Source organism: Dromiciops gliroides, chromosome 3 (assembly GCF_019393635.1).
Source record: "Dromiciops gliroides isolate mDroGli1 chromosome 3, mDroGli1.pri, whole genome shotgun sequence".
NCBI lineage: Eukaryota > Metazoa > Chordata > Mammalia > Microbiotheria > Microbiotheriidae > Dromiciops > Dromiciops gliroides.
In genome coordinates, this window is record NC_057863.1 from 6,499,486 (window position 1) to 6,643,664 (window position 144,179).

Sequence of the window (144,179 nt, forward strand, 5' to 3'; positions counted from 1 at the left end):
TGGGTTGCTAGTTTGTTCATCTATGCCTCATTTTGGTTCTTTCTTTTCTATTTTTGTATTCACTTTAATCTTTGCTTTAACAAGTTGATGGTCTGATTCTATACAGATGGCCAATTTAGAAAGGATCCACACAATAAACAGACATGTTTTAATCATTTAAGAAATGGTTTGATTTTTATGATGCTATTCAATATTTTACAGAAGAAGCATATCCCAGATCTCTTGTTGAAAAAAAAAATTCATGATGTATAGATGTGAAGCCCACCCTACGTTATAGTTATTGGACACTTTAACTTCCTGGTTGTGAGGCGTATTTTTCCAACAAAAGATCATAGATTAAGAGCTGGTTAGGATCTTAAATTCCATTGAATTCAACCTCCTTATTTTATAAATAAGATTCAGACGGAAAAGTGGTCTGCCCATTCCACAGTTAGTGCATATGTGGGATTGGGTCAGAATTCAGGCTTTTCTAATTCCATGTCCAGAAGTCTATCGACTACCATATCATTTCTCTTCTTCACCAAAGGTTGTTTTTATATTTCCCAATGTATCCTATTCCACAACTAATTCAAGTCTATTAAAGTGCAGCTTCATCATTTCTCACATCTCTCCCTACCTCTTCCTCCCTATTTCACACCCTCATCAGGTCTAATCTTTACTATTATAAAAGCCTCCTGGTTGGTCTCCCTGGTTCTATCCTTTCTCCATTCTATTTTTTCGTTCTGCTTAGGTTCCAAATTGATATTTGTTAAACTAAGGTCACTAAGGTCATGTCACTTTCTTGCCTAAGAAGGTACAGTGAATATCTTCTGCCTCTGTGAAACTATACAACTTTCTCCAGAAGGCATTTCAAGTCTACTACCATTTGGCTTTAACCTATCTTTCCTAAGTAAATTCTTATTACCCCCCTTCCCCATCTTGAACTCACTATCACCATAAATCTTCCCCATAGAATGTTCCCTATCCAAAGCATTCTGTCTCTCATCCATGTGTGACCCTCTTCACACCTCCATCCCTATCCCCATGGTGAGAAGTGTCCTCCCTTCTCTGCCTATTGCAATTTTTTGCTTCCTTCAAGGTTCTATTCACACCCTATCTTCCTCATGGAGTCTCAGTCTTCTCCTTGCCGAGTGCTAACACTCCTACTTTCCTAAACTTGCTCTTTATTTATGTAATATATAATTTAGATGGATTTAATGATACATATACTTCATTTTTCCAATAAGATGTAACCTTCTTGAGGGTAAGGACAGATTGATATATGTTTGTGTATTCTTACCTCCTACAATGATGCCTGGCTCTTTATGGGCTTAAGAAATACTTGGGGAATTTATATCAATTTAGTTAATTGTGCCAGTGAGCTGTTATGTGGCATTTCTTCTTGGTCATCTTAGTTTTCAATTATACACTTATTTCAGGGCTTTTAAACATTCAGGTGTCTTGAGAAATCTTAGTCAATGGAGCATTACAACTTGTAAGTTTCAGGTTTTTCAGCTCCCCAATCCTGTATATGATAGTCCAAAAATAAGGAGCAATGCCCTCCTCCCCCACATCTCTTGTTTGAAAAGGAGTTTTTTTTTAAGATCTATAGAAGAGAACACTGTACACAAAGATAACAATATTGTTCAATGAAGAACTGTGAATGACTTGACTATTCTCCACAATACATTAATCCAAGACAATCCCAAAGGACTATTGATGACACATACTATCCACCTCCAAAGAAAGAACAGATATTGATGGAACAGATTGAAGCATGCTATTTTTCACATTCTTTCATTAAGCGACATGCTGATATTTTGTATGATCATATATGGACAACCCATATCAGATTGATTGCTGCCCTAGGAGAGGGGGGAGGGTAGGGAGGACAGGAGGAATAGCTATTGAAACAGAAAAATCTAAAGAAAAATGTTCAATCTGGAAAAAAATTTAAAAGGTGGGGAAGGGGTGTCTTGGGAAGGGTTCAGGAGGTATGTATGTATTTATACACACACACACATATATATGTATATAATATATATATGTTGCACAGAAAAGATATATTCAGTCTTATTTATATAGTAAATATATTTAAATGAATTTGTCATATATAATTTATAAAAATTGATATGTATATATTATTTGTACAACAGTTATTTAAGGATTTAAAATACTAAATTATATTATTAGAATAAATCTAGTTATATATAAATATAATAATGTAAAACATTTACATTATATATGTCATATAAGTATGTATGTATATATTATATCTATATTTGATATATGTTTAACATCTAATTATATATCACAAATAAAAAATAAAATATAAAAAAAGAACCAGAACAAGCATGGAAACAGCAATATCTTCTGAAGAGAGAATTCATTTCACAGAGCTATACATAGCAACATGTAAAACAACAGCAGCTCATCATAGAAAATTATCTATATCTTATCAGTTTCCTCAGGAAGGACTCAGCCTGGCCTTAGAAATACACATATTCACAACCCTCAAAGTGGTTCAGACTCATTTTAGAAATTTCTTTAAACAGATATTAATTTATGAAGTCCAGGGTTTGCCCATCACCATGGATTTTTTTTTAATTCTCTAACATCTCCTGGCCCTGTGTGCACTCTCAACCTAACTTAACACACCTGCAAAGGTCACACAACACCATGAGGGCAGGGTGGTGTAGAGAATTTCTATTTATGGAAATATCGCTTCCTTAGATGACTCTGGCATGGATAAACACTGTGCTTTTGGGTAAATTAATCTTGTGGTGTTGTTGTTGTTATTGTTTTTTCTGTCTACTTCTTTAGCTTTAAAGTGTAGTCGGTGATAACTGCAACAACTCATATCTCTGTCCCACTATAGGTTTTCAAAATGCTTCCCTTATTAAAACCTGTGAAAGTTGGTAGGATAAGTATTAGAGGAAGCTGAGACTCAAGAAGTTTAATTGATTGAGCTAGAGTTACAAGTATATGTCAAAGGCATAATCTGAATCCATTTGACTCAGTCAATAAACATTTATTATTCTGAATTTATTATGCTTAGACATTAATAACCGTAGCTTTTAATTATGGCATGCTTTAGATCTGTAAAATACTTTAAAATATCATCTCATTTGATTCCCCCCCACACACACACCATGATGCTATGAGGCTCATGCATTCACTCAATTTGAGAGTTAGAAGAGACCTCAGTGATTATATAACCCAACCCATATATGAATGGAGCACTCACTTTACCATACAAGTGGTCACACAGCCTCCAATGGTGTAGCTCTAAGGAAAGGGGAGGCATTTCTGACAATGAATAATCTACTTGGACTGCTTCAATTGTTAACATTTCTTCCCTAACATCAAGAGGAATTTTGCCTTTTGGTGATTTCTGCCCATTGCCCTCAGGTGTTACTATCATCCTCATTTAATAGATAAAGAAACTGAGGCTTCAAGCAGATATCTATCTCTTGCACAAGTTCATATAGCTAGGCTGCGATCAGGTCCTACTATGCAGAATCAAGTACATGGCTCTTGACATGCAATGCCTCTCTATAGTTTTTTGGAGCTTTATGTCACCTGATGATCTGAAAAGGGCACTGGTCTGGGAGTAGGAGACTTTCATTCTCTTTCTGGCTTTTGTCATTGTCAAATGTGCAAACTGGGCCAATTGATTTTATCCTTGTGGGCTTCTGTTTCCTCATTCGTAAAGCAACTGGATTGGATTAGACAAGTCTCCTATTAAAACTCTGCTTAACATTGTGGAACTGCTGCCACCTGACTACATAATAGTCCATTTTCTTTCCTCAGGCCTTCCCTTAATGACCCTTGAACTTTACTCAACCCTCCCCACTTTGACCACCTCCCCAGCTTCATTTTGGGTCTCTAGAGCTAATTTTTCCCCCTTTCTCTAACCATCTCTGTCAATCCATGTCCATAATATATTTTGAACACACAGCTCAGTATGTTGCAAAGGTGGGACGTAGTGGCTGGTTCTGCTCCATCCTTAGGAAAGCTTAGGAATCAGCTAGAAATTAGAGAAATGAGCAGGTGTGAATGGTTTTGGATGATCACTGAATGTTCTTCCACCCCTTGAGAGGATGGTCTTCTGTAGGACAGGGAGCTTGTCATTTTTATGTCATGGATCAATTGGGCCTTCTGCTGATTCCTATGGAGAACTCAGAGTAATGCTTGGAAATGGATACAATGAAATACACAAAATTACAAAGACATACAAGTCTAGCAAAACATAATTAGGAAAATATTTTAAAAATCACTCACGTACATGCTCATGGACCACTAGATAAAAATGCCTATTATAAAGGAAATCTGGTGATTCAGATTGGGAGGAAGAAATTGTCATGTAGCAGCTTCCTCTCTGGGTCATAGGCCCAGGCAAAATTATGGTAACAAGACATGGCACTCCTCCCATATCATTCCTTCCACTCTTTATCTAGCTTGTTTGATACACTACCACAATCTCCATTCCCCTTAATTCTTTATATAACTTTTTGTACATAGTCATTTACATATTGTCACCTCCATTATAATGTGGGCTCTTGTTAAAGGAAGGGAAATGATTTGTCTACCTTTCAGTCCTGAATGCTTAGCACAGTGCCTGACACATAGCAAGCTCTCTAAATATGTTTATTGGGGCAGCTAGGTGGCACAGTGGATAGAGCACTGGCCCTGGATTCAGGAGGACCTGAATTCAAATCCAGGTTTGGACACTTGACACTTACTAGCTATGTGACCCTGGGCAAGTCACTTAACCCAAATTGCCTCACTAAAAAAAAACCAAAAAAACAAAAAAAAACAATGTTTGTTGACTGACCATAGCATGAATGACAAATGATAGTTTGAGGTATTCTCATTATCTTCAACATCATTGCTTTTCCTGTAGTGTCATTGCTATAGGAAACTGTAGTAAAGAATCTCCCTTTCCAGGAAATGCATATTTCCATCTCTTCTTCAAATTATATTCTTAGGGTTTTGCCTACAATACTGAGAGTCTGTGACTCTCCTATCTTCATAAAGCCAATGTCTGTCAGGGTCAGTACTTAAATCCAAGGATTCTAGAAGCCAATACCAGCTTCCTATCCTACAACGCTATGCTTTATTTTCTGTCTGTCTGTCTGCCTGTCTCTCTGCCCCTATCATCGTCACCACCACCACCACCACATTGATCAGTTATTATTATAGGAAAGAATTTGCCAAAGGGATAAGGGGAAAGGAACTCAAGGACAGAAGTTGTGTTATCTCTGAAATAGAATGTTGGATTAGCTGACCTTGAAATATCCTTCCAACTCTGTGCTTCTGTGAACAGCAAATAAATATTAGTGAGATACTAAAATTAATGTTCTACCAACTGAACAGCTGAGAATAAGTTTAAAAAGATGGCCTGAAAGCAATGAAAATGGCCATAGATGTTGCACCAGTCAATTTGGGCAATTGAAAAAAAACACAAAGTGATTTGTTAAATTGATAATTTGGGGAAGGTAAAATTGCATGTGTAAGTAGCTAAAATCCTATTAATCTACAAATTACAAGATCTGTCTGGTTCTAGATATGTCACATAGATTTTAAGGATTCTGTGGTTTTATAATGAAATAAACTGAGGGAGATAAATATGAATGTCTAAGATAAACAAATCGCAACCATCTGTCAATACATTGGTATTGAATAGGTCAGGTACGGCTCAACTTGAAAGGACTATTTTGAATTTAAGGACACTCATATATATTAACCAGCAACCAATTTAATTGCCTTTATCTGCACCCATCATCATATTCTCCACCCTGATGGACATTTAGGTGGTGCATTGCATAGAGCACTGACCTTGAAGTTGGGAGGACCTGAGTTCAAATCTCACCTCAGACACTTACTTGCTATGAGACTATGGGCAAGTCACTTAACCCCAATTGCCTTAAACATCCAGGACCATCTCCAGTTGTCCTGATGTATATATTTCCACTGGACTAAGATGACTCTGGAGGAGAGAGGTTGGTGACCTTGCTCAGCCCTCTCTCACTTAAATCCAATTTTGTACAAGTCATGACATCACTCTGATGTCATGGTCCTCTTAGAGAATGAAGGACAAACAACAAAACCATTCTCTATCCTTCTTTCCTTCTCAGAAGATTAGAGAGATGGATCTACAATTGACTTTAGAGGTCACCTAATGTAATTGCCTCAGGAAACTGAAGTCAAGGGATGTAAAGGACTTGTTCAAAGTGACACAGATATTGGAATTAGAAGTGTGGTCCAGTAAGTCCAAAACCATTTCTCTTTCTTTTTTATCTTTTGTGAAAATTATTGGCAACAAAACTTTATTTTACTACATTTTCCAATTCATATGAATAGAAACAGAGACAAATCAAGGAGCAGAATTACCTCCTCCTCAACAGGCATTTATATTTTCTATACCATGACTGCCATTTTGTGATAAAGCAATGGAGCTTTCTAATGAGCTTCACTGTCTCCTGCAAAGGGTCTCAGTAGAATTCTTCTTTTAATAACTATTTCAAGAATTTCTGAAATCAACATGGGGATTGTTGAATGAGGCAGGCAGTATATCCACTACATCTCCCCTCACTCTGGTGATGAGTGCCATCATCAAGCATACTGATATAGTCATCCTGGTAATTGATGTGCACTCAAAGCCTTTCCAGTTCAGTAGAATGGACTAGAGATGACAATGCTCTGTAGCACATTGTTTAATATATACCTCCAAGCTTTGGTATCTTCATTTTAATTATCTTATCTGAAGTCAGTTTATATTTTTTTCTCATTTCCAAAGAAGTTCTAACAGGTTTTGTTTCTGCTGTTACCAATATCAAGAGCAAATGAGGAAAGCCATCATCTTACTGGGTGTCACCTATTTAACAATTTTCAGGATACTTGACAAATAGATTTACAGCATTGGCAGAAATGGATGGGATATGATCTGCTTCACTGAAAGGAATATTTATGTCGATATTCCTTTAAGCATTTTAGTGTTGTCATGAGATGTATAAAACTAAAATGACTTTTCTAGAAAACTAATCTTTCAGCCTGATAAAAATCTCTTATTGACTGAGTACATCCAGTCACCATTAATTATTCCATTGACATTGTGAATAGGATCAATCTTCTCTCCCTTCTCCAAGCCTTAACTCAAATCACAGTTTCCTCAACGTGCCTTTCCTGATCTCCTCAGTTGTTTACTATCTTTCCTTCTGAAATTATCTACCATCTGCCCTGTATATGTTTTATATATACATAGCTATTTGCATGTCATCTTCCCTACTGGTATGTGACCCCATGGAGATCATGATCGTGTTGTTCCTTTGTTTGTATCTGCAGTACTTCACATGGTAAGTATTCAATAAATGCTTATTGATTGAATGAGTGGTTGATAAGCATACTCCAATTCATTCAATACTATGTATATGTATATTATATATAGTGTTGAATGAATATATATGTATATACATGTGTGTGTGCACATGTGTGTGTTTGTGTTTGTGTGTGTGTACACACACACACATCTGAGAACCCTCATATTCCTCTCTGTGGCACAGGGAGACATTTGTAAAAGAGTTCATTTTTGCATGTATCAAAATGGCAAGAAGATCAGTAAACATCTGAAGTGTGGCTAGAGATTGATGCCTTTCTGAGCTTTTATATTGGAGCTCATAATGCAGAGACGATTTCTGCTTGGTCACCTTGTATCAAGCATTCTTTTAATGGGGATTTTTTTCCTCCAACTATAAACATTTGGTTATTCAACCTGCTGACTTTCTATCTTAGTGTGTGAGTTGTTTTCCTGAGTGGAAGTATTTAGCATTTATTAGGTGCCTACTATGTGCCAGGCACTATGCTAAACATGTGACAAATTCTGTCTGATTGGATCCTCAGAACAATCCTGGAAGGTCGTTGTTGTTGTTACTCAGTCATGTCCAAGTATTTGTGACCCCATGGACCATAGTACATGAGGTCCATCCATTCTCCTCACAATCTTGAAGTCTGACCAAATCTAAGTTTATTATTTCTATGGCATTGTCTTTCCATCTCATTCTCTGCCATCCCCTTTTCATTTTACTTTTAATCCTTCCCAACACCAGGGACTTTTCTAATGAACCTGATCTTCACATTATGTGGCCAAAGTATTTAAGCTTCAGATTCATTATTTGACCTTTCAGTGAACAGCCTGAATCAATTTCTTGAATTATTTAACTCATTTGATCTCCTTGCTATCCAACGGATTGTCAAAAGTCTCCTCAAATACCACAATTTGAAAGTGTCAATTCTGTGGTGCTCAGCTTTGCTTATAGGCCAACTCTCAAAGACATACATTGCTACCCAAAACAACAACCAAAAACAAAACAAAACAAAACTGCAACATAGCTTTGACTGTACAAACCTTTGTTAGCAGGTGATGTCTGATTTTTGGTACGCTCTCCAGCTTTGACACAGCTTTCCTTCTAAGGAGCAAGTGGCTTTTAATTTCATATCTCCAATCATCATCTGCAGTGATCTCTGAACTGAAGAATATCAAAGTTGACTCCACTTCCATTTCTTCTCCTTCTATTTGCCAAGAAGTGATGGGAACAGTTGCCAAGATGCTGGAAAGTAGACACTGTTCTCATGCCCATTTTACAGAGAAGGAACCTGAAGTACATAGAGGCAAAGTGACTTTCTTAGGGTTACACAACCAGTATGTATCTGAGTCTTCTTGACTCCAAGCCCAGCACCCTACTTTTGTGATACTAAGCCAGCTGGCTGAGTCTGGTTCTCCCTGGCTGTTTTTCTGTGGTTTGGTAACACTACTTCCCCCTGTCAGCCTCCACATTTTCTGCATATTTATAGACTCCACAGATACTGATTTCCATCTGCCATAACTGGGAGTTTCTGAGTATCAGGCCTTCTCCTGCAGGCCATACTTAATGATTCAGTCAGTCTTTATGATCAATTGCTAAGGGCAGTACAGGTCTTGGAGACCTCGCTCTTCCAGTGCTTCTCGTACTTTTCACTGTATGGTGGTATCTCTGTTAAGCATGGGGGTACAAATCCCTTTCCGCAAGAAGCTCACAATCTAATGACTGAAATATTATTCATAGGTATATGCAAGGTATACGTAGTAAATACAATTAACCTAAGAGAAGGAATTCTTAGCCTGTTTCATGTCATGGTGACATGAAACCTTGGATGTCTCACAACACCTATCAGCACCTCAGAATAATGTTTTTAAATACATGAAAATTACATGCAAATAAATTTTGTTGAAATACAGTTGCTGAAATATATTATAGAGAATTCACAGTGAAGTTTAAGAATCCCTATGATGTAGAAGGGGTAATATTGGAGCCCAATCTTGACAGACCATGGAGATTCTAAGTCATGGTGGGGTCTATCATAGATGCTATGGAATGCAAATTCCACAAACGTGGTGAACAATCTTAAAATTTCCCCTAATGTTCAGCCTACACTTAGATCCTCATCAAACAGTGACCTTGTGCTAGCAGTGTGCATTGCAGTCAACATGACCGCATTTAAGGGTCTGTTGTAGATTCAGACTTTGTGGTGTTTCATATGTGGAATAGGAGTAAATTGTCTCCATGTAAGGGTGTTGTACTAATGTTTAGAACAAGAGGGTATAAACTACCCCATAATAGAATTATGCCCAGTACCAACAAGTCTATTCATAAAACAAAAACAAAAACAAACAAAAAGAAGCAGAATGACTGAATTCTACCCTTACTTTATGTAGAGAAAAACTGAAGTTGGAAAAGATATACAAATGAATAATTTGGCATGAAGTCATGGAATAATTGTTTAGAATCACATATTTAGGTCCTTGCTTTTGTAACAAAATATGGAGTGAGAAGAAAAGGTTTTCACCATCCTTCTCTTAGATCATCCTCGTTATCTGCACATAAATGTGAGAAGAGGAAAATCATTGACAAATTCTCTGAGAGTATCATACTGGAAAATCTGTGGCTCTTATATCCCTATCTCATTCTTCCTCCTACTCCAGGACACATACACCCTCAGATATGTGAAAGTAATTAGAATGACATCCCAGTAATATTGAGATTGTTGCCTAGTGGAGTCTTATCACCTTAGAATAGGGTGTAAATTACTCATATAAATTGACAACAAATGTGAGTAATAAAAATTTCTAAGTTCAAAGAGACAAATTTAGGGAAAAATACTGTGAACAGTTTGACTTTTGTTTGGATATCTTCAAGAAGAGTCTGGAGAAACACTTTCCTATTCTATTGTCATGGAATTCCTTCTATATGGACTGGACTAGATGGGATCTGAGGTCCTTTTCAGCTCTCAAGTTTTGTGATTCTTTGAAAATCATCTTTTAATATTTCTTATGTTGCTCACTGACCCAAGGGAAAGATGTTGGTTACAATTATTCCTTTAATGATTACCTTGTGGATGATCTAGAATGAAGAACTTTCTGTAATCTCTTTGAGTCTCACAATTTCCCCGGTAAAATTCAGATGTTAAACTCAGTGACCTTTGAGCCCCCTCCTAGATCTGTATCTATCATCTATATTAGTACCCCAGGACAATAGAGTCTTATGTTTTGCACAAGTTACATCATTGGTTGACATTCTATCAAAGTTATAATTAAATCAGAGACACATTTAAGTGAGACTTGAATTGATGGTGCATTAATTTATTTACAAAAGGGATTTTGTAATGTCTGGACTTAGGTAAAATTGGGTACATAGGGGCAGCTAGGCGGCACAGTGGATAAAGCACTGGCCCTGGATTCAGGAGTACCTGAGTTCAAATCCAGCCTCAGACACTTGACACTAGCTGTGTGACCCTGGGCAAGTCACTTAAGCCCCATTGCCCCGCAAAAAACAAAACAAAACAAAAACTGGGGACATAAAGAACATTCATGAAATATTTTCTGTCCTTCAATCATTCAGAATTTAGGTGGACAAGAAAGATTTTCAAAAATGAAACAAAAAGAGAGAAAAATGAATATTTAGGATCATGTCTGGATTGAATCTGATGGACAACCTCCAATTTTCTTGAATAGTTTTATACTTAAGCAAGGTGGAAAACTAATTGCCATGTTATGATCCTGCCAATATATCCCTGGAATAAGGCTATTAGGTACTGCCCTCACTAGGTGAGGAGAGCAAGGAAACAACAAATACAAAATATATATTAAGAAAAAATGTCAAAACTAGGTGACTGACTGGATAGAATGAAAACAAATACTCAAAGTTTCTTATCCCAGATGTCTGAAAGAATGATGATATTATTGGGAGACATGAATACTGGGGATTATGGTTGGCCTGAAGATGAAGTTGGATTTAATTATTGATATTGCAAGATGGAGTTTGCCACAAAATATATAAGTGTAAATGTCCTGAAAATAGTTGAGAATACATAATACTTTAGGTCAATTATGTACTTTTTAATTAAAATGCATGGAAAAGAGAACTGAAATCATGAAAATGGGTATTTTCTCTAAGAGAATGTGTGCAGAGAAAAGAATGGCTCTCTGACTACCAAGTACTGTAATACAACCTTAAATTGGGAGGAGAAAAAAGAATTTAGGGATGAGACAAAAGGCATGTTCAGGACAGTAGGGTGAGAACAAGGAAATTTTTTTATGAAATCCAGCATATAAGATAGCTTCAAGATGATGGGGGTAATTTATAATGCATGAGGGGTCAGGTCAATGGTAGCAGAGGAAAGGCAGCGATCTCCTGAGATCTGCCAATTCCCCTCTAAACAACTTTAAAATAATGCCTCAAACTGAATTCTGGCATGGCAGAACCCACAGAATGATAGGGTGAAACATTTTTTTCAGCCCACAACAACCAAGAATGCCAACAGGAAAAGTCTGTCACACCAAGGTGAGAGTGGAGCATAATATGGCACAATAAATGCCTTGGCATAACACAGACAGGCCCCACCTTAGGAAATGAGCAGAAGCCTCTGAGGGAACTGAATAGGCAGTGGTGGTTTCTGGAACTCTCATCCTGCAGATGTTAAGGGGGTTGGTCAACTATTCCAAAGGATATTATAAGGGTTCCTTTTCTGGCCCTCGATTCAGGACTCTATTGCATTGCTTATATATGGATCAGGGTCACACTCTTGGTTTGTAGTCCCTGGGCAAAGAAGAGCACTAGAACACCAAAGTTCATAGCAGCAGGGGAGTGTGGACCCTGGTCTCAGTTGGAAGGCAGAAAAGAATTGTTATGGTTGATAACAGCCCAGAGCACAGGCCAGGAGAGTAGTAAACACACCTCTTCTTAGATCACGGCACCTTATAATAATTGATAACTTATCAGTACCTAGAAGTCTTTCTGAATACAGCTCCAAAAAGTCCCTGAAGCTCAGAACAGTGCCCCCCCCCAAAGTGATCAGAACCCAACTTTAAGATAAAAATAAAGAGAAAACTTAAAAAATATATAGGCTGGAAAAATGAGTAAACAACAAGAACCTGACAATAAAACTCAGTATGGTGATAGGGAAAATCAAAACAAAATTATAAGAAGACATAAAAATTACTATATGCAAAGCCTCACTATGCAAATTTGAAAACTTGAAAATCTATGAGAATATTCAACTTTGGAGTAAAGACAAGTACCTTTGTGAATTATTGGTCAAGCTGTATATTGTTCCAACTTTTCTGGAAAACCACTCAAAATCATGTGAAGAAAGTAATTTAAAAGTCCATATCCTTTGACCCAGAAACTCCACTGCTAGAAGTATATCTCATGGTGATCAATGGTAGAAAACAAAGACCTTACATAAAAAAAATATTTATAGCAGAAATGTTTGTTGAAGTAAAGAACTGGACACAGCATAGATGCCTATAAATTGCAGAATAGCTTAAAATTGTGTTATATTTATGGAATGGAATATTATCATGCTGTTAAAAATATTTTCAATATAAAGAATCATAGAAAGACATTTCTTTCCTAGAATGGATAAGTGAAATTCTCCTAATATGATGAAAGTCTGTAAATGACTATTATCTTCAGAATCCTGGGGTAGGTATACACATTAATATAAAATATAGGTGATTGGTAAGAAAGAACTTGAGTCTCCAAAATAGTGGAGCACTGTGGTTATTGTTTAGTCATTTCAGTCATGTCTAACTCTTTGTTCCCCATTAAAGGTTTTCTTGTCAAAGATACTGGAGTGGTTTGTAATTTTCTTCTCCAGTTCATTTTACAAATGAAGAAGCTGAAATGAACAGAGTTAAGTTACTTGCCCAGAATCACACATCTAGTAAGTGGCTGAAGCTGGATTTGAATTCACAAAAAATGAGTCTCCCTAACTATAGGTCTAGCATTCTATCCATTACTCCACCCAACTTCCCAAATGGAGCACAATGTCAAGGCTGAAAATATGTACTTCTGGGCTACATTTTCTTCCACACTTCACCAAATTATTAATAAATCACATTGCCCAGTAGTTTCAGACCAAGCTCTACACTACCATATTGGTTGGTAGGGTAGACCCCTGAATAATTCTCCCTAACTTGTTTCTTTCAGTAAGAATAGAAACTCTCTCTCTTGGACATATGGGAAGTATTTGTCATTTTCTTGTCTAGACCTTTATATTTGCTTTTAGATACATCCTCTTAATCATGGGTAGTTGTGTCTCCCTCCAAAGACCTCCTTCATGGTTCCATAATTATTGGAGGAATCAATCTATAACTACTTTTGTTTGGAACTTTACTCTGTCATTTTCTATACTGCATAGTATAGAAATAAGTCCTGAATTCAAATTCAAATTCTGGTTCTGCTATGTTTATTAATTAATCAATTAAATAATTACTTTATTCATTTATTTCTTAATTTGTTTATTCATTTATCACAAAGCCCATGATTTCATTGGTATAGAAAAAATGAAGAATTGGTCTATAAATTTAGATTAGTATCTGCTTCGCCACATATATTCTCAGAAGTGAGGCACGGTGAGGTTAAATGTCTTTTCCATTGTCACCAAAGCCAGTATGTATAGGACTTGAATGCAGGTTTTCTTAACTCCTAAGCCAGAACTTCACCCACTTGGGCAATTGATGGTGCAGTGCACAAAGAATTGGGCATGAGTCAGAGAGACCAGAGTTCAAATCCAGCCACAGACACTCCTAATTGGGTTAGCCTGGGTAAATCAATCAACCTCTATTTGTGTCAGTTCCCTCAACTGTAAAATGAAGATAATAATATTACTTACCTCTCAGAGTTGTTATGATCAAATGAAATATTTGTAAAGCACTTATCAGAGTGTCTGGCTTATAATAGGTGCTATATAAATGCTTATTCCTCCCCTCCCCACTAGGTGATAGCCTTATTTACCACAATTTCCTTGAATATGCAGTAACTATTTGTCTCTAGCTTCAAATCTTTTGGGGAAGGTCACTCAATATCTCTGATTATTAGCTTCTTCCTGATCAAAGGGAGAAGGATTGTCCCAGAAGATCTCTAAGCTTTTATCCTTTAGGTAGAGATGGGATGGGAAGTCAGCTCTGATTTAGAAAGCCAGGGAATAGGCTGGAAATCACAGAGAGGAGCAGGTATGGTATTGGCTAAATGGACACAGAAAACATTCCAGCTCTGGGATTGTGCAAATCAGAAGAGGGAGAAAGGGAATGGAGACAGGGAAGAAGGAACTGCATCAACTGTAAATTTTCAGCCAAGTCGTTGAGCTTAGACCATGCTAGAGAACACTTACAGCTGCTTGCACCTCTCCCTTGACCCCCACTACACTCCCATTGGAGCAAGGCAGTCCAGATGCATCCACTTTTGGAGTTTTAAGTTGTTAAGGCTTTGGGGACACCCTATATAATGATTAATTGGTGGATTAGCCTAAAGAAGAAAAGCTTTACTTGGGATATCATATCTGCCCTCAAATATTGGAAGAGCAGCTGTGTGGAATAATAATTTTTTTAACATTTAAATAAAACTCTGAGTTTTTTTATCCTGATGGTAGATATACCCAGCAATATCTGAGGAACTAAAAGTGAACATCACACAGGGAATCCCAGAGATGTGCAGGGAAGATGTAAGCAGGTTCTCTCTGTCTCTCTCCCCCTCCCTCTTCCTCCCTCCCTCTGTCTCTCTGTCTCTGTTTCTCTGTTTCTCTCTATCTGTCTGTCTCTCTGTCTGTCTCTGTCTCTGTCTGTCAGTCTCTGTCACTCTGTCTCTGTCTCTGTCTGTCAGTCTCTGTCACTCTGTCTCTGTCTCTGTCTCTCTATCTCTGTCTCTGTCTCTGTCTCTCTATCTCTGTCTCTGTCTCTGTCTCTGCCTCTCTCTCATCCTCTTTTTCTCTTTCTTACACACACACACACACACACACACACACACACACACACACACACACACACACAGGAAAGGTTTTGAGGAACCAAAGTAAAGGACACCATAGGGAAATGAATAAAGGAATAAGGGCTGACCAAATCACAAGAATGAAGTGTGACTGAGGACACCCCAAGGGCTTCACAGTTAGCCTGAATGTGAGGTGAAAACATAGTTGTAGGACATTAGGTGGACCTCCTGTGGTGAACTGATGCATAAGCATCATCAAGAGTCATCAAACCTACCTGGGGGTGGTCAGGAAGAGATGAGCTGTGACCTGCATTATTGAAGGGAACACTTACATTGAGGAGGTCCTAGATTCATTGGAGAATGTTCTAGTGTTGCTTCCTTTTGTTTATGAGTTGGAATAAGTGGTCACAGAGCCCTTTTCCTGTTCTCTAATTTTGTGATTCTTTAATAAGTTTTACACAACATTTTCTTCCATTATCTCAGATTATATCTATAATTCTTGTTTCTAGTAGGCAAACCTAGGAGAAATGGGTAGATGTTTAATAGAGACCAATTTAACTTGATGTCAGGAAATATATTTCTTAATAACTAGAATTCTTTGGGAATATAATTGGGCTCCTTCCCAGGTTGTGGCTACCCTCTCCATGGAGGTGTGCAAACAAAAGTAGGCTAACCACTTTCTGGGTGTGTCATAGAAGGGAGTATTAAACAGGCATAAATTGGACTAAGCCATAGGAATATAGATTACAAACTAAAAGGGAATGAATAGGACTAGTCCAATAGCCACATTTTATAGTTGAGAAAGCAAGGGGCCAGGAAACTCCCAAGAATTAGCCTAGGATACCCATGTCATATATGGCAGAGCCAAGATTGGAATCACATTCCAAACCCAACACACTTTTGAGTTTTCTGGTACACTTTTGCATTGTGAGATTATTGCCATCTGCTTACCATTGCCCAGCCTTATTTCTGAGCAGCCACCTGCAGGAGATAACTCAACAGGAAGCTAAACCACCATTTTAACTTGTATCAGTACTCCTGCTGGCTCCCAAAATAAATCACAGAAATGATTCCCTGATTGTCTCCCATGTCTGCAATGCTCTACCTCCTCTGTTCCAATGATTGACCTGCCCATGTTTCTTTAAGTCCCAAATAAAACCCTACCTTGTACAGGAAGTGTTCTCAATTCCTCTTTATGACAATGACTTCCCTTGGTTAATTATTTCCTTTTTAACCTCTATATGCCCAGCTTTAGATCTATTTCTTTGCATGTTTTCTCCCCTATTCCTTTATGAGCTCCTGGCTTTTTACCTCTTTTTGCATCCTTGCCACTTAGTACAGCATCTGGCACATAATAGATGTTTTGTTTTGTTTTGTTTTGTTTTGTTTTAGTGGGGCAATTGGGGTTAAGTGACTTGCCCAGGGTCACACAGCTAGTAAGTGTTAAGTGTCTGAGGCCAGATTTGAATTCAGATACTCCTGAATCCAGGGCCGGTGCTCTAACCACTGTGCAACCTAGCTGCCCCTATAGATATTTAGTAAATGTTTATTGATAAGTTAATTAAAGATTCCAAAGCATCAGTAGTCTAAAAGAGTTAATACAACTAACCCATGATTAACTCAGGAGAATGAAGAGGTAGAATTTAGGAGCAAAAAATGAAGACCCCCTGTGGCTATACTGGACCTTCATTTACCTCCAACTTTTACTCTGCTCATTTTATGGCTGACACTTACCTTCATCAGGGGAAAAATAAAGAACAAAAATAAGCAGCCCAGTTGATGTTATAGAAAGGGTTATTTCCTTTGAATTGATTCCATGCCATTTTGTTTAGGGCTTTGCAGAGGCCAATGGGGTCTATGTATGATAATTTCCTTAAACTGGATACAAGCGAGTGAGCGTTTTTCATTCAAAGACTGTGATATTAACATTTTAGGCAATTGGACCCACACATTTTCAGGATTGAGTATATTTTGTTTGTTTTTATGATAACCAAGGCCCCAAGGAATGATGGAAACAACATTCTCTGGGGGATTATAAAAAAAAATATGCATTTGACAAGTTCCCAGCAAAATATTTAGCCATAATAGATGGAAAGAATACAACATATGGCAGTAATTGTTCTGAAAGGGTTCTCTGCACATTACAAACCATGAGCTCTCAGATCAAATGGCTCATAGAACTCAGAGATTAGCTCCAGTGAGCTAATGAGACACAATGATCTTAGGCTCATTGCATCTGCTTTTGTTTACAATAAAAGTAATATTGATGGCATGAGGAAGACATTTTTAGGAAAGAGAAAGGTCATTATGCATCTAGGAATAAGGCTGGTGATTAGAAAGAAGCAGATATATTTCAAACAAAGGTGGTTAGGTTATGTTGCTGGCAGCTAAATAAAAGTACAATATTCTGATTCGTTCTTCCACTAGGAAATGTTCAGGAGCCATGAATTTTTTTTTTAAATCTGATTTCATCCTTAGATGTAAATTTGTGCAATTTCACAAATTCTCCAAATTCTCCAAAATTCAAAGACAATATTGAAGGATAAAAAAGAACTCTTTATATAGGGAACTAAATCAAATTTATAAGAATCCAAGTCATTCCCCAATTGAAAAATGATCAAAGGATATGAACAGGCAAGTTTCTGATGAAGAAACCAAAGCTATCCATTCCCACATGAAAAAATGCTTTAAATCACTATTGATTAGAGAGATGCAAATTAAAACAACTCTGAGGTATCACCTGACACCTATCTGATTGGCTAGTATGACAAAAAAAGGAAAATAATAAATGTTGGAGAAGCTGTGGAAAAATTGGAACACTAATGCATTGTTGGTGGAGCTGTGAACTGATCCAACCATTCTGGAAAGCAATTTGGAATTATACCCAAAGGAGTATAAAGCCGTGCATACCTTTTGACCCAGCACTACCACTTTTGTTTTGTTTTTGTTTTTTTTTTCCCAAAGAGATCATAAAAAGGGGAAAGAACCCACATGTACAAAAATATTTATAGCTGCTCTTTTTGTGGTGGCAAGGAATGGGAAATTGAGGAGTTTCCCATCAGATTACCTGCTGTCTAGGGGAGGGGGGAAGGAGGGAGAAATATTTGAAACTGGAAATATTATATAAACAAATGTTGAAAGCTATCTCTACATGTAACTGGAAAATAATAAAATACTTTTATTAAAAAAGAACTCTTCAGAGAGGAAAAAAAGTAGAATGAGTCAAATACAAAAAAATTATAAAAAAGAGAGAAAGACATACAGACAGACCGACAGAGACAGACCGAGACAGAGACAGACAAAGACAGTGGATGATAGAAGGTCCTGGTGTGCTGTAGTCCGTGGGGTAACAAAGAGTCAGACACAGCTGAAGTAACAAAGAACAACAATGATGGTTCTGTCATGGGGTAGGGGGAGTTTTTACATGTTTGGGGAAGACTTCTTTCAAATCTCTTTAAACTTCACATCTTACTTCCAACCCAACCACATACTACATGATCCAGTGACAGTGGTCTCCTTGTATAAAATACTCCAACTCTAACTTTCTTATCTCTAACTTCTTATGTCATACACTCAAGATACTTCACTCTTCTAGCTGCCCTTCTAATAATGCCCTCCAAATGTCTTTCCTAAGTTGGGATACCCCGAATGGAAGACAATATTCTATAAGGAATGAAGCATCTATAAGCGAAATATCTCATGATATTTCCCCAAACACATCAAAGGGTTTTAGTCATTGGTGCAAATCAAATTATTTAAAATCCTCCTCAAGTAGTCTAAGATTTCTGGTGTATTTCCTTTCTTAGGGCCAGAAAAATAAGTATGTGAAAAAAAAAACACAACTATATACAAAGAACTAGATCTGCCATAAATTGCAAATGTTCAATAAATAGGAAGTGCTCACTTGAAGCGTATCTGAAAAGGCTCCTCTTAGTAGATGGGATTTTAATTGTAGCTTGAAGAAAGCCAAGAAAGCCAGGATGCTGAAAAGAGTAGACAAGTGGAGGTTCATGAGGAAAGGACCCATTTTTTTCTGAAGCTTATGAAGCAAAAATTTTATTTGGAGATGGAAGAGAATACGTAGTTTTGAGAAGGGATGAAAAGCTATTGAGTCGTTTAATGAACAGGATAGTGAGCTAAATAGGGAGGAATAAAAAGGCTGCCTTGACAGAGTGAAGGCCCAGTTGAGATTTTATATACACAAATTTATGGTAGAATCAGTGAGTACCATTTCATGTTTTTCTCCAGCTTCATTTAGCAGTATGTATATAGGATAGACTGGCAAGTTAGGTGGTTCAGTGGATAGATCACTGTACCAGGAGTGAGGAAGGCCTGAGTTCAAATCTGTCCTCAGATGTGACACTGTGTGACTTTGGGTAAGTCACTTAACCCTATCTTCCTCAGTTTCCTCATCTGTAAAAGGAGCTGAAGAAAGAAATGGCAAAACACACCAGTATCTTAGCCAAGAAATCCCCAAATGGAAAGTCAGATATGACTGAAAATACTGAAAAACCAAAGTATAAGATTGAAGGTAGCAGATGGTGGGAAGTAGGCCAAGGCTGAAGCTTGACAAAGCAAGAGGCAATAAAATAGCGGGACAAGGGGCTCAAGAAAAAGGCTTTAATTGGTTCACCAAAAAGTCAAGGTGAAGAAAGGAGGAAAGCATAACTAGGACAAAGGAGATGGCCTGGGAAAGAATTGAGGAGATAAGGAAGTGGAGCACTTGGTGGAGATGAAGGACAGGGTTTGGGGTGGCATAACAGAGTGAGATATAGAATAATAAGAGATTGTGATCGTATAAGAAAACAATCAGCTCATGGAAATGGAGGTCATGTGTTTGTGGCAGATTGTGGAACTTTTGGGGGGTGATGGAGACATATGACAACCATCTTTGTGTGTGATAGAGTGGAGCAGTAGGTATTAGAAAATGAATAAGTTGAGGAATTGTGAGGTTAGAGTTTTGGGGGGCTATCAATACATATATTGAAATCCTTTAGGAAAAGAGGAGAGGGGGCAGCAAGGTGACACAGTGGATAAAGCACCAGCCCTGGATTCAGGAGAACCTGAGTTCAAATCTGGCCTCAGACACTTGCTACTTACTAGTTATGTGACCCTGGGCAAGTCACATAACCCCAATTGTCTCACCAAAAAAAAAAATTAAAAAAGAGGTTTAACAGGAACAATTGTAAGCCAGGCACTAAAATGGAGAAAAGAAGGATCATGCAGGCAGTCACTTGACAACAGTTCTCTACAGCTATGAAATCTCAAATCTAGACCATTTATTTTCCCATTGTAAACAATCTCTGAGAAAAAAAATGTGTTATTTCTTTATAAATTATTTAGTGTTTAAGTTTTATTTATCATAGTTAAAACTAAATTTTATTTAAAAAAACATTAAAATGTGGATACCATATGCTATTAAATCTTGGCATTCAATTATCTCAGGCAGGATAAGGGTTTTTACTTGATAAAAAGCTACTGAACTGCTTAAAGTGTTGTTGAAATTAATATGGGTCACTGGATAAGAGTATGGAAATCTTGCATGAAATATGTAAAAGTGAAATAGTTTCCTTTGTCTGGGATAACATAAGCACAGGCCTGCTTAGACACTGACAGCCATTCAAGGTCACTTTCTGACCTAAGATATTCCAAAATCTTCCCTGTCAACATCTATCTGCAGGAAAATTTATAATCTGTATTTTTAAGATGAGGAAACCAGAACACAGACTAAACAAAGCATTGCTTCCCAAGAATTAAGCTGTGATTCAAATGGGGAACTGAGAGTATGAGACATATAGCTCATTTTTGTTTTGGTGGGGGGGGGGGCGGGGTGAGGGTTAGATAGTGTCATTCACTGCCATCTTACTGGCTTCAGAGATTTGTTAATCATTTTCTATTAATTTCCCTATGTTATTTCCTATTTTCCCTGTATAGAGCCTGCCTTGTGTATATTTTCATGTTGTCTCTCCCATTTGATTGTAAGCTCCTTGAGAGCAGGGACTTTTTGCTTCTTTTTATATCTCCAACACTTAACAGTGCCTAGAACATGCCTGATGCTTATTGATTGATTGATTGATTTCAATAGGTATAATGTTCCTTCTAGAGTTGAAATTCATTCACAGATCTGGGGATGGCCCAGGATCAGGAGGCTCAAGATGGTCGCAAATGGTCCAGGGCTGGTCATTTCTGGGTCCTTCCTCTCATCATCCCTATTATAGCCAGGTGGAAACAGAGGGTATCCTGGGAGACAAAAGTGGAAGTGCAGTCTCTTCCTAGATCACTAGTGAGGCAGTACTCCCCAGGAGCTTAGTGCTATCATTGAACTTCATCCAGATTTGCACTCCCAGAGTGGCCTCAAAATAAATGTCATAGCCTCAGATTACCAGATGCTTTGGACTTTTTCTACCCTGTAGGTCTTTAGAATGCCTTTCAGCTTGGATACTCTGTCTGCTGTGGCCCTATCTCCTAGAATCTGACTCTTGGACTCCTTATGGGGGATATGATCAATGAAAGATGATTATGATAGAAAGAATGCTATGCTTGGAAACAGCAGCAACCCAGGTTCAAATCCTAGCTTGGATAATTACAAATCATATGGTTTCCCTAGCATCAGATCAAAAATAAAGAGCTGGCAGGGATTTAGAGATACATTACCAGACCCTACATTTACAGATGAGCAAAAAGAAGCCAAGAAAGGCAGACTAATCCAAGGTCACCCAAATTATAAGGGCAGGACTCAAATCTAGACCCTGTAGTTTTCCACTGCACTTTCCTTTTTCATGGATAAGACATCGACTTCTCTGTACTTTAACTTCCTCTTCTATCAGAAGGGAATAATAATAATGACAACCTTCCTTCCCAGGAACAGTGTAGATAAAAGGGTTTTGTGCTAGGGTGGGGGTGGAAGGGTTGGGGGGGGGGTCTACCTCCCTCAAGTTTCTCCCCACTTCAATTCATCTTCTCTTTAGCCACTATAATGATTTTCCTAATACACGGGTAAGATCATGCCACCCCATGCTCAATAAACAGCAGTGGCTCATCATTGCCTCTAGGATTGAATACAAAAGCTTCTGTTCAGCATTGAGAGCTCATTATAACCTAGCCCCCTCCTACCTTTCTCATCTTCTTATACTTGACTCCCTAAAATGTATCTTCCTATCCAGTGACACTGGCTTCCTGACTGTTCCTCAAACAAAACACTCCATCTCTCAGCTCTGGGCATTTACTCTGGCTCTCCCCCATAGCTGGAACATTTTCCTCTTCCACTCTAACTACTGACCTCCCTGGCTTCCTTTTAAGTCCCACCTTCTTCAAGGAACAATTTCCAACCCTTCTTAATTCCCGGGGATTCTTTCTTTCAGTAATTTCCTGTTTATCCTCCATATGATTTACATGTTGTCTGTGAGTTCCTTGAGGGCAGAGACTGTCTTTTGCCTGTATTTTTATCCCCAGTACTTAGCACAGTGCCTGAAATATCATAGGTGCTTCATAAATATTTATTGAATTGAATTAAAACTTCAATTTGGCGAAGCTCAGAGGCCGTGCAGTCTAAGCTGTTTCTGATTGAGAATTCTCTCCAGAGTGTCTTCATGCCTGAGATTGACAGCTTCCAAGGAGAGGAAACCCATTCTATCTCGAGTGCCTTTGCTGTGGTTTGGGACAACCCTAGTTGTTAGGCAGATTCTGTTTAGCTCTGCATTTGTTTTTCAGATGTCAGGGCAACATTTGCATCTTTGCAGCTTCCATTCATTGCTCCTGGATCAAATGAGCTAAAAATTACAAAACACTAGTCACAGTGTGTGCTTAGAACATAGTAGGCACTTAATAAGTACTTCTTCCTTTCCCTCCCCCTTCCTTTAAGTCCAAACAGAGTAAGTCAGATCCATTGCCCTTTAAAAAGACCCCTTCAAAATGTTCCACCAGGTACTTTAACCTACCCATTTCACCTACCCAGGACACACTGCACACTGTCACACATTCTACACTTCTGCCCAACTGGCCTCAACCCTTCTTCCCACACAACGATCCTTCGCCAATTTCTGTGTCTCTGCCCTCACCCTGGAATTTATTCTGTCTGTTCCTGGGCCTCTGAATCACAAGCTTCTTCACAACTCATATTGAGAACCACATCCTCTCTGCGTCCCTTCCTGTTTGCTCCCGCTGTGGTGCCTTCCTTCCCCCATCTTCAATTTCCTAAGCACATCTTCTGGCTCTACTTCTGAAGCATGTGGTAATTTTCCTTATCTAATAGAAGCTCCTTGAGAACACTGACTGATTCTTTTTTGTCAGTACCCCCAGGTCTCACAGAATTCCTGGCACTTTAAATAAATACTTTCAATTTGATTGACCAGTTGATAGATTGTCTCACTAGATCCTACTCTGAACTCCAGATCTAAGCAAGCCACTTGAAGGAAAAGGTTTTCCTTGGTGGTCTGGGTATTAAGGTGATTTCCCCAGAGACCTGGCCTTTGTGGCAGGATCTGCACATGCACCCTGCCCCCCAGCCCTCTCTAAGCTGGCTCTGCTTTTCCAATCTTATTACTTTTTTTGGCTTAAGCAACAGCAGACATGTCCCTATTGGATGGTTTCCATGGGCCAGTGGTGAAACAATTTGTCACTCTGCTGCAGTTCCCTTTGTCCTGTCGTATCTTAATGAATTGCATGAAGGACTTTGTAACCTTTGAAAATCAATTTGGAGCCTGTTTGCTCTGGCCACTCACCCAGCCTTTTTAATCAACAGAAGCTGTTGGCCAATTGTACACACCAGAAACAGTTGAAAGAATTAACAGCAGAAGTCCTAGACACCGTGCAGGGCATACTGGTGAGATTATTTTCACAAAGACTGGCTACATTTGAATTTAGGGCTTATCATTTAGCAGACCATCTTATCTGGCCAGAATGCACCATTTCTGGGCTGACCGCTTGGATATTTTCAATATTTATTTATATGGCCACTGTCAAGAGGGGAAGAGGTAGTGGGGGTCCTTAGGTATTCCTTTGTAAATACCTACACTTTTGAATACAGTCCAGTTAGACTTAAAATGGTCTTTTTTGGGGTGCTAGAGAAAGTGACAGAGAAGGAAGTTGAAGACTTAGCCTCAAGGGGAGGAGATGGCTTAGAAACATTTTCCTCCCAGAATAGAAGGAAGGCAAAAGTTTTTATAGAGGATATATGGGGTGACCACCTGAAAATAGAAAGGTCTTTTTGGGGGTGGGGAAAAATTCCTGAAAGTCAGGTGTTTTGTTTGTTTGTTTTTGTTTTTAATTTTTTTTCAATGATAGTCCTGACTTCTGGAGTTATCTGTCTCCTAGCTCGGATAGTAGCCACCTCTAACTGACAACTGCTATAGATTTTTATCTTCCCTGATGTCTTAGGTGTGTCCTTCCTGATATCTTGTTGACCAAGCTAAACTTTAATAGTCCCTTAATTCCTAGATATATCTGTCCTGTTATCTGGTCATCATTGGTTTTGTTTCTCAAAGGAGAAATTTTTTCTGAGCCCTTGTCAGGCATCAAGTCACCAGAGATGTTGGATTCAGTCTTCAAGTCCCCCTTGTGCATGACCTTAAATCTTATTTCAAGGAAAATGCTTTGTAATATGCAAAACACAATATAAATAGCGTTGGTAAGATATGCCTTGTGAGCAGTCTCCACAATGGGCCACCAGTGTTGCGGTTTAGGGGACCAGGAGCAGCAAGTAATGGTTGAGTAAAGATTTTCCAAAATAACCCATTATTGCTAGCAAGATAAAAAGGCAGGAACCACCAGGTTCATGCCCCTGCTACATAGTGGCCTCCAGAAACAACTGTCAGAGGGATTGTGTTTAAGTTCTGGTCTCCATTGATCTACAACCCCAGTGATTTTCCCAGCAGACTTCACCTACCTGAAAACAAAAAAGGACAATGATAACAGCAATAACTAGAGGAATTTTCAGCTTTACAAAGGACTTTATATCCTTGTTATCCCCACTCCCATTTTCACAAATATACTGCAGCAGCAACAACTCTGTGGCCCTGGAAAAGTAAGGATTATTTTAACCTTTGTGAGGATAAAAACTCAGCCTTAGATCAGTTGCAAAGTCAAAGCATTTCAGAGCTGAGAGGAACCTCAGTGGCCACCTGGTCCAACCTGTACCTGGAAAGGAATACTCTGATGGATAGTCATCCACCTCTGGCTGAATAATTCTCCTGAGGAGGAAGCCCCCATTCACTTTGGGGGATTCCTCAGATTATTTGGAGCTTTTTCCGATATAAAAATTAAAGTTATTTCTTCTCGACTTTCAGCATTTCTTAGCTCTTGTCTATGGCACCAAGAAAAATAAACCCACATCTCAGCTCTGTACCTTTGCAGAGGTCATTTGCCATCCTGGGAGTGCTCTTTCTAACCTTGCCCACCTGGGACTCTTGGAATGTCAAGCTCCCTTTAAGTGTCAACTCATGTTGCCTCCAATGTGTTGTCATGTCTGATTTTGCTTCCTGGGTCTTCGTTGATTCGCTTATGCTTATTTTCTATTGTTTTGGTCCTTATCTAGACATATATGCCTTCCCCTCCTCCACGGAAGAATGTGAGCTCCCTAGTCTCACCGGATCCATCGGAGGCAAAAAGTGTTTGATTTGGGACTTTGATGTATGATTTGTGACTAGATTTAACCCAAACCCCTCATTCCTTTTTAAGAGGAGAGAGGAAGGGCAGCTAGATGGCACAGTGGAAAGAGCACCGGCCCTGGAGTCAGAAGAACTTGAGTTCAAATCCGGCCTCAGACACTGAACACTTACTAGCTGTGTGACCCTGGGCAAGTCTCTTAACCCCAATTTCCTCACTAAAAAAAAAAATAAATAAATAAAAAGAGGAGAGAGAAAGAGAGCTTGTTTGTCCCTTTTTTAGTCATCTTCCTCCCTCTTTCTGTGTCTCTCTGCCTAAATATTTTCTTTGTCTCTTCCTCTTTCTCTATCTCTGCCTCTGTCTCTCTGCCCCACTGTATCCCCCACACCTCTCTCCAAAGGTTTCATATTTTGACCAGGGATCTACTGGTCTTTCACACTTACCAAACACAACTTTGAAAATTGTGCCTCATGTGAAACTGACTTTTTGCCTTGGAGACTATAAATGTGAAAACCAGAAGTCAAGGAGCATGTATATGTGGTCACTTCTTCCTGGATCTTTGTTGGCTCCGGATGATGCTCAAGATCATACAGATATAACCTTCTACCAAGCTTGTTCACACCTAGACTTTTGTTAAAAAGAAAGAAAGAAAGAGAGAGAGAGAGAGAGAGAGAGAGAGAAGAGAAGAGAAGAGAAGAGAAGAGAAGAGAAGAGAAGAGAAGAGAAGAGAAGAGAAGAAAGGAAAGGAAAAGAAAAGAAAAGAAGAGGAGAGAAAAGAAAAGAAAAGAAAAGAAAAGAAAAGAAAAGAAAAGAAAAGAAAAGAAAAGAAAGGAAAAGAAAGGAAAAGAAAAAGAAAAGAGCTATTTTCTGCCACATGGTGGAGCCATACCTACAGTTATCAGAGAAATGAGTGCCAGAAATATGTTGTTCTTGTGGAGATGCTTCTATCCTTTTGGGCAGTTATCAAAAGCAAAATAAGGTAGAAAAGTAATCTTTCACCTCATTGATTGTGACATTAAAGGATAACCCCCCCCAAAAAAAAGCAAAAAACAAAACCAAAAACAGAAACAAAACTTTAGATCAATTCTACCAAAGGTAGCATAGCATAGGCTTGTAGTCAGGACCCCTGGATTTGAGCTCTGGCTGAACTCCTCATTAGTCCTCTGCCTTTGGTCAAGTAACAACATTTATCTGAGCTTCAGTTTTCTCATCTCTAAAACTGGGCAAATATCTATACATCATTCCTGAGTTATGTTGAGAGAATCATAGAATCTTAACCTTGAAGGCCTTTAAATCTACCCTATGTAAAGGGGTATCATGAACATATTGTTAATGTAAAACAAATAAAACATAATATCCCTGAAACTAATTTTCCACATCTCTAAGATGGGGAAAAATATTTCTTGCTCTGCTTTTTTCCAACAGGGAGTTGTCCACATTAAACAAGACAGGAAGAGGAATGAGGCTAAAGCTTAAATATGGGTCATGAAATTCTGTATTTAAGCCTCAAGAAACCAGATTCTACCACTTTCCCCTTGGAGACCATCAGTGGTGATTGGTAGACAATTGCTTTTTACATTCCTGCTGAGTACTGCTCAATGGGTATATGAAGACAAATACAAGCCAGTCCCTACCTTACAGACATTGAAGATGGGTATACCTACCTGACAGCCAGGGTTCTTGGGAACACCTGGAATACACAGTGATCAAAGAGGTCCCTCAGAGAGAAGAAAGATGCCCTTGGGTTATAGAACAGAAGCCCTTAGTGAGACCACAGAATTACTCTATGTAATCCTGCCCCTACTGTATGCTTTTCTTAGGATATCTTGAAGGTCTACAAAGTAATAATAATTACAAACATTCATGAAATGATGGCCTGTTTATCATATAGAACAGTAATGATGCACTGGGTCATATAAACTGGGGCATAAATAGAATCTATTACAACCGAAAGCTGCCTTTGAAATTCTTACTGTTAGTAAATATTTCACCTGGAGAGATGGCCCTGTTTTCAGTCTGAAATTATATTCTGAGAGCGTAGTCCATTGTTCAACAGAGAGTAAGATCTTAATGCTCATTGATTAATTCAGTGATCTGCACATGGTGTATTCTCTTCTTGAGTTATGCAGGTTTCTTGACAATTTTCCGTCAGGTCTTTGACCCCTATTACTATTTAAAGGGCAGTATTCCCTGGATTTCCATGATTTTAGCAAAAATGAAATTTGCAGGGGCAGCTAGGTGGTGCAGTGGATAAAGCACCAGCCCTGGATTCAATAAGACCTGAGTTCAAATCTGGTCTCAGACACTTGACACTTACTAGCTGGGTAAGTCACTTAACCCTCATTGCCTTGTCCCCCCAAAAAACTGAAATTTGAAAGGAATCTCAAGAGATATATGATAGACCTAAGAAGGTTATGGCATCTTATCCAACACAACTAACATAGGAGGAGATATCATTGAGGCCATACATATATACATTAGCAGAAAATCTGATCTATATCACATACCAGGAACAAGATAAAAGAGAAAGAATCTGTGGGTTCCCCAGGGACCAATGTGGTTTTAATAGATGATCATAGGTACCAACAGCAATGGCATGTCATGGCCATCGCCATGAAGAAAGCCTAAATCCAAAGTCATTTGTGATAAAATAACAAATGATCTTTTGTGGGATTGGGTCCAACAGAGAGAGGTCAGGTGGGACATACAGGATGACGAGCCAGTTAAGACCTGTGTTCCAATCCTACGTCTGAGTCTAGCTATCTGGCCCTGGACTTATGACTTAACCCTTCTGCATCCCCCTTTTCACATCTATAAAATGGAGACCAGGTCTCTTGGGATACTGAAGCCAATGTAGGCATTGGGGGAAACCCCTGGCAAAGCCCCTAGCTGTGCTGTTGTTATTGCCATGGACCTCCACATTAGAGCAAGGAGGAGGTGGGGACTGTATGGCATTGAGATGATAAGTGGATTTTCAGGATACAAAGAGTATCAGGCAGTGATTTCCCTATCTCTCTTGTAATGTACCTCTATGTTGTTTCCCTGGAGATACATTTCAAGTAACTGCATTGGTCCTTAGCTTTCAACCTTTCTCTGGCATTTGGCATTTCTGATAAATTGCTTTCTTCCCCATGCCATCTTTGAATCTGTGCTCTTGAATGCATTCTTTTTGAGATCTTATGGGGCAGCTAGGTGATACAGTAGATAGAGCACTGACCCTAAAGTTTGGAGGATCTGAGTTCAAATTTTACCTCAGCCACTTACTAGCTGTGTGACCCTGGGCAAGTCACTTAACCCCAATTGCCTCAAATATCCAGGGCCATCTCCAGTCATCCTGATATATATCTTGACAATGGACCCAGATGACTCTGGAAGAGAGAGTGACTTTGTATAATCCTCCTTGCTTAAATCTAATTCACTGCGAGTCATATATTACCCAGATGTCATGGTCTTCTTTGAGAATGAAGGACAAATAATAATAACAGTGGGATCTTAATTTTGAAATTTTTCTCCAAGACCCAATCACTTGACTCCCCTAATCACAGGACAGCTTCCAACATTTTACTGAGCACCCATCTGTCTAAAGTTTGGTGCTTCTTCTTGGTAATGCCCAGAAACATGTTCCATGAAATGAGCTTCATGTCTGTGGGACAGTTTAAATGTTGGTGAGTTTGTTCTCTTTCCCTGCTGCACCATGTTTTGTTTTGTTTTTTCCTATGTACCCATACCTTTTCTCTTGACTGAGGTGACCTTTCATTTTCTCTTAGAAACTTTGTGTCCTCTCTTCACTAGTTCCCTTCTGAATTGCTTCCTCCACCCTACTTAACTTGTCTTTTAATTCCCTCTTACAGTGGGGTCCTACTTACAAGCTGCACTATCCCAAGCTTCAGAGAGTCCAGGGTGTTTCAGTTTGAGAAAGGACAGGTTTTTCTCTCACCTGGCTTGTTCTCTGGTCCAAAGATAACCTCAAGCCATCTTGATAATTAACCAGCCAGCAGAACTTTGTGTGCTGTAGTGGTTCTTAGCTCGGATGAGCCTGCGCCCCTCCCCCACCTGGGCCTCCCATGGCTCAAGATTTCTTCCTGGGATCCTGCTGGGATGGGATAGCTAAATGCCTCCTTAGGTCCCCCAGACACCCATATATCCCTTTCCCCCTCCCCTCCCCTACCAGCCATTTATCCCTCTCACCTGATGGCAAGCTTAGTTCCAGAAGACACTGGTGCTACAGCCGATTAAGAGGCTCAGGGGTAAATTTCTCTGGAACAGTGTGCCTGGGGTCTGTTTTGGTGTGATCGAGGGATTGGACTCTTTTTCCAGCTCAGCATGGCCACCTCTAATCTGTCTTTGGCTGGAAAATAATATCATCCCATCTTTTGTAGATCTTGCTGCCCCAGGAGTTGTTGTGTTGCTCTTTTGGGGGTAATTGTTTCAGGAGCTCTGTGCATTTAATGTCTTTCCTTCACCATCTTGGCTCCACCCCCAGAAGTCCTCTTCCACCCTACTTAAGAATACTTGAGAGTCTCTGAGATTGAAGTTCAGAGCCATTTTCCCTATATCATTCAACCTGCTCTTACATCTGGGAGGGCTTCCTGCCTTTGCAGCACAGATAATGTTAACAACCACAGTAGGAAAAGAAATAGAGCAGATACCCCTACATGCCACTGAAAACCTGCCTCAAGCATTTACAATACTCGAGGTTGTTTTTTTTAAAGTCAGTTGTCAGTTCCTACAGGGGATTCCTTGTTTGTATATCTGTATATGCTGTTTCAGGGGATGATTACTTTTACATCTAAATATCTGCCCTTTCTCCTCAGCCAAGCAAAAAAGGGGCAATCTGGAGACTATTTGCCAACAAATAAGCCAAGTCATTAAGTAAACAAGGTTTTGTTAAACTCTGGCATCATTCTTCGAGTTTGTATATAAATACATGCAGAAAGAAAGACAAACTTTACCCTCAGAGAGTTTATATTTGAATAGGAGAAGGCAGCACATCTAAGGAAACTGAAAATCAAGGCAAGGTGGGGAGGAGATGAATTCACCTGCCTTGAAGGCATGGTGGAGAGGGTCTGGCATGAAGAGAAATGAAAATGTGGTTGGCCTGGGTGTCATCTTGAAAATGAAGGCTCTGGAAAGAACCAGCCAATCAGAGGAAAAAGGCACATGGCCAGAAGGTAGAAAGTTCAAGAAAGAAAGTCTAGAGGAGATTCAGTAGTCCTACGTGAGTAGTAATGCGAACCTTGACAAGAGTCACACTTTTCATTCATAATGCATTGCCAGTACTACTACCAGTAGTGGTAGTAGAGTAACATAATGGTACTTCATACACACCATGCTCACAAGAAACCTAAACAAGATAAATATATACATGTATACCACAACAATTTATTTGTCTTCATATGGATCTTACATTTATACATATAGAAAAATGATAAGTAAATTGATCTTTATCAGTAGTCTAGAAATGAGGTAAATCTGAGCACCCTCTGCCCTGTCCTGCCCCCATGACTGAAGATGATGAAGGGGTCCCATAGGACTGAGAATGGTTTTCATTAGGTCATGGTTTGCTATGGACAAGACTTCATCACCAAGTGACTAATATACTGGCTATAAGACTCTGTACTTAGGCAGTCTGTCCTTGAGAAAGGAGAAAGGACTTCAAGAGTGTGGAACCATGGAAAGACCTCACAGGACCCTTGTACTGAATTTGGACCCTGCTGGCCATCACCTTCCAGAATTGCCCCAAGTCATTGGAATCAGACTTTCTGCAAGACTGGGCTTATGGCAGGAGAACAAAGTCATATTTATCTTGATGTGGTTTTTTTTTCTATTTTAGAAAAAAATAAAAGCAGTATGCAATGAAAAAAGGGTTCTGCCAGGCTCTCCCATGAGAGGCAAATAAAGGAGTTAGCAGAATGGGTTTCACCTGTTCTTAAAGCATAACAGGAAACAGCATCTCAGGGGAAACTCATTCATCTCACAGCCCAGTATTTGCAATAAACATTTGCAAAAAAGACCAGCACTAAAATAACTGCCACTTTGGCATCACCCTATATTGCTGAGTATGGATAGATATAGACATCTGAGGACTTCTAAAAAGATGCTTCAATTGACATACACTTCATTTCTTTAGAGCCTTCATCACCTCTCCCCAAGGTTATGGAAATAGCCATTTAATTGGTCTCCCTGCTTCTTAACATTCCTTTCTTTAACTCATCATACAAATGGCTTCCAGAAGGATTTTCCTAAAGCACAAATTGGACCAATTTAACTACACCCCAATGACCCGCAGAGGATCTCTATTATCTCCAGGATTCAATATAAAATTCTCTATTTAATTTTGAATAATGTCAAAAGTTGACCCCTATCTACGTATCTCACTCTATTAAACATTACTGACCTAATGGCAGCCAACTAGATTTTTTACTATTCTTCATTTATAACACTCTAATAGCTAACTCAGTGTCTTGGCCCTGGTTTTCTTCCCACACCCCTTCTTTCACCTTCTATATTTGAAAAGCACTTCCTCTTCCCCTGTACCTCTCACAAGGCTGTTTCCTTCACAGCCCAGTTCACATGCTACTCTCTACCTGAGTTCTTTCCTTATTCCACCATGCTGCAAGCATTTCCTCTTTCTTCTTCCTCTCACTACCATATATTTTTTTTAATTTTTTTGATGAGGCAATTGGGGTTAAGTGACTTGCCCAGGGTCACAAGCCAGTAAGTGTTAAGTGTCTGAGGCCAGATTTCAACTCAGGTCCTCCTGATTCCAGGACTGGTGCTCTATCCACTGTGCCACCTAGCTGCCCCTACCATATATCTTTTTGGGAAGGATTTGGAATTTCTATTTTGTACACACCTGCATATGGAGCTGAGTCAACAGGGTAAAGGGTAGTCTCTTACTCCCTGTTCTGTATTCAGGCATGCATTTGGTGTGGGCTCAGTCTTCCCAACGTCTATCACACTGGCACAACCAGGAATTAAAAATGTTAGCAAAAGAGACAGAGTATGGAGAAGGAATAGCAAAGGACCCAAAACTGAACTGTCATAATATTCAGGGGCATGGTATCAGTTATTATTCAGCAAAGGATATTGGGAAGGGACGATTTGGCAAGGAGAAAGAGAAATCAGAGAGGAAGGGCAAGAAAAGTAGAGAGGAAAGAATCTCATGAAGGAAAAGAAAATCAGCAGTGTCAGATGCAGTATCAAAGAGGGAAAGAAGGATAACCCAGAAGCCTGACAGATATGTAAATGAAGATATCACTGGGAGCTGCAATCTGGGAAGATGGCACATTAGGTCTGAGGTTTCCAGGCTCTCTCTTCCAGATAACTTTAGAGAGAGCAGTTGCAGATAAAGGATAAGGTCACAAGAAAGATTGGCAAGTAAGAAAGAGAAGAGGAAATGGAGGTAGGCACATTTTTAGAGGAATTTGAGGAACAAGGGAAAGAGGATATAGTATGATCACTTGAGTGGATGGTAAGAGCTCATGAGGAGGGAGGCATGGGAATGTTCATAGGTAATAAAGAACAGGTTAAAGATTTCCATGTGTGAGAGAGTAGGTACAATCTTGGAAAAAGATAATACAGTATGAGGCCAAAGGTGAAGGAAGAGAATAGCCACTTCATCAGGGCAGACAGGCATGATGGAGGAGATAGTGGGGAGTTAATGGTGAGAGAATGTAAGATGAAGAAAAAGAGAGATAAGGGACATCCTGGCAAATGGCCTCTCTTTTCCCAAAAAAGTATAAGGTCAACTGGAAAGGTGGGGTTGGGGATGTGGAGTGAGGTGGAAGACATAAAGGTATGCAAAAATGTATTGAGTTGTCACTGAGGAAGGAGTGGGCAAGAGGAGCAGTTAGGAAAGAGTAAAAAACCTTTTCGGCTCCCTTCCATATTTGTGGGCTGATAGTATGGGCCAACAAGCACACATTTTGGGGAATCTCTCAAAATGACATTTGAATCCCTCCAGTATGAGCCAAGAAATACACACTCTAAGAAATGACCATTAATATTGTGTCTGACAGAATGTGGGGCCCAATAGCTTGGAAACACTGGCACACTTGCTGGAATATGGAATGACTGTTTCTTTTCACCTGCTGATCCATGTGGCACTGGGTGGGGCACTTCTCCATGGCTATAAGTGAATGCCCAACTTCCAATGAAACATGAAGAAATCTTTCAGTTCCAGTATGGACCATCCCCAGGTTATATTTGGCAGTAATGAGGAGAGGCACCATCTTTATTTAGATACTTCAAAGGATTCTTCACAGTAGAGTCTCTACTTTAGAAATGTCCTACGTCTGTCTTTTCGGTTCTTTAACATTTTACAGAAGTAGATTTCGGATGAAAAGCTGCAATAAGACACTGCACAAGATCATGGCAAGAGCAGTCACCTCAAATCAAAGGACATGGCTTTGAATTCCTACTCTGCATCTCACTGGCCATAGGCCTTTGCATAAACTCTTGTCCTTTGAGCCTCAATTTCTTTAACGGTCTAAAGAAGGGGTTTAATTAGATGAGCTCTGATATTTTTTCCAGCTCTAAATTCATGATCTTATATTCATTATTCAACATTATTCCTACCTGAAGACACAGATGATTCTATTCTAAACAAAATATGCAAATCATAATCAATTTGCACAGCAAAAATGTGTGTGTATGTGACATTCTTGTTCTTCTTTAAGTCACAGACCTGGAAGATAAAAGATTCAGCAGAAGTATGAGGTTCTTCCAAGGCTCCTTGGTGAACAAAAGGCCCCTTCCTCATAAATACGTTCTCAGCTACCAAGTAGTACTCAATCAGCAATAAAGATAGTCAGTCTTTTTTTTTTCCCTCCAACCTCCTACACATACTTAGAAAATCCATTTTTATTTTCCTTGTTCAATTTGCTTTGCTATTTTTAATCATCATTCTACTCTTCTCCCTCTTTTCTTTTCCTCTTATTTATTATCTCCCCCTAGGGCTTGGAATCTTTCCATCTCCAATGAAGTCCAGAAGACATTCTCTACTTCTGCATTCTCCCTCACCCACCAATTTCACACCCAATGTTCAGTTTCTTCTTTCCCCATATCCTCCTTACTATTCAAGCTTAGCTTGTGGACAAAATGAGCCCTGACAGTGGGGCACAGACAAGCTTTCCTCTGCCCCTCTACCTCCCCCCTGCTCCCTGCCCTCTCCCCCTTCCCTCAGCCCACCTTCATCAGAGCTGGGAAGCTTGTGTAGGGATTAAACTAATCTCCTCCTCAGCCAGGCTCCCCCGGGGATGGTCCCCACTAAAGTCCAGAGTGTTTGCTAATCAGGACTGTTAACAGTGGTTGAATAGGTGGGGTTAAAAAATGTGAGTGGACAAAAAATATGCCAATATGTTTTCATGAAAGTTTGTTTCATTTTGATAATCTTGTGCCAGTTCACCAATGGAGGAAGGCCTAGTACCATTTTTGCTGCTTATTAAATGTGAGCTCCTTGGTGTTGGCCTTGCTATCTTCTTAACAAAGAATTTCTCTTGCAGCATTTCTTTTTAGAAGGGGAATGGGAGTATCAATTGAATCCTTTAAGTATTTTTGGAATGGCTCATTTTTTACTTAATGCTTAAGAAAGTAGAATTAGAAAACTGTGCAGCAAAGCCTGGCATTACAGCTCTAAGAATTTAACTCCCATGGTGCTAGGGGCTGCTGGTCCCTCTTCTTTACTTTTGGAATGAGACTAGCTCAAAATTAGGTTTGGAGATGGAAGTAGTATCTCTGAAGCACCTCAAGACCTGCCTATGTGTAATTCAGGGGTCTTCTACTGGCAAAGATCTTCCCTTCCTTGCCCTCAGTTCAACTTTACCACAATGGGAGGAGAGTGACCCCATTTCCATTAATGGAGACTCCAAGGATGCAAGTGTTTATAAGGACAAGGGCCTAAATGTCAGCACCTTTAGTGATCTCAGGCAGGGGACATTGACCTATAGTTAGCAATTTTTTTTCAGATTATATTGATGTTCTTAAATTTATCTGTTATAGTCCAAAAGGACATTTTAGTTTTGGCCAGCATCTGATTGTAAGGTGGGGAAGTTCCATTCAGATTAGGGTAAAAATAACTGGTAATATACATAATAACACCACTACCAACACTCTGTATGTGTGTGTGTCGGGGGGAGTCTGTGGAAAGCTTGGGAAGTGGCAATGGTTCAAGATTAAAGTTATCCCTAAAGGAGAAATTCATTATTTTTCTCCTCAGAATTCTCAGCATCTTGAAATGGTTGGGGGAAATGGGGAAAAAAGGAAAAATATATCCCACAAATTTCAGCATCTCTCCACAGACAGACCTACATGGGGTGCTCAGCCCAGATCTGGTAAGACAGAAACAAGTTGGGGGTAGCAAGAGGTTTCAGACTTGGTAGACCTAACAGCCATTCAAGGGAGAGTCAGAAGCTTAAAAAAGACATTTCAATGGCAATTCTGCAATGTTTGACTCCCCATGCTGGCAAGGAATCTTTGCCAAATAGTCCCATGGTTTCCCAAGAAACTTCAGAAAGCAAACACCTACATTGGTTTTCTGCTTATTATTAAGTAGGATTTGCAAAGTGTGCTTTTGTTTTAAGACATAAGTTTTAAATCAAAGGACTTGGTAACAAGGAATAATTGTTCATAAAATTAGGGACTGGGAGACTCCTTAATGGAATCCCCCTCAATAAAAAAGGTGACAAACAATCTCCCAAAGAATTCTGAGCTTTGCCCAAATGACTGACTGACTGTGATGTGTTCTGAGAGTCTTTGGAATCCCTCAAAAATGACATTGGAATATATCCAGTTGGAGTCAACAAACACAACGTGCCAAGCTTTCTGTTATTTGCTAGGGCTAGGAAGACAAAATCCAACAGTCCCTGTCCTCAAGGACCTTATGTTGCCCTGGGTGAATGGAGGGAGAAGGGAAGATCTGTTAGGGAGGAATTACAGAATGAGTACAGTTGAAGTAGAAAGTGACATGCAATAATCCTTGAAAGGAAGCCTGTGGCCAAATTTTGAATTGTCTTCTGTGTCAACTGGAGTAGTTTGTCTTTGATTCTGGAGAGATTAAGTCAATCATCATTTCCTCTACTCTACTTCAGCTACCATCACTCATATGTGTGACACTCCTATATTTATACACACTAAAATACCTTTATGCGATCAGAATCTTATTCATTTTTTCTTTCCCTCTGCCTTATGGCTCCTAAACTTGTTCATCCCATTGTGATCTCCACTTTCTCCACTCCTTAGTTCTTTCCCAGATTATAATTCTGGCTTTGGCTGCATTTATTTCCTTTTCTACCCTTAGTGGAACAAACTAACTTTCCTTGATGCCCTTCCTCCTCTGTCCTTGATTCCCTTAATTCCTTGCCCTTAACTGAGCAAGTTTTGCCATCGCAACATTGGGTTAAATCTACCTTCTACTCTTTGCCAATTTCACTCCTATTCATGTCATGGTGTTAGAGGACAGCACAAACCTGTTCTTATTGGGCCAATTCCAATGTGATGATATCTAACTTCAGCTGGGCCCTCATTACAATCAAACATTCAACTGTGATTAACTACTCCAATCTTCCAAGTGGAAATTCCTCCTGCTCTCATCTATTCTCAAGCCTGAAATGGCACCTGTGTCCCCCACCCTATCAGATGAGAAACTTGACTCATACTTCACCAGAAGAAAATTGAAGGTATTCATTCTTTTCACAGAGAGGTCTCCCTTGTCCCTACCCCATTTTTGGATATCATTCACACATTGCCATCCACTCTATTGCCTCCTCTTTCACCACTGTCACAAATGAAGAGGTGGCTCAAGGTAACCTGGATTCTATCACATCCCACTTATTTAGCATATGGTTCTCTGTAGAATCTTTATTCTCTTTTATCATCTCTTCCTATTTCCCTGCTCTATTCGTAGTGTCTACAAATATGCCCAGGTTACCCAAATGCATAAAAAAGAAAACTTTCATGGATCCCATCATCCATTCTTGCCACCTTACCTTATCAAGTTATCTTTCGCAGTTAGGCACATTGAGAAAACTATATAATCTATGCTTCCCCTCTCACTCTCTTCTCAGTCCTGTGCAATCTGGCTTTGAAAATCATTATTCAGTTGAAACTCCAATTTCTAAGTACCAATGATCAAACAGTGAATACATGTTTAAGTCCCTTATATTTGCCAGGAACTTAAGTTCTGCAGACACAAAAAGAAGCAAAAGAAAATCCCTCATATAAATGAGCTTAAATATATTGAGGAAGACAGCATGAAAAGAAATGTACAAAAATACAAACAAATTATACACAAGTTAAGTAGGGAATAAATAACAGAAGAAAACACTAGAATTAAGATGGATTGGGAAAAGCTTGCTCTATATGATAAGATTTTGTTTGGGATTTAAAAGGAATCCAGGAGAGTCAAGAGTTAAAGAGAGTTTTCTAGGCATGGAGGACAACTAGAAAATTCCCAGACCCAAGAGATGCAGTGTCTCATAAGCAAGGAGGCCAGTTACACTTGATTGAAGAATATGTGACAAGGAATAAGGTATAAGAATCCTGGACAGTCAGGAAGGGACTATGTTATGAAAAGCTGTGAATACCAAACTGAACCTTTTGAAATTGATCTAGGAAGTGATAGTGAGCCATTGGAGTTTATTGAATGGGGGGGGAGCAACATGATGAAATCTGAACTTTAGGAATATCATTTTGTTAAATGAATGAAGGATGGCTTGGAGTAGGAATAGATCTGAGGCAGGCAGATCCACTAGCAGGTTATTGCAATACCAGAAGTATGAGGAGATTAGAGCCTGCACTGGAGTGGTGGCTGGATGTCAGAAGAGAGAAATGGTTGTATGTGTGAGGTTTACAAAGATGAAATTGACAGACTTTGTTACCATATTGGATAAGGAGGGGTAAGAGATAGTAAGAATTTGAAGATGACTTTTGGGTTGTGTTCTTGGGGGACTGGGAGGATATTATAGCCCTTTTTACACTAATAGGGAAGGTTAGAAGAAGTGCTCTAGGAGAAAAGACAGTAAGTTCATTTTTGGACATGTTTAGTTTAAGATCTCTATTGGAAATTTAGTTAGAGATATTAAAAAAACAGTTGGGAGATCTGAGTTTGGAAGTCAGAAGAAATATTGGGCCAGGATAACAAGATCTGAGAGTCCTCAGCATAGAAATGGCAATTCTATCCATGGGAGCTGATGAGATCACCAACTCAAAGTAGAATGGAGAGAGAAGAGGAGAGGACCAAGAATTGAACACTGTAAGACATCTTAGTTAGAAGGTATCTCTGAATGCAGATCCAGGACAAGAGACAGAAAAATGTGGTCAAACGTGCAGGAGGAGAACCAGGAATAAAGTGCTGTCCCACAACCTATAGAGGAGAGGATGAAGAATGAACTATTTGTTTTAGCTACTTTTTCTCAAGCCTGATCCTACTTAACTGTACTGAAGAATTAGATACTATTCATCACATTTTCCTTTCTACTCCATGCTTTTATGATCTTCTCCCTCCTTGTTCTCCTATATAGCAAACCAATCCTCAGTCTTCTTTTCTAATTCTTTATTCCTGCCAATACCTCTAATCATGGGTAAACCTCCCCCCCCCCCCACCAGAGTTTGGCTTTCAGCCCTTTCACTTTTTTTGTTTTTGTTTTTGTTTTTTTGCGGGGCTATGGGGCTTAAGTGACTTACCCAGGGTCACACAGCTAGTAAGTGTCAAGTGTCTGAGGCCGGATTTGAACTCAGGTACTCCTGAATCCAAGGCCAGTGCTCTATCCACTGTGCCACCTAGCTGCCCCCAGCCCTTTCACTTTTTGACATGTATTTCCATATTTGGATATTTCATCAGCTCCCTTGGGTTCAATTATCATTTCTATACAGATGATACCCAGGTCTATAAACCCAGCCCCAATCTCTCTACTGAGCTTCAGTCATTGTCCTCTACCTACCTTTTGGACATCTCAAGCTGGAGACCTGATATACATGTCAAATTCAACACACCTAAAACTCATTGCTCTCCCTTCCTTTAATCCCTCCCTCCTTCTGAACATCCATATTACTGTTGAGGCCATCACGATCTTCAAAGACACCTAGGTTTTTGATCTTGGTTTCTTGCTTAACCCGCCCAAACTCTCTCACCTCACATATCCAATATACTGTCCAATCTTTTATTTTCCTCTACCTTCCTAACAGCTCTGGTATATGCTCCCTTCTCACCAAACTTAGTGTCATAACCATAGTTCAATCCTTCATCATGTCTACTGGGACACTGCAGTGACTTTTAAATGGTCTCTCTTCCTCAAACCTTCCTAGCCATCTCTCTGCTCATTGAGTCTCACAAGGTCCCTCTCACTTCTAGTCTTAAAAAGGAAAGTCCTCCACTTGCCATTTAAAGCTCTTCATGGTCTTATCCCTGCAGATCTTTTTAGCTTTTTTAAAATTTCCCCGCCCTCTCTGAAGCAGATACACTGACTGCCCCAGTTCCTTGAACAAGCCAGGTTTCATTGCCCATGATTCACTGAATTTCTTCATGACTCATCTTAAATTCCATCATCTTCAGAATGTCTTCACCCATCCCACAGTTGGTAATGCCTTCTACTTTCAATTTACCTGCATGCACTCAGTTGTTATCTTGTATATACCTAGTTACATACATATTACCCTTCTCATTCTAATTGTGCTGTTAGAGGACATTTCTGTGAAGGCTAGTTTGGAGAGCTGGAGACTAGAAACAGAAAGACCAATTAGGACATGGCTGGAACCAACCAAGTCAGAGACAATGAAGACCTGATCTAGGTGATGTGTGAGTGGAGAAAAAAGGAAATTCCTAGAGTTAAGCTATATAGCATATTGCAATTGTCTTTTATTTTTAATACACAGGGGAGTGTGTGGTAAAGGCTTTCCAAGCAGAAAGCATCAATCTGGCCAAATTCACCCTCTTCTGGCTGTCTGCATTGACTTGGAATTCATCCTGAAGACAGAAGTGCACTTCATGAGCCAAACTCCACCCATTTTAGCCATACAGTCAAATATCTTACACATCATATTTTCTTTGATGCAATTCAGAACACATTTATGAAGCAGGGTAGTAGTTGGATGCTGGGCATTTACCTAGCCTCTGGGAATGCAGATCTCAGCCTTTGGTCACAAGGGATCTGCAGCACCACCAATGCAAATAAACCATGGAGCTTAACTTGTGAGTTTGCAAGAGAGGGTCTAGAGGTCGAGGGACCATGGTGAATGAGAGTTGGTGAGATTGAGAATGACCTCCCAGTGTCCACAGTGTTCAACAGTTTGCAAAGCACTTTACATAACAACCAGTCAATCAGCAACATTTATATACCTACTAAATTCTATTATTGAATGTTGCATATAGAAAGACATGAGATGAATTAATTCTGATCTCAAAGAGTTTCCATTTTGCAAAAGAGTGAGGATAGAACATTAAATTTCTTAGTTGGACTTCCAAATGATCCAGTGAAGTAGATCATACGGGACATTCTCATTTTGCAGATGGAAAATTGGAGGCTCATAGAGATAATATACTTTGAACATGGGAACAAGAGGACAACAATTTATTAAGTATCTTCCATGAGACAGGCATTGTGCTAAAAGCTTTAAAATGTTATCTCGTTTGATTGTTATAACCCTGGAAGGTGGATGAATTCCAGTTTTCACATTGCAATTTTAATTCCTGCTATTTTGCCTTGAAACTGGCTACTTAGAACCTTACTTTACTGACTAGAAGGGAAGAGGTAGTCAGGGGGACCAGAGCAAGAAGCAATTAATTTTAACACACTTGCAATAAACAATATACAAACAAGATATATACACATTACATTAGACATCTTCTCAAAGGAAAAACAAAAAAAAAATTAAGAAGATTTTGAAAAGGCTTTTTGCAGAAAGGGGACCTTAGTTAAGGCTAAAAGGAAGGAAACCAGGGAAGCCAGGAGATATATAGAAGAAGAAAATTTGGGGCAGAAAGGACAGCTGATAAAAACTTATTTGGAGTTGGAAAGTAGAGTATCCTAAGAAAGGAATAGCAAAGAGGCCTGTCCATTGGATTTCAAAACATGTATAGGAGAGCAATGTATTAAAAGACTAGAAAGGCATGAAGGAACAAAGTTATGAAGGACTTTCAAAGACAAACAGAATGGCATATGTGATCCTGGAGATAATAGGGAACCAGTGGAGTTGACCAGATAGGGTAGAGGAGGTTGACATGGTTAGATCTTCACTTTAGGAAAATTAATTTGACATCTTTGTTGAGGATACACTGGAGTTAAGGTGGGTCTTCAGAGAGACAGACCAACTCCCAGGCTATTGCAGTAGTCCAGGTGTGAATCACTAAGAGCCTTCACCAGGGTGGCTTAGAGATAATTGGAGAAGAGGATGGAATATTCTGTCACTCTTTGTCTCAACAGCCAAGGTCTATGACACTGATATGGTACTGATCATGATTGATTGGATCAAATGGGAAAGCCTATGGAAAGTATTTCTCAAACCTTAAAGTATTATATAAATGTGAAGTTTTATTAATGTAGGAAATCCACTAACGATGGATTTTGCCAACAATAAACACAGTGCTTTGTTCAGAGGAAACACTTAATATATCCTTATTTCTTTTTCTTGAATAGAATTTTATTTTCCAAAATATATGTAAAAACAAATTTTGACATCATTTTTAAAAACTTTGTGTTAATATATACTTGTTTATTACTCAACTGTAGATCAGGAATGACATGGTCAGTATTTATAATGGGAGTCACATTGGTCAATGTCAACCATTATTGCTTAATGTTATTGAATCTGGCTCATTGATTTGGTGATTCCCCATCTATGACTTTTCAAGCTTCCTTTCTGGATATATTCTGTATCCTATTTCCTGAAGCATGACTCACAAGCAAAACTTGTTTTTCAACCTTTATCCTTCTTTTTCTACTATGGTTTCACCTTCTTTTGTGGGCCAAATAGTCCTTTCTGTACAAATGCCTATGATATATAAATTCTTTCTGTCTATCTATCTGTCTATCTGTCTATCTGTCTATCTGTGACAAAATAATTATTAATAATGAATTTCTTGGGGGGGGGGACACCTGGGATGAGCCCAAGGGAACTAAAGAAATGCAGATTGATTCTTTTGTTTAGAAAAACACTTAAACACTGGAATGTTCCCTTTCATATACTCCAAACCACCTTGAAATTATGTCAATCAATGGAACTGAATGAAGCTATAACCATTTACCTTAGATCAATGTATAATAACCTGTCTCTATCTAAAAAGGATAAAATCCCTGACTACACCAGAGTCAGCCTCTTTTGGTTTCTTTTTGCCCTCACTTGCCACTCTTTCTGGCTTCTCTCTTGGTGTACATTCCTAGTATTATGTAGGAAGGAAGGCCTGAGACTATGAAAAGTTAGAGGGGCACATGATCAATTTCTTACTGGTATCTATGATATTAACTAATAATAAATTCTTACTGTCAAAACTGGTACAATAGCCATTAATATGTAATTAACAATTAATAATTTAGAAAAAATTAGCACATTATTTTAAAAACCTCTATCTATCTATCTATCTATCTATCTATCTATCTATCTATCTATCTATCTATCTATCCATCTATCCATCTTTCTATCTTCCTATCTCCCCTGAAATCCATTCCTCCATGTCCAAACACTTACTATATATCTCTATTTGGATGTCTCATTTGTATCTCAAATTCCATTTTTCCAAAATGGAGCTCATATTCTCTCCCAACTAAACCCTTTCCTTCAATAAAGTTCTTGGTTTTTATTAATAATGTGATCTTTACAATCAGTCAGGTTTTCCTAGACATACTCAACTCTTCATTATCTTTTATCTCCAGGCATGTATTGATAAATATTATACTAAAGGCTCTCAAAAAATATACAAATACACAAATATATTTTAAAATTTAATCTTTATTACTTATATTTTCCTTATCATTTTCTTAAGTCTACAGGCAAAAAAAACAGTAGACAAAGATTTGTAGAGTTTGCCATTTTTCTAGGAGTTAATCATCATACTGAAAACTTAACAATGACCCATATGACCTGACTCCAGCACACTTGTTATTTCCCATATCCAATCAATTGCTTAAACTGATCAATTCTACCTCAAAAAATGCCCAAGTATCAGTGTACTTTATATCTTTCTACATAGCTGCTCTCCTCAAAATTGGTCCATTGACTTCAAAATCTTTTACCTGGATTATTATTAGGTTGGTTCTAACAGTCTTCTGCTTCCAGCCTCTCCCCTCTCCATTTTATTCTTGTATAGTTGAGAAAACATTGTCTTTTCCTAGCATAACCTCTCCTATATGCCTGGAATATATAGCTTTCTCACATAACCTCTTAGAATTGATTAACTTCTTTGAGGGAGAATTCGATTTTTTCTGATTGGCCCCAAGGACAGAACAAGAACAGTGAGGGTAGCTTGCAAAGTATCTAGTAAGATATATTAACAGTGATAAAAATAAATAACATCAGAAATAAGGGTTTACATTGTCCTTTAAGACTTGCGAAGCACTTTCTGTATTTTACCCCATTTGATCCTCACACCAGCTCCAAAACATCAGTAATATTATCACCCCCAATTTCCTGATGAATTTGAAGATGGGAGAGGTTAAGTGACTTACCCCGAGTATCATAGCTATTAAGTGTTTGAAGTAGGATTCAAACTCAGTCTTCCTAACTCCAAATCCAACACTCCAGCCTTTGAATGATCTAAGAGAGATTTCTTGACAATTAAATCTGTCCCCAAGTTGAAATAAGTTGCCTTGAGAAGTGTGGATTCCCATTCATTGGAGGCCCTTAGACAAACACTAACCTAGCAGGTTTTGGTGAGTCTATATTGTGTATTTCTTTGAGGCAGGGGTTGTACTTGACAGTCCCTAACCTCTCAAATTCCGTGATACCGTGTAGAGAATTTCAGGTGCCCCTTCCTACGTAAAATGCTTCTGTCCTGTCAAGTTACTTATATTTATTCTTATCTTAAATAGTTTTGTACTTACTTGGCTATAGTAGGTTTCTGCCAGTCACGGATCAGCACCTTTAAGAGCCACAGGCTACAGTGTGACTGTTCAGTCCGATACCTTGTATCCCTTAGAAGAAGATAAACTCTCATAGTGCAGGAGTGCTTTCATATTGATTTTTGTGTCCCCCACCACTGAGCAGAGTACCTGACATATATCTGGGTCTTAATAGCCATTAATTGATTTGAATTCTACTATTACAACTCCATGAACTCAATAGCTAGCATATCCCTAACAGAGGCTCATCCAAGCCTCCTGCTGCAACATCGAATTCAACTTTTGGTTCCATGTCTTTTGGGATTCAACTTATTATCTTCCATGAAACTTTTTCTGATGCATCTTTTCTTCTCTGAATTCCTCTAGAACTTCATCTTTATGACTTTATTTTAAACCATTCTATGTTGGCTTTGACTATTTAAATACTTTGGCTATATTTGACTCAGAGTTCTCCCACCCCTATTTAGAATGTAAGCTCCGTGAGGGTAAGAATTCAAGTAATAATTTTACTGTTTTTTTTGTGTGTGTGCTTCTAGCCCAACTCAGGAGCTTACTCTATGCATATTGGATATATATTAACTTGGATAATAAATTTTTTTTTCAAATTATGTTAATCAAGTTTTAAAAAGCTATAGAAGAGCTGGCTCTTTCTACTCCTTTTTGGGCAAAGCAATAGTTCATGGGAAGAGTCCTGCTTTCTATATACTCCCCCCCCAAGCTCTTTAGCCCCCTTGTTTTTCCTAAATCTAGTAAGAGAATGAGGAGAGAAGAAACAGCCAAGCCAAGTTTTAATCATATTGATCCTATTGTGGGTGAGAGGGGACTATGGGGAATGGGGTAGGCATCTAAACAAAACTGAAATAAAAGGAAGAATTCCAATGCTGCAGACAAAGAAGGTCTAGGTACTTTGTCAATGAGCAATTAAATCCCCTTCTGAATGGAAACATTAAAAATTCATCCTATTGTGGATTTAAATAGCCTCTTGTGTGCAAGCCTGGCTTTGGCTGCCAGCTTTTGCTTGGGTACATTCCTCATCTCCCACCACTGGGATTCTCTCCATGTCCATCAGCTTGTTGCATCACAGACTGAATAGTTCAGCATTACCTCATGCTCCAAGAGAAGGTAGCTGAGAACACACCAGGCATGGATTCTTTCTATTTAGTATTTATTTTAGTGAAGTGTACGTTATTCACATGGAGGGATGGGGGGGAAGGCTCACCTCCAGCTGAGGAAAGCTGAAGTGCATAGTAATAAAGCAGAAATCAAAGGGGAGGGGACAGCCGAAAGAGGGGTGGTCACTGCTTACTCTGAGAATTTGTGGAAGGCAGGGGTGGCCACGGTCCCAGAAGGAGAGGGCAGAACGTGCATTAAAAGACCAAGGCCAAGTCTGAGTCTGGGATCCTTTAACGAAGGCAGAATACTGACTAGTTGGAGCAAATTAAGTCCTTTCAGGGGTGTCCAGATAAATGATTGGTTTGCATCCAAGCAGAAAATGCCATTCTCTCTGACCACAAGTACCGAAAATTAGAGAAGCAAGGTTACAAATCCTTCTGTGCCACCTGAATAAGCTAAAAGGAATAGAAAATTGTGGGGGCAATGACACAACTGCCTTCCTGATGTTCCAAGAAGGCCATTTTGTCTTGGAAAACCTGAACAAAAGACCCCCCAGAATCGAATTCATAGAATAAAATATACATCGTTTGCTCCTCTAGGGAAAACATGACCTCAAAATGCATGTATCTCAAAGGAAGGTGGAGACCAATGGGAAAGATTTTACCCTGTAGGATTTAAGGAGCTTTATGGGGCACAGGGACAGAGCTATGCTAAGTTGCAAAGTGTATTTGTGGATTTAGGTCCCTCAGATCAGCAAGTCTGGGGTAATAGGCAAGTTTTTAGATTTAACATTCCTCTACTTTTCTATTTGTCTGAACCTTCAAGCCTTTAGGAGTGCAATAGAAAATCCTGAAAGGGAATTCATGTGATAATGCCGAAAATATTCAGAACTGTGAAGCAGTTTTTTCCCACATTAGTCCCTATCAAACAACAAAGAGGGGAGGGGGAAGAAAAGTAATATGAATCAAAATTGCATTTAAAATGTGATGAATTCCTTTGCCAAAATTGCCAAGACTTTCAGGAGCTGAGTGATTTTCACTTATTATCTCCAATAGAAAATGTTTTCAGGTGTTTTAAGGTAGATCTCCACTCACTAGACTTGAGTTAAGGTATGAGAAATGTTGTTTAGTTTTGCCTGAGTCTTCATGATTTCATTTGGAGTTTTCAGGCAAAGATCCTGGAGTGGTTTGCAATTTCCTTCTCCAGCTCATCTTACAGATGATGAAACTGAGGCAAAAAGGATTAAGTGACTAGTCTAGGGTCACACAGCTAATAAGTATCTGAGGCTGGATTTGAACTCAAGTCTTCCAGACTCCAAATCTGGTGTTGTATATGCTTTGCCACCTACCTTCCCTACTTAAGGCTTGAGCTGAGGGATGAGAAAGAGGAATACTCTTTAGGTTCCAGATCAACCCTGGAGGTACCAAGAACAAGACATAGAATAAATGTCTTCCCCCTCAAGATGAATCTTTGATGCTTATGTTAGCTATTTTTTTTCTTCCTGAGTTATTTCTTAATATAACAAGGAAGAATTATGTGACATATAAAGGTGCTTACAATAGAAGTTGTTCTTGTGAGTTGGGCCACAAAGATGACAGAGGCAAAAACCAAAGCAAAACAAAACAAAAAAATATGATGAGAAGTTAAAGAAAGAACTAAAGGTAACAAAAACTGGACAGAAATAGGAGCAATGGGAAAAATCAATTCTTGAAATTCATTTGAATGCATGAAATCCCTTCCCTGATGTCTTTGACTTTTGTTATCTCTATTTGAATGAAACATATCACCTCTACCAAGATAGCAGAATGAGTAAATAGGAATGCATGCAGGGTGTTCCTAGTACATATCATCAGAGAAAAACACTCAGAATCTATTCAACCACATTGTCACTGGAACTTGCACATATGTGGCATATAAGTATGTATGTATATGTATATATATGTATATATATATGTATATATATATATATACATATATAGTATGTATGTATATGTGTGTATTTCTTTGCCTAGCTCCTTCTTGTTATAGATGCTGCAGATTCCATCTAAACCCTGACTGCAGCGACCATATACCCAGAGATGTGGCTGATGCCATGGCAACAGCCAAGCCTGGCTTGGATATTTTCCTTACACTTTGAATGCTTCAAAACAAACAAACTTGCACTATGGACACAAACAGCTTATTTTAATCAGCCTTAATGGCTCTGAAGACTAGAAACTCCATTATTTGTTGTGTTCTCAGGGTTGTGCTCCTGAGAATGGAAGATACCATGTTTGCCAAATATTTCAGTGCTGCATTCAACTTCAGACAAGAAGGAGGGTAGAGAAAGGAGCACAAAAACAAATGTCCAGATATGCTGTGGAGTTATGAGGCTTGAGAAAAAAATAGCAAAAATAATTCAGAGGATTTAAATCCTCTGAATGAATCCTCTGAATGTAAAAGGTAAAGCCATGCAGAAAGTGAGATATAGATATATAAACCAACATGAAGTACAATTTGAAGAAGTAGAGACGAGTTTTTTATTTTAATTGCATGAAATAATCTTTACAATCAATACATCAAATGAGAACTCATGTGAAAACCATTTGTAAACTAAAATGTGGTAAAATGGTAGATATGTAAAGGAAGAAAGAGAAGGGAGATAAAGGATTCTGGGAAGAAGGAAGAAAAACAATGACAAGAAGAGGGAGAAGAAAGTAAAGACAGCACAGGAAAACTAGGAGAAATTAGAGGAAGAGAAAAAAGAAGTGAAGGAGAGGGGGGAGGGAGAGAAAGGGAAATAGGATGTGAAGGAAAAGGCAGAGGAAGAGGAGGAAGAAGAAATACTTTTCTTCCCTTATGCCTTACAATGGGATAAAGGTGGTCAATGGTAAGGCTTTCAATTCTGTCACATTGTATATAAGGCACAAAACATTCCTTTACAAATCCCATCTCAACCAAGTATGGAGAGGTTCAGTACTAGTAAGGTGGCCACAACCCAAGAAACAAAAACATATTTATAAATCCTTTTAGTTCTCTGTGAGTACTCTATTACCCACAAGAGATGTTATTGAAACTGGCAAAAAAGAAAATAGCAACAATATTAGAAAGGTTATGGAAAGCTAGGCACACTAATATGTTGTTGGTGGAGCTGTGAAATGGTACAATTATTCTGGAAATCAATTTGGAATTATGTAAATAAGTGACTAAAACGTCTCTTTGAACCAGAGTATATATTATTGAACTTATACCTCAAAGAAGATATCAATAGGAACAAGGTCCCCATATATTCCAAAATATTGATAGCAGCACTTTTTCGTGATACCGAATAATTGGAAATAAAGTAAATGCACATCAATTGAGCAATGACTAAGTAAGTGGTGTTATATTAATGTAATGGAATATCACTATAATTTAAGAAATGTATGTGAGGAATATAGTTAGACATGGAAATAATCTTTCTGAACTGATAAAGAGTGAAAGAAGCAGAACCAAGAAAACAGTCTACAAAGTAACCATAACCACATGAATGGAAAGAACAATGACACACCCAAAACTCAAAAGTAGATGTAACACAATTATAAATATCATTTGGAACTCATATGAAGAAACATGAGAAAAAAACTTCCAACTTCCTCCTTTAGAGAAGTGGGAGGTCCAGAGATATTACACATATTTTCCAACATTCTTTTTTTTGTTGTTGTTGTTTGTTTTTTGCAGGGCAATGGGGGTTAAGTGACTTGCCCAGGGTCACACAGCTAGCAAGTGTCAAGTGTCCGAGGCCAGATTTGAACTCAGGTACTCCTGAATCCAGGGTCGGTGCTCCATCCACTGCACCACCCAGCCTCCCCCCAACATTCTTGATGAATGGATAAATCATGCTGCTTTTTTTCCTCCTGTGAAAAAGTACAATTTGTTACATGAATTGACTCTTGGGAGGGGGAGAAAAGTTTACCTCAGTTTTCTCATCTCTAAAATGATCTAGAGAAATAAATGGCAAACCACATCAGTACCTTTGCCAAGAAAAACCCAAATGGGATCACAAAACATCACACATGACTGAATAACAACAAAAGCACTTATTATGTGCCAGTCAGCATTTGAAGTTCCATTGATACAAAGAGAGCAAGAGATAGTCCCTGCCCTGAAGAGTCTTGTAATCTAAAGGAGAAAACATAAGCAAATATTAGATATAGTTACTAATTATCCTAGGGCCTTCCCTTACTAGAAGTAAGAAAGGTTAGAGAAGCTTTGTTGTCAGTAATGGAATTTTAGTTGTGACTTACAGGAAGTCAGGAAGATGAGTAGTTGGTGCAGAATAGAGAGAGTCTTCCAGGCATGGGTGATGGTGGAAATGTTCATAGGTGAGAAATGGAGTTTCTTTTTTGTGGAACCACAAGAAAGCCAATGTCCTGGGGCCCTGAGCAACTCAAGTCCAGTGAACCAATTGATTTACGTGATGCTAGCCAATTAGCTTGAAGTAGTGGGGAAGGACTGCCTCTCCTTGGGATGCAGAGGAGGCTTCGATGCTCAGTTCGTTTCCTGAACAAGCTGGTTGTAGAGAAATTGAGGAAGAACCATGACAGGATGGAAGTCTAGGCTAGATAGGCCTTTTTAAAATTTCTGACCCAGGTGTTCTCTTTATCACTAATAAATTCTTAATGCCCCAAACTGGTGCTAAAGCTACTAATTTATAAGTAAACCCTAGGTAGTTTTCCCTACACTTGGGACAGGAATAAGGTGACCACACATTTAGTTTTACTCATCACAGGGTCCAGGGAAAAGTGGGCTCAAAAATTTCCCAGTTTATCAATTGCCAAAGGACATCACCATGCAGTTTTCAAAACGTTCAATATATATAAATTAAAAAATAGAAACAATAAATTACTACAATTATAGAAGCACAAATTAATTCTGAAGTTCTCCATCATATACAATAGACAAAGTTGATAAAAAATGAAATAATAAAAGTTGGAGGGGTTACAGTATACAGGCACACTAATGCACTTTTGTTTTTATTTCAAATTGGTTCATTCATTAGCTAAAACAATTTGGAGCTATGGCCCCACAGGCATTAAACTGTATAATTCTTGGCCCAGCAATACCATTACTAAAACTCTACCCCTAAAATGACTCAAAGGAGGGAAAGGATAATATACACCAAAATATTTGTGGCAGATTTTTTTTGGAGTAGCAAAGAAATAGGAACTAAGGAACTAGAACCTGCATCTAAAATAAGGTTAACAGCCAATAAATAGGCCATTAAAATAAGTAAACAGCAGAGAAAGAATGCAACCATATATATGTACTTTGGTGATAGAGAAGATAAAGTTTCTAAATCAGAAGATTACAAAGTCAAAACAGCTACTTGTAAAATTCAAAGAAAAATGTAACATGATCTCAAGCCCCTAAAAATGTCTTAGAAAAACTTTACAAAAGACTTTACAAAGCATAGATTTTTGTTGGTGTTGTTATTTGTTTTTGTTTTTGTGGGGCAAGGATGGTTAAGTGACTTGCCCAGGGTCACACAGCTAGTATATGTCAAGTGTCTGAGGTCAGATTTGAAGTCAGGTCCTCCTGAATCCAGGGCCAGTGCACCACTTAGCTGCCCCCTTAAGGAGAGATGTTAAGTAAAAGAAAACAGAAAAAATAAGAGAAATGTAAGAAAATAAAGATTAAACAAATTAATAAATAAAGATTAATGTGTTTCCTTCTTTTAATGGAAAATGAGATTTGTAACTATTACAAATGTTATAATTACTAGGATACACATAGATAGAAAATGGGGTTGGCTTCATCATGATGGCATGATACTACAAATAAAATTGGGAGAAGTAAAACGAACAAATTATGTCATGCAAAAGAAGTATGAATGGAATAATGTTTATATTGGGTGGGAAAATAGAGTGGAGCATGGGTAGGCAAGGGGGTATGATGAGAGGAACTCTTAGAAGGGTGTGGCTTATTAGGAAGGCAGTGGCCAGAAGTAAATTAGACTTCTGAGGGGGGATAGTGTAAAAAGACAGAAAAAGGATAAACAGTACAGGAAAAAATAGGATGAAGGAAAATAGACAACTTCTAATTATAACATTCAATGTAAATGGGATAAACTTGTCCATATAATAAAAACAGAAGGCATAATGGATCAAAACAACAATATTTTGTTTACAAGAAGAATATTTTAAAAAGAGAGACACACATAGAGTGAAAATGAAGTGCTGGAATAAAATCTGTTGTGCTTCAGTTGACATAAAAAAGGGAATAGTATTAATGATCTCGGACAAAGTTGAAGATAAAGTAGATTTTAATTAAAAGAGATAAGCAGCAAAACTAGATTATGTCAAAAGGTACTGTAGATAATGAAGTAATATCAATATTAAATACATATGTATCAAATGCTATAGCATCAAAACTTTTAAAGGATAAAGTAAATAAGTTATAGGGGAAATATATAGCAAGACCATTTAAGTTAAACTTTCCCCTATCAGAACTAAATAAATCTAACTTTAAAAAGAAGAAAAAAGAATCCAAGGAGGTGAATAGTATCTTATATAGAATAGACATGATAGATATCTGTATAGAAATGAATAGGAATAGAAAGAAATATACCTTTTTATTTTTGTCCGAGATCATTAATGCTATTCCTTTTTTTTAATGCCAGCTGAAACACATCAAAAACTTTAAAGGAAAAAGTAAATGAATTATATGTGGAAATATATAGCAAAATCATATAAGTTCAACTTTGCCCTGTAAGAACTAAATAAATCTAATCTTAAAAAGAAAACAAAAAGAATTCAAGGTGAATAGTATCTGAGATAAGCTAGGAATGATAGACGTGACAGAAATCTGGAGAGAAATAAATGGAAATAGGAAGGAATGTACCGTTTTGGGGGGAGAGCGGCAATGAGCATTAAGTGACTTGCCCAGGGTCACACAGCTAATAAGTGTCAAGTGTCTGAGGCAAGATTTGAACTGGATCATCATCCTGAATCCAGGGCCAGTGCTTTATCCACTATGCCACCTGACTGCCCCCGTATATCTCATTTATATCTCAGCACCACATGATACCTATAAAAATATTAGAACCTAAAAACTTTATAGTCAAATGTATTTGGGCATAAAAACCTCATGACCAAACACAGAAAAAGCAGAAATGTGAAATGCATTTTTTTTCAAATCATAATGCATAAATTATGCTTAATAAAGGACCATGGAAACACAGATTTAAATTAATTGGAGACTAAATAATCTAAACTTAAGGAATGAGTGAGATAAGGAATAATAAGTAATTTTATTAAAAAGAATTATAACAATGAGCCAATATACCAAAATTTATAATGGGCAGCAAAAGCAGTAATGAGAACAAAATTTATATATCTAAATGCTTATATCAGAAAATAGGAGATCAATGGGTATGCAAAAAAAAAAAACAGAAAAAGAACAAATAAAAATGTCTGAATTAAACACCAAATTGGAAATCTTAAAAATTAAAGGTGAGATTAATAAAATAATAAAAGAAAACCACTGGAACAATAAAACTAGGAGTTGATTTTATGAAAAAAGTAAAAATTGTAAACCATCGTTTAACATGATTTTTAAGGATAGAAAAAACCCCACTAGTATTAAAAATGAAAAAAGTGAATATGCCATTAATAAAGACAAAATTAAAGTAATTATAAAGTGGTATTTTATGCTGATAAAATTAACAATTTAAGTGAAATGGAAGAGGGCATCTAGGTGGCTCAGTAGATAAAGCACCGGCTTTGGATTCAGGAGGACATGAGTTCAAATCCGGCTTCAGACATTTGACACTTAATAGCTGTGTGACCCTGGGGAAGTCACTTAAACCTCATTTTCCCACAAAAAAAAATGAAATGGAAGAATGCTTACAAAAATATAAACATATAAACATATAATTTATATATTAGTTATATATTATGTTGTAAGATATTGTATTATGCATATATACATACATATACTTATATATTCACATAGAAAATAACCCTATTTTAGGAAAAGTCATTGAGCAGGTGATAAATTAGCTTCCTAAAGGGGAAAAAAAATTATCGGGACCAGATGGATTTGCAAGTGAATTCTACAAAACATTTAAATATCAACTGATTCCAGTATTAAATAAATTGTTTAGAATAAGGGGTAAAGGAAGGAGGTCTAGCAGAACCAAATCTTAAATTACATTATAAGGCAGTAATTATCAAGGATGTCTTATACTGGCTAATAAATAGAATGGTGGATCAGTGGAATAAAGTAGGTATACAATACATAGCAATAAATCATTATAGTAACCTTGTGTTTGATAAATGTAAAAATTCCAGTTTGGGGGATAAGAATTTAATCAATGGAAACAAAAAAACATGTTGGGAAAACTTTAAAGCAGTCTGCTAGAAACTAGGTATAGAGCAATATCTTATACCATTTTCCAAGATAAGGTCAAAATGGATACATGACCTAGACATAAGGGGAGATATAAGGAATTTTAATGAATATGGAACATAATGCCTATCAGGTTTAGGAGAAGAATTTCTGAATAAACAAGAAATAGAAAACATTGTGAGATGTAAAAATGAATAATTTATTACATTAAATTAAAAATATTTTGTACAAATAAAAATGATGTAGTCAAGATTAGAATAAAAGCAGAAATTTGGGCTGCTGTTGGTTATGTATAGACTGTTTCTCAGACAAAGGCCTCATCTCAAATATGTAGAGAACTTTGTCAAATTTATAAGGACATGAGCCATTCTGCAATTGATAAATGGTCAAAGGATATGAATAGGTAGTTTTTTGAAGTCAAAGTTATTTATAGTCATATGAAATAATGCTCTAAATAACTATTATTTAGAGAAATGCAAATTAAAACAACTTTGAGTTATCATCTCCTACCTATCAAAGAGACTAAAATTATAGAAGATAAAATGGCAAATTATGGAGGGTATGTGGAAAAAGTGGGTCACTGATACATTGTTGGTGGAACTGTGAACTGATCTAACCATTTTGGAGAGCAATATTTGGTCTGTTTCCCAAGGTGATCAGGGAGAGAAAAGAAAGTAGCCCATATGTTCTAAGATATTTATAGAAGCAATTTTGTGGTGGCAAAAATAAATTGGAAATTGGAGGATAGCTATCAGTTGGGGATAGTTTCATGAGTCATGTTATATGATTTTGATGTAATACTTCTGTGTAATAAGAAATAATGAGCAGGTTGATTTTAGAGAAAAAAAACATAGAAAGACTTGAATGAAATAATGAAGAATGAAATAAGAAAAACCAAGAGGAGATTGTACCTAGTAACAGCAATAGTGTATGAAGAGTAACTGTGAATGACTAATCTATTCTGCACAATATGAATGTTCAAATCAACTACAAAGGACGTATGAAGTTACTTGTTATCCAACTTTAGAGAAATAAAAAATGATATATGAACATATATATTTTATGGTGTCACATATATACCCTCTCTAGTGAGGTTTTGAGAGGGAAGGAACAAGACAGATTGAACTGAAAATGGCACAAAAATAAAATAAATATTAAGAAAACATTCCTATTGACTTTTTGCTGGAATGAAATAAAGGATGGTTTGTGTTTGACCCACACTGTTATTTTGAGTGTTTTCACTAGAACTGGGATTTTCTTCTGGCATTAGTGTGGACCTAGAGGTAAGCTAGAGGAAATTAGAAGTGGGGAGAGTGATGAAACAATATAAACCAATGATTTATAGCTTTTAGAGAAGCACCTGAAAGGAGATTCAGTCAGTATCAACACAGGGTGGGGAATAATATCAGAGATTATTCCTGAATTTAAGCAATCCACAAGTATTTATTGAACAACACTCTATGCCACATACTTTGGTATGCACTGGGGATAGAAACACAAAACCAAAGCCATTCCTTCCCTCCAGGAGCTTATATTCCAAAGGAGGTAAACATCTAATACACATACAGGTTTGAATAAATTGCATCCAAAGTGATTACAAATTGATAACTTCCCTTTCCCTTTCCTCATAGAGGAAGCCCTAGGCAACTGGGAGTTAAGGAACAGCTTATGGAGGATGTAGCCTTAGAGATGAGTCATGCAGGAAAGCCTGGATTTGAAGAGGTAGAAATCATGGAGAGCTGAATAGCATCTCAGATATAGCTTAATCTAATTCTTCACTTTTACAAGTAAATAAACTGAGACTTGGGGATATAAAGTCATATGTTAATGTTACCTCAAATACTAAGCCTTGAAGTTAGAGCTTGAACCCAGAACACCTGACAGATTTAATTCCTTGTCCCGAGACCTATATTTTCTCTTTAATTAGATTGGGTTGTCCTGCTTGAGTTCTGGCCAAAAGTTGCACAGAATGAGGAACCTAGACACCAGTTCTATTTGAGGATGTGAACATAGATTTTTTTTTTTGAAGAAAAAAATGCCTCCAATTTTCCCCAGTCCTAAAACACCATTGCCTCTTGACTCCTAAAACCTCATCAAAATTGGGATTCAGGAATAGTAAGAAGGAATGCTTCTAAACCTTGGGTGAGGCAGATTAGCCACTGCTATTAAAAAGCCATAAGAGCCAAAAGCATCTCTCTGAGAAGGACTCACAGTGGGTCTTGAGAGTAACTTGCTTTGCCAAATTTAGATTCCAGTTGAATTTGGTGACTTCTAAATTTAGAAAGAACCAAAGACTTTGGCTCTTCTAGTCCCATTTGGCTCTCAGGCCCCCACAAAAGCAAAGCTTCTGCAAGACCTTTTTTCCCTCCTCCTTTTTTTCCTCATTTTATTTCCATGGAAGTCTCAGAAGTAGGAGAAAGAATTCCTTTCAAGAGAGAATCTTAACTGCTTGCAGGGTGCAGTCCTCTATTTAGGAGGGGGGAAAAACAGCAACTTGTTTTTCAATTAACTTTCTCTTAATAAATAATTGTTTAAATTAAAGGGACAGCTAATTGGTGACATCAAAAATATGAAAAAAAAATTGGTGGAGAAATAAATCAATAGACAGTTTCTGGATGCTTCACTGGAGTTCTAAGTCTTTTATCCATATTTCATGAGTTTATTTTGGAAGCATCTGGAATGGAGTTCGCTTTCAGAAGTTTTGGCTTAGAGAACCACTGTGGAGGAGACAATCATGAAGGTGTACCCACTTTATTTCCATTGTGTTGCTTTTTGGCTGCATTATTAATGATAGGAATTTACTTTTTTTATTATTTTACAGGGTAATAAGGGTAAGTGACTTGCCTAGGGTTGCACAGCTAGTAAGTGTCAACCATCTGAGGCTAGATTTGAACTCAGATCCTCCTGAATCCAGGGCCGGCGCTTTATCCACTGTGCCACCTAGCTGCCCCCAGGAATTAACTTTTAAATCACCTCTTCATATTTGTATATTGTTGGTTTTTAAAATATAATTTTTTATATTCTCTTTTGTAATTTTTTATTCCAATTCCATCCTTCTCTCTTGACTCAACCTGCCCACTAAGAAGTTAAGTAATATATCAATTATACATATGAAATTAGGCAAATGATATATTCATTCACTATATTACAAAAAACAAGAAAATAAACTGAGAAAGTCATAAATTCAGTTTGCACTCAGAACATTCCTCACTTCTCTCTCTGTAGGTGGCTGCATTTTTCCTCATGCATCTTTTAGAACTGTCTGGGATTATTTATTAATCAGACAAGCTAAGTTTTTCACAGTTTGTCATTGTTGCATTGTTAGTGTTACTATGTACAATGATTTCCTGACCTTGCACACTTCAGTTTGCAGCAATTCATATAGAACTTCCCAGGTTTTTCTGAAATCATCACTCTCATCATTTCTTATAGCACCATAGATTTCCATAAAAATTATATGGCACTGGGACTTGGTCCCCTGCACCTCTGAAGCTGCAAGTGCTAGTGCTTCTCTCTGCTTTGAAACTAGCACCAGGGCCACTGCTGCTCTCCTCCCTGAAACTGCCACCTAGAACTGAATATTGGAAATAGAGTATAAAATCAGCTCTAGCTGCACCAAGTGCCAGCAAAGCATCGCCTGTAACCCCTGTCTGACTGGGTGTCCTGCCACCTGACTGTCTCTGGACTGAGAGCTCTCAAAGCTACTGCTGCTGCTGTCACAACTGCCTCCAACAGAGGTGGTTCCAGCTGTTGCTGAAGCTGGATGCTTTTAGAGCTAGAACCCTCCCTGGTGTCACAGACATCTGCTGTTGACATCCTTTGTTCTTAGACTGGAAAAAGATGTCTTACCTTGACCTTTTGTTGGCTCTGCCACTCCAAATTTTGATTTGAAGCTTTATTTTAATTTTTTTCCAGAGAAATGATGGGAGAGTGTGGCTGGGTGACTGCCTCTACTTTACCATCTTGGTTCTTTCCCCATCTAATCAGCTTTCACATGGGAGTCAATCTGTTGGTTGGTAATACAATAAAAATTTAGTAAGTGCTTACTTTTGGTCATGTATATGAGGTCATTGAAATATAAAGAAAGAGGGGCGGCTAAGTGGCGCAGTGGATAGAGCACCCGCCCTGGAGTCGGGAATACCTGAGTTCAAGTCCGGCCTCAGACATTTAACACTTACTAGCTGTGTGACCCTGGGCAAATCACTGAACCCCAATTGCCTCACTAAAAAAAAAAAAAAAGAAATATAAAGAAAGAAACAGTTTTTGACCTCTGCAAACTTATATTCTAATGGGAGAAACAACACATAAATATCTAGGAACATGAAGTAAAAATACAGAGTACATGGAAAATAATCTGACAGCGGAAGCCTAATAGCTGAGCAAATTGTCAATCGTATTCACCCAAAGGCTTCAAGTATCATTTGTAAATGGATAAATATTAAATTTGTATCTCCTTTTCTGAATTTTATTCTGAGCTTGAAGAAGTAGATCTTTCCTGCCTATCAAAAATCCCCATTTGGGAAACAAATCCAGCACGTCCTAAAGTGACCTTCTTTCCTTAAACCACCACTTCTCTTGAGTTGTTCAAGTCCAAGAAAATATTATCTGTGATTTACTTCCTCACACATTTCCCAACCCTTTGCTAGCTGGCTTTAGGCTTTATCTTTTCACTGAAAATGCTTTCAAGAAGGGTTCTACAGGTCTCTCTAATTACTTGACCTAATGACCACTTCCCAGCATCATCCTACATCTTTCTTGAGCTTTTGACATGGGCAAGATACTCGGTCATCCTGAATACTCTCTTGACTTCTTTGATATTATTCCTTTCTGTTTCTTCTTCTAACTTGATTCTGATGCTTCTGTTGACCAGTTTCTTCTACCATACAATTCAAAACCTATCTTCAGCCTCCTAAGCATGTGTACATACTTCCAGCCCCATTCAATCTGGGGGATAATTGATTTTCTTTCTACCTACTCTCTTACTGATTTAATCAATTACTGTGGGCTTAATTATGTCCCTGCATTCGATTCCAAAGTATATCTATATAGTGACCCTATCTGAAATCTTGAATTTTGTGCCTCCAAATGTCTGATTGACATATCCACTGCTATGAGATTGTTTAAAAATATTTTTATTAATTCTTATTATTTGGAGAAGTCAGAGATATTTTTTCCTTGTTAGAAGCTTATTAAGCTCTTTGAAACTCATCCCATGGGATGTGCAAATTGGTTTAAGGCCTCAAACATTTTTTAGATAAGAAGCCAGAGGAAAAACTTCAGTTGGCCCCAAATGTGAACTTGGTGACTGGTAAATCCCCTCTCTCTCCAATGGCCTAGTTATGAACCCTATAAATGTATTTTAAGCTGGAACCTAACTTAGTTTACCTATAGAGTTTGCTTAAATAGGCTTATTTTTAAGGGATGTGTGAAATTATGACTCTGCTTAAGTAAATCTATTCAATTTTTATGACATTGAAGAAAGCATGAGATTATAAATCTGGCTTTTCTTTAACTTTTTATGGCCTAAAAGGAATGTACAAGATTGCAATGTATAAAAGAATTATGTTTCTGTCCCTCTGGTATCATTTTGTGTATAAGAAGTCTTAGTAGAATCCTAATCTTTATTCATTTTTTTCTGAGACCTGAATTTATGCTTAAGCATAATACAATTTAAATGTTCAGCTCTACGATTTCTGCATAGTGATAGAACTATCAGCAACAGTTAAATTTACTTTATTTTTTGTTTTGTTTAGTTTTGGTTTTGATGAGGCAATTGGGGTTAAGTGACTTGCCCAGGGTCACACAGCTAGTAAGTGTTAAGTGTCTGAGGTCGGATTTGAACTCAGGTCCTCCTGACTCCAGGGCTGGTGCTCTATCCACTGTGCCACCTAGCTTCCCCAGTTACATTTACTTTAAAAGGGATATTGGTCAAATAGCACAAACAGCTAAGTCCAGATCCCTGGAATATTTATCAACCCCCAACTCTTCTCTTGAACTGATCCTCATTTGACACGGACTTGAGATCTTTTACCATCTTGGATTCCTTTATCTGGAAACACTTAAGATTATACAAATTATTCTTAAATTGTGCTCCTCAGACCAGATCACCCACCTTTGCATGAGGGCTGATGAGAGAGCAGAGGACTGTAGAATGATTATTTCACTATTCCTGGAATTGTGGGCTTGTTGATTCTAAGATGAACTGAGCTTTTTGGATGCCTCCTAAGACAGGTAAACTCATACTGTGCTCCCAGACCACCGAAGCCCTAATATCTTTTCAGAAGAACATCTGTTCTAACCATGATTCTCCCAATTTAAATTTATGAAGCTGATATTTTTGTTTGTTTGTTTTGGTTTTTTGGCGGGGAGAGAGGCCTCAAGTGCAAGATTTTTCATTTCTCTCTTTTAGATTTCATCTTATTAGACTTGGCCCAATGTTCTAGATGGTCAAAATCCATTTGGATCCCTTCTCTGTCATTCATAGTGTTGGTTTTCCTTATGTGCTTTGGGTCATCTGCAAATCTGGTCATTAATCAATCAATCAATATTTAGCAAGCATCTACTATGTGCCAGCCACTGTGCTAAGAGCTGGAGATATAAAAAGAAGAAATTCCCTGCATACTCTCTATAGTTTTATTCTAATCTCTAAGAAAAAAATAGCAAATAGCAAATAGCACAATGCTAAGTCAAGGTCTCTGACATATACCCATGGAGATATGTTGCCACTTTGACCTAGAACCATTAGCAATTTTTCTTTGAGTCTTACCATTCAAGTTTTCCTAAATCTATCTAATCTCATGGTTGCCTTATACACAGTTTACCATCTTCTCCAGAAGAATAGTATATGTAATTATATCAAAGACTCTGCTAAAACACAGGCAAACTGCATTTACAATATTTCCCTCATGTCCTAGTTTGGTCATCTTGTCAAAAAAGGAATTAAAATCAGTTTGTTATGATGAAGCAACATTGGCCTTTTGTAATGACAGCTTTAAAGGGGTGCTTGCCAGTTTTAGTCTCTTGAATTTTCCTAGTAATTAACATTTCAAGCTCATTCACTCATGGCATATAGACTCCTTATTTTTACCTTTTTTTTTAAATTTAGGGAATCTTGTCATTCAAACCTTGTAACTCTCCAATTATCTATGACCCATCGAATTCATCTCTGCATCAGCTCTCAAAGTTTCCCTCTCCTCTCTATCCTACTCATGAACATCCTGGAACAAGCTGTCATAACTGCACCTGAACTTCTTAAGTAGTATTATCATATTTTTTTCTGACTCTACTCCCTTTCTTTTGTTAAATCTAGCTTTTACACTACTTCAGAAATAATTCTTACTAAACTTTGACTTAACCTGTGTCATCTAAGTTATCTATGAGTTCTTGTAAATCCTTCACGCAATTTTTCATAACTCTGAATTTGAGTGGAGAGGCAGATATTGAGTTGCATATAGTCCAATGCACACTTGAGCTAGAATCCTTTTTACAAAATCAATGGTGAGTTGTCACTAAGTATACACTTGAAAGCCTCCAATCTAAGGGTGCTCATTGCTTCTAGAGTGCATTCATTGCTTCCCATAAGCATCCATTATTCCAATTGGCCATCCATTGCTTCCAGTCCCATCCCACTTTCGTTTTTGAGAGAGAGAGAGCTTTAATTGTTAGGGATGTTGCTTTTTTAATAATGAGCTCTACCCCTTGGAAATTCATCTCCATTGCACTTGAGTCTGCCCTATTGAACTATGTAAAACATTGCTTTTCTTTTCTACAAGGTAGAATTGTAAATTCTTAAAGAGAGCTAAGATTCAATTAATATGGCTTTCTCTAAATGTCCAAAACAAAGTCTCTTCTCCTCACTGAAAGTCCCCATTTCTTTCAGTTAAATCTTTCTAGATATCTGATTGAGCTTCCAAGCTGAACTCTTCCACTTGGCATTTATGACTCTAAACAATCTAACATCCTCTATCTTCCTTCATTTGATTCATGTTATTGCCTCCACTCAATAATATCACTGGTCCAGATACATTAGATAATTCTTTCTTCCCTGAGAATTTCCTAAATTCTCATACTCTTATGCCTTTGTTTATGTGATTTTTCCATTCATGGGATATATCTCTTTATAGTTCGGCTTCTTTAATTCCTGTTCTTCTTTCAATACCCATCTCAGTAGCTACCTTCAACAGAAAGCATTCCCATGGTCATGATCCTTTCCTTAACACATTGCAGAAGACGGTTTTGAAACTCTCCAGTAAACTCCTGTATATTCTGTTTATTTGCATTGGTATCCTGTTTTCCTCACTAGAAAATCAGATCCATGAGGCAGGAAACAAGTCTTAGCTAAACTTTTTATTTTCCCCAACACTTTGCACAAGGCTACATATCTAGAGGATGCTGAATAATTTTTGTTATACTACTTTTTTTGTAAATGTACTGAAATATATATTATATTATTATATATAATATATTTACAATACATTATATTTTGAGTATAACCTAATACCTTTATCTTGAAGATGATAGAACTGAGATCCAAAGAATGGAATGACTTACTCAAAGTCAAACACTCGAGGAATTTGATTGGAGTCATTGAATGACAAGTTCTTTGGACTGTAAAGATAGCAATCTTTCCACTATATCATATCATCTTCAAATGACTTCACTTGGGACATGTTATATTTGGTCCACTTGGTCCACTTTGAGAATAAAGGATGAACAACAACAACAATAAATCCTAGTATATACTCAAATCCCAAAATAAAATGAAATTTGAACTGTTTGCATAAGCCTATGATCATCTCCAAAGGCATGGAGATTAAGATGCTTTGAGTGGAGCAATAATTCCAATTAAAAAATATAACAAAACCAAAGAAACATCTTAGCTTTTTTTCTCCTGCCATCTTAGTTATTTGAGATAATTCTTTATTTGTTTTCCATTGTGTGATGATGCAGTGCAGTAATATTGGAATTTCTATGTATCCCAAATTATTTAGTATCTTGAAACAGAAGTCTTAGAGCAGACCTAGCCTCATTCATGTTTAAGAAAGCATACCTTCATTGAAACAGTTAGTATACACAAACTGATTACATAATTACACATGAAATAAATATTTTGTCTCTTGCACTGCACATGAATTTTTCATAAATTCATAGAGTAGAATTCCAAGTAATTAAACTTTTCCTCATTTTATGGAGGATTGATGTAAAGCCTAACAATCTGGTTTTACCCAGAATTGCAATGACAAGACAAGCCATAAGGTGGCATTGCTTACCCTCAGAACCATATGCCTTCATGGCTTAGTTTGGAAGGCCCAGAGCTCAAGCCCTCAGTATTGTTAGGAAATCAGTAGAGTTTGTTGGTTGTTGTTGTCATTGTTGTTGTTTTTAACCTGCCTTCCCCTCTTCTAGGTCCTTCCTTGTTGGGGTATTTACATTTTAATTAAAAGTTAAGCCATAAGCCAAAAGAAAAAATTCCTACTTATGAAATTTCTGGCACCATTCAGTCAACTGAACTTGTGTTTGAAGGCCTTTCCCATAGCTCCTAAAGAAACACAACATGAGGGGTTACCTCCTGTCTATTTGGATAACCGATCTTGTAACCTGGGTTATGTGTTGGATTCCATAAAATGGAATGACTGGAGATTCTGAGATACTTTAATAGCTTTCCAATTACTATCATTATTATTATATTCATTGAGTCGTATTCTTTCTGTACTCTTTCCAGTGACATAATAGATTCTGAGTCAATTCTATTTATAGGGGTAGTAGACATTAAATTTGAGGGGTATGAAAAAAGCCATTCTGACCCAACATATTCTTCCTCATTGGGCACAGGGTTACCACATGCTTGTCCTAATGATATAAAATTTCTGCTTGTCCCTGATGATATTTGTTTTCCTTCACCAAGGAAGGTAAGACTATCTCATCTGGAATTCCTTTGATAGAGTTCCCAAGAAGAAATATACTATAGTGCATAGAGCTCTGGGCTTAGAGTCAGGGAACCTAAATTCAATGCAGCTTCAAAAAGACTTAGAATCAGAAGTTACCTAAGAGATCAACTAATCTGATTCCCTTATATTTTAGGTGAAGTATCTGAGGTCCAAAGTGCTTAAATGACTTGCCAGAACAAATATAGAATTATAGATCTGAACCACAAAGTGCAAAGGTTCCAGCTTCTCATTTTATAGGTGAGGAAACCAAGACCCATATAGATTCAGTGAATTTTCTGAGTTCAAAAGGGTATAGTAATTAGAAGATCTGGGATCTGAACCCAGAGCCTTTTCCTTGAAATTCAGTTCTCTTTGACTACACTATGCTTGGCTAGATGAGCCTGGATAGGTCACTTAACCTCTTTAAGACTCAGTTTCCTCATTTGTAAATGGAGATGATAATAATAGCATCTTCCTCATAAGATAATTTTGAAGGAAATTGACATGGTGCATAGAAAGTGTTTTGGAAGACTTGAGTTGTTTTATAAATGTATGCCATTATCACTGCAGTGATGATAATGATACAATGATGACGATAATGATGACAAAGGTATTGAAAGTTTGTTATGTAGAAGAGGTTACAGGACATTTGAGCTCTCCTAGCCAGGTCTTATTAATCTCCCTTAATTGTTCAATGTTTGAGTACATCAAGGAGTCATGGTGACATCCTCATAAATCTGCTTTCTCTGACAGAGGTTCCAGGCTCTCTATGATTTTGTAGCAAATCGTTAAGAGTAATCGGGTCAAAAATATCCCCCCCACACACATTGACAAAAATATAAACTTTTTCTCTGAGACAATGTGGCTTTCTCATCTTCCTCTTCTCAAGAAGGTTTCTCAAGGTTTGTCTATTGGCCCTTTGCTACTTTCTTTCCACATCCATCCCTTGGAAGTCGCCTCTATTCCAGGGCTTAGAATAATTATCTATCTGTGAAGGATCTCCAAATTTATTTCTCTATCCATGAAACTCTTCTCTAAGCTTCACTCTGCATTTCCACTTGCCTTCTACCCATAATTTCAGATATGCACTGTTGTCTTCTCATGCAATGGTCCAATAGCAAATTTGTCACCTTTTGGCATAAAAGCCCAATTTCTTGTTGCTTGAACATTCCAATTTTATCTAATGAGAATCTCATGTTTCCTTCCACCTGTGTTCAAAACCTCAGAGAGCAGAACCAGAAGCAGTGATTAGAAAGTTACAAAGAGATAGAAGTGACAAAAAACAACCCTGATAATGTGAGCTACCCCCACATGGAATGAACAAACTCAGGAGGTTCTCCCTCACTCAAGGCTATCAACCAGAGGCTGGCTCACCACTTGGGCATTCATGACTAGGTGTGGGTTAAACTAAACTCTCTATCTAGGCTTCTTTTCCTTTTCCACTCCCACAGTCCTCACATAAATAAAACATTTTTTACCCTGAAGCCCTACTATTCTAGTTGGTGATTCTGGAGGCTGTATGTTCAATTCATCAGGTGCTCCCATCCATGTACACATCAATCCCAGATTTTCTCACTCTCTGGAATACTCATCAGCTGTCTTTTCCTTGTGCAAGTGCCCTTCACTCCTTTCTATTTCACTTTTAAATGACACCTTTCTCCAGTAGAATATAAGCTTATTTTTCAATTTACTTAGTATTTTATTTCCCCTAATTATATACACAGTTTTTAACATTTGTTTTTAAATTTTTTAGTTCCGAAATCTGTCCCTTCCTTCCCTCTCCACTGCCATCACCTTTCATAAGGCAGGCAATTAGATGTAGGTTATATATGTGTACTTCTGAAAAACATTTCCATATTAGTCATAATGTAAAAGATAAAAAGGACAAAAAACCTCAAGAAAAATAAAGTTTAAAAAAGTATGCTTCAATTTGTATTCAGACACCATCAATTTTTTCCCCTCAGGGCATAGATAGCATTTTTCATCATAAATTCTCCAGACTTGTCTTGGATCATTATATTGCTTGAGAATAGCTAAGTCATTCACAGCTTATGATCTTACAATATTGTTGTTATTTTGTATACTGTACATGTTGCTTTGCATCAGCTAATGTAAGTCTTTCCAGGTTTTTCTGAGAGTTTCCTGCTCCTAATTTTTTATAGTACAAAAGTATTCCATCATGAACATATACCATGATTTGTCCAGCCATTCTCCAGTTAATGGGCATACCCTCAATTTCCAGATCTTCACCACAAGAAAATAGCTACTACCAATATTTTAACAGATATGTTCTTTTCATTTAAAATATATATTTTAGATACATATCTAGTAATGGTATTGATAGGTCAAAGGGTATACATGGTTTTATAGCCTTTGGGGCATAGTTCCAAATTTCTCTACAGAATGGTTGAATCAGTCCACGACTCCACCAACATTAAATTATGTATCATTTTTTACACATACCCTCCAAAATTTGTCATTTACCTCCTCTGTTCTATTAGCCAATCTAATAGGTATGAGATAGCACATCAGAATTGTTTTGATTTGCATCTCTCCAATCAATAGTGACAACATTTTTTTTTCATATTACTATAGGTAGCTTTGCTGACTTCACCTGAAAACTGTTCATATCTTTTGATCACTTATCAATTGGGGAAAGTCTCTTATTTTATAAATTTTACTCAGTAATCTATATGCTCAAGAAATGAAGACTTTATCAGTGAAACTTGCTAAAAAGTTACTTTTTCAGTTACAATTGCTAACTGTATTTCCGTCTATCCTCTCCCACCTGTTTATTCTATGCTCTCTTTTCACCCTGTCCCTCCTCAAAAGCATTTTGCCTCTAAATCCTCCCTCCCCCAATATGCCCTCCCTTCCAACACCCACCCCCAGCTCTTATCCCTTCCCCTCCCACCTTCCTGTAACATAAGATAGATTTCTATACACAAATGACTGTGATGTGATTGACTCTTTGAGTAAATTCTGATAAAAGTAAGGTTCATTCACTCCCCCTCGACTCCTGCATTATCCCCTTCACTATTAAATCTTTTTCTTTACTTCTTTTATGTGAGATAATTTATCCCATTCTACCTCTCCCCTTCCCCTTCTCCCAGAGCAATCCTCTCTCACCCCCCAATTTCATCTTTTAGATAACATCCCTTCATAGTCAATACACACCTGTGCCCCCATCTAGATATACTCAGAAGATAAGCTTATTGAAGGTAGAAAGCATTTTGTTTGCTTATGTTTGTATAGCCATAACTTATCAATTTAGCCGTCTGCATAGCAAATAATAACTGCTTGCTTACTGTTCTCTCTCTCTGTCTCTGTCTCTTTCTGTATCTATCTTTGTCTCTGTCTCTGTCTCTGTATCTCTTTGTCTGTCTGTCTGTCTGTCTTTGTCTTTCTGAAAGAGAGACAGTGGACAGATCACTGAATAGGAGTCAGGAAAACTCCCTCAAACCAAGCTTTAGGCATTCACTAGCTGTATCAGCCTTGCCATGTCATTCAACTTCATTTCCTCAATGTAAAATGGGGATAATGACACCCATCTCCCAATGTGTTTTTGGTTTTTGAGCATCCAATGAGATATGTTTGTACAGTACTTAGCCTAGCACCTGGCACACAGTAGGTGTTAGAGAAATGTTTCTTTTCTTTCTCCCATTTTTTCCAACACTGAGGTTCACATGGAGAATCATTGATGTGGCTTCCAGCCACATAGATTTGAGAGAGCTCACACAGTCTTCCCTGTGTGTATTCTGGGATCACCAAATTATATGATTTGGACATTCTTTGTAAAAACACATTCCTTGGGAACCATATGCTGGCTACCTCTTTAGTCTGGGGTAGCAGGTGTTGGCTCCAAGCAGGCCCTGCCCCCCCAAAACCTGCTAATTGTCTTAAACCTTGGAGACCCCTTCCATCATAATCAACTTAGCCCTTTGGAATAACCACTGGAGACCTTGCCCCTGTGGTACCACTCTCTCTGCATGGGCCTGGTAGTCTGTCAGTCCAAGATTGATTTCGCCTAATTCTATTACTCGGAGCCTCCTGACAAGGTAGTTAATCACTGTGCTGTTGACAGGCATCTGGAGTCTCCAGAGATGAAACCCTGCATCTGGGGGAGGGTGACCCAGGTAGGATGCTGCTGCCTGTTGCTGTTTTAAGGAACTCAGGTTTGCTTTAATTGGTCATAGTCAAGGGTTGTCTATATTCAGGGCATGTGAAAGGGTTAGAATAGCCCTGACTTGGGGTTTAGGAAGGTGTACCTGCTTTGTTTAATTAAATCAGCCTTAAGGCCTTCTAATCCCAAAGTAAAAACATAATCAACTCTGGGAACCTCTTTTACACACAGTACATTATTGCAATGTGCTGACTACTTCATATTTAAATAAATGTGTTTTGTCTTTGCTCCATACCAAGAGTTACAGTACTGGACCCCAGACTAAGCGACTGGGATGTGGTAGATGAATGTGAGTTGTCAGTCCAGTTTGTTATCTGAGAGAATCTCCTTGCACATTGGAAGCTGAACAGAATCCAGAATAACTTCCCCACCAACACAGCATACAAATTTTCCTAGTCCTATTTTTACTGTTGTTTTTTTTGGGGGGGTGGGAGGTTCCAAGTCATGTTCACTCTACCTATATTTGGCTATGGAGGGGAGAGAGGGGCTTTCAAACAATTCTCCCTGTACATAGAATGACCGAAGGTCAATGACCCTTTGCTCCAACTGACTCAGAAGGATCATAAAATAAAATATTAAAAACTTGGAGGGAGATTAAGACAATCTAGTCCCAGTCTCTCATGTCATAGATGAGGTAACTGGACTCCAGATATGTTGATAACTTCCCAACAGTCACATAGGTGGATCCAATAGGATCGGCATTCGAAACCAGGTCTCCTGACTCCAAATCAGTTACGTTGCCCAAGTTGTCTCAAGGGTTCTTAATGTTATCCATCATCTCAACTCTAGAATTCATTTTTTTGTGGGGGTGGCAATGGGGGTTAAGTGACTTGCCCAGGGTCACACAGCTAGTAAGCGTCAAGTGTCTGAGGCCGGATTTGAACTCAGGTCCTCCTGAATCCAGGGCCAGTGCTTTATCCACTGCACCACCTAGCTGCCCCCTCAACTCTAGAATTCTAATGAAGCTGCATGGTACATAGAGGGCCCATGAATTAGGAATGTCTATGTGTATATGATTAGGGTAATTGTCTCCAGTAAGTTGGGCTTTTTGTCCTTCATATGGGCACAGGGACAGAACGATGGCTTTCTTGACCTACAAGGTCTTTTGATTATAGTGGAAAGAGCCTTGGATCTGGAAACAGGAGGGAGCCAGGTAAAAATTCGATCTTTAGTGCTTTCTTGTTGTATGACCAAGGACACACCTTTTCCTCAATTTTCTTGTCTGTAAAATAATTATGGCAATGTTTGGTTTACTGATTTCATAAAGTTGTTGTGAGGGACAAATGAAATATATGGAAGTAAAATATTTTTGCACACCTTCATTTCAGATAAATTCTGGCTATGGCTAGACATTTTCCTTCCTCCTACAATGCCTGTGGTACAGTATGGAGATAGCCCTGTGTTCCTGGAGGCTATGACAGGAAGGAACATGTTATGGGAGCTCACAGCATTCAGAAAGAACTTCAACTAGACCCAGTAATGTTAACCTGTAAATACAGAAGCTCATGACTGTTATGTGCAAGCCTGCAGGACACTCCCCTGCAGAGAGTTATGTCTGTTTCATAGTCCTTTTCTGCACCCCAATCTTGCCCACATAGAAGGGGACTTCGACATACATCTTGCCATATGTACAAATACGCCACCTTCAGTTTTCAGTGGTCTATTTAATTCCCACGACCTTCTCCTCTTCCTCAAGAAATCAATTCTAATGAAAGGCCTTTGAGGTCATTTAAGTGATCAGCCACACACTTGCCATACCTTCGACCATACCATCAACAATGAGTTCTGCTCTTTTCATGTCTATCAACTCCAACTTTTCTCTAGGTGATAATCATCTGTTATCATGTCATCTTTCCTGTTCTTTAGGCACTCTAAACCTTCCCTTAATACTCACTGTAACCTCTAATGTAACCTCTACCACTCAGTTCTTTCCTGGGCAATCACCTTTGTACTTGCTGTATTCATTAAACGGAACATTTTCAAGCCAGAAGATCATCAAGATCTCATTTTCTAGATGAGAAAACCAAGATCTCAAAGGGGAAAGAAGCTGGCGTGGATTGTCAAAAGGAGGAATTAAAGACATGAGCATTTCTTAATTGTCTACTACCTGCTGGTAACTGTTCTAAGTGCTCTACAAATGTTATCTCATCTCATCTTTGAAACAACCCTGTGAGATAGGTGTTGATATTATTCCCATTTTACATTGAGGAAACTAAGGCAAAAAGAGAATGTGAGTTGCCCACAGTCACATAGCTAGAAAGCTACTGAACTCAGATTTGAACTCTGATTCCCCTGACTCCAGGCCCAGTGTCTAGCCACTGGGCACCCTTACTTCCCCCTAATTTTGGCCAACACATAGTTACTTGAAGAGTAGGGAGAAAATTCAGATCTTGCACTTTTTAAAGGAAAAGTGAAGCATTTATCTGAGGGCCAGATCCAAATTTTTATATAACAATTTTGTTTTCATGGTTGTCGAATGATACACAGCTACAATGTGTCATCTCATCTGATCTACAGACACATCGAGGTCCTTAGTATATATCTGATTCCACCATTGATGCTAAAAGACAAGCTTCTTTTCCCTTTATCTAAGCCCAAATATTTGTCACAAAATAGCAGTTGAGATAGGGAAAATCTTGTCATAGCCATGACCACTGAACCAAAAAAATCAATTAAAGCTCTTATACAAAGGCTAATTTGATTTATTTTTTTTCTTTGAAAGGGAATAGGGGGGCAAAGACAATGTTCTCTTATATATGGAAATAATTATTCTTGCTTCTTTGCAACCCTCTATTATACCCAAACTTGCCACTCCCTGTGCCCCATACCCAGACTGCTTTCTCTTCCTTCTCATATTAGAGCAGGTTGTTCTCAATGTCTGGGATTCTTTCTCTCTACATCTCTCTTCTTTTTGAAAACTCCCACTCCCATATGACATAAAAGAGAATTATTCTGGAAGTTTCATAAAATAGTTGTTTTCCCTATTTTATTGTGATAAAATAAGAGATAAGCTAAAGACAAAGAATTACTAGAAATTTTTGCTTCATTTTTGAACCCTATAAAATTAAATTGGCATTTGAAATCCTAAATATGTTTATATATCACTAAGATCAAAATGCTTATGAAACTTTTGAATTAATGGAAGGGGGATTGAGTTTGTCAATGAAACCAGACTCATTGATTATAATTTCCATTTAGTAAAATAGGTGGGGTTGAAAAAACATACTTTATTTAATATTTATTATATGTTATTATATCATCTGAAGAGGGAAGTGAGTATGTATGTTCAATTAATCTGATTGCTCTTTTTTTTTGGTAAGGCAATGGGGGTTAAGTGACTTGCCCAGCGTCACACAGCTAGTAAGTGTCAAGTGTCTGAGGCCGCAGTTGAACTCAGGTCCTCCTGAATCCAGGGCCGGTGTTTCATGCACTGTGCCACCAGGCTGCCCCCTGACTGCTTTTTTCAGATTCATATTATTAGTGAAACTTTATTAAAGTTGATAAAAGCAAAATGTGTTTGTATTATAGTTTGTAGTATAGTATTGGATCATACTTAAGAATATGCAACGTTTCACACATTCTCATTATGCATGAAATTCAAATTTTCTAATAAAAGTTCAACTTCATGTCATGTAGAAAAGAAAAGAAAAAGAAAACTCTTACTCCCTTCAAGGCCCCTTCTTCCTTAAAACCTGGGCTCATACTTCCCTGCAAGCTGGAAGTGATATCTCCCTCTAGAAGCACTTAATTACACATCACGTGGTCCTCTCCTCTGCATTTACTTCTGTCCCCTCTATTACAACTGATACGTGTTTGTCCTCAATTTTCATTATTAAATTTTCTTTTTAATTTAGGGAAGAAAAAAAGCATTTCTAGAACAGTACAAAACATGATGGCCCACAGACCTGCAAATCCACTGTGCACAACTTGCTTTTCCTTTCAAATATACAACAAAACTATCATGCAAATTAATTTTTCCCTCCCCCCACCCAAGAAACAGCCACTATTAGAACCAAATAGGTGTGTGCATGTTTCTGTATATATGTATAAGTATATATATATATATATATATATATGTGTGTGTGTGTGTGTGTGTATGTGTGTGTGTGTATATATATGCATGTGTGTATATGTGTATATATGTATATATGTATATACATACATATATGTGGTATACACTTCTATTTATCAGTTCTTTATCTGAATATACACAGCACCTTTCTTCAGATGTCTTTTATAGTTATTTTGGGTATGTTAGAGAATAAGCTTCCTGAGGGCAGAGAGCAGGCTATTTTATATATTTATATACCTAGTGCTTAAAACGCAGCAGCAACAATAAATAACATTTAATAAGAGTTTCAAGGTTTCTGAATGCTTTCCTTATAAAAAGTCTGTTATAAGGGTGATACAGGTATTGATATTTTCATTTGACATATAAAGAAACTGATAATGAGGAAAGTGAAGCCACTTACCACAGGTGTTCTAAGATTATAAGGCAACTTGATCCTACAATTGAAAGAGAGCTGGGCTTGGAAACAGGAAGTTTAAATATGGCCTTAGTCTCTTACTAACTGTATGACTCTGGGTAAGTCAATAAATCTCTGCCTTCATCATTTTGTTCATAGGTAAAAGGAGGATAATAATAACATCTTCACCCCAGGGATATTGTGGTTCAAGTAAGAACATTTGTAACATGCTTTGCAAACCTCAAAGTGTTATATAAATGCTACTTGCCATTATTACTCAGTATCAGGGGTGAGACTCAAACCCAGATTCTTCTTGTCTCTCGCTTTTCTGCTCTTCTTTTCACTTCGTTCTTCTCCTCCTCTCCCTCCTCGTTTTGTCTCCTCTCTTCCTTATTCCAATCTTCCTCCTTTTCTTCCTTTTCCTTTTTTTCACCCTTCTCTGTTTTCTGTTCCTGCTTTTCTTTCCTTTTCTACCTTATGCCTACCCCCAATTCCTCTAGGCTCTGCTATCTTAGGGCCTTCAAATCCAAGCCTCTGGGATCCCTGGGCACAAGGACAGGTATCTTCTACCTCTTCTCTTTGCCAATTAAAGAAGGTATAACATTTCTCCATATTTCAACATGTATAAATATTTCTGTAGCACATTAACTAATGAAAAGCAAGAGAGACTGACACAGAGATGATAATCCAAACCAAACTCAAGTTCTCACCTTGGAATGGCATCTTTGCCTCATGTCTGGTATTTAAGTTATAGCATTCTTAAAGTCAGAGGAGGAAACAACAAGCTGAAATCTTATGCTTGACCAGATTCTCATTCAGTGGGGTTCATTGGTTCTTGGATTGGAATTAGAGACATTAAGAGGAAGTGGCCATGCCAATTGACAATTTGTGGTAGAGAAGGGGAAAAAAAGTTTGGCATTATTTACCACATGCGCTAAATTTTGTAAGAGATTTAACATATTTCAGAGGAAAGAGAAGTATGATCCCAGGGAATAAAAGGCTTCAGGGAAAGTCAGTCCAAGACAGATGGGAAATTCTCAAGGATGAAATTCTGAAGACAGAAATGGAAAAAATTACAATAAAGAGGAAAAATGCAATTTGTCTAGTGCTGGTGTTCTTAACATACAAACCTTGATCTTTCAAAAAAAGTTTTTTTCATAACTATAATTCAATATAATTGGTTTCCATTATAAAATTATGTATTTTACTTTAAGCATTTAAAATAATCATTTTGAGAAGGCTTCTATTGGCTTCAGGGCAGCTATATGATATAGCAGATAACCTGCCAGGCCTGGGGTAGGGAAGACTAAAGATTATGAGTTCAAATCTGGCCTCAGAAACTTACTAGCTATGTGACCTTAGGAAAGTCACTTAACTGTTTATATTAGTTTCCTCATCTTTTAAATGAGCTGGAGAAGGAACTTAAAAACCACTCCAATATCTTTGCCAACAACAACAATAACAACAACAACAACAAAAAACAGATGGAGTCACAAAGTGTCATACTAGATTGAATAATGATTGAACATCTATAGGCTTCATTACCTGCCAAAGGGGTGTTTGGTCCAAAAGAAAAAAGAATAAGGAGACTTATTCTAAATAGATCAATGAATATGCCAAAAGAACTCGCCAAACCACTTAGAAGTGAAACAAATCCAAAGTAGAAGGCAGACCAGGTAGAAGAGGACAAGCAGAAGAGAGTGTCCTAGCTAAACACTGTCAAGAATGCCAAAGTCCTAAATGCACTGAGGATAATGAGGGAGGCCAAGTAAAACCAATGGGTTTGCTGGTCGATGGTGTTGTTTCATTTTGTTTTAGTTCCACTGGAGAAAAGGAGCATCAAAAATTATCTGGGGAGGGGGGCAGCTAGGTGGCGCATTGGATAGAGCACTGGCCCTGGAGTCAGGAGTACCTGAGTTCAAATCCAGCCTCAGACACTTAACACTTACTAGCTGTGTGACCCTGGGCAAGTCGCTTAACCCCAATTGCCTCACCAAAAAAGAAAAAAAAAATATCTGGGGACAGATAGATATGATGGAACAGGGAACATTATGATAAAGAAAAAGAACAGAGGCAGAGATGCTTCTTTCTAGCTTCTGGTTGTAGTTTTCTATGAAGGAAACCAAGCTTTACACTAGCAATGACCAAATAAACACAGGGAAGAAGGAACTGGGACAAAGATATGAAAGATATATCAAAAGAGCACTGAGTTCCCCTCATTAATTTGAAATTAGGCCAAAGTGAACTAAACCCTTGGATTGTGGAGGAAAAATCAAATAAATAATGGCGGATATGCTCAATTAGGCACTGTTGGTGATATTGGAAAGATCAGAGAAAAGAGGGGAGGTACCACAGAATTAGAGAATCACAAATGTCAGAACTGGAAATTTCATAGGATAGGATATGATTAAAGGAATGGAGTCTACAAACAATAGGCCAGTGAGCTTGACTGTGATAGATATGGAAATTCTCCAGTGAATCATTAAAGAGGGGGTCAGAAAAAATATATAGAAAGAAATACTGATTTTAAAAAGCCCATATAACTTCATTAAGAACTGGCCATTACAAACTAAACTCATTTCATTTTTTGACATGATAATTTAATTTTTAGAAAATGGGGATATCATAGATATAGTTTACTTGGATTTCAGCAGTTTTTTAAAATAATGCAACTTATTAACATTGTGATGATGGTGGTGCTGCTGGTGGTAGAGGTGATGATGATGATGGAGAATATAGAGTTAAGGATTAGATGAAAATTCATTCAAATAGTTTCAGCACTGTTTGAATGATGAGACTAAAAGACTAGTCATCTATAATGATTCAACATGAACATGGTAGGAATTTTCCCATGAAGTGCACGCAGCAGGTATATGTCCTTGGTTCCATGCAAATATTTTTAGAAATAATTTGGAAAAAATGTTTAAATTACATGCTTGTCAATATTGTAAATGATTCTAAGCTGATAGGGAGAGCTAACACAATGTTTGACAGATCTGGGATTCAACAATATATTTAACAGACTAAGTCATGCAGTTGAATTTAATGTAATTAAATACAATACAGATAACTGTAGATTTATATTTGAGTAAAAATATCAGCTTCAATATTTTTATTTATAAAAGTATTTTATTATTTTCCACTTACATCTAGAAATAGTTTTCAACATTTGTTTTTATAAGATTTCCAGTTTCAAATTTTTCTCCCTCCCTTCCCTCCCTCACCCCTCCCCAAGACAGCAAGAAATCTGATATAGGTTATATATGTACAATCACATTAAACATATTTCTTCCTTTGACATGCTGTGAAAGAAGGATCAGAGCAAAAAAGGAAAAACCTCAAAAAGAAAAGCAAAAAAAATACATAGAAATAGTATGGTTCAAGCTGCATCTAGATTCTCAGCTTCAATATTAGAAGATTAGGGTGATATATTTAGATACTAGCTATGGTGGAGAAAAAAAAAAGATTTAATGGACTCCAAGTAATACATGAGTTGATGAGTTGGCTGTGTGATGTGGCAGATTAAGAAGTAAGTATGACATTGGGCTGCATTAGTAAGGCAAAATGTCAAAGAATCTGGCTACAATAATCTACCAGTCTGTATCCTTATCTGACCATACCTGGGGTAGTGTACTCATTGTTTGGTGTTACGGGTTAAAAAAGGTATTGAAAACCTGGAAAGTATCTGGAGGGAGGAAAGCAGGATGACCTTTTGAGTCTCTCATGTGATGATTAGGTCAAAGAACTGGAAAGGTTTAGTTTGTAGAAAAGATGACTTGAGAGTTTGTTGAAGGGAAGAAGTCATAGATGTTTTCAGTTGTACTAAGTTTTGTTATGTGAAGCACAGACTTGTTTTGCTTTGCCCCAGAAGTCGCAATTGCAAAAAGACAGTTAAACTTGTGAAAAAAACCTCAAAATCTGAGTGGTCCAAAATGGAGTGGGTTACCTTGAAGGATGGTGGTTCTCTTTCTTGGAGGTTTGCAAGAACAAGATGGATGACGGTTATGGTATATATTACGGTGGAGTTTCTTTTCAAGCATAGGTTGAACTAGAGACTACTAAGGTCTCTTCCAAATTTCAAATTTTGTGATTCTGATTCTTTAATGAATATTCAGTCTTTGCAATGAAGGCACTTTTTTGAGTATTCACATAGAGATTCATTGCTATCCGGTCTCTGGCAGCTTTGGCTTTTATAGCCCAATGGATATAGGTATGAAAAAAGTATATATTACATACTTACTATGTGCCATTTTACTATGCCAAATTCTGGGGATGCAAATGGAAGCAAGACTGGGTCTGCCGTCAAGGAGATTGTATTCTCATGGTTTAACAGAACCTTGGGCAGCCATGTGGTGCAGTGGATAGAGTGCCTGGAATCAGAATGACTCATCTTCCTGAGTTCAAATCTAGCTATGTGATCCTAGTCAACTTAGTGAATCCTGTTTTCCCCAGTTTCCTCATCTGTAAAATCAGCTGGAGAAGGAAATGCAAACCACTCCTGTATTTTTGCCAATAATACCCCAAATAGGGTCACAAGGAGTAGAGCATGACAGGAATAACTTAACCACAATCTCATGGAGAAGCTAGAAAAGAGACTGGTCATCAGAGTGTTATGGACTGGAAATTGACAAGAGTAGTTTGGAATAAAAGGTAAATGAATTAAAATTTTATTAATATCTCTTCTGATTACATGTCCAATTCATATAAATGAAAGAATTCTAAAGTAATATACCCGAATCTCAGCACCAGCCCCCATAAATACTCAGATTAAAGTCTGAGGCTATGTTAGCCTTTATAAAGAGATTATTATAACTATGAACAGTGCTAGTGATTTTTTTTTTGGAAATTTGGAGTTAAAGATATTATCCAGTGTTACCCAATGGCCCTCACTGAGTGACCCACAAGATAAATTTGTCCTTGCTTTTCATTCCAGGAAAAAGCTTGTCTTTGCAGATGGAATTGTCTGCTTTCTTTTTCCAGACAATGGAAAATATGCAAGGGAGTGGGTTTCCGTTTTGGCCTTACCTGCCAGGATACTTAGAGCCAGATTCAGTATCCAGCCATAATAAATAACTGAGCTAAGGTGTCTAATATCATCTACACTCTACTTCTCAAAAAGCATCTTTTTTTTTAAGTCCACAAATTTCCTGTTTTGCAATGTATTTGCATTTGTGGGCCATCTCAAATCCTTTTGGAAATAAATGGAGGTTTTAAAAAGAATTGTCAATTTTTCTCAGTTATAGCTTTTAAGAATAAATCCATTAAAGAAGCAAATACCTAACATCAAAAGGTTAATAGGATATTAATTGAAAATGTGCTATGTATCAGTTGAGGTAAGTTGAATATTGAAAAAAGCTGAATGCAGATATCTTTGAGACATGGGGCATTTTTGTTTAACTCCAAATTACATGAATTTAAGTTCTACTTCAACCCTTGACAAGGTAAATTAATAGAGTGGCTAGAGTTCTGGACTTAGTATCCTGGGATTTGAATGCCCTCTGATTCTTCCTGTGTGGCCATAGGTATGCACCTTAACTTCTTTTCTAGAAGAGCGAGTTGGGAGATGGAAGAAGATAATTTAGCTCTTGGGTTTATTGGTAATATGACCTGATCTAATGCATGTGAATTGTGACATATTAGAGACATGCCAGTTATTGTTTTGAGACAACTACACATGCCCGGGGTATGTTCACTGATTCTAAAATAACTTTTCAGGGAACATTGGGGTCAGTTAAGTGTGTTTTCCTTCTAAAGATATTGGAGATGGATTGTTGACATTTTATTACCTGGTTCCACCCTTAAGTGAGCAACTTCCCTCTCACCTACATATCCCTTGATTCCTTGACCCTGCCTTTAAATCTGTTTTAAAATAACTAACAACAACAAAAGTGTCTGCAGCTATTAAAGAAAGACCAGCCACTCTTTTTTGCGTGTGTGTGCCTATGTATACCTTTCAATTTTACTGCCTTCTTTTTCTCTGAGGTCAATGAGGGTTAAGTGACTTGCCCAGGGTCACACAGCTAGTAAGTATGAAGTGTCTGAGGCAGTATTTGAACTCAGGTCCTCCTGAATCCAGGGCTGGTGCTCTATCCACTGTGCCACCTACCTGCCCCAAGGGCCGGTACTTTCTCCACTGAGCCACCTAGCTTCCCCAAGATCAGTCACTCTAGTGACTGCATATCCTTCAATTCTTGGGGGAAGAGGAGGGAAGGCTAATTTATCTCAGAATTTCAGAATGAGAAAAGAACTCAGAGGGTCTCTAAAAGAGTTACTTCCTGAAAATGCCTTCCTTGTAGAGCAGAATGAACAAGGGATTATCCAGACTTTCCATTAAGGCCTCCAATGAGTTCAAACTCATTGCCTGCCATGGCCATTTATTTCAGTATTGCATTGCTCCAAATGTTAGTTAGATTTTCCTTGTATCTAAATATAACACAATTCAATTATTCCTTATTTTTACATATAGCTTAACTCTATTTCTCCTTAAATGCAATTAAAATCAACTTTATTTTTCCATACATCTATCTCCACATCTTTTTCAATTTCTCCCAGTTCTTATCTGTGGAGTCAAGCAGAAAAAATTGAATCCCATTCCATATGGGAGCCATCCAAATACTTATAGAGCTAGAATTCGCTCCCCTTCCCAAGTCTTCTTTTCTCCAAACTGAGCATCCTTAATTCCTTCTCCTGATCCTCATGTGTGAATAGATTCTCATCTTCCCCTTCTAGGTTATGTACCCATTGCACTCACAGTAGATGTTACACTCACAAAAGATACAGCACAACTCACGCATACACACACTCACATACACACACATATACACACAAACTCATACATACACTCTCTCTCTCTCTCTCTCACACACACACACACACACAAAACATACACACTTCCTTCCTTGTTTTTCAGCACACAGAAGAACTCAGTAATAGAAAAAAAATCTTGGAGTAAAGTGAATTTTGTACATTTCAAACTACCATAGTACTTTGACAGAATGATGCTCCCACAAAATAGGATTTGGGTACATGGCATCCCCAAAGGTTGATTATATGAGATGTAAGAGGAATTTCTAACCCAAGAAATTCTTAAGAACAAGAGTGAAGAATTTCAGTGCAGAAATGTATGAAAGAAAAAGAAGAGGGGTAGCTAGGTGGTACAGTGAATAAGCACCAGCCCTGGATTTAGGAGGACCTGAGTTCAAATCCAGCCTCAGTCACTTGACACTTATAAGCTGTGTGACCCTGGGCAAGTCACTTAACCCTAATTGTCTTACCAAAAAAGAAAAAGAAAAAGATGAACTGGTCATGGACCAAAAATGAGTTTTAAGCAGTTGATATTCTGTGTGTGTTCCACTCATATCCTCATAATTTCAATATGAAGTTAGGAAGGTTGGTAGAAATTTTGGCAAAACTTCACTGGGAAATTTACATGAAGACTATGATACAAATTACACAGGGAGACAGGAATACATGGATTTCAATCTACAGCATTGAATGAAACATAAATGTTGAAAAAAATCACAGGTCAATTGAGTATTTGAGCTTTTTTCTGATAGTTGTCTGGGAAAATGATGTTAGAATCAGCTCTAAATACATTCAGTGCAATATTTTTCAATGAAGAACTGTGAATGACTTAATTTTTCTCAACAATACAATAATCCAAGACAATCCCAAAGGACTATTGATGAAACATGTTATCAACCTCGAAAGAAATAACACATATGGAAGAAAGACAGACTGAAGCATGCTATTTTTTACCTCCTTTCATTTTTTTATTTAAATTTTCCTGCACGAAATGATTAATATGGTAATTTTTACCTAATCTTACATGTATAACCCATAACTGATTACTTACCACCTCAGGGAGGGGGCAGGGGAGAGAAGAAAGAACATATAAAAATGGAACCCAAATCTATAAAATATGTTTATGACAGAAAAACAGAAAATAAAAGCAAAAGCCAGAAAAAAGAACGACTATCAAATTTTCTTCATTAGCTGAGGATTTGGGCTTATAACTCTTTTGAGGTTAAGAGAGTTCAGATAACTTTTTCAGCAAAAGTCTTTTTAGTCACCATACTTTAGGAGAAGAAAGCAGAGTCAATAAAGAGCCAGGGAGAACTAAACAAAGAAAAGGATAGCAGTGAGAATCTTAGTTATCACCCAGCCAAGAGAGAGATGTCAAACTGAGCCAAAGTGAAGTCTGGCATGTCACGTGGGGATTAGAGGCAGGGTGATCAGGAGACCACAGCTGAGAATGACAGAAGGATATCAGAAAAGACATGGACAGCTTTGTAATGATGGAGATGAGAGGCAAACTAGATAGATATGCATGTGTTCTTGCCACATGGGTTACTGATGTGTGAATATTTGAAGTTCACAGGACACATATTTCCCTTATGTTTTTGTCCTCAAATTACTTCACTTTGGTCATTTATTCTCTGCATGTGTCCCTCCATCACTTTCTCCCTACACATATAGTGATTAAACCATTGGGGGACAGCAGGCATGAAAGGAAGGGGTTCTTTTCTAACCTATTATTTGCTATTTTATTAAAATGTTTTGTTTTTAATTACTACACACTCTGACTAATGAATAACAGTAGACAGACCATTTGGGACATTAGTTTTGAGTGGAGGCTGACCCACATAATACAATAGTCTGAGTATAATTTTTCTGGGGGCCCACAAATAAGAAAGGCTGTTCCAATCAGTAGACTTTGGTCATAATGTTATTGCTCTACCATCAGAGATGGACAGCAAAAATGAATAGGTAATAGAATTCTTTACCCCATTTTTTTTTCATTTTCTACCTTATATTGTTCTTCTAATGTCCTCTGCTATTGTACATCCATTCAACTGAACAAGCATTTATTAAGCTCATATTGTGAGTAAGACATCATGGTAGGCAATGTGTGTCTAAAGCCGAGTAAGTGAGAGAGAGAGAGAGAGAGAGAGAGAGAGAGGTTCAAACTTTAGTGAGCTTACATTTTATGGGGAAGAGGAGACTATGACATGTGAACAAATAGTTATATACATATGTATTTTCAGAATGGAGAGAATACTAGCAACTATGGGGGCCAAGATGGTTTCTCATAACAGCTGAAATATAAACTGAGCCTTGGAAGAAGCCAAAAATTATAAGAGATGGAAGTGAATTGAGAGAACATTTGAAACACTGGCAGGGAGCTGTCTGTCTCCAGAAAGGCATTGAATTGGGGCATAATGTCATGAATTCGAGGAATAATACATTGGCCAGTTGGAATGTATGAAAGGGAAATCAGCCTGGAAAGATTGATGGGAGCCAGATTGGGAAAGGCTTTTACATGCTAAGGAGAGGAGATTTTATTCCATTTTTTAGTCATTTCAAATATTCTCAGCATAATTCTGGTTTATTTTGTCTCTGTCACAAAGGTTGTTATTGGAATTTTTTTTTTACTAAACATATTCTTTTCACTAACTCTTTTATTGCTTAAACTCTTGATAACCTTCCACCATCCTCTTCCATAAGAGTTTACAGATTGATGTATAATCTAAATAGTTGCTATTCCTTATTATCATATCTTTGAACATGGAGAGGATCTCAAGTGTTGAGGCTTTTGGGGGCATTTAGTTGTGATAATTGATTTTCATCAACTAAAGTTCTTTGCAATATTAAGATTGTTTTACTTTCATTTCCTAGTATATTTGATTCAAGTCTATAGTGTTATAGATCAGGCAGGTGTTACTCAATTGTGTTCCACAGATTCATCTTCGTTCTTTGAATTTGGTGTTGAATTTAATAACTCACTTAGCATGTCAGTGATCCAACAGCATAACACTGTTGACTCAGAAGTGATGTCACATAAATATAGAGTCTTTTTCAACATGACAGAAATGGAGTTCACTTTAGGGAGATTGTATTCAGGGTCATCCATCCTAGAACCTATTGGCTCACTTCTCAGAAAAAAGTCTTCATTATATGCAGTATTGATACTTAAGCATTATCCACAAGCTTGGAACTTCTGTTGTTTCTTGCTACAGAATGACATTTTCAAATATGTATTCCCTATAATTGTCTTGCCACAAAGTTATGAAAAATGTTACCAAAATCATTTATTTCAAGGTTGTTTCACATTTCTTTGGATACCTTCTCCTCTTCTTTTTCTTCTGCAATGGATATTGAAGCAAAAATTGCAAGTATCTTCAGGGTGGTCCTCCTATACGTGTGTATGATGAGTACCACATTCATGATTGCCAAGTGACACAAGTGTTTCTGGTCAGCTGACATCCACTAATTTCTTTATTTTCTTCTCTGAACAGAACTTGTGAGGTATCCTTATATTGAGTCACAGGTGAAATTTTGAATTCTGGTTTCAGTTATCATGAGAATTTCAAGTTCTAAAAGATGCAGGAAATGTAGCACAAATTGGCTGCAATATGGAGTCCATAATGACTTGCAATGAAAATATAAGTTGATACTCAACTGGGAAAGCCTTAAGACAGAACCTAAACTCATGCTCAACACGTGAGAAATAGATGATTTAAAAGTGGAGAAAGAAGTTTCATTTAAACAAAGGAAGAATCTAGAAATTGAGGTGGTTGACAGCAATAGCATTTTCAGTAAGATCAAGGCATATAAAGATTGACAAATGCTCCAATTAGAATTTCAACGATATCAGGGGAAGGAGAGTGATCAGTTAAAATTGGCTATATTGAATTGCAATTTAAGTAGGTTACATTGAAATGAAGAAAATGAGTTTAGAATTTGGAAAACAAAGTGAGAAGTGATCAAGGATTTTACATTCATCCTTTTGTATGGCAGTGTCCAATGAGATTTTGTTCATTTTTTTTTGAATGGGTGTTGGGGAGGAGTGGTCATATATGTTTTCAGAAATCAGTTGATAGAAAGTGAAGATGAAATAAAGGGAATGATTGATAGGCACAAATAAAAGAGGGTGGGATTGTTAGCATAACTGGAGCATTAGAAAATTTTAGAAAGCTACCTCTTCCTTAGTGATTAGAATAATGAAGAATATGGGTTAATATTTAGAGGGACTTTCAGGTTGAATATGATGGGGAAAATAGTCATGATTAATGGACAATATTTTTTCAATAGAGTAGGGAATGAAGTCATCTGCTGAGATATGAGTGGGACTGTATTGCCATAAATCTATTATGGTCCAATGCTCTATCCACCTATGGATCTGTTTTTTGGCAGTTCCAAATGAGAGACTTGGCAGACTTTCTAGATAGGTTGGTTCCAGATATGATTCACTTGAGCTCTCTGGTCATCTTCTCCACTGCTTGACACCAGGGTATATTAGAGGGCTTAACTCTTTTAGATCTAGAACTCCATTTCCTTTCAGTTCTACTGTCTTACTTGGTGGACTTCTAACAATAATCCATTTCCCACCTCCATGCCTTTGAAATGACCCCCCCCATAATGAATGAACTATCCTCATAAATCTATCCTTTATGTTTTATTTGGCTTCCTTAATATCTCAGGTCACTTGTCTATACCTCCTTTTCTGGTAGTGGCTTTCTCTCAGAGGTTTCTTCTCATGTGCCACTACAGATTTTTCAAGTTTGTTACCCCCATTAGAAAGGCAGGCACTTTTTGGCCTTGCTTTGAATTCCCAGCACTTAGCCAAGTGGCTGACAAATAGTGAGAGCTTAATTAATGTTTCCTGACTGATTGATAAGTGCCTCAGTTGGCTGACTCGGTAGACTAACTGAATCCCTGGTTTGCTTTATTTCCATGCCATTGTCTCACCATCTGCATTGGCATCCCACATATGCCCCCCAACAACTCATTGCTCCCCATCCCCCAGTTTCTAGAACCATAATAAAGTCAATATCACCTTTATTTCTGGAAAGCATATATCAGGCTCCTACCATTTTGCACTCCTGTACTTTTCACTCCAAATCCCCCTCCATAGCCACCACTATTTTACATGAAAATGTAAGCCTCCTAGAGGAAGAGAATATCTGCATTTTCATGTGGTATTATCTTCTTGGCTCTTAGTAGAAAGCTTGGTTTATAGTAAGTGTTTAGTATCTTTTTATTGATTCCTCAAGGAAATTAATAAAAACTGAAGCTCAAAACACTCACCACAATATAGCCAAATAAATGTCTTGGTGAAAGATCTGGCTCAATATTAAATGTATGGATTAGTAAAAATTGTTTCTATAAGTAAAAAAAAATTCCTCACTCCTGAACAAATTTACTAAATCTTATCCAGTTCTAAAATGAGGTTGGAAATTGATTTTCTAATAGTTCTTCAGCTAAGATGGCCTTGTTCCATTCAATAGAAAAAGTTGATATCTCAACACATAAAGAATGTAACATCTTTGACAGTAAGGATTGTAGGGTTTGGATTTGCTTTGCTTGTTTGTTTTAGTTTTTTTTAAGTTTAATGGGTTTTTTTTGGGGGGGGATAATCTAACTGAGGGATTCTTAAATTTTTTTCCACTTGTGTCCCCTTTGCACTCAATAATTTTTTTTATGTGACCCCAAGTATATAAGTATATAAAATAGGCATCGATAGCATTTTACTGTTGCCAAATTTTTCACAAGCCCCATATTCAGTTACATGACCCCACATGGGGTTATAACCCACAGTTTAAGAAGCTCTGTTATATCCCACTTGTTTGCAAAGTAACAAGGCTGTGGCCATTGCCCCCTATCTGTTTTCTAGGTTGTTTGATTGGAGTAGTTCCCCAGAGAAATGGCGACTGGCCATAGCTTACTCTTGGAGTCTGGTTTGGGGAGCAGGTTTACTGCTCACAACCATAGCTCCCAAGCCAGTATGATTGCTCTTCACATTTTAACATATCACCTGTGATGGCACCATTAACTTTAAATCGTGGAACATCTAGGGACAGCAAAGAAAAAGCATTAATAAACCTAATGTGGTAGGAGTATCCTCCCATAAACCTAGGTCATACTCTTCCCCTTACAGAGTATCTGTCAGGGAGAAAGGGCACATGATTACAGTAATGTAGCCATGAGGAATATGAAGAGAGAAAGCCTTGCACTCTAGCAGCTCAGAACCAGGGCCTGCAGTTATGGACAACATTGATCTCCTCAGAGAACAGCCTGGGCATGTGCCTCTGCTCTCCTGCTGGGTGAAGACACTTCTCTTTTCTTCTAGGTCCCCAAGACTGGACAAAACTCTCTTTTAACATAGCAGCCTATACCCTGGGATGATGTGCAAGGCAAAGCATCTCAGGTCTGCTCCCGAGGTAGGGTACCTAGGCAATGTCTACTATTTTAGTGAAAGAAAAATCCCCTAAAGCCTAAGAATTATTTATTTATTTATTTTTTTTTTTTGGTGAGGCAATTGGGGTTAAGTGACTTGCCCAGGTCTGAAGCCGGATTTGAACTCAGGGCCGGTGCTCTATCCACTGTGCCACCTAGCTGCCCCAAGCCCAAGAATTCTAAATCTTTTTAGGACTGCTTTTTCAAATGATAGAGGCCTCTGCTTTGGCTCTGATGTCCTGCTTTCTCTCTGGTTTCTCCTCAAGCTTCTTTTCTCTGAGCTTTTTAGGCAAGTCCCCTTTTTGAACCTCTTTCAGTAAATAAAATTAGAGAAAATGTTCATATAAGAAGGGCCAATATTTTTATCCAAGCATGAGGAAAGTCAGGTCCAGAAAACTTAAATGACCCACTTCAGGACATGGAGGTAGTAAGGGCCACAGACTGAAGTCAGTTAAATCTTTATGACCCCCAAAACATTGGTCTTTCTGCCATCTCACCTTATTTCCAAGGAAGTTCTTACTCCACTCATTCTTTCTCCATTCCCCAAGGCCACAAACTGATTATTTAATCTATTTAATTAGGAAGCATTTATTTAATACTCTCTATGTATCTGGCTCTTTGGTAAGTGACAGAGAAAGGAATACTAGTGAAAAGGTAGTCCCTGCATTCATTTAGCTCACTTTCAAATAAGGGAACCCTACTAAGGAGGGATGGGAGGGAAGGTATAAGAACAATTCTGAGGGCAAGCAGTGTGGGGCTAAGCTATAATGATCACTATATACCAAACAGAGGGTTTGATGTTTGGTCGAGGAGGTGACAAGAAGCCACTGGAATTGATTAAATAAATAAATATCTCTGTAAGTGATCCACTCCCAGGGAAGTGTTCCATCAAGATATGTGTGTCCAACCCTGCCTTTTCTCCACTGCCCTACACCTCCCTCAGTGTTACAGGAGTGACTTACCTAGAAGGATATTGATCAACTGGATCATATGCAGAGGAGGATGAGCCTATATGTTGAAAGGAAGGGAGGGAGGGAGGGAATCAGATATCACTGTTACTCTGGGAAGATCAAGCTGGCAGTTACTAGAGGATGGACTGAAGGGGGAAGGGGGAGAGATGTGAGGTCAAAAGAAACCTCAGCAGTGAATTACAACAGGCCATCCTTGAGGGTGATAAGGGATGACACCAGCGAGGAGGCAGCATCAGAGTAGTCGAGAGCATATCTAGGACAAAGATTACAAAGGACAGAACTTGACAACTACTTGGATCTGTGGAGTAAGGGAGGAAGAGAGAGAGAGAGAAGGAGAGAGAGAGGGAGAGAAAGAGGTAGAGAGAGAGAGGGAGAGAAAGAGGGAGAGAGAGAGAGAGAGAGAGAGAGAGAGAGAGAGAGAGAGAGAGAGAGAGAGAGAGAGAGAGAAGAGTCAAAGATGACATTCAGATACTGCAAAGTCTTAGGGACTGGGAGGATGGGGGAGGATGGTGGCTGCCCTGGATTGGAATAGGGAAGCTAGGAAGAAAAGAAGGTTCAGGCCCCAAAAGTTTAAGCTGCCATTGAAACATCATGAATCTCAGCCATTGAACAAGAGGTCCTCTTTTTTCTTTCAGTTCTTCTTAGGAGTGTGCCCAGAGCAATGGCTTCACTTTGATTTTCATGCCAGAATGAAGGAGAGCAGATGTCCCATAGCATTTGAGACAGTGTTGGGGCATGGTTCTAATATTCCAGTCTGGCCTGTAGTCTTCAATTTTTCCCACATGGGAGTGCCTGACTCTGACCCCCCACCCCAACCCTCTCAGTAAGAATTGGTATATTAAGCAATATGTGAATATTCAAGTGTATTTAAACATATTTAAATTATGATTTGTGTGGCTCTGGGTAAATCACTTTACTGAGATTAAAAGATATATGGTGATGGGGCCTACATCTTTCTAACTCCCATTGGAGTGTTCCATCAATATACACATGTCCAACTGTAACGATTGGAATGACGCCACCTGCTGGATACTTACTGTAGAAGAGTTCTGCCCATGAAGGGAAGGTCTTTGAGGGCAAGACCAGGAGTCAGGAAGTGACGCGGGCTAGTGGGAGGAGGAAGGAAGAGACTGGCGCTCAGTCTCGCGCTCTGGCCTTTGGACTCTGGTGGAGAGCGGAGCTAGAAATGTGCTCTCCCTTTAATAGATAGGAATCTAGGCCTTTCTCTCTCTCTTTACCAAATTCTTCTTTTCCTTAATAAATGCTTAAAAGTCTAACTCTTGCTAAAGCTTATAATTTATTGGCGACCACTCATTAGATATTTTAGACAGACTAGCTAGAATTTTAGCCCTTAACAGATGGCTGACCAAGAAGAGGAAAGCTAACCCTCAGTCTTCTTCTGATCTTCTGGTTGGGTAAGAAATTTCCCCTCCCTCTCCCTTTAACTGCTAAGTACTGGTGTACTGGCTGTGTTTTCCTTTGAATTTTTTCGAATGGACCTTTTAAACTCCCTAATTATCCTATTTTTGATTTTGGTCTGTTTAACCAGACAAATGGGAGATAAGATCATGTTAATGCTTTGTTTTTGTGGATTTTCTATTTTTCTTTTTATTTTTGTTAAAAGAGCCAGCAACTTACTCACACAAGGAAATATCTCTCCCTCTCCCAACCATGCTTTTTCAGAGAAACCTGAAGAGATTCCTGCAGCTTTTCCCAGTTCTAACACTAATTGTTGCTTTAATTTTGCATGCCTGGAGGCAATGACCCACCCTCTAGAAGCTTTTAATCCCCTAGCACCTGGAGGCAAGGTGGGGGAAGAGGAATCCAGGCCTGAGTTCAAAATCAAGTGTGATTCAAATTGTGCTGGTCCCTCCCCTCCTCTCCAGACCCCACCCTCTACTCCTCCTATGGCCAAGCCCATAGCTTCCCCTGCCTGGGAAGTCCAGAGATCTGATGCGCATGCTCAACTTTTTCTACCTGCATTTGCAGCTTTAGGCTCAGCCCTTCCCCAGCCTGGCTGTGCTTCTGAGACAACCTTAGAAAACCCTTTAAATTCCAGATATGCTCGATTTGTTCATAATTTTGCTAACCTGCTTTTGTCTTTAATTAGTAATCTTATAAAGCATTTGTATGGTGGAAAGACTGACAGACAATATAGAGGGGTTAAAGAAGAAAAACTTAAGCTGAATAAGAATGACAATCAACATAGTTCAAGACTCTGCCTCTTTTGCCATGGAAGGGTATATATTTTACAGAAATGTAGAAGTAAGCAGCAAGGTATTGATATGAGTATTGGGGATTTTAGATATCGGAATCAAAGGTGTTCTGAATTCACTCAGAGTATTAATATAAGTTCAGAGGTTACATAGGATTTCTATGCTATTACATATACATTTTGAAATTAATGGTATGGGTTTATTTTCATAGAGATTTTCATGCTTTTGAGATTGTGTTTTATATTTAGTTTTTAAAACAAGGAGAATATTTGTAAAAGCTTTTTATAGTCATGTGATCAAGTTTATATTTTATAATACTCTTATTAATATTAAGTTCACATTCATTTAGACTTCCTTAGTTTGAATTTCATTGTCTTTTATTGTTCCATGTGTATTTTCTTCTATTCATTTGTCTATCTAATTTTGAAACATTGCAAGATGGTTTTGATTTTATTATACAATGTTAATTCTAGGAGTATTGTGCTCCCATATTCTGAGTTGTTTGTTTTTGTTATTTTTTCTCAACTGATTATTTGATCAAACTCTTTAAAGCATTTCCGTGGCAAATTGGTTGCCATGGCAAGTGTAAATTGATTCTAGAAGTATTATTTTTGATAAGCATATTCCCAAAAAAAAAAAAAAGAGGGGAACATTTGTAAAAGTTTTCTATTTTCAAAAAAAAAAAGTTCTTTGAGATTCTGTTGTGCTTTAACTTGTATTTAAGTATGTTCTGATTTTTCACAAAAGTAATTGTATACTAAGTAAAAAAAAGGGTATTATTTGAAATTGTTGCATAATTATATATTATATTTTGAGTCAAGATGTATTCACATTTTTTGCAATCATTTATTATCCTCAATTTTAAATCCATATGAGACTTGGATTATGGGAACTTATCATTTAAGACATTAATTGCCTTTATTCTGAGTTATCAGATGCCAGTTGGCCAAGATGCCATCCAATCACAAGAGGAATACATGCAAGAGCAGACACTGAACTGTCACATGAGGGGAGACATGCATGAAGTCAAGGTATGGCCGAGAGAACGGCTTTTGACAAATGTTGAGGTTGGATTCTCTTGGTTTAATATTTTATTTTATTTTTCCCCACAATATTGTACAGATGGCTGGAAGTATTCATCCCACCCATCTCACTTCTACACCTGGCTTCTATGCTCCCTCCTATATGCCTGATGCCATGGACATCTTAATCCCATGGATCTGATTAAGTCTGACTCAGTTTCCTCCAATATGTTCGGTGGCATGGACGTATATTCCATCCACCAATTTTAAGCCTGGCATACTGTATGGGCAGTACATATTGCTCAAGTGTGGGAATGCTCATATCCCATCATTTCTCTGTTCTTTTATGGTAACCCCCATAATTATCTCAGGTGTCATGATAAATACAGTGTTGAATTTGGCCTTGACACCTGTTACCAATTATATTAGATTTTCTAATTTCTCATAATGGCATGAGGATAATTAGGCAGATGATGCAAAAAGTGATGAAACAAAGATAAAAATTATTTTTAAAAATTAATATCGCAGCAATTGTCTTCTCAAATACCCTCCATAAGGGGGGACTATAGTAATATTATAATTTTAAAGAATGGTTCAATTTTTGTTTTATTATATGTTTCATGTGTAACAACTAAGATTCTGAATTCCCTTAGACATGTTTTTGAGAACTTTCATTGTTTGATTTGATTATTGACAAAGCTATTTTAAAGTTGTGTTAAGCTCAATTTTGTAGGAAATTTCCTGGCTGATTACCAGTATCCACACATCAACCCCTGAAAAGACTTCCATTCCATGACTACACCTAGAGGACATCTGAGAAAAGACTTTCAGAGACTTTAAATGAACAGTTTTGATTTGTTTTTGTTGGTTTTTTTTCTCTTTCTGTTATAATATACACCATCTGTAACATGTATTCTCTGCAGAGGCCCTCCCTTTGCAAGACTAATGTCAAAGCGTCGGTTCATGAGGACAAAAAATCGCCCCTCTGGACAAAACTTTCCTCTCTTCCTTTTCTATATTGTTGTTCACATATTATTAGTTAGCAATAGTTATTATATTGTTTTTACTGTTCCATCAAGGAAACATTTTGTTTCTTGAGGAACAACAGGGGGGACTGTAATGATTGGAATGACGCCACCTGCTGGATACTTACTGTAGAAGAGTTCTGCCCATGAAGGGAAGGTCTTTGAGGGCAAGACTAGGAGTCAGGAAGTGACGCGGGCTAGTGGGAGGAGGAAGGAAGAGACTGGCGCTCAGTCTCGCGCTCTGGCCTTTGGACTCTGGTGGAGAGCGGAGCTAGAAATGTGCTCTCCCTTTAATAGATAGGAAGCTAGGCCTTTCTCTCTCTCTTTACCAAATTCTTCTTTTCCTTAATAAATGCTTAAAAGTCTAACTCTTGCTAAAGCTTATAATTTATTGGCGACCACTCATTAGATATTTTAGACAGACTAGCTAGAATTTTAGCCCTTAACACAACTATGTACTCTTTCCATTACCCCACACCTCCCTTTGTATTAAAAGAGTGGCTAACCTTAGGACAAAGATAAGCTGGAATATATCTAGAGGAGGGCAAGACTAGATATTGAAAGGAAGGGAGGAGGGAATAAACCTTTCCATTTTGCTGTCCAGTCATTTTCAGTAATGTCCAACTCTTCGTGACCCCGTTTGGGGTTTTCTTGGTAAAGATTCTGAATTGGTTTTCTATTCCCTTCTCCAGCTCAATTTATAGATGAGGAAATTGAGGCAAACAGTGTTGAGTGACTTTCCCAGGGTTATACAACTAGAAATTGTCTGAGGTCAGATTTAAACTCGGTGAGTTCAGTCTTCTTGACCCCAGGCCCAGCACTCTATCAAGTGTACTACCAGCTACCTCATGTTCATATCACAAGAGCATCATTTGAAAGATGCAGGCATTTTGGCCTGGAGGTCTAGTGGTTAATAAGGAGTATGAATATTGGGAGCATTAGAAAACTCTCATATGGAGAACAGCTTAGACCCAGAGGTCAGAAAAATAAAAAGTTCACTAGGATAAAGGTGTGGATATAAAGATTTGAACTTGATGCCAGGAAGAACTTCCTACTGTGATGTTTAAAATCTAAGTGTGATGTCTAAAAATTCTAATGTGTGGTTGCCTTCAATTAGAAGCCTTAGCACCAATCTTTGGGCATTAATCATTTATTAAAGCATACCAGGTATTCACATGGAATTCAGAAACTTAAGAAAAAGTCTAGCTAGCCTAGAGTTCCAGCCTGGTCTCATTATTCCTCAAATTCGCCTCCATGAGCCTGCTTCAACCACGAACTACTCCCAAACTGAGTGTGGAAGCTTTTTATAGGTCCGGAGCAGAGGTAGTCCTTACACACTGATTTAAGCTGACTGGTAGGCGTCATCCAAATCCATTGGTTCACTGGACTTGAAGGTGGTCTCAAGTTGAGTTCAAAGTCCTTCGATTCTGAGAACACTACCTTCTTAAGGGCTAGAAAGGTGTGGATGCAATCTAATTAACTTGAAGTAGGCTAATCAGAAAAGTCGATCACTCTCACTTAATTCAGTTTAGATTAATCTCCAGGTGAGCCTTTGAGTATCTGCCAAATCCCATTATTTTCTCTCACTACTAATAAAATTAGCCCAAAGTAGTCTGGTTTACCCTGGAGATTATAGGGGTGTTCTTCACTGGAGGTCTTCAAAGAGATACAGGATAACTACTTCTCAAGGAGGGAAGCTAGGAGCACAATGCCTGTAGCATATGTCCTAGAGTCAAGAAGAGCTTAGTTTAAATCCTTCCTCAGGTACTTACTAGCTTGGTGACACTAGCCAAGTCACTTAACTCTGCCTCAGTTTCCTCATGTATAAAATGAACCAGGGAAATAAATGACAAAACACTTTGGTATCTTTGCCAAGAAACCCCCAAATGGGGTCATGAAGCATTGGACACGACTGAAAAATAACTGTATAACAACACCTCTCAAGGATGCTTTTCAGATACAGACTGGTCTCTATGGCAATTGAAGTCTTTTCCACATTCAACACTCTCTGACTTCTTAATTCAGTGGTTTTGGAAACCCTTACTCTGTAACCTAATTTTTTGGGGGGATGGCACATCCCAGCTTTGACCTAATTCCCCGTGGTGGTTTCTGGTGCATATATGTCTGACAATGTGATCTGCAGAAGCAGCATCACCCAATTCCTCAGTGGTGTTTGTCATGGCCACAGAGCTGCTTTTTCTACATTTATTCTGCCTTGTACTGCTCCATTAAGGGTTCAATGTAGAGCATTCGAATTCATGGCAAACACATGCTACCTCAAGGAACTTGCACTCATCATTTCAGGCCTGTCAGCCATCCCTGTTATTCTCTGTTCATTTAATAAGGACACCTCCTATTACTACAAAAGCACCTTTCCAAAGATGACAATGTCATTTATATTGACGAATTAACAGGAGGACTTTGGAGACTGAAGAAAATTCCAGGAAAGGAGGAGAGTCATATTGGACAATCAGGGACTATTAGCAGATGGCTGGAAAAAACTAAAAACACAAACAAAACAAAGAACCAAACAAAACACTTCCTCAATAGTATTTCTCTATCATGAAGTCAAGATCATAATGGGGATCTATCCTGCTATCAGAATGGAAGAGCCTATTCTTATTGTGTTTTTAAGATGCTTTTAGGACAGTTTCATTTGGGGTCCAAACAGTGATAGATTCCAGTAGAGACAAGTCATGTTAGTTCAACTTAATTCAATTCGATATTAATTGAATAAGCCCTCTTCTAGATGCTAGCACTCAAGACCTAAATAAAACAATCCTCTTTTTCATGGAGTTCATTTTTGACTAATATTTATCTTCTATGAAGGATGAATTGAGTCCCTCTGTTAATTGAAGGTATAGAAGTAGAATTATAGTTAGAAAAAGAATTAGGACAAAAGTTCACAGGGGTTAGATATGAAACAGGGTTAGGAGCAGGATTAGAAGAAGGGTTAGCTATGAAGTTAATGTTAAAACTGAAGGAGTAGATAAGCTAAATTCTATAGGCCTCTAAGGGCTCCCTGAAAATTGGCAAAAAGATATGTATTTGTATATATATGTGCGTGTGAATGTGTATACATGTATATATGTATATATTTTCACTAACATCTAATGGAAATTAGTATTTCCTCCAATTATTCAAATCTATTACTACCTAAAATATTTTATTTTCCACTTTTTTTCCACAATTACTCTCTGCAAAGGACTCCATGAAATACACACACATGCATGTACACACAGAGACAAGATCTACCAATTATCTATATCAACATGCTGTGCATAGATACTTATACATATGTATAGATACATAAATAGATACATACACATATACATCTGCATCTCTGGGGAACCTTAGGCCTCTAAATTGCAGAGAAGATGCCTAATTATACTCATGGAGGGAGTTTGCTCATTGGGAGTTTTCAATTTCCAAGAATAACATCATATTCCATCCCTAGTTTCCTTTCGCTTCAGATTTTTGATAATTATTTAAACCTTGGGATTCTCTTTCTTCATTTGCACAACAGAAATATCAATCAATCAATTTGCATTTATTAAATGCTTATTGTGTGCCAGGCACTGTGCTAATACCTGGGGATCCAAATCCAAGGCAAAAAACTGAAAATACAAATCAGCTCCAGCCCATGAGGTATTTACATTCTCACGAAGGAGACTACATATTTATGAGTGGGTGCGTGCAAAATGGTTGGAGTAGTGGAAAGAGATTCAATAGGTCAAAGATTCTTATGTATTTCTTTGTCAAACTAATATTGTATATCAACTCTTGCTCAGAATTGTCCAGAAACTGTGGAGCTACAGTCAGGATAACACAAGATCTAGCAGCTTCTACATTAAAGGATCATAGGGCATGGAATATGATATTTGAGAGGGCAAAGGAATTGGGATTACAACCTATCCAGCAAAACTCTGTATAATCTTTCAGTGGGAAAAATGGGATTTCAGTGAAAAAGAGGACTTTGAGGAATTTGTGATGAAAAGACCTGAACTGAATAGAAAATTTGACTTTCAAATATAAGATCCTAGAGAGGCATAAAGAACTAAACAGGAAAAAGAAATTAAGAGGGATGTTAAAAGGTTAAACTGTTTATATTCCTACATGGAAAGATGATACATATAACTCATAAGAAATTTCTCAGTATTAGGGCAGATGATAGAAATAAATTTAGACAGAGTACACAGGTAACAATTGATTATGAAGGTATTATATCTGTAAATCATTTATTTGTTGTTTTTCTTTTTTTTCCGGGGTACTTGGGGTTGGGTGACATGCCTGGGGTTGCACAGTGGGAGAGTGTTGTGTGTCTGAGGCTAGATTTGTGCTCTTGTTGTCCTGGGTCCAGGGTGGGTGCTTTGTCCACTGTGTCACCAAGCTGCCCCATGGTTATATCTTTAGGGTAAAATTGAGGGGTGAGATGATTGGAGTGGGGAAGGGGAAAGGGGAGAGGTAGAAAGGGGTGAAATCCCACATGAAAGGAAATCAAGCTTTTTCTTTCTTCTCATGTCCACTAATTATCTTCCAGTAATAAGCTTCTGTCTTTCTGCCTCCTCTCCCATTCTAGACCTATCTTGTCCTCTTGCACTGTAGTTTTGTCCTTCATTCTTTTTTTGTGAGGCAATTGGGGTTAAGTGACTTGCCTAGGGTCACACAGTAATTTTTAAGTGTCTAAGGCTGGATTTGAACTGAGGTCCTCCTGAAACCAGGGCTGGTGATCTATCCACTGCACCACCTAGCTGCCCCCTTGTCTGTCATTTTTTTTTTTTTGTGGGGCAATGAGGGTTAAGTGACTTGCCCAGGGTCACACAGCTAGTGTCAAGTGTCTGAGGTGAGATTTGAACTCAGGTCCTCTGGAATCCAGGGCTGGTGCTTTATCCACTGCTCCACCTAGCTGCCCCCTTGTGCTTCATTCTTGATAGGACCATGACATTGAGGTGATATCATAACTTTCAGTGAATTGAATTTAAGTGAGGGAGGGCTGTGCAAAATCACCAGCATCACTCTCTCCTCCAGAGCCATTTGGGTCCAGTGAGAATATATATATATATATTTATATTTATATATTTATATTTATGTATATTTATACATCAGGATGACTTGAGATGGCTTCAGATATTTAAGGCAATTGGGTTAAGGGACTTGCCCATGGTCACATAGCTAGTAAGTGTCTGGGGTGTGATTTGTACTCAGTTCCTCCTAACTTCAGGGATAGTGCTCTTTCCACTGTGCCATCTAGCTGTGTCTTCCTGGTCCTAAAACTACACTGGGGACCCAACCATAGAAAAGATATCCTTAAAATGCACTTTATTAAGTATTCCAGAGATATCAAATATGATACTATATTTTCTCCTCAGGAAAAGAGAAGACTTTCAGGAGTGAATTACAGATGACAAAGAGGCCTACAAGATTTTTACCATTCTGTTTCCTAACATAAGTCATGGACAGTGCCTTCTGTCTGATCCATATTCCTGTGTGCTATTCCCTGTAATAATATAACTTCAGAACTATCTGGGTCAATGAGCATGGATTCCAGACTTTTTACCTAATATTTTAAACACTTAAACAGAATTGCTTCAGGGAAAGGCTATTCAGACAGAAGAGTTCTTAGACCACAGAGATAGATGACTGATTTCTGGTTACATAATTTAGAACCCCAGATGATGCTTTCTTTCACTAAGAACAAAACAGAAATACTTATTGCCATGTAGAAATTAATTCCTAAAGCAGAAATCTAGAAAATAATTTGTGAAATAAGTATGTCTGATAAAGACCTAATTTCTCAAACATATAGAGAATTGAGATCAAAATACAAGTCATTCTCCAATTGACAAATGGTCAAAATATGAACAGGCAATTTTCAGACAAAGAAATAAAAGCTATCTATAATCGTGTGAAAAAAAATGCTCCAAATAAATATTGATCAACAACTTGGAAGTATCACCTCACACCTATCAGAGACATGAATATAACAAAAAAGAAAAAGATTTAGTTTTGGAGGGGATGTATAAAACCTGGGATGCTAATCCACTGTTGGTGTTGTAAATGGATCCAACTATTTTGAAGAACAATTTGGAATTATGTCAAAAAGGCTATAAAATTGTCCTCACCCTTTGATTCAGCAATACCAATGCTAGATTTATACCCCAAAGAAATCCCCCAAGAGAGAAAAGACATATTTGTACAAAAATATTTATAGCTGCTCTTTTTGTAGTGGCTAAGAAATGGCAATCAAAGGAATGCTCATCCATTGGCGATTGGCTAAATAAGTTATGGTATATGATTGTGATGGAATATTATTCTTCTATAAGAAATGACGAGATGATTTAAGAAAGGCCTGTAAAGATTTCTATGAACTGATGTATAAGGTAGTGATCAGAACCAATACAATGTTGTGCACAGCAAGATCAGTAATTTTGATGAAGAACTGTGAATTTCTTAACTCTTCTCAGCAATACAATGATCCAAGACAATCCCAAAGGACTAAGGTAGCAACAGACTATCCACACTTCCAGAGATTGAAATATCCTATTTTTTACTTACTTTCGTTGTTTTCTTTTATTAATTTTCTTATCCAAAATAACTAATATGGTAATGTTTTACATAGTCGTATATGTTTAACCTATATCTAGTTGCTTACCACCTCAAGGAGTGGGGAGGGGAGGGAGGGAAGGAAGGATAGATTTTAAAACTCAAAACTTTAAATAAAAAATGTTTTTTTTATTTAAAGAAATGAAATGAATTCTTGAATTAGCATTACAGTTTGTAAGGTAATAATGGCATTGTTTATATATACATTACACTTTCATCACATTTTCTTTTACAAGTCTGTTATGAATTAAAGAAAATCTATGCATTTTTCATTATACAGGGGTCTCTGTGAAAGACAAATGTGCTTACTAGCTCCTTAACTTATTTCAAGAAATCAAGCATTAAGTGTCTACTGTGCTCAGAACTGGATCTACAAAGAATATAAGACATCCCTCCCCCCAAGAGAGATTTTATTCTATTATGAGCAATAATCAAATCTACAAATAATTCAATATAAATGCAATTTTAAAAAGCCATTTCCATGTCTTAGTCAGAAGGAAAGTCTGGGTAGTAGCAATTGATTTGATCCCTGAAAGGAAGTATGGGTTATAAAAAGTATATATGAGTAAATAGAGCATGCCAGGACAGGGGGACAGCCTGCACAAAAGCATGGTACCAAAAGTGAAAAGTGGGTAGGGAGAACAGCAAGGAAGCCAACTTCGCTGGACTGCAGAATCTAGGACCAAGATGATGATATTAAATAAACTACAAAAGTCCATTGGAAGCCTGTTGTGTAGATCTCTAACTGCCAGTCATAAGAATCTGTGTTTGACCACACAAGCAATAGGAAAGTAGGGAAGGTTTTGGATCAGGGGAATGCTATGATAAAAGCTGGGCTTTGGAAATTTCCCTTTGGCAGCTGTATGGAGGAGGAATTGGAAGTATACATACTTGGGGCAGAGAGCTCGTTGTAGTTGGCTAGGTAAGAAATGAAGAGGCTGTACCCCTCTCCCTACATATACCTCTTTAAAGTAAGTTATTTATGTGTGTACCCTTTGATCAAGCAATATAACTGCTAGGTTTATATCCTAAAGATATCCCCCAAAGAGAAAAAACACCCATTCAGACAAAAATATTTATAGCGGCTCTTTTTTGTAGTGGCTAAGAACTGGAAATCAAAGGAATGCACATCAATTTGGGAATCAGTAAACAAGCTGTGGTGTATGATGGTGATGAAATGACAAGCAAGCAGTGCAATTTCAGAAAGGCCTTGAAAGATTTGTATGAACTGAAGCATAGTGAAGTGAGCAGAACCAAGAGAACATGGTGCACAGAGGCAGGCATATTGTTTGAAGAACTGTGAATGACAAGTATTTTCAACAATACAATGATCCAAGAAAATCCCAAGGGATTACTTTTGAACCATACTATCCACATACCAAGAAATAACTGATATTGTTGGAACACAGAGTGAAGCATGCTATTTTTACTTACTTTCATTTTGTTTCTTTTATTCAAGTTTTCTTGTAGAAATGACTAATAGGTAATGTTTTACATAACCATAATTGTATAAGCCATATCTGAATGCTTACCACCTCAGAAAGGGGGGAAGGGAGGGGAGAAAGGAAGGATAAAAATTGGAACTCAAAACTATAAATGAAAATGTTTATTACTTTAGAAATAAAGTTATATGCAAATAAAATAATTAAGTAATTTATTTATTTTAACTTTATATAATAAAAGCAACAAATTCTTTTGGAATAACAAAGAGTAAAGAATATCAAAGGAACTAATAACAATATAAAGGAAGGAGGATTAGTAGCACCAGATCTTAAACTATATTTCAGGGCAGTAATTATCAAAATAATGTGGTACTGGCTAAGAGAGAGAAAGATAGATCAGTGGAACAGAGCAAACATACAATTTTCAGGAACAGATAAATATAGCAGCCATGTATTTGATAGGTGTAAAAACAAATGTTGGGGATAAGAATTCACTATTTGGTAAAATATTTTGGGAAAACTGGAAAGCAGTATGGTAGAAATTGAGGAAAGACCAATACTTTACACCATGTACCAATATGAGATCAAAATGTATACATGACCTAGATATAGAGATATTACAAGAACATTTGAACAACATTGAATATAGTACATCTCAGACTTATGGATAGGCAAACAATTTATACATAAATAAGAGACAGATAGTAGCAAAGAACTGGAAATTAGGGATACTCACAGATTAGATAATGGCTGAACAAGTTGTGCGCTATGTGATGGAATACTATTGTGCTATGAGAAATGATGAGCTTAATGATCTTAGAAAAACATGGATGAACTTAAATGAAATAGTGAAATGAACAGAATTAAGAGAATCTTTCAACAACAATATTATTCCAAGAACAAGGTTGAGTGGTTAAATAGTTTTGACTTATAAATACATGAATGAACTACAAAGGACATATGAAGGATGATGCTATCTGCATCCAGAGAAAGAACTTATAAATAGATGTATACAATTATTTTACACATACATACATTCATACATACATACATACATGCATACATACATACTTACATATTTGTGTCTAATGGTAACTATCTCTAGGGTGAGGGTGGGAGGGAAGGATAAAAGGGAATAAAAGAAAGTTACATGATAAACTTAGACATTTAAAAATAATAGCAAGGTGTACTTAATAGATTTGCACTTTCATGTACAATCATCTTTTCCCCCATATCCTAGTACATTATGGAAATGCTTGTTGGATGTCTTAAGTTCAGAATATAATAAATTTAATTTAAAACAAGTAAAAATTGAGAGTTTAGCCTCAACTCCTAAATTTACTTAAATTAGTTTGTTCTTAATTTCTGTTTAGACTCTTACTATCCCCAACCATTTTTCACCAACATATATCTTGGATTTTTTATTTTACTTAAGTTATGCTCTTCTATTTTTTCATATTTGCATATTTTCTTTTCCCTTACCTATATAAGCACATATATGAATATTACTCTGAAATTTCTCTTTCTGTTGCCAATTAACCTCTTGAGTAATATTCATCATACTCCCCAAAGACTAATAATTTTCTTCTCCATATTTGTTTGTTTGTTTTTTTCTATTTTGAAGCTCGATCCCCTTTTTATTTCTTTATTGGCTTCCTGCTTACCCATTCTTTCTTGTCTCTATCTTGATCTTTCAGGGGAGAGCTTCTGGGAGACAAAATCTTGGTTCTTACTTCTATTTCATTCTTTGGTAACACAAGGACAAATCAAGGTCTATCCTCTTCCCCATACTTCTCCTTGGATTATACCATATTGGAAGCACTGGAAACATACAGATCTGCTTATCTAGCTCTGAAAATAAAAGCACCAAAAACCCCTTGAAACTTACAACAGCGCCCCCTCCACGATAGAAGCAGAGCCCAATTTTAATTTAAATGGAAAATTCAAGAAATAGGCTGAAAAATGAGCAAACAACAACAAAAATAATCTGGCCATTAAAAGCTACTCTGGTGATAGGGAAGATCTTATTACATGTGTATAATAGATATCACAGTTCTTGCTTTCACCACAGGTGAATGAGGTATAAAAGGAAGACAATTTGGAATCTTTTTAAATGAATGCTAAAAATAAATTTTACATATATATCATGATCAATGCATACAGTAAAGCAAAATAAATCAATGCATTTTCCCAGTCCAAAAATGCATTCCTCATTCTGCACATATAGTCCACTGGCTCTCTGATGAGAAAGATTTTTATGCTCAGGAGTATGCATGAGCAGGCTCCAACTGGTTCATGGCTTCAAATTAGGGCTTGATACATTATTTTTTATTGTCTAGATGTTAGAACATGATGATGAAATGGTAATAATGCAGATTACACTGAAAAAGTGAATCAGACAGCCAGGTGTTAAATACTTACTATCCCAACTCTATTTATGCTTCATCATCAGAACTCTGAAGCCATGATTAGATCCCGCTCTGATCAAAGTGATAAACTCTTTCAGTGTTGCAAGGTGATCATGTGACCTGCTGCCCCCTGTCTCTCCAGTAGTTTTGTTGTTATTGTCAGCCTGGATCCATGGTCCTCAGAGGGACAGCTGGTTGGTACCTGTATGTGGTTGACCTCTTTTCTACAGGAACCACTACATATAAAAACATATGGACATTCAAACATACTTAAATGTATTTTAGAAGCATATATACATGTATATACTTATAATTAGACACACATATGTGTATATATATGTATACATATGTATATGTGTGTATATGTATTGTTGAGTCATTTCAGTCTTTTCTTACTCTTCATGACACCATTTAGGGTTTTCTTGGGAAAGATGCTGGAGGGGTTTGGCATTTCCATTTCCAGTTCATTTTACAGATTAGGAAATTCAGAAAAAAACATGATTAAGTGACCTGCTTAGGATCACACTGATAGTGTCTGAGTCCAGATTTGAACTCAGATTATCCTGACTTCAGGACTAATAGTATATCTTAGCTGCATACACATATTCATATATACATGCACAATATATGCACACATATGCATATGTATATACACACATAATCTTTTTTTTATATATCTATGGCTTCTAGACCTATCTCATATCAAGAAGAACTCCCATTCTGTTGTCATAATCTCCATTTGACTCTGATGAGATACATTTATCCATTTAATAACAATTACCTAATGCCTCATAGGACAGGCTCAGTTCTAGGCACTTTAGGCATGGAGGTGGATAAGAATAGTGAGAAGATGAATGAGATACCGATTCTATTCTTGTGGACTTCAGAATGTTTTTGTAAGTAACAATGGAAGGGGAGATTAGACATTTTAAAAGTTCATTCTCCTTATAAATCGAGGCAGTGAGGGTTTTTGTTCTATCCATAAGAAGGTTAGAATCACAATTACTTTACAGCAAGAATGATAGGTCTTACCTCTCACACCAGTCTCACCAAAGAATGCCATTGAAGATCTCAGTCACATTCTAGTTAACTCAGTCACAGTGAGTTGTTCAGGGTAAGATTGTTCTCTTACTGTCTCTCCCAAGGTCTTCCCTTCTGTCTTTAACGTTCTTACCATGTCCATCATATTTCTCATCTGCAAAATGGCTGGAAGGTAATTTATTCACTGAAGGGAATAAGAATAACTGATGATTACTGATATAATTTTGATGAATATGTTTAACATATCTTTAATCAAAGTAGTATTATTATTTTTAATCGAGCATAGGTTGCTAGAATAAAATGTACTTCTAAGATGTTTCACTAGCCAGACAAAGGGTAAATGCAATTCAGGGGACTTGGAGTTGGCCCCCAAAAGAAATCAGCCTCTCACACAATTTTGGTATTAAATAATGAATGAAAAAGCATTTATTAAACACTATGCGACCAGAACTATCCTAAATAGTGGAGATGCAAAAACAAAATTGAAGACAAACCCTATACAAATACCCTGATAAAAATATCTTTATACATTTATTTTGTCAGATGTAAAAATATGTATTTGTATAGACACAATTATATTTCTCTATCTCTATCTATCTATATATACATATACATACACATACACACACACACATATATATATATGAATGAAATTTTTGTATTCAGATGCATGTGCAAAATTAAAGAATCTTTGGCTCTATCACCTCTGATACTGGCACCTAACACAAAGGCAACATAGCAATGAATGCATCTGATAATTAAAGTAAATAATACAAATGTGATTGGCTTTTTTTTTTTAATAATTTGGCTTTCTAATTGAGGCCAGCCATTGCCGCTAGCGGAGCCAGGTTGGACAGAATGTCATAATCCATCCATTCAGACAAATAGCTGCAGAAAGGCAGATGGAGGCCCAGTTGTGTGGGGCGCAGGTGATCATGGCCCAGACTGGACACCACCAGCTTGTTTATCCCCCACCAGAAAACCATCCATTGACTTTCTGCAGAGCCAAAAGCAAAAGGAGAGGAATTTGTGGAGTCCGTCGGGTCCATATGGCTGGTAGGGAGTTAATCTGTGCCTGAGCAGCAGGTAGCATGAGCCGCTCTGTCTGGTGGGGCTGTTAGTAACCCAGGGGCAGATCAGAAAGCAGCAGGGAAGGGGATAAACTCAGGCTGCAAATACAGTCAGGAATGTGGCAGGAAATTATTTTTGAAAATCTCCTCTGTTGCTGAGTGGCAGCCCCCAGCCTCCGCATCTAGCTCAAGCTGCATTGTGCACACCCAGCACATGTAACCATCTCTCCAGTGGATCATTTTCATGGGTTCAGCACCTTTCATGAAAGTGGAGCAGGGCAGGTACCACTCCAACATCAGGTATGCAGTTAGTACATTGGAAAAGAAAGAGAGACTTTGGGGAGAAAAAGAGAGCTTGAAAGTAGGCAAAAGTAGAATTGGTACAGGCTGGATGTCAGAGAACTCTCAGGAAACCAATCTGAATGGCAGTGTCCACACAGTCTGGAGAAAATGGAACCAGAAAATACAGAGAGAAGAGCTGGAAAAGTGAAGGGGAGAACAAATGTGCACTTATGAAGCACTTATTATGTTTCAGGCACTAGACCAAGTGCTTTAAAAATATGATCTCATTTGGAGTAACAAGATGGTGAAAGGAATTCAAGAACTGGAGTAAAAATCCTGGGAGAATTCTGACAGATTCTTTAAATCCTTGAAACTTTTGAAAACTGGGCAAATCAAAGTATTCTGTGATGGGTAGCAGAGCAGAGTTAGCATTAGGGAGATGAGAGCGTTCAGAGGAGCAAGGGCAGGCATAGGGAGCAAAGACATGTTATTGAACCGAAATAACTTCACAGTTAGTAATTTTCACTTAGAAGAAATTGGTCTTCTATACAAAGCACCTGTCATGACATGCTTCATCTTTAAATATGGCATGTTCAATGTAAATAAAAAAAGAAAGGGGAGGAGTCAAAGTCAATATATTCATACCATCACATTTCTGACAAATAGTCTCTAGCTTATTCCTGTAAAAGTTAGTATCAGGGGGAAGCTAGGTGGCGCAGTGGATAAAGCACTGGCCTTGGGTTCAGGGGGACCTGAGTTCAAATCCTGCCTCAGACACTTAACATTTACTAGCTGTGTGACCCTGGGCAAGTCACTTAACCCTCATTGCCTCCCCAAAAAAACAAAACAAAAAAATGTTGTTTTCAAAAGTTAGTATCAGGCTTGTGATTCAGAGAACTAGAGAGGTAGATGGTAGTCTGGAATCGTTTGCCTAAGGAATCTGTCCTTGGCCATACTTTCTTTAAAATGCCTATAAATGAGTTTAGAGAAGTCAGGCTTCTTATATTTACAGATAACATGTGGTTAGGAAGAAGTAATTGTTCTCTAATTCTCTCTGCTTCTGGGTATTATATGTGTTTGTGTGGGTAATGGATAGTTCTGAAGCTACAATTGAATCAGTTTTGAGAACTACTTGTGTTGAAACTTGTATGGACAACCAACTTGTTACTTAAAGGGCTATGGAATTGCCTGGAGCACTGAGGGTTAAGCAATTTGTTCATGATCACAGTTTTGTGTGTAGTAGGGACAAGACTAGAACCCAGATCTTCCTGACTCTGAAGCTAGAACTCTATCTGCTCTATTACATTGCCTCTCACGTATGTGGCAAGATTTTAAAAAAAATGTCAGTTGGCTAGAATGATGGGCTGCTGCTTCTAAAAGGGGGAAATTGAAAAGGATTACATATAATGGTCCTCCATTTGGATTTAGTAACAACTATGTCACAAATAAAGGAAAAACGATGGAGACAGGAAGGGTAGGAAGATAATAATATGTGTGAATATGGTTCATGTATTTTAGTGAACTAAGAAGTCAGCATGATTCAAGAATAGTATGATAAGGCAGACAAAAAAAGAAAGCAAATCTTAGGGTGTGTTAAGAGAAGTGAATTGTTCAAAATAAGGGAGGCTGTAGTCCTTCCATGCATCAACTACAGATGAAGCTTATTTACATAATTTTTGATGCTAGATTTTAGGAAGCACACAGATAAAGCAGAGAGTATCCAGATGGGTGCACTTAAGGTGGTAAGAATATGAGTAATTATGTCAGATACAGATCAGTTAAAATAATTTGGTATGCTTAGCCAGTCTAGGCAAACCTCAGATACATTGTGGGTTCAGTTCCAGACCACTGCCATAAAGTAAAAATTGTAATAAAGCAAGTCACATTTTTTGTTTCCCAGTACATACAAAAACTATGTTTACAGTAGTATTATGTTTTTAAAAGAGCCAATGAAAATACCATAATTAAAAATATATTTATTGCTAAAGAAATGCTAAACATCATTGGAGCCTTCAATTAGTCATAATATTTTTGCTAGTGGATAGTTCTCTCTCTCTCATTTTTAGGTTTCAACATTCATTTTTGTAAGATTTTGAGCTTCACATTTCCTCCTTTCCCCCTCCCCAAGACAGTTAGCAATCTGATATGTTATATATGTATGATCACATGAAACATATTTCCACATTAGTTATGTTGTCAAAGTAGAATCAGAACAAAAGGGCAAAAGCACAAAAAAGAAAAAATAAATAAAACAACCACAAAAAGAGAATAGTATGCTTCGATCTGTATTGACTCCATAGTTCTTTCTCTGGATGTGGAGAGCATTTTCCATCTTGAGTCTTTTGGAATTGTTTTGAATGATTGTATTGTTGAGAAGAGCTAAGTGTATCATAGTTGATCATCTCAGTGTTTCTGTTACTGTAAACATTTTTCTCCTGGTTCTGCTCACTTCACTGAGCATTAGTTCATAAATGTCTTTCCAGGTTTTTCTGAAATCTTCCTGCTCATCATTTCTCATATCACAATGTTATTGCATTACTTTCATATACCATAGCTTGTTCAGTCATTCCCCAATTGATGGGTATGTCTCAATTTCCAATCCCATGCCATCACAAAATAAAAAAGAGCTGCTAGAAATATTTTTGTACATGTGGATCCTTTTTCCTTTTTTATGATTTTTTTATGTTACAAACCTAGTAGTGGCATTACTGGGACAAAGGGTACACATGCACATGCATGTGCGCGCGCACACACACACACACACACACTAAAAAACAGAGCAAAAGAAAACAAAAAAAACAACAACAAAGGGTGTGTACAATTTTATAGCCCTTTGGATATAGCTACAAATTTCTCTTCAAAATTGTTGGAGAATTTTGTCTCTTTGTCAATGACTGCTGACTGATGAAAGTGGTAGTTGCTGAAGGTTGGGTTGACTGTGGCAATTTATTAAAATAAGATGACAATTAAGTTATTTCTTGACTCCTCTATTCACCCAAACACTTATTGGTCATCGGATGGTTATTAAGCAGCCTAATTTCAATATTGCTGTGTCTCAGAAAATAGGGAGTTCCCAGAAGAGGGAGAAAGATAAGGGAATTTCAGGCAGGTGGAGTAGTCAGAGCCTACACAAAATTTATGGATTGTTTGTCATCTTATATAGTCACAGTTTGTGGTGCCCCAAAATAATGACAATAGCAACATTAAAGATCACTGAGCACAGATCACGATAACCAATAGAATAATATTGAAAATGTTTGAAATATTGTGAGAACTCCCAATATGTGACACAGAGACACGATATGAACATGAGCTGTTGGAAAATGGCACTAATTGACTTTCTTGAAGCCAGGCTGCCACAAACCTTCAGGGAATATATGGATTTGTGGATCTTCTAATCATAACTTAGCTCTGAGGTCCCATCCTCTGGCTAACCCCATCTCCTAAGAATACAGAATTTGAGAGTTGGAAGGGAATTCCATGTACATCTAGTTGGATCTGCAAAAGGAAGGAATCCATATCATCATGATATATGATAAGGTCACTAGAGAGTATAAGGATGTGTTTGAGGAATATAATGGAGACTGTCTCCAGAGACTATGAATGGTGAAAACACTGACAGTGGGGGCAGGATCCAAATAGCCTGTGGCATTTGCATTGGGCTTTAAAAGACTGGGGAATATCTCAACAAGAGCTAAGTTTGCTCTTATGATATAGATTCAAAATAAAGTATGTACCAGCTCACTCACATTACTGGGCCATTGTTAATGCTTCCAATGCTCAAGGGCCACTGTTCAATTGGCAAATTTTATGTTCTGCAAATCCCAGACTTGGTGGCTCATTCCAGGGAATCACTTCTTGTTATTCTTGTTCCTCTTGACCTTGTCCTTGTTCTTCCCTGTCTGTCTCTGCCTCTCTGTCTCTCTGTGTCTTACTCATTCCCTCTCTGTCTTTTTGTCTTCCTATCTCTGCTTCTCTTTCTATCTCTTTCTGTCTCTGTCTCCCTTTGTCTGCCTGTCTTTTTTCCCTTCTGTTTAATCTCTTTGTAGATATAGAACAGTTCAAAGGGAGATGTCCTAGTCCAGCAGGTCAGTGATTTACCTTTCATTATCTTTATTGCGCATGTATCTTATTTCTTTGTATCCAATCTGTTTATATAAAATCTATACAATTATACAATAGAAAAGGGTCCCAGATAAAGGAGTAAGTGATGAATGACCATGGATTTACTCATGGGCATGGTGCACAGATGTATTTGATTGCTATTGAAAGTGGAACAGGTGTTTGGAATCAGAGAGGCCCAGGTACTTTGGAAGAGGCTGTCACGTGTTGGGTGTTATCTGGTGCGTCTACTACTATTGTTTTTTTCTTTATCATTTAATGACTGTTGTTTCATTGTCTTTCTTGACTGAATTAATTGATTATAGTACTAAGTTGATCTTTTGGCATCATTCTGAATAAAGGGTACTCATCCTCTACAAACTGGCACAACTTGCTTCAAAGTAAAATATTTTTAGTCATCATCACTGTGAAAATATGCTGTGGGAAAAAATGGAAAGATGCTGAAGTCACTCAACACCATGCTGTGTATTGACTCACCAAGAAGGAACCACTCATCAAATAGAAAACTACTTAATTAACATGGAGCCACAAATTCAAATAAGCAGGTAGAATATGAAGGAATATTAAGTTCCAGTAATTTCTAAGATAATTTAGAGCAGTTAGGTGGCACAGTAGGTAGAGTTCTGGGACTGAAATCAGGGAGAGCCATCGTTGTGAGTTCAAATCCAGCCTTAGACACTTACTAGCTATGTGAGCCTGGGTAAGTCACTTGACCCTGTTTGCCTCAGTTTCCTCATATGTAAAATGAGCATGAGAAAGAAGTGGTGAATCATTCTAGTAACTTTTCCAATAAAACTCTGAATGGGGTCATGGAGCATCAGTTATTACTGAGATGACTAAAGAAGATAATAATGTTCAGCCTCCAACCACGAAACAGTTCCAACATACCACAGCCCCCCTGCTGGAAGGTAAAGGAACATGACTGGGGACATGACATCCCAAACTACAAAAGAGTTGCAGGGTAACTGCAGCATCTCTCATAGCTTTGTCTTTGAGGGACTTTATGTATCATCATGTCCCTGTCTGCCCCTTAAGCTGCCACCCTGGACCCTGCTATTCCCTTTTCCCTCTACACCTTCTCCTTTGTCTCTGGATGATACATTGACTCTTTCTAGGTTGAATAAATGCTGCCACCTGCTGGTGATGTCATATGCTGCTTCTTTAATGGAGTGTTACTGGACTTTTCTGAGATTGTCTTGGGCTAAGATGCTTCTGTGGCTAAATCAATTTATTATCAGCTATTCTTTTGAGTCAGTTTTCTTTGAAGCACACTGTCATACTAAAAGGTTCTATTTAACTTCAGAATGGAGATACAGAACTAACAAAGAGGGGAAAGGATAGATGACCAAACTTAGGCTTAATGTCAAGAAAAACAAAGAAACAAACCAAATAATGTTTTCATAGTTCAAGCATCCTCCCTGAAGAAGTGGTAGACTCCCCTGCAAAGGAGGGCTGCAAGCAATGGCTAGATGACCTCTTATCACTACATTTTAGGTGGGAGAAATATTAGATCTGGACTGCATGATATGGTTACTGAGAAATTCCCAAGTTTCTGTAACTCTGCTCAGGATATTAACAAGATTTTAACTATTTCATCCCTTAATATACAAAAAAGGAAGACTAATCTTCCCTCTTGCCTAGGGTACACAGAGTCCTTTGGCAGCTTAGGTCATACTCAGATTGGCTTCACAAGGGCCATAATTAATGGGGGAAGGGAAAGGCATTTCTATGGCATCTCCTAACTGCCAGGCAGGGATGAGCTCTGACCTCTGCTCTTTGAAACATGAATAATGTCAGTGAGATAACACATCCATCACAATAAAGAAATGCCCAGGCTTTTCTGCTCTCCCTGAATGCCGGGTTTCATTTGATGGAGTGCCACCCCCAAACCTGCAAATGCAAGGAAGCCTTCTTAGAAATCATAGTAGCCAATCCTACATTGTAGTGGTACACATGTGTTTAATGATCTTTTGTTACAAAGCTTCTTAACTACCCAAAAGCTTTTAATATAAGCTCATATTAATTGTGCCTTTAAGCTTCATTCCAGAGCTTTGCAATGCTGACAACTCTTAATCAGATCTGGGACTGGAATTATTATGGGCTTAACTTGCATTTACAAAACCTATTACCTCTCGTGACTCCTAAAATTGAGCCTTCTCTGAAAATCTTGGGAGGAACAAGGAACAGGGTGGCAGAAGCAGGTAGTTTGCCAACCCAGATTCCAAGGACAACCAGAATCATCAGCGACTTTGACAATATTTAATAGGCTCTCCAACAAGCAGGTAAACAGATGTTTGCCTAAATGTGCCCCAACAAAATCCCAATAAAGCATCAGTAAAAGAGATATTTTCAACTTTTTAAAAACAAAACAAAACAAAGATTTTGACCAATGAATTTTAAAAGGGAAGGTGAAGGGATGCCTTGATATAGCATGGTCTATATACCAAGCACTGTACTAAGCAGTTTTCAAACATTGTCTTATTTTGTTCTCACAACAACCTAGGGGGGGGAGGTTCTGGCATTATATTCATTTTACAGTTGAGTAAACTGAGGAAAACATAGGTTAAGCAACTTGTTCAGGATCACACAGTAGTAACTGTCTGAAGTTAGATTTGAACTCGTGCCTTCTTGACTCCATACCTAGTGTTCTACTGATTATGCCATCTAGCTATCTCCTGTCAAGTAGAAGGTATTAGAGTGAGTCACCAAGAAACATTGGATCAGAAAGACAAACCACCTCCAGTATAGAAAGCATGCGATGAATATTAAGTTGGAAACTCCTTGAAGGCACAGAATTACTGTTACCTTTTGGTCTTTATGTCATCAGAATCTATCAGAATTCTATAGTCAGGACATCATTTCTTATTTAATTAAAATAACCATTCACTATAGGCACCTACAATTCAACCTATAAACTCAGGAGAAATGACTTCAACTCACAGGAAACAATGCTGGATTTGGAGTCACAAAGACCTAAATTCCAATCTCCCTCTGGTGCTTCCTATCTGTGTGACTTTGGACAGATAACAAACTCCCTAGGCCTCAGATCCCTTCTTCATACAATGAGTGATTCAACTAGACCTTCCAGCTCAAAATTTATCATCCTTGAAACTTTTCTCCTAAACTGTCCCTTCTCAAAACTTTCCAATTTCTTTGTCGGGTACCATCATCCCCAAGTCAGTCTAAAAGTTAAGATCATCCTCAAACCTTCCATCCCATATGAAATAAGTTTCCATGTCTCCCTAGATAACATCATTCATATCAAGTCCATTCTCTCCATCTATTTGGCTACCATACTAGTTGAACTCCCTATGACCTCTCAGCTGAACTCTTTTAATAATTTCATAATTTTCTCCTGGAGGAAAGAATTTCTCTTCTTGATTCATATTTCCCAGAGCCTGGAAAAATCATCTTCCCGGATCACAGATATGACCATGTCACCTGGCTTCTCCAGACTCTTCAATGGCTCCAGAAGCTTCAGCCTATGCCTACATTGCCATCCAGATTTCACATTACTGCCCTTCACATACCTCACTATATCCTCAAGCCAAATTGGTGCCTATTGCTCTTCCCTGAATTCAATTCTCCACCTCCTTCTTCTGTAACATTGTCCAAATTCCCTCCAGCCTCAGATACACTCTGCAAAGCCTTTCTTTCTCTTAGTTTCCATTAGGGCTCAGCCCAGATATCACCTTCCTACAGGCTTTCCTGGTCATTGTTACTATTTCTGCTCTTTCCCACCTCAAAGTACCTTTCACAGTGAAAGTGGTATATACTTACCTCCCTCCTTTTATTGGAATGCAAATTTTAAAAATGGACTCTAATTGTAAACTTGACTTTGTATCCCTAGTACCTAGCACCAAGTTGTGGACATTATAGATGTTTGCTAATCATTATTTTTTATAAATGAATACAAAACTCTCTGCTCAGTATTATAAACAATAAACAAACAAATAAATGTTAAATAGATTCATAAATAAATTAAAAATTAAATGACAGTCTCTGTCTTTGTTCTTGAAGATAGATAGATATATAGAGATAGAGATATAGATAGAGATAGAGATAGAGATGTATAGATATATAGATATCTTGCCCCTGGAACCAGATGGCTGTAGAGGAGAGAATAAGGTTGGTGACTTTCCACAACCCTCCCTCACTTAAATCTAATTCAATGAAAGTCATGACATCACCTCACATCATAGTCCTCTTCAAGAACGAAGAACAAACAACAACAAGGAAGAAATAGGTACCTCAATTTACTCATCTGTAAAATTAAAAAAGGTTGGATTACATGACTTCTGCCATCCATTCCATCCCAAGATCTTTTATCTCTGATTTCATAATCTGGTTATTTAAGTTTGAGAATTAAGTGAAGGACAGAATAACAGGTTATAAGAGGATATTTCAATTCAATTCATCTAATATTTATTCAGGTCTTTCTAGGAACCAATACTGTACAGGCATATAGTAGGCACTTAATGAATATTGATTGGTTGTAACATAAACTTGAAAACGTACAAAATAGTACACACATACAGATATACATATATAGATGTATATATATCCACATATATATGTGTATATCTTACATACATATAATGAAAGGCTGAGATAGATGTATTCTATAGTTCCTGTGCAGAGGATTAAGAAGATCTATGAGTTTGGGAATACATAATTACTCTAAATGAAATATGTATAATGTGATAAAAATTATAATACAATTTAGCATGCAAAGTTTACTGAGTAGTCAGGAAATAAATATGGTTATTGAAAAAGGTGTTATAGAAGATTCCAGAAGTGTCAGTGGCTGCCTATTGACGTCAGGATTAAAGGGAAACTTTATAAGAGCATTATAAATGCCCTCACCATGTGTCCTATACTTCCAGTTCTAGTGTACTTGGCTCCTCTTCACACACTTTATCTTCCAGCCAACTTGTTTTGCTATTTGCTTCTTACACATGACATTACATTTTCTTTCTTTCTTTTTTTTTCCTTTGGATTAATAAGGGTTAAGTGACTTGCTCAGGGTCACACAGTTAGTAAGTGTCAAGTGTCTGAGGCCAGATTTGAACTCAGGTCTGCATGAATCCAGTGCTGATGCTTTATCCACTGCACCACTTAGTTGCCTCTGACATTACATTTTATTCCAATGTGCCTTGGGAAAGCCTCTCCTCATTCCTTGAGGGGTCTCCCACCTCCCCTTTGCCTATTAGCACCCTGAGGGGCCTTCAAAGCTCATTTCAAGTGCAATAGTCTACATTCTACATGGTATTACCTCCTTCCCTCATATAAAAACTTGATTTTAATTTCCTTTCTTTCGAATTTATTTCCATATAATGTGTACATGCTTTTTCCCCTGACAGAACAAAAGTTCCCTAAGGTCAGTGACCATATTGTTGCTTTTGTTGCTGCTACTGCTTTATTGAATGTTTGGTGGTGGTTGGTGTTGGTGGGGATGGTTTTGCTTTTGGATTCCCAGTGCCTTGCTGAGTTCCTGGTCAAGAGTTGGTGCTTAAGAAATGCTTATTGTTGTTTTGATGGCCTGTAAGGTCCCTTCCAGATGCTGGTTCTGTGATTTGCAAAGTGAATAGCATGAACATTGAAGCAGCCACTCACCTCTAAAATGGAGTGATAGGTCTTCCTTGATAATCCAACAAGGAACGGTACAATGGGTTTATAGGCTTGTATGTTGCAGTATAAAAGAAGGTAGATGGAGGCTCCTGGTCCAGATGGACTCTTGGAGAAATTTGTGGCTAAATAATCTTCTGGGAGGGAGACAGGCAGGGTAGGGTGGAAGGGGGTGGGTGTAAAACATAAGATGGAAAGGGAGGAGGAGAGTGGGGGAAATCAGGGAAAGGCCAGAGCTGGATTAAATAATTTTACCTAAGCATGAGGGCAGCAGTGAACAAAGAAAGAGAGACATCAGTCGGTTGAACATAGAGACAAACCTGGGCTTAGCTGGCAAATCAAATGTGATTTCACAGAATCCAGGGCCTCTTTCCTTTTCTTTTTTTTTCTTATTTTAATGGTAGCAGATACAAGACGTCAAGAAAAGAAAATGATTTTGCCACCAAGATACATGAATCATTTCTTCCATGTCTTTTAGATCTCCATTGTGCTCTGGGTTCTATGGCAAAAATCCAGGAAATATAGCTCCTGCTTAGCATTAGGAGACCTCACAAAAACAGTTTGCCACTGATAATGTAATGGACAACAATACTAATACTGAAAAAGTATGTAAGCAGGCAGCAGCATATTGCAGATGGAAATGTAAAAGAAAACTCAAAACTTAAAACAATCTCATTGAGCAGTCAATTTTCTTCTTCATACTCTTTGCGACATGAGGGAATTCATGATTGCATTTTCTACCAGAACTACTTGATCAAAGAGCACCAGTTCCCAAATGTTGTTCTTTCTTTATACCAACAGGCAAGTTCCAAACTTTCTTAAGCTTGAGGTTATTGATGCCCCAGCCTCCGCCCTCCCCCCATACCCTAACCCTTTGGAAATAGATGACTCATTAGTTTTTCCTCTTAGCAGGGAGCTGACATCCAATTAGCTAGCTGACACTGTTCTGGGGGCTCCCTATAGCCCAATAATGCTCTGTTTACAAACACAGGCTGTTGTGCCTGATGGGGAGGGGAGGTTAACACCCCCCTGCTAAGCCCCTTTGTTTGAAACCATAAGCCCATTCTGAACAATGCCTCTCTATGTGTTAAGGAGCAGACATGCTGATTTCATGAAGACACAGGTGTCATATTTATCGGGAAAGAGGCTGATGCACTATAGGTTTAGGCTAACAAAGTGAACCAAGTAAGCAGGTTCTCAGCATTTGTCCACCATGACCATTAGATAGTTATTACAAGGAAAATCCTTCATATATTCAGGAAGTAGAGGAAGCATGGAAAGGGACCCTTAGAGTGCCCTGCCTACTGAGATGCAACCAAAATGCTCATTCCCACAAATAGCTTTTGAGTGGAGCAGCGTAAAGGGCAATGGCTTAGGAAGAGGAGGAAAAGAAAGGGAAGGAAAAAGAAGTTCATCTCTTACCCCGACACTTATTGGTGTATGATCTTGGGAGAAATCACTTAACTCCATCAGGAGAATTGGAATAAATTCTACCTGTATTGCCTATTACCCAGTTGTTCATTAGTTTATTTATCAGTATAAAAATATTAAGTGGAAGTAATTTTATACAACACTACATTCTTGAGACATTTCCTTGGGACAAGATTGCCTCACAACCTTTTTGCCCTGGTGTTCTTAAATCCCAGGACACAGGAGTAGTACTCTTAGGGTAATTATCTCACACAAATCATGACATGCTGAAATTGAGGAATATCCTCAGTAGAAGAACTTTCTCAGGGTCTACTCCTCTCAAACAATGGTAGGTATAACTCAAACATTTTTTGGCAGATAAAAGGAGATGAGATGACTGTTATCCAAATGTTGCTTTAAAGCTTTTGGGTGATGATGATTACAAGAATAACTAACAATCACAGTCTGCAGACTGTTTTACATACAATATATTATTTATTCCTTATAACAACCCTATGGGGGAAGAGAGAGAGAGAGAAAGAAACAGAGAGAGACAGAGAGAAGGAGGGAGGGAGAGATGCACATGTATATGTATATATTTTATATAATATATATTCTATTTTACTCACACACAGTATGCATGTGTGTGTGTGTGTGTGTGTGTGTGTGTGTGTGTGGACAGACCTCATCTCTTGTAGTGCATAATTGGGAAAATTTGATCTCTTGAACATCTATATGATTTATTGTTTATTTATTGTTAATTGGAATACCAAGGAGTTGGCTACTGGTCTTATTCTATCTTTCTGTGTGAAGATTTTATGATTTTAAGCTCATCATAGAGAAATATGGCAAAACAGGGGTTTGACTGGAGGATACACACACACAAACACACACACACACACACAGATTTTGGGATCTTGAACTATAAGCCTAATATGTGACAATGGTGTGACATAGAATTTTTTTTTTTAAATTTAAGGTGTTCTTGGGCTGCCACATAAATGTATCTCTATTAGAGCACTAACCATCCTTATAGATAAGGAGATAGTGAGAGATAAAGTATAGTAGCTTCTCTTAATTAATTCAAGTCTGCATCTTTGAATACTGAAAGAATTGGTGATGGGGCATCTAGGTGGCAAAGTATATAGAGTACTGGCCCTGGATTCAGGAGGACCTGAGTTCAAATCTGGCCTCAGATACTTGACACTTACTGGCTGTGTGACCCTGGGAAAGTCACTTAACCCCAATTGCCTCACCAAAACAAACAAACAAACAAAATAATTGGTGAGTGATTTTTCTGTAATATTCGAAAGATTATGGAGAATGAGGGTTTTGCCATAGTATTGAAGCAAGGCAAGTGACCTGAATTTTTGTTAAAGGGATGAAGATGTTCTTCAATCCCTTTTTGTAGTCAGCTCACTTCTGATTCTTTCCAAATGTAAGAAAGTTAACCTCAATCTTCCTAGCCACGTGTACAAAATTGAGAACTAGGTCAAATAATTTTCAAAACTCAAGCAGGGATAAGAATACTCTTTTTAAAATAACTTGTATTTATATTTTTCCCATCACCTACATTTCCTAATATTCAAGATCCCTATTCCTCCTCATAGAAAGTAATCTATTTTAACTGAAGTTTTTAAGGTGAGGTTAATTAGCTTTTTAAAAAGTTTTATAAGTGATGTGGAAATAATTGGCTTTATTTGTAATCCAATAGCTAGAAAGAGGGACAGAGACAGAGACAGATAAAGAGAGGACCCCTTTTCAGAAAAACCTTGTTAAATGAAAATAAATAAATAAATAGATATGTGTATGCATATGCATATGCATATGTATGTATGTATATGTGCATATATATCTTTTTCAATTAACAAGATTATTCCAAAAAAGGGAGCCATAATTATCACCAGGCTGCCAAAGGGTCCCATGACAAGAAGAAAAAAAAAGTCTAAGTTTATGCTTTATAACAAGTAAAAAAGACTAGGGAAAATATTTTAGCAAAACTATCCAGGATATCAACATTCTGACAGGATAAACAATTTTATGTATACATAATTCCACACCTTTTTCACCTAGGTAGTGCAGCGGATAGAATGCTGGGCCTGGAGTAAAGAAGAGCTGAGTCCAAATTCAACATCAGATATTTGTTATCTGTGTGGCTTTAGACAAGTCATTTATCTTCTGTCTATCTTAATTCCTTCAACTATAAATTGGGAATCATTATAGCACCTGCATTTCAGGGTTATTGTATCAAATGAGGTAATATCTTTAAGTCATCTTATACAGTGCTTTGAGAAATAATTATTAATGATTGATATCTTGGGAGGGGGGACTCAGTGTTCTCCCTTTCTTGCTTATTCCTTTCTCCCCTGTAACTCCAAAGTCCAGTTCTCCTTGTAAGTTAATTTCATCTGGGTCAAAAGCCTTGAGTGGAGACAGTTCCATTTATCTGGATAGCTGAAAGACTTTACTGATGAGATTTATCCTGTACCAAGCTACACTTAAGGGAAAACCACTGTGGCCCCATCAGTTTGGATGTAGTCTACGTTCTTTCTCTGATGTTTTCTTTTTACCAAGATTTGAATGACCTAAGTCATTCCCAGACTTCATTTTAATGTAACACCCTTCTAAATCATGTCAACCTATGAGATTTGATTGCTATGTGATGGACCTGCTGCAGTCAATAGATCATACTTTTGTTAATAACCTGTGGACATATTGGGAAAAAATGATTGGAACAGCTAGGTGTCACAGTGGATAAAGCAGCGGCTCTGGATTCAGGAGGGCCTGAGTTCAAATCCAGCCTCAGACACTTCACATTTATTAGCTGTGTGACTATGGACAAGTCCTTTAACACCACATTGCCCTGCCCCCCCCAAAAATGATTAAATTACCCAGAAACTATGTCTCACATAATTTTAATCATCACAGTGCTTATCACATAAGTACTTAATAAATGCTCGTTCCCTTCCCACACCACCCCCTACAAGGAATCACAGGGAGGTGCCTTTTCACATCACTTTTTAGGGATTTGTTGTCAATGTAATTTTGCACTATTTAGTTTTGATTGATTTATTCCTGTTTTTCTTTCTATTTACATTATCACATTCGTTATAGCTGCTATTTCCCTGGTTCTGCTTACATACTTCATTCTGCATCCATTCTATTCAGCCTTCTTATATTTAACTGAATGCTTCATATTCATTGTTTCTTGCAGTGCAGTGATATTCCATAATGAGTGACTGTGAATTCCATAACCATTCATTAATGATGAGCATCTCCTTGGTGTCTACACCATCTATTTGAACTTCCCTATTTATATCAGTCACCCAGGTTTGGAAATTGAGACACCACCTATGCTTGTCATTCTCCCTCATCTCCCCTAATATATGATTAGTCACCAAATATTGTCTATTATGTTCCTATAACATTTCTCATGTAAGTATCTTTACTGTCCAATCATATGATTATCTAATTCAAGCTCCTATAATCTCTGATCTCTACCATAGCAATAGTTTCCTTTCCAGGGTCAATGTTTCCAGTCTTTGCCTTTTCTTATCCATTTTCCACACAGCTACCAAATTGATATCCCTGAATAATAGTTTCAGCCAAGTCACTTATATGACCAATGAGAGAAATGATTATTTTTCTATTATATTAACAAGCAAATATTAAATTAGGATTGAGCTTTTTCCTTTCTATTTCGTCATCCAGGGACCAGCACTTGCAGATTATTCAATCAATTTCTGAAGGACATTGATGAGATTGACTAAATGATTGCGGTAATACTCCTCCACCTTGGACAGGACTCCATCCAAATAGAAGACCTTACTTCCTTTTAAAGTATACATAGAATAAAGTCTAGGTAAGTCCCTTTCCTTGGAAACCACCATTATAATTTATGTCAACCCAGCTCACAAAGGAGAAAACCAACCAGAGTGGTCTGCGAAGAGATGGATTTCTTTCTCTAGATTGTTGGGGGTGGCTGAGTTGCATTATCAATTTGTTTCCTCAGAAGGAGGAGCTGAATACTTTTAGACCAACCCTAATTAAAATGTACACTCCTTCTTTAATTGTTTATGATTCAGAGTAGATTTTCACCTGTCAGAGGCACCTCCTTTTCCAAGCATTCCGGGATCTGCATGGTTTTGTCTTTGGTTACAGAGACTACTTTATTGATTATTTGGTAGCCTAGTTATTAAATTGTTTATTAATTACACCAAAACTCTGTCTCTCATGCTTTTCATCCATTTAATCAAGATGCTTCAGTGGCTCCCTATTATCTCTAGGATATAATGGAAACTTCTCTGTTTCACATTTCCAACCTTCACAATCTGGATCAATTTTATCCTTCCAGATTTATTACAATTTTTTTCTTTAATTAATCTATAGCTCAGCCGAACCGAACAATTTTCTGTTATTCATCAATTATGTTTCACTTCCTATTTCTCTATTTTTGCAAGTCCAGGTCTCCATTCTACAGTGTTCTCCTTCATCATGGCAACCCCTTACAATCCCTCTCATCATTTCTTACTTGAGACCTCTACTAATTCTCCCAGTTGTTACTTCCTTCTCATAGTGCTAACGATTTTATATTCCAAACAAAACAAAGGTTTTCTGGATTTATCACTGATCATATCATTCTCCATCCAGAGTTGAACATAAGCTCCCTGACAGCAGATCTAGATTCAGATCTAGATCCATATATAGCTATAGATGCAGATAGAAATAGGGATAGAAATATGTATTTTAGCATTCTTTCCACTTTAAATTTTGAGTTCCAAATTCTCTCTCTCCTTCCCATGCATTCCCACAACCACTGAGATTGCATGCAATATATCAATTTTACACGTGAAATCACAGAAAATATATTTCTATATTGGCCTTGTTGGGAAAAAAAGGGAAGAAAAGAAAAAGAAAAAAAAGTTCATCAGTTCTTGCTCTGTTGATATATGGCATTTTTTTTGTTAATATTGAGTCCTAATTGATTGGAGTAGCCAAATATTTTTCAGTTAATCATCATTAAAACATTGCTCTTACTATGCACAATGATCTCCTGATTCTGCTCATTTCACTTTACATGAGTTCATATAGATCTTGGCATTCTTTGCCATTTCTGAAACCTCTCCCCTTGTCATTTCTTATAGTTCAATAGCATTCATTACAATTATATGCCACAACTTGTCATCCATTCCCCAATTAACGAGCATCATTTCAGTGTCCAATTCTTTGCCAGCACAAAAATAGCTGCTAAAAATATTATTTTGTATATATATTTATTTTCCTTTTTCTTTTATCTCTTTGGGACATGGACCTAATAGTGGTAGCACTGATTTGAGGGTATGCAAAGTTTTATAGCCTTTTGTACATAGTTCCACATCATTTTTACAAAATGGTTGTTGGGGAGAGCTAGGTGGCTCAGTGGATAGAGCACTGGCCCTGGAGTCAGGAGGACCTGAGTTCAAATCTGGCCTCAGACACTTAACACTTACTAGCTGTGTGACCCTGGGCAAGTCACTTAACCCCAATCGCCTCACAAAAAAACAAGCAAACAAAAAAAACAAAGCAAAATGAAACAAAATGGTGGTTCCAGTTACCAAGAGTTTATTAGTGTACCTATTTTCCTCTCCTCTTCTCCAGCATTTGTCATTTCTGGTAGATGTGCGATAACACTTCAGAATTGTTTTAATTTGAGTTTCTTTAATCAGTAGTTATTCTGATTTTTTTTCTTCATATGACAGTAGATAACTGTGATTTATTCTTCTAAAAATTTGACTCAGGTCAATACTCAGTATACATTTGAGGAATTAGGCCTTTCTCAGAGAAATCAACTGTAAAAAGTTATATTGAGGACCTGAGTCAAGGCAACAGAATAAAGACATCTTCTCACCCCCAAACACACACACACACACACACACACACACACACACACACACACACACACATACACACACACAAACAAAATGAACATAAGACGTCAAAGTGAATTCTGGAGCTGCCAAACCAACAAAAGGACAGAGCGAAACACTTCCAGCCCAAGACAACTTCAAAGGTTGCCAGGGAAATCTTGTCTCATTGTGGGCACATGTGGAGTGTGGTCCAGTGTAGACTGCATAGAAATCAGCAACAGACCTTAGGGGAGACTGAATCAGCAACTGCAGTGCATTTTGGAGCTCTCAGTCTACAGATAGTACAGACTTTGGACAACTGGTCTAGAGGAGATTTCAGCAAACTCTTGGCTGGAACTGGGAGGAGAACTGTGTTGTATTGCCAATACTCAATTCCAGGGAAAAGAGGAACACTATTAGGAGCAGGAAAACTAGTCATAATTGGAGGGTAGAAAAGAGTGCTTGTAGTCACTCACAGACAGGAGCATAGGTCAGGAGAGCAGTGACCACACCCTTCCTCAAATCATCCCACCATGGAATAACAGAAAACTTAGAGACCCTGAAAAGCAGTTTTGAAAACTATAGCACCAAAAACCTGAAGCATAGGACTATGCTCTACCCACAGGAGGAGCAGAGCCAAACTTTAGTATAAAATTAAAATCAAGAAATAAGATAGAAAACAACAGGAAAAAAAGACTCTAACCGTTATAATGATTACAGGGAAAATCAAAACAAACTAATAGGAAGACAACAAAATTGAAGCAGCTACATGAAAGTCTTAAAGAAAAACATAATTTTTTTCTGAACAAATTTTTTGAACAAATTCAAAAATTATTTTCGCAATCTTCATAGTTTTTTCCAGTTACATTTAAATATCATTTTCAAAATTCATTTTACAAGATTTTGAGTTCCAAAATTTCTCCTTCCCTTTCTTCTCTGGCTACTCCCCAGGATCATAAGCAATCTGATATAGGATATCTATATGTATATATAGATATAGATATGGATAGATATATACATATATGTGTGTGTATGCACACACATATAAGTGTGTAAATATGTATGTATAGATGTATGTGTGTATATATATATATATATATATATATATATATATATATACACAATCATATTAAACATGCTTCCACATTAGTTATATTGTGAAAGAAGCATCAGAATGAAAAGGAAAAAAGAACTCATGAAAGAAAGAAAAAGCAACAAAAACAACAAAAGTAAAAATAGTATGGTGCAATCTGCATTCAGATTCCACAGTTCTTTTTTCTGGCAAAGAGAATTTTCCATCATGAGTCCTTTGGAATTTTCTTGGATCGTTTCATTACTGATAAGAGCTAAGTCTATCACCACCAATCATCACACAACATTGCTGTTATTGTGTACAATGTTCTCCTGGTTCTGCTCACTTCCATCAACATCAGTCCACTCAAGCTTTTCCAGGTTTTTTTTTTCTGAAATCTGCTTCCTTGTAACACTATACTATTTCATTATATTCATATACTACAACTTGTTCAACAATTCCCCAATTTATGGGCATCCCCTGAATTTTCAATTTTTTGTCACTACAAAGAGAGCTGCTCTAAATATTTTTTGTGCATGTGGGTCCTTTTCCCCTCCTTCAATGATCTCTTTGGGATACAGAACTAGAAGTAGTACTACTGCGTTAAAGGGAATACACAGTTTTATAGCCATTTGGCCATAGTTCCATTTTGCTCCCCGGAATGTTTAGAAAACTTCACAACACCAATAACGCATTAGTGTTCCAATTTTTCTCCAACATTTATTATTTTCCTTTTTTTGTCATATTACCCAATCTGATAGATGTGAGGTGGTACCTCAGAGTTGCTTCAATTTATATTTCTCTAATAAATAGTGATTTATAACCATTTTGTATGGCAATAAATAGGTTTCATTTCCTCCTCTGAAAACTGTTCATATACTCTGAGCATTTCTCAATTGAGGAATGACTTGTATTCTTATAAATTTGATTCAGTTCTGTATATATTTTAGAAATTAGGCCTTGGGGGTGGCTAGGTAGTGCAGTGGATAAAGCACCGTCCCTGGATTCAGGAGCATCTGAGTTCAAATCCGGCCTCAGACACTTGACACTTACTAGCTGTGTGACCCTGGGCAAGTCACTTAACCCCCATTGCCCCACAAAAAAAAAAGAAAAGAAAAGAAAAACAAAAAAGAAAGAAATTAGGCCTTTATCAAAAACACTGCTTGTAAAAATTGTTTCCCAGATTTCTGCTTTCTTTCTAATTTTGACTGCATTCATTGCTTCTGTTTGTACAAATCCTTTTTAATTTAATGTAATCAAAATGATTCACAAAAAGTATATTAAATCATAGAGGTAGAAAAATTGGGAAAAGAAATGATGATATACAAAGAAATTTTTTAAGAATCAACAGTTTGGTAAAGGTGACACAGAAAATATTTAAGTAAATATCATGTAAAAAAAAAAAACAGAATAGGACAAATGCCAAAGAGGCACAAAAATCCACTGAAGAGAGCTTAAAATGGAGCATTGGTGAAATGGAAAAGGAGATACAAAAGCTCACTGAAGAAAATAATTCCTTAAAAATTAGAACTTAACAAGTAGAAAATAATGACTCCATAAAACTTCAAGAAAAAATAAAATCAGAATAATAAAAAAATTAAATATGAAATATCCCATTGAGGAAAAAAAAACTGACCTGGGAAATAAATCAAGGAGAGATAATTTAAGTTAGATTACCTGAAAGCTATTTTCAAATTAAAATCATAGACATGATATTTTAATAAATTATCAAGGAAAACTGCCCTTATGTCCTAGAATTATAAGTTAACATAGAAATGAAATAATATACCAATCACTTCCTGAGATTCTAAAATAAAAAAAAAATCCAGAAATATTATATTCAGATTGCCAAGCTCCCAGGACAAGGAAAAATATTGCAAGCATCCAGAAACAATTCAAATATCATGGAACTACAGAGTAGCACAAGATTTAGTAGCTTCTACATTAAAGAATTGGAGGGAAAATAGAGCCAGTGAGGACTGGAAGCAATAATAGAGAGAGAGGGAAAGTGAGGCCAAGGAATACAGGATAACTTTTATTCTTGAAGCAACCTCCTAAAGGTATATCATGGTCTCACTTCTGCAAGTGTCTTAAAGATGTATAATTAAACTCTGTTTCTTCTCTAGTAGCTGAAATTGTACTTGCCCAATATTCTCCTGGTCCTGATGTCATCTTGGGCCACTATGCCAAAGACATCATAACTATATGTCCTCCCCAAAACTGTCATGTCCAACCTCCAAATTCCACTGGGGAAGAGATTCCAATTCTCCATGTCTCATAAGTACAATGTATCCAAAATCCAAGGGCATACATGAGAGAAGCCCAGTTGGAAATCCATAAATAAAGTGCAAATAGTGACACACTAGTGACCTTTGTGTTGGTTTGTTCCATTTCAAAGAATGAAAGAATTAGATTATAATAAAAAGGCCACATGGTGGAAGATGTATCTAAGTTCTGCTGCAGAAAGGACAATTTCCAAATGACAGGAGAAGTAGGCAAATTACCTATATAATATTTAACAGGTGTCATGAGCAAAATGAAATGTTTCTGAGGTAGCTTCTTCCTTTTGTAGAAATTGGTTAGATTGGGATTCAAACACTAAAAGAACTGACATTGATTGAGGTTCATAAGGCCTGTAATATACCTAGTTCTGATTGTTAAATTCAATCATAACTGTTTTCACCTTGTCATGGCACCAGAGCCAAATCAAGTGACTTCTATCCAACACAACATTATGATGATGATTTTAAAATATCTAAACCACACTAAAATGTTCATATTTGAAGATTTCCTTCCATAACCTGAGCATAGATGATTATGTAAAGACTCAAACAATCATTCATTTCTTCGTATAATGACATTAAGAAGAGAATTTTCAAGGGGGAATTCATGCCCCCTTTTTCATTTATTTTCTTATAAGGAAATTAAAATTATGCTTTATCAGTTAATAATTGATTCCCCTCTGTGACTTACCCAATTCCCTATTTTGTTAAATCCCTGTTTTTTCAGTTAAGCTTAAATATGTGGCTTCTTTCAGTCTGAATTAAAGGCTTGACTAAATAATGTTGTCATTCTTTTTCGATTGGCCCATGGGGCAACTGTTTTGTTTACCTGTAAATAGAAACCTGTTCATACTGAGCACCTTCCCAAGGGACAGTTCTTCCCTTGTCTCTCCCTGTAAAATTAGGAGGGGGTTAGATTTCCCCCAAGGGGAAGACTAACCTGGGGTCCTAAAGAGGGTCGTTCCGATTTTCTAGCCAAGATTACTAAAGGCAGTTGAGACCCATAAAATAATTACCATTCTTTGTCAGAGAAGTGTGATTATCCACACATGAAGGCCAGCCTACCTTTCTCTGTTGTAACCAATTACTGTTCTGTCAGTTTTCAGTCATTTTTTTATTCTTCATGAGCCCATTTGGGGATTTCTTGGCAAAGATACTAGAGCAGTTTGCCATTTTCATCTCCAACTCATTTAACAGATGAGGAAACTGAGGCAAACAGGGGTAAGTGAATTGCTCAGGGTCACACAGATAGTAATTATCTGATCACAGATTTGAATCCAGCAAGATGAGTCTTCCTAACTCCAGGATCATTACTCCATCCATTGTTCCACCTAGCTGGCTGCATAGCCAATTGTAATGTTCCCCACCTACCCAGAACTCCTCCTTTCTTGCACTTCAATAAAGAGGTTTTTTGTTTTGTTTTGTTTTCTTATTTTCTGTTCCTTTGTATTCACTGACCTAAATGAGGTGACTGGTCTGAACCATATTATTAACAGCTATACACCTCACTTTTAGTAAACTATTATCTTGCTCAGAGAAAGTGTGATTCAGTTTTCTTTTATTGTGGTTTACTTGCCACAGTTCTGTCCTGGTGAGATCTGTAACCAGAAGAAAGAAATTTGGTCATTTCCTTAGGATTGGTGGTGCTCATAGTAACCTTTATTCTTTCTATGGTTTTGGAAACAACTAAGCTTAGTAATTCCTAGAATTGGTAGGAATAATTACTTTAAAAATAAGCTATTAGATGCTTCCTCACTTGGGAGCTCTATAACCAGGTAAGCTGCTTCTCAGAGCATTCCTGTCCTGCTTCTCCCTCCTGTCCCAGCAGATTCCACAGAAGTTGCCTCCTGCTCCCATAATATCACTGGTTCTAGAAACCAATATCCTGAGATATTCGTCAATACGTCCTCATCCCCTCCCCAACCCCACTCCCAACCTCCCAACTCCAAATCATGGAGTCTTGTGTCTTGGAGTTTCTTGTTCATTTTCAAGTGAATTTCATGGTATTTTCTCTGAGCATCAACAGTGACTAATCCTATCCTGTGTCTGTGTTCCTTTGGGGTCCCACTTGAGAAGTCACGAAGTTTGCATGCAATCCAATATAACAGATTTCTGTGACAAATTTTTAGGAAATAAGATAATTTTAAGACAATATATTTTCTTATTTATCAAGCCTAAGACTTCAAATAAAAAACACCCAGAATTCTACTTTGGAATCTCATTTTCTTCTTATTTAACTTGTATGTGTTCATGTGGCTTGACTATTATACGAATTTCCAATTAATTGATCCTAAAAGTAACTAACTAGTCACTTCTGAGAAGAAGTAATGCTGGTATTTCTCTGTTCTGGCAAAGCTTAATCAGAAAAGCATCCATTGCTAAAATCCTCCCAGAACTGGTGGATTCAGCTAGAACATGAAAAGGACCCAGGGTAGCAATGGAAGCATTTAAAAACTATAATTTTAAGATACATTATATTTAAGATACATTATACATAATACGTGCAAATGTACTTTACATATAAATAAAAACAGATGCTATAATTTTATATGGAAATAACAATTTTCATACTACTATCTATTCCTTATGCATTTTAATGCATTGAATTAGTTGATGCATCTTCATCCTTCAAGGTGTGTTAATTCTGTTCCTTCTATTAAGTACCTACTACTCTAAGGGGCACTGAGGATTGATCGAAAACAAAAACAAAAACAACAAAACAACAAAAAAGACAATCTCAGCTGCGAAATAATTTATGTGGTATTGACAAAAAAGTTAAAACCAGGGGCAATGTTGATTAACTCTGATGGAGAGGTTGCAATGGTGGAAAGCAAGCCATTCTTTGTCTGATATGTGTCAGGTCAGCCAGGAGGTGTTAGGATCCTGCCTGCTCAACAATTCTGGTCAATGGAAATATTACAAGTGGTACTCAGTGACCTATTTTTTGTAATGGGAAAGAAAGCTCATGACTCACTCTTCATCCACTGAGCAGAGAAATATAAACTTGGGCCCCCAGAGTCCTATGGCTGAATTGAGGCAGAAGCTTTCTGTTAAAAGAGGATCAGGCTCCTGGATTTCAAAATTGTTTGTTTCTTTAACATTGAAAGAATCAAGCCTGTGAACCACTCCTGCAACATAAGTAGTTATATTCACTAAATCAGTAATCTCAGAGTTAGAAGGAACCACAATCTCCATCTAGACCAAACAAGACTTGAAAATCACTTCCCTCTATAATATGCCTTCAAGTGGTCCTCTAGGCTTGGATTGAAAATCTACATTGAGGGAGACTTACTATTACCACCCCTACTCATCCTCTTCCTCCTCATTCTCCTCCTTCCATCACTACTATAATAATAATAATAATAATAATAATAATAATAATAATAATAATAATAATAATAATAATAATAATAATAATAATAACAGCAATAGCTAACATTCCCATAGTGCTTACTATATTACAGGAACTATGCTAAATGCTTTAGAATTATTATCTTTCCTTTTTTTTTATTTTCACACCAACTTTGGAAGGTAGGTGCTATTGTCATCCTCATTTTATAGATAAGAAAACTGAGGCCAAGGGAAAATAAATGACTTGCCCAGGGTCATTCAGCTATTAAGTGTCAGAGGCTAAATTTGAACTCAAATCTTGACTTTAGGCTTACTGCTTTATTCACTAAACTGAAGATACAGTGATACTAGATTTCAGATACTAGATTTCAGAAAAGCATTTGATAAAGTATATATATGTATATGTACATATATATACATACATACACACACACACACACACACACACATATATATATATATATATATATATATATATATATATATATATATATATATATATATATATATATATATTTGTGGGAAAAGGAGGTTGATTGGTTGGTTGTAGTCCTTTATTCTTGAAGAGGACCAATATGGCATCACTAAGTTAGAGTCAAATTACAGTGTGTCCAACTGATCAGATCAATCTGAGCTGGGCCGTCTTTACACATAGGGCACACATAATCCATGTGAACACTTGGGTGGATTCTTTAAATTTGAACATCTTGAGTTTCTTTTGAAATACTTCAATTCAGCTTAGAGCAAAGCCCCTTCTTCAATGAGGGCATACCATGCTTAGTGATCCTGTGTCCCTGTATCACTTTTTCTGACAACCATGTGAGCACCTTCCTTGTATAAGTTATCCATAATAGTCTTTTAGGCTAGCATACATTTGGCATTTGAACAATATAGGCAGCCCATCTGTGTCGCAATCTCTTCACTAGGGTTGGAATGCTTGGAAGTTCATCTTAAGAAGGGACCTCAGTGTCCAATACCTTATCTTATCTTCCTGTGACAATTCAAATTGAAGTGATTCAGTTTCCTGGCATGGTGCTGACCATCCAGGTTTCACAGGTATGTAAGAATGAAGTCGGCACAATGGGTCCGTAGACCTTCAATTTTGTAGTCAGCCTAATGCCTCCCAAATACGGAGCTAGCTCTGGCAATGTGTACATCAACCTCATTATCAATGTGTACATCCCTGGAAAGTCTTCTGCAAAGGTAAGTGAACTTATACACAGTATTCAAAACATCCCCTTTTGCTGTAACCAATGCTTCCATGTATGGATGGTTTGGGGTCTGAATGTGGGGGTGGTGAAAATTTTGGCAAAAATAAATGGTTATATATGCCTACTTTATATACCTACATACCTGAGATGATGTAAAAATTTCTGGGTAAAAAGGGGTCATGAGTAGAAAAAAGTTTAAGAAACCCTGCTGTAGGTGACAGCAACTTCAATGATCCTTGGCTAAAAGGTAACATCACTCTCATTTCCACCAACTGGCTTGACCTCACTGCTCCTCTTCCCTCCAGGGTTTAGTACTTTTGTTTGAGGTCACCGAGCTCCTGGAGGCTACTCCCATGTAGGAATTCTGCCATGTCCTAGCTGGCTGGAAAGGCTTCAAGTCCTGGGGCACCACAGCTGTCCTGTTGCTGGAGTCCCTGACTAGCTCAGTTCATCACCAAATTTGCTACACAGTGAGGTGTTTTCTTTCTAGTCCAGCCACTACCCTGAGGCCCAGGGAGAAGAGTTTGCCCAAACTCACCACACAGATAGGAGTTGTCAGAGTCCAGATTCTAAATCAGGTTTGAGGATGCCAAGGTCAGCACCCTATATGCTGCCCTATATGCCAAATGCCAGGCTCCATCCTGGGGACACAAGCACAAAGGATAGAGTGTCTGCATGGATCTTCCCCTAGCATAAGACCTTGAGAACACAAAGGGGCCATACGGCTGATCTAGGCCAAACCTCTCCTTTAACATACTAGGAAAGCAAAGCCAAGAGAGGGAAAGGCCTTGCTCCAGGTTACATGGGTAACAAGCAGCAAACGAAGGAATGGACCCCAGACACTCTGACATCCAGAGGGTGCGCCTGCTCCATGGTGTTTTGATCATGCCCCAACTTCCCTGAAAAACAATAAGAATTATCTATGATAAAATCATATTCCCATTTCTTTTCCCCTCTAACAGGCCACATTATAAACTGATCTAATGTGTTTTCCTGTGCTCTTCTATGCTTAGGACCCTCCCCTTAATTAATTCCACCCTGAACATGCCAGCCCCTGCAACCTTCCCCAAGGCTGCCCTGAAAGCCTTACTCCTGCTCCTCCAGTGGCCACTTGCCCAATCAAAGGGGTGACATCTGTGCTCCCACTCACAGTCAGCCAGGGCAGGTAGGCCATGTGGTGTACCTTGACCTAACATCTCATTTCTGGTGCCACCGATGAAGCCAATTAAAGAAAGAGCTTGTCTGGGGCCCACTGAGTGGTCGCGTGCCGCCGGGCCGTAACCACAAGGACTTAAAGGCCCCAAATGTCTGTTATTACCAAGCTGTTGCTGCCAGCAACATGCTGCTTCCGAACAAAAAGAATAGATTAGGATCAATCGAACCTCCCTCTGGCTCGGCAGTGGGACTTATAGCCACACCTTCTACCTCAAAGTCTCCGATCTCCTCCTTCCCAACACCTAGGCCGCATGGAGCTAACAAGGTGTCTGCTGAGTGTAGAGCTGCCAAACCATATGGTCGTAATTAGGGAACTTGGTGCTTGTGACGGTAGGGCCCCTGAGCCAGGAGCAGCAGCCCTCAAGGGTGTTAGAGATCCAATAGGACCCAGGCCTTGGCCCAGCCCCTCCCCTCCTCCGCCAGGAGAAGAGGCATGCTTAATTCCAGCTGTGGCATTGTGGAGTGAATTAACTTTATCCTCAATTTAAAAAGCCAGCAGGAAATCAAAGGAGACTCGAGGGAAGGAAAAGAGAGAAAATGAAGGGGGAAACAAATGCTCCCAGGTTAACTCAACAAGTCTGCTGAAAGAGAGGGCCCAGGCTAGTCCCACTCAGCCAATCATAGGGAGGCCAGGGGGCTGCTGGCAGGGTTGCCCGCTCTCCCAGAAGTCTGCCTCTTTTCTCTTTGCTCTGCGGTGAAGGGCTCTAGTTACATGCAGAGTGGGGCCGATGATCTAATTGTTTATGTGCCAGGCAGGGCCCCAAATTAGGTAGGAGCTAGGTTCCTGAGCGATGCGATGCTAAAGTTAGCAGCATCTTGGTACCATGCTGGCCCAGAAAGCCCTGATCAAGGTAAGAATGCTGACCGGGAAATGAAGGTGTGGAATGTGCTTAGTGTGGAGGAGCAGGAATCCCTGTGCTGGCAAGGGAGGGTGTACAGGAGATAGAGCTGCCGCCTTAGCTAGGGGCTTCAGCACCTTCCAAGGGATCAACTGCTAAGCCTGGGAAGTCATGAAGTTGTAATGGCAACTGCATTTCCTCCTTCAGAAGTCCTTTTAATTACTTGTGAAAATGTTTTTTTTTTCTCTTATTCCTACCCCTGTGGTGTTTTGAATGATGAATCAGAAATGAATGAGAAATGAGATCAAAACCTGTGTATGACCATCCTAGGAACTCTTGTCCCAGCCGAATAGAACCTGAGCTGACATTAATCGGAATGGAACGCTTTTCTCAGAATTTGAGTTGGGATTATTGGACAATGCCTTTTACTTCCTAAAAGTCTATAGGATTATAGGGATTAAAGACCATGAAAAAAAAATGAAATAGTAACTAGACCATTTGTGGGAAGCTAGATCAAAGTTCCTGCCCTTCTCAGGAAAAAGTCAAGAAAAGCTATTGTTTCATGCAGAACATTGCACAGTAAGACTATTTCAGAATGGATGATCAATGGATAGAACCGTGTAGCGTTACTGTAATTGTTAACAGGCAATGTCTTTTAAAGAAGTACATGCTAAGAAAGTTATTTTCAGGAAAAAAATGGAATGAGGACATTTGAACTATGTAAATAGCAATGTTAATGGAAGTTTGTGAAAAAATAGATGTCCATTAATATTTAGGTGTGTATGTGTATGCATATATATGTACATACACATTTATGTATACATATATGTGAATATTATGTGTATATTTATATATATAGAAGAACAGAAAAAGAGTTGGAGTGGAGAGAGAGACAGACAGAGACAGAGAGACTGAGATAAAGAGACAGAGAAAGAGGAAGTCATTAGGTAAATGTCAGCTTCTTTACTAATTGCCAGCTTAATGGGCAAGGCTTCAATAGTAACCCTCAGAACATTAGCCAAGCAAATAATGAGAAGATTGTGAATGTTTAGAGATCCTTCCCAGTTCTTTGCCCTTCTTTGTAGGAGCATGAGGAAGAGAAGGCAATCTGAAGTTAGGTGGGGGCTGTGGATGTGGAGGTGGGGAGGAACAGTTGAAAAACCAGATTGGAGGCCAAGTATATCTAACAGGAAGGCTCATTCTTTGCCCATGTAAGGGGGATGTGGGAAACATGACTGTGTCTCTTCTAGGGGCAGGAGCCAGGACTCTGATTTCCTTGTTATAGGGATGTTGATCTGGAGACTACTTTTATTATTTCAGGTCAGCACCTCCCCCAGACCTTATCATCTTAGCAATTTGTCTAAAGGGCTGTCATTAAGTGACTTCCCCAGAGTCATGAAGCCAGACAGGGCTTGAATCCAGATTTTGGTGACCTCCAGGCCAGCTCTTTATCCTCTTTATCATGCTACTTGGTCTTCACTCCAGTAAATGATGGTGAAGCATCAGTGGATGTGGAGCTGGGTAGAGATTCACATGGGATCTTAAGTACCAGACTTTGCACCTGATGTTGTGGTACTAGAAATTAATTAGGGAACAACTGCTGTGGTTTGGGGCTAGTGAAATAGGAAACAAAAACTAAAGGGAATAGGTAGAGACCACAGACTGGTCCAACTCACAGACTATTTCCTTCATCGATCCCTCTCTGATAATCCAGGCAGACCATTCCAAGCCTCCTTCCCATTCTTTGGAATACCACCTAACTAGGGGAGGTCATCTCTTCATTAAAAACATTGTGGCCATATCGCTCAGTCTGAATAATGGTGCTAGCATCTGTTTGTACTCTGAGGGAGGGGAGAAAACCATAATAAATCACCTATTTACTTTGCCCCCTCCCAAATGCAATCTGGAATGTACTTTAGAAAAAAATGAAATCTAATTCAACTAGAAATATACATTTTACTCTCTAGGACAATGATGGCAAAAATACGGTGTTTTGCTTTGTTTTGTTTTGTTTTTACAGTGTGTATATAGTTGCTGCTTTTACATCCTAACACTCTTTGTTTCTAATGGTTTTTCTAAGGATCAAAATTTCTAGGAATGAATACAATGGGAATCCTTTGCTGACTTCTGAAAAATTAGTAATGTCATCTTGGACATAGTGAATCTTGGGACAGAGAAGACACTGACCACACTATAGTTGCATCATGCATAGAGAATGAGGGGAAAAGGGGAATAATGTAGGATAGTTGAGTTGAAGTCTTTTAGCTTCTTAATGGGTCTAAAAGCCAGAAAGGGATTTCTGAGTTATTGGGTAACATAAGGAAAACAAGGTTTAATACAGATTACTCTTTTTTTTCTTTTGTTTTTTCTTTTTCTTTTGTTTTTTGTTTTTTGTTTTTATTTTTTAGTGAGGCAATTGGGGCTAAGTGACTTGTCCAGAGTCACACAGCTAGTAAGTGTTAAGTGTCTGAGGCCGGATTTGAACTCAGGTACTCCTGACTCCAGGGCCAGTGTTCTATCCACTGCACCACCTAGCTGCCCCCAGATTACTCTTAAAGTGATATATGTGTAGAATAGATTGAAGTGAGGAGTGATGTTGGAGAGGCTATTGAAATGTGTCAATTATGGGATCAAAGACAGAAAACTTAGTGCAATGATTGTCAAAGTAGTCCTCAAGTCAAAAACCACTTTCCTAATGATACTCAGATGTTTTAATTTCTCATGGAGTAAATCATAAGAGATATAACTCACATAGACAAAAACTACAATTGTCAAAAATTTGAAGACATTATTATCATTTATACATGAGACCAGAGACTAAAAAGCTTAAGAAGCCATGGCTTTGTGGAGAAATGACCAAACTTTAGTAATGTAGGACAGAGCTCCAGACCTGCTTTGGATACACAAAACCTGTGACCCCACAGGCCAGTGACTCAACTTGATAGTGGAGTCATTCAGCTCTATATTTAACAGGTAATTCTTGTGGTGGCCTCTCCAGATCATAAAGGGTCTAGAGGGAATTCTAGAGCATTAAAGACAAAATTTTGAAGAACAAAAACAGTTGTGAGATGGACAAAGCAAGAGGAGTCAAACTAAATTAAAATATTTTGAGGTTTTGTTGTTGTTATTTTGTTTTGTTGTTATTGTTTTGTTTTGTTTTGTTTTTCTTTTTGCCAAACCTATGTAGGGAAGTCATGACATGAAAACTCCTTCTCTTGATGCAGATTAATGCATGATCTGCCAATTAAAATCATTGAGATACACCCAAGAACTTGGGGAGGAGGGGTGGGTTAAGGGCCTTCTTCTAGGTCACCTAGATGGTATAGGTAAGAAGCAAGAGTTGGACCCACATCTTTAAGAGTCCAAGACTTTATTCCCTATACAACACTGCTTTTTGCTAGAATGGAAAATGAGAGGAAGTCAGAGTTAAAAGTAGGAAGGGTGGGATAATTTAATGTCCAGACAGGTGAGGGAACTTCAAGAATGGGAGAATGACAGCATCATAGGATGTAGAGGTCATGAAGAATGAAAACAAAGAAAAGGTCAATGCATTTGACAATAAGGAGGCCTCTGCTGGTCCCCCAAACATCTGATTTAGTCACATGGTAGGTATGGAAACAGAATTATTAAGATGAAAGAAGGAAGTAGTTGGTAGGTGAGTCCTAGTAGCAGAACATAAAGTGTTGTGTTTTATTGGGCAGTGTGCTTGTCTGGCCCACTGTTAGCCACTCAATGCTAGGTCCACAGCTCCAAACATGAATTGATGTATTTGCTTGCCTAAATGACTCACACTGGAATGGATTCCAGTCCTGGCTCTATCACTAACTCTCATCAACTTGCTGTATTACGAAATGAAAAGGATGAGTGCAAGTCATCTCAAGGGCTGCTTCCACTTCTAATGGTCTCTTGAAAAAGCATTTATTAAGCACCTCTTACACCTGGCTTGGTGCTAGATGCTATGCAAGTGAATTATGCAATTACCTTTAAGTGTATTGTTATTTAAGTGTTTTAAATACCACTACAGATAGAATAGGTAGCCCTCTCCCCAAAATAGGAGAAACAAAGTGAATGTTTTGCCTTTGAATTCTGTCTCATCTTTGTCCCCTTTCAATTATTTAGAAATCTAAATGCTGGACAATGAAAGTGTCATTCAGATTTGTATCCAGATTGGTATCAAGGTTTGTGATCATTATCTATTTATAAGTAATTTTGCTTAAAACCCAGGGTTTAAGAATTTTCAGGCTCTTTTCAATTCTAGAAATAAGCATTAATTTACCAGCCTGAATATGTATGTATGTATACATATAAATATTTCAAAATCTACAAAGTCATGTGCCTAGTATACATGTGTGAAGTCATGTATGTGCAATGTACTTGTGTGTGTACATGTGCATGAGCCTCTACATGTATGTGTATATTTTCCTTCACTTTCAGAGCTATATAATCATTAAATCAAATCTGTATTATTTTCCATTCATCCAAAGCATAAATTATTTGATCTGGATGAGCCACTCTTTGCAAGTTAGTTTAAAACCTATCTCCTATGCCAGTGCTATCCTGTGTTTGGAGAGAGACCTCAAACATCCCTACCCCCATCCCTAACCCCATCACCATTCAGCATTAGTGTGGTCAGTGAGTGATTGTTCCAAAGACTTCAGGGAGATTTTTCAGGGGCCCAGAAGCTTTGAGAAGTATCAGCGATGGGGGAGTCATAGAACTGACATCAAATCAGACACCACAGGGCAAGCCATGCCTCTGAGCCATTAGCTCAGTGACCCTGGCCAAGTCCCTTAACTTCTCAGTGCCCCCATATAGCTCTCCCACATGACATGTTTGAGAAAAGGCATTGGCCTGAACAGGGACTCTGAGGAAATCTGTACCCTTATGAAATCAAGGGGCCAGGAAAAAAAATAAATCTAATTAGTTGTAACCCTACTGAAACCTTAAGAAGAATGATAAAGCCACTTTTCCTCTCTGGGCCTCAGGTTTCTAATCAAAAGAATAAAGGAGCTGACCTTATGATCCCATAGTTCCTTCTCCCTCAAACCTCAGTGGTACCAATCAGGGCTGTGGAACAGCCCCATCCCACCCCACCCCCAAAAGCATGCATACAAACATACATATACATGCACCTTGACCTTCAGGTCAGGAGAGAAGGGCTTGAATCTGACTCCTCTAAATGCTTACTTTGGTTTCTTGTCAAGTTCTTTGATCTTTTTTGGCATCCATTTTACCATCTATAAAATGGAACTTAATTGAACACACATGAAGATCCTTTTTAGCTCTGGCATTGCATGATCTTTATAAAAATTACATACCTGTATGTGTACACATGTACCCATAAATGTACACATATAAACACTCGTATGCATATGCTTGTACATACACATGCAGATTTCCAAAGGTGAAGTGGCATTTACATGGTTCTATTTTTGGTGTTCATTGCTTCATTTTGCTTATTTGTTTTGTGGTAGTGACAAGTGGAAAGAACATGGGTTTTGGCTCTTGGAGATGTGGGGAGAGTCCCTGGCCTTGGTCTGTTTGAGGTTTGGAAGAGTTTTAGCCACCCTAATGAGCTCATGGGCTGTTTGCTTAGCATGGAGTTCGAGGTCAAAGAAGAGGCAGGCTGATTCTCACACGCACACCATGAATTAATCCATCTTGCGTAGCAGGTATGTCTGTTTTGGTGTGGGCAGGCCCCCTTTCCCACAGGCGTCAGTGTGACCATAAGGCAGCCTTCCCTCACTAGCACATGGAGGAAAAAGTTCATGAACCCCATAAAGCCATCAGCAAGCAGAGAATAGGGCAGGGAATATCTTTTTCTTAAATTGGAGCTATAGCGATGTAAAAACTGGCCTCGCTCTTTCCCACACAGTGCAGGGAATAGAGACTCCAAGGGTGAACAGGACAGCTGTGCTTTGAATTCTTCACTAACCACATAGGAAAAGGCGTGTTCTTCATAAAATGATTCATTAGAGGGACCTAGCATCTTAGTCTACTACAATCCTTGAAAAGAAGAACATAACTCAAGGAAGCTGATTCCTTGGGAAAAGAATATTTGGAAAGGTTCCTTTTTTTGGAGATTCCCAGAATCCTATTGTTGGAAGGTCATCTTAGAGGCTGCAGAATCATGGAATGTGAGAGTTGGAAGGGACTTCCCTGGCCATCTTGTCCAATGCATGCACTTTTTTAATAAAGGATTTTCTCTACAACATACCTGAGTGGCCATCCAACTTTTCTTTGAAGGCCTCTAGGGAGCAGAGCCCCTCAAGAGTCAAGCCACTCCACTTTCTATTCCACCCTCCAAAGTAGCTGTTACACATCCCATGTCTCCTAAAGCTTCCCTTGGCACTCCTTCCTCTCGACCTCTGAGCTAAGGACCTCCCTTCATGTCTCACCTAGAAAACTAAAACCATTTCACAAGAGCTAATTTTGCTCCCTTCCTCTTCATCTCCTTGAGAGTAAGGATCACTTCCTTCTTTTTACTTGTTTCCCTAGCATTTAACACAGGTTCTGGCACATAGTAAATGGCCAATAAAATCTTGCTAATTTACTGTCTTGCTGTGCCTTGTTAAGTGGCACAGTCGATACCCCCCTGGAGCTAGAAGTCTTGAGTTTGAATCCAGTTTTTGATGTTTAATAATGATGTGAGGTTGGGAAAGTGATGATGATTTGTCTCAGCTTCTGCTTCCTCATCTGTAAAACAGAGATGGTGATGATGGTGATGGTGGTGATGGTGGTGATGATGGTGGTGATGATGGTGATGGTGGTGATGGTGGTGATGATGGTGGTGATGATGGTGATGGTGATGGTGGTGATGGTGATGGTGATGATGGTGATGGTGATGGTGATGGTGATGGTGGTGATGATGGTGATGGTGCTGGTGATGGGGGTGATGATGGTGCTGGTGCTGGTGGTGATGATGGTGATGATGGTGGTGGTGATGGTGGTGATGGTGATGGTGGTGATGGTGATGGTGATGGTGGTGATGATGGCCATGGTGATGCTGGCCTAATTTCTAGAGTTATCTTGAGAATCAAATGAAATAATATGTTGTAGTCAATTCACTGCTCAAACTGGTGATGATATTTGGAAAGGAGCACAAACAAAAGCCCAAAAGGGAGCCATGGTGGGTCAAGCAGAGGCCTGAAATCTGTCACTTTGATGAAGTGGTAAAGCCAGTGTCCTTACCACCTCGTGCCTACCTACAGAGTTGGGTAGATTTCTGCCTTCATCGCAGAAATGGGTGGGGGCAGATTTAACACTGGCCCTACCTCCACCTCTACCCTTAGAGGTGAGTTCAAATTCTGCCTCCTCTCTTTACTAGCTCTGTGACTTTCGAAAAGGAGGCACTCCTGCCTAAAATAAGCCAAACCTCTCTGGGTCAGCTTCTTCATCTGTAAAAGTGGAATTATGATAACACCTTCTTCATAGAGCTATTGTGGGGATCAAATGAGATGATATGTGTAAAGCTCTATATAAATACTATTTTTGGATTGTTGCCATTGTTGTTATGAGAAGCCCCGAGACCTTACGACTAATGAAAAGCCACCATGACCAAGTGGTGGGAAGACTCCCCAAGGAGGCAGAAAAGCCTCAGCTGCATTCCACCTTATCCACTCCCATGTTCGTTGGTCTTCTCTTGGGCCCTCAGTTCCTTCATTTATGAGTGTAAGGTTTCAGCTGGATGAGGAATCTGATGTCCTTTTCAGCTAGCTATGCCATGGGTGTTTCTAAAGGGTCTGAAAACATTTCAATGACAGTTTCTAAAGCACAATTGCATGGGATCAAATGAAGGAGCATGTGCCTAGTGTACCCTGTGCAGGGCCCCATCTACTTGAATGATGCTATCCTAGAAACCCCAGGAAAGCAGGAACTGGGTTGTTTTGGGAACCCCCTGCACAGTTCCCATTCTTCATAATTTGTTGAGTTCAGTTTGTTGCCCGAATCCTTGCAGGCAGCCAAACTTGCTTCTTGGGTTCGGAGTATGGCATCCCTTTCCTGGCTTCCATAAATCTAATGTGGAGGCCTGGAGTCCTGTTCCTACTTCACCTGTGTGTCTCTCATGTGACCAAGGGGCTGTTCATGGGACTCCGTGGTAGATAATGCTTCTAGTGGATTCTGGGAGTGTCTGGTACAAGTAACTGGTACAAAAAAATATGTCCAGGATCTTACCAATAAGGGAGAGAGAAGGGAAATGCTTCAGGAGAGATGGTCTACCTGTGTTAGCTTTAACCCCTTTACTCGGGAAGATGGGGGTGACAGTGTTGTCTGCAATGTCTCCTTCCTTTTCTTCAATATTTTGTCCATTGAAAAAGACTCAATGAAAGTGTACACTGTGTGTTACCTCTAGACTTGAAGATGATCACAGGAATGAATTCCATTGGTTTCCAGATCCCTGGCATTCTACACAGACCTATCAGCAATGAGAATCCCTATAGAGGCCAGACTACAATATATTCTCTTCTGGTGACACTCAGTAGGAGTCTCAAATTGGAAAGCAAAATGTCCACCTCATTTGAATGAGCCCCAAATAAGCGTTTTAGGAGAGAGCTAAAGCAGATTCCAAACAACCTTGGCTTTGATTCCTTCTTCTGAGTTGGGACTTAAAGGGACCTTTTGTGCCATTGAGTTCCACCCACTTGTTTGTAGATGAGTAAACTTACGCCCAGAGTGGTTAAGAGATTTGCCTAAAGTCACAAATCCATTCATTCATAGGAGCATCAATATAGACCTGGAAGTTGCAATCTAGTCCAACCCATTTGGGGCAGCTATGTGGCATAATGGATAGAGCACTGGCCTTGGATTCAGGAGGACCTGAGTTCAAATCTGACCTCAGACACTTTACACACTTACTAGCTGTGTAACCCTGGACAAGTCACTTAACCCCAATTGCCTCACAAAACAAACAAAAAAAACGAAATAAGACAAGTGCTTAGCACTCTCTCCACAAAAAACAACAACAACAAAAAAAAAAACAATTAAATTTTTAAAAAAATTAGTCCAACCCATTTATCCTTTTGCGTTGGAAGCTGAGACCCATACAAATACATTGATTTGTAGAAGAAGTAGGATGTGGGAGTAACAATTTATGGCAGGGTTTGAACCTGTGTTCTCAGATTCCAGGGCCAGCACTTCCCCTACCCAAAGCACAATGACACTACAAAATTATATTTCTGCCCTCTCACAAAATTACAGAGATAGAATAGAACTCAATGACAATTTTGTCTGACCCACACTTGAACAAGGGATCCCCTCCAATATACTAAAAAATGGTTGACCATTCTCTCCTTAATGACCTCCAGTAAGAGGGAATCCATTACCTCTTAAGGCCCTGCCTTGAAATTTGGGGTATTTCTACAGTGGTTGCTGTTGTTCAGTCATTCAGTCATGTCTGACCCTTTGCAACCATGTGGACCATATTGTCCACTGAATTTACTTGGCAAAGACACTGGAACAGTTTCCCATTTCCTCCTCCAGTGGATTAAGGTGAACACAGGTTAAGTGACTTTACCGGGGCGATATTTGGATTTAGGAAGATGAGACGTTTTGACTTTAGGCACAGCATTCTATTCACTGAGCCATCTATAGCAGTCCCTTCCATGAGGATATTTTCCCCTATGTCAAATGCACATTTATGAAACTCTCTCCCATTGCTATTTCTCCTGGCTTTGCCCTCTAGGGAAAAGGATCACAAATCTTGTGTATTTTCTACATGACCTTGCTTTACATACTGCGAAATAGTTATCTTGTCTCCCCTAAATCTTCTCTTCTCTAGGCTAAGCATCAAGTTACTTCAGGGATACATTTATATGGAATATATAGATACAATACAATATATAGATTCATTCATATGGGATGAGAACAAAAATAGTAATTGCCAACGAAGACAGGGTATCATATTTTGAAATACACTTCATTATATAATACAACATTTCCTTTGGGTGTCTCTTCCAACGCTTGCCTTGATTCACAGATTGTCAGAAATGTGGGTGAGCTTAGAGAGGGCAGCATTGTTGATTCTATCATCATGGATCCAGAACACAGTTTGCTAATATTTTCTGTATCCCCCTTGGCCAATTAGTCTGGGGAAGCCTGTGGATAAACCCCTTCTTAGAAGAATGCTTTTAAATACATAAAAGGAAATCCATAGGATTTCAAAACAAAACAAAACACAACAAGTCTGTTACTCTACAATCCTAAAAATATATTTTGTTAAGTTCATTGTCCCCAGGTTAAGAAACTGAACTAAAATGTGAAAAGATCTAAAAGATGATCTGGTTGAAATCCCTCATTTTTTCACTGCTGAAGAAACAGACATGTCAAGAGCTATGTTATACAATTGGCCTGAGATCCCCCAGGAATTTAGGACTAGAGGGGCAATCTTGCCTTGAGCTGACTCCAGAGTCAGTGCTCTAACCATCGAGCCACATTGCCTCCTCTTAATCTAGATGTGGCAAACTAAAATATTTCAGGTGTATGGGATATTAGAAACCATTCCATCTTTTTGAAGAAAATGAAGTCAGCCCAAATAGGTGAAGTATCTTTCCCCTTCTCACTCAGAGGTTTGGTGATAATTTGAACTGAGCTATCCTAACCTCTTTGCATAATAGCATGTTGCAAACCCTAATGATAGCCAAGACCTGCAAGGCTCAAATTAAGCTTAGACATTACTCTTTGTTTATAGATGTAATTTCATGGTTCTATATGATTTAAGAAACTAAATTAGCATAAAGGTCCATAATTAGTGTTTTTAAAAGCAATGTGGACAACCTTCAGTTAGAAAGACCTCAGTCGAAAATAGTTGTTAATGAATTTGAATGCTCATTCTTTGATATTATCTTAATATTTATTTCAATATCATAAAAATAGAATTCTTTTTAGAATGTAAATTTTCATGAAGGATCCCTTGATAATCTTGACTTAAGGTTAAACCTCATTTTAAAAAGGTTGCAGGAAGCCCTCTAGTGTCAAAAGGTTGCAACAGCCATTGGGAGGAAAAAGATGCTTAAGGGAGCAAGTGCAATCATGACCATTCAGGTATGAATTACCTAATGTATCATTGGAAATCTTATAAGCAATATTATTCATCGAATAACCAATAGATTTGTTGTGGTGAAGCTCACAAATCAGTGGCTAGTAGTGAACTGGTGTTTTTTGATGGAAAATTTAGGCAGATTTATACATGTAGCTGATTTAGCCCCATGAATACAAGTCACTAAGTTCAACAGGAATTGTCCTTTATGAAACCTCAACTGTTGAATAATATTTCTGATTAAAGAAGTCTAGAGTTAATTGCCATCACAAACACACAGATACATCCATAGACAAATTCACATAATACAACAAAGCAATTCCACTACCTTCACACACATACACACACACACACACATATACACACACACACACACACAAACAAACAAAACAAAACAAACAAAAAAAAATACTACTACAACAAAGCCCAAACTCTTTAAGACACTGTAACGAGTGTGGCTTTAGCTTTGAAATGACCACCATGATTACTATGAAATCACAAAATTCCTTAATCATCTCAGGACTGTATGATATCTCAGCTACCATACAACCTCACATACACTGGGTTAAAAAAAGCCCACTATAACACTGCTCATCAGTGATCACTTGATTTTTACCCCCACAAGAAAGGGTGGCGTCAAACACTTTGTGAGGCAGCTCATTCTACTCCCAAACTGCCATTCTTAGCGAGTCCATCCTTACACCAACACTAAATTTCGCTCTATAGACCCAACTTCTACTATTGTTCCTAGTGTAAGCCAATATCTATATCACAGACTCTCAGATACCTGGAGAGCTATCTTATCCACTTTTATTCTTCTAGTATCCAGGTTGTATTTTTAGCTTTATTAGCTATTTTTTTGTATGAGCTCTGATTCTGGTACTGATACCACTGGGAAATATGTGTAAAGATGAAATGCAGATGGTTCCATGTGGCCCTCATTTCTAAAGCTTATAGAACCCTTAACTGGAAGCTGCATGGATCACAGAAATCCCCAAAATGGAATACATATGGCATCCCCTTCAGACAACAAATGATATCTTGGGAGGAGATAACCCGCCTCAACCATCCATCCCAGAGAAAATGAAAGGAAAAGCCATATGGTCCCCAGTCATGAATATCACAGATATAATTCTGCTGAGTAGGAACCCAGATTGGAGTAGACTTCTTTCAAATCAGCTGAAATCTTTTCTTCTGTTTGAAAACTTTCCCAATACTTTCTAATGATAGTCGATTAGCTACAATTATCGTATTATGTGCTACAGAAATGCTGCGTGTTATCTTCCACCATTAGACTGTTTTTGAGAGCTAGAACCCCCCTTTTCTTTTTGTCCATAGCACTAAGCACAGTGCCTGCTACAGATTACGTCCTTAGTAAATTCTTGTTGCCTTAGCTTGACCAAGATTGCTTGATTCTACAAAGGATTTATTGACAATTTACTGCGTGCAAAGACTGTGCTTGGGATTGTGTTGGTTTGAGATGAATGCAATGTAGTCACAGGATTCGAGGACCTCAAATCCTAGTGGGAGAGTTGACATGGTTGGGGATAACTAGGATATGTAGCAGTATAAGCCAAATGCCATCAGAGAGGTGAGAGCAAACAATACTCACAGGAATTCCAAAATCCCAGAGGTTGCTTCACACTGGAAAAAAAAAGTGAGGAATTCCTCAAAGTTACCAGATCACCCAGGATAAATTATACTATAGAATGTAGAAATTATATTACAAAATCTTATTTGTAAATAGTAAGGAAAAATCACAGAACCACACTCTAGATGTAATCCTTTGTTTGAGGCTAATGAGGCATAGATCCATA